The sequence below is a fragment of the Medicago truncatula genome, chromosome 2, assembly GCF_003473485.1.
Source record: "Medicago truncatula cultivar Jemalong A17 chromosome 2, MtrunA17r5.0-ANR, whole genome shotgun sequence".
NCBI classification, from domain to species: Eukaryota; Viridiplantae; Streptophyta; class Magnoliopsida; order Fabales; family Fabaceae; genus Medicago; species Medicago truncatula.
This window is the reverse complement of record NC_053043.1, coordinates 44188848-44310327: the sequence shown is the minus strand read 5'-3', so window position 1 is coordinate 44310327 and position 121480 is coordinate 44188848. Positions and strand designations below refer to the sequence as shown.

At 33.0% G+C, this 121480-nt stretch overlaps 11 protein-coding genes, 1 long non-coding RNA gene, 9 other non-coding genes and 1 pseudogene across 21 annotated transcripts; 4 read left to right on the top strand and 18 right to left on the bottom strand.

The window, feature by feature from the left end:
* The first annotated feature begins 9857 nt into the window (after positions 1-9857).
* LOC25487613 (protein STRUBBELIG-RECEPTOR FAMILY 3) lies at positions 9858-17726 on the top strand. The gene is made up of 17 exons (XM_013609592.3): positions 9858-10014; positions 10545-10702; positions 11698-11827; positions 11909-11980; positions 12098-12163; positions 12251-12322; positions 12423-12494; positions 12619-12690; positions 12767-12832; positions 13616-13681; positions 14541-14956; positions 15062-15441; positions 15718-15986; positions 16294-16432; positions 16554-16690; positions 16777-16933; positions 17215-17726. The coding sequence occupies exons 2-17, from the start codon at positions 10573-10575 to the stop codon at positions 17299-17301; spliced, it is 2331 nt and encodes a 776-aa protein (XP_013465046.1). The 5' UTR covers positions 9858-10014; positions 10545-10572; the 3' UTR covers positions 17302-17726.
* Positions 17727-18714: 988 nt separating this feature from the next.
* Positions 18715-24867, top strand: LOC25487612 (secretory carrier-associated membrane protein 1). The gene is made up of 13 exons (XM_013609591.3): positions 18715-18999; positions 19480-19545; positions 19961-20065; positions 20169-20231; positions 21489-21522; positions 21603-21725; positions 22938-23000; positions 23088-23181; positions 23266-23311; positions 23409-23476; positions 23607-23655; positions 24084-24149; positions 24236-24867. The coding sequence occupies exons 1-13, from the start codon at positions 18940-18942 to the stop codon at positions 24320-24322; spliced, it is 924 nt and encodes a 307-aa protein (XP_013465045.1). The 5' UTR covers positions 18715-18939; the 3' UTR covers positions 24323-24867.
* Positions 24868-26622: 1755 nt separating this feature from the next.
* Positions 26623-27346, top strand: LOC25487611 (uncharacterized). The gene has a single exon (XM_013609590.3). It carries the CDS (start codon positions 26804-26806, stop codon positions 27011-27013), a length of 210 nt encoding a protein of 69 aa, XP_013465044.1. The 5' UTR covers positions 26623-26803; the 3' UTR covers positions 27014-27346.
* A 10401-nt stretch (positions 27347-37747) lies between these two features.
* LOC25487609 (H/ACA ribonucleoprotein complex non-core subunit NAF1) lies at positions 37748-40893 on the top strand. The gene is made up of 3 exons (XM_013609587.3): positions 37748-38426; positions 39020-39097; positions 39260-40893. Exons 1-3 carry the CDS (start codon positions 37956-37958, stop codon positions 40604-40606), a joined length of 1896 nt encoding a protein of 631 aa, XP_013465041.1. The 5' UTR covers positions 37748-37955; the 3' UTR covers positions 40607-40893.
* A 12515-nt stretch (positions 40894-53408) lies between these two features.
* LOC25487607 (protein ULTRAPETALA 1) lies at positions 53409-56485 on the bottom strand. Its single transcript, XM_013609585.3, has 3 exons — positions 55897-56485; positions 54402-54726; positions 53409-53733 (listed from the first exon to the last, which is right to left on the bottom strand). Exons 1-3 carry the CDS (start codon positions 56105-56107, stop codon positions 53559-53561), a joined length of 711 nt encoding a protein of 236 aa, XP_013465039.1. The 5' UTR covers positions 56108-56485; the 3' UTR covers positions 53409-53558.
* Positions 56486-61266: 4781 nt separating this feature from the next.
* On the bottom strand, positions 61267-74419 carry LOC25487605 (formimidoyltransferase-cyclodeaminase-like; annotated as a pseudogene).
* LOC120575810 (uncharacterized) lies at positions 66787-67942 on the bottom strand. Its single transcript, XR_005644205.1, has 2 exons — positions 67763-67942; positions 66787-67102 (listed from the first exon to the last, which is right to left on the bottom strand). It is a non-coding gene; the product is annotated as an uncharacterized lncRNA (long non-coding RNA).
* Positions 74420-75995: 1576 nt separating the features above from the next.
* Positions 75996-79014, bottom strand: LOC25487604 (formimidoyltransferase-cyclodeaminase). Its single transcript, XM_039830768.1, has 2 exons — positions 78192-79014; positions 75996-76862 (listed from the first exon to the last, which is right to left on the bottom strand). Exons 1-2 carry the CDS (start codon positions 78583-78585, stop codon positions 76348-76350), a joined length of 909 nt encoding a protein of 302 aa, XP_039686702.1. The 5' UTR covers positions 78586-79014; the 3' UTR covers positions 75996-76347.
* A 1803-nt stretch (positions 79015-80817) lies between these two features.
* LOC25487602 (QWRF motif-containing protein 3) lies at positions 80818-83890 on the bottom strand. Its single transcript, XM_013609579.3, has 6 exons — positions 82736-83890; positions 82339-82458; positions 82129-82245; positions 81836-81925; positions 81295-81402; positions 80818-81184 (listed from the first exon to the last, which is right to left on the bottom strand). The coding sequence occupies exons 1-6, from the start codon at positions 83708-83710 to the stop codon at positions 81089-81091; spliced, it is 1506 nt and encodes a 501-aa protein (XP_013465033.1). The 5' UTR covers positions 83711-83890; the 3' UTR covers positions 80818-81088.
* A 4971-nt stretch (positions 83891-88861) lies between these two features.
* On the bottom strand, positions 88862-91167 carry LOC25487601 (protein TIC 20-IV, chloroplastic). Its single transcript, XM_013609578.3, has 3 exons — positions 90990-91167; positions 90043-90131; positions 88862-89718 (listed from the first exon to the last, which is right to left on the bottom strand). Exons 1-3 carry the CDS (start codon positions 91061-91063, stop codon positions 89063-89065), a joined length of 819 nt encoding a protein of 272 aa, XP_013465032.1. The 5' UTR covers positions 91064-91167; the 3' UTR covers positions 88862-89062.
* A 3655-nt stretch (positions 91168-94822) lies between these two features.
* LOC25487600 (protein TIC 20-IV, chloroplastic) lies at positions 94823-95634 on the bottom strand. The gene is made up of 2 exons (XM_024777155.2): positions 95553-95634; positions 94823-95477 (listed from the first exon to the last, which is right to left on the bottom strand). Exons 1-2 carry the CDS (start codon positions 95632-95634, stop codon positions 95017-95019), a joined length of 543 nt encoding a protein of 180 aa, XP_024632923.1. The 3' UTR covers positions 94823-95016.
* Positions 95635-98753: 3119 nt separating this feature from the next.
* Positions 98754-98849, bottom strand: LOC112419611 (small nucleolar RNA Z103). The gene has a single exon (XR_003009736.1). It is a non-coding gene; the product is annotated as a small nucleolar RNA Z103 (small nucleolar RNA).
* A 150-nt stretch (positions 98850-98999) lies between these two features.
* On the bottom strand, positions 99000-99095 carry LOC112419609 (small nucleolar RNA Z103). The gene has a single exon (XR_003009734.1). It is a non-coding gene; the product is annotated as a small nucleolar RNA Z103 (small nucleolar RNA).
* A 127-nt stretch (positions 99096-99222) lies between these two features.
* LOC112419608 (small nucleolar RNA Z103) lies at positions 99223-99319 on the bottom strand. Its single transcript, XR_003009733.1, has one exon. It is a non-coding gene; the product is annotated as a small nucleolar RNA Z103 (small nucleolar RNA).
* Positions 99320-99969: 650 nt separating this feature from the next.
* Positions 99970-100058, bottom strand: LOC112419635 (small nucleolar RNA snoR8a). Its single transcript, XR_003009760.1, has one exon. It is a non-coding gene; the product is annotated as a small nucleolar RNA snoR8a (small nucleolar RNA).
* Positions 100059-100142: 84 nt separating this feature from the next.
* Positions 100143-100250, bottom strand: LOC112419629 (small nucleolar RNA snoR97). The gene has a single exon (XR_003009754.1). It is a non-coding gene; the product is annotated as a small nucleolar RNA snoR97 (small nucleolar RNA).
* Positions 100251-100348: 98 nt separating this feature from the next.
* Positions 100349-100471, bottom strand: LOC112419613 (small nucleolar RNA Z278). Its single transcript, XR_003009738.1, has one exon. It is a non-coding gene; the product is annotated as a small nucleolar RNA Z278 (small nucleolar RNA).
* Positions 100472-100659: 188 nt separating this feature from the next.
* On the bottom strand, positions 100660-100750 carry LOC112419606 (small nucleolar RNA Z223). The gene has a single exon (XR_003009731.1). It is a non-coding gene; the product is annotated as a small nucleolar RNA Z223 (small nucleolar RNA).
* Positions 100751-100999: 249 nt separating this feature from the next.
* On the bottom strand, positions 101000-101084 carry LOC112419639 (small nucleolar RNA U36a). The gene has a single exon (XR_003009764.1). It is a non-coding gene; the product is annotated as a small nucleolar RNA U36a (small nucleolar RNA).
* Positions 101085-101309: 225 nt separating this feature from the next.
* LOC112419641 (small nucleolar RNA snoR134) lies at positions 101310-101445 on the bottom strand. Its single transcript, XR_003009766.1, has one exon. It is a non-coding gene; the product is annotated as a small nucleolar RNA snoR134 (small nucleolar RNA).
* A 2238-nt stretch (positions 101446-103683) lies between these two features.
* On the bottom strand, positions 103684-106800 carry LOC25487599 (pentatricopeptide repeat-containing protein At1g11900). The gene is made up of 2 exons (XM_024776049.2): positions 106603-106800; positions 103684-105084 (listed from the first exon to the last, which is right to left on the bottom strand). The coding sequence occupies exons 1-2, from the start codon at positions 106656-106658 to the stop codon at positions 104091-104093; spliced, it is 1050 nt and encodes a 349-aa protein (XP_024631817.2). The 5' UTR covers positions 106659-106800; the 3' UTR covers positions 103684-104090.
* A 4304-nt stretch (positions 106801-111104) lies between these two features.
* Positions 111105-111616, bottom strand: LOC25487598 (uncharacterized). The gene has a single exon (XM_013609575.3). It carries the CDS (start codon positions 111545-111547, stop codon positions 111284-111286), a length of 264 nt encoding a protein of 87 aa, XP_013465029.1. The 5' UTR covers positions 111548-111616; the 3' UTR covers positions 111105-111283.
* Positions 111617-121480: the final 9864 nt, after the last annotated feature.

Genomic DNA, 121480 nt, shown 5'->3' with positions numbered 1-121480 from the left:
TTGTTAACAAAACTCTCTACAACAAGGTAAAGGACTTTGCCTATTCTGACATGAACACCAAGACAAAGGTTATGTTGAAGATTCAGAACGAAAACCTACTACCAAAAGGTGGTGGTGGTGATCAGCCCTCTCTGGAACATAAAATCCTCTTACACTTTGTCATAAAGGGTGTAGAGGCAAATATTCCCAGATACATATTCAGACATATGGTTCATCAACTCAGAGAGAGTCAAATGAATAAAAGGTCTTGGGTACCCTATGGAAGACTACTCTCTGAGATTTTCCATCAGGGAGGAATTATTGAGATGCTGAAAGAAGCTCAGATCTTCACAGATGAACAGTTGGGAACTGTTAGAGGGAAGATTATCAATGGTGAGACTCTAAGGGCTATGCATCTGATTAAAGCAAAAGATGTGAAGAAGAGTCCTACTGACTTGAAACCTTCTGATGCCAAATCAGATCTTATCCCAGATTTTCCTCCCATCTGTAAACAAGATCCCTTGGAGGTTCAAAGGGCATATATCATGGATCACTACAAATCCTTTAACCAGAAAATCAGCTTGAAGGATGTTCCTGACCAAATGTATGGTGGTGAGCTGCCTGTGACCAAAAACAGAAAATCTAAGAAGAAGCAGATCACCAAGGAAGAATACCTTGCTGAAAATGCTACTGAGGTGGGTGCTCAGAAGCATAAGAAAGCTAAGAAGGTAAAATCTGCTATGTCCACCATTCTTGAGGAAGTGGAGGATTTGGAAGATGTCCCTCTTATCAGAAAAAGGACAAGGAGTACTCAAGAAACAGCAGAACAGCCTGCTTCTGAACAAGCTGGTTCAGAACAAGCTGCTTCTGATCAAGCTGCTTCTGAAAAGCCTCCAAGTCCCAAAAATAAAAGAGAAGCTGCTCTTCAGACCATCAAAAGGAAAAGGTCTAATTTAACAAGAAATCTGAAGACAGGTGAAGGAAGAAGGGCACAAATGTTGGAAGAACTGGAAGAGAACTGGGATGAAGACTCAAGCCCTAAGAAAGCAAAAAGGACTGCAACTTCTGAGCCCATAGTCATGCCCAGTTTCGAAATGACTGAAGAAATGGAGCAGTATACTAGGGAGGTTGCTGCATCCAAGATAGCAGAAAAGAAAAGGATGAAGATTTTGTATGAAAAAGAAAGGGATGAACGTCTCAAGGCTGCAGGGTATGTGCCTACTCCTGACATTGCTGCTTTAGCATCGGAGTTAGAAACTGTTAAGTATGGAGCAACTCTGCTTTCTCAAGCCTTGAAGAATAAGCAAGCTTCAGGAGCAACTTCATCAGAACCAGCTTCAGAAGCTCCAGAAGCAGTTCATCCAGAAGCTCAGTCTTCAGGTAATCCATCTAACGCTCCAACTAATACTCAGATTCCATCTCTACCCTCTTCACCCTCTTCATCATCAACAGAATCAGATGACCAACCCCTTAGCCAACACATAGACAAGCTTCTAAAAACCAAACCTACCAAACTAACAGATTTAGGAACACTTGACTGGGAGCAAACTCAAATAGAATTTTCTAAGAATAGAATTAAACTTTGTGAGAAATTCAATTTGCCTCCTACTCATCCACTCTATCCAGATAATCCTGAACCTGTTAGTGTACAACAACCTCAACCCAACCCAGAACCTACAACAAACTCACCACATAACTCAACCACACAAAAAGCCTCTGAAGTAGCTTCAGATGCAACTACTTCAGAAACCCCCCAACACCAAGAATCCTCAACCCTTCACAACTTAGAAAAACATCTAGGTGGTGAAATGCAACCAACACCCACTAAGGCCTCTAAGACAGTTTCTGAGAAGACTGTCTTGGAAACCCAAACAGAAACCCAAACAGAAACCCAAACCATCCCTGAGCAAACTGTTCAGGAGCAAACTGCTTCTGAACAAGTTGCTCCTGACCAAACAACTTCTGACCAAACAACAGAACAACAACAACAACCAGACTCACCCACTATAATAGACTTAACCTCTGACAAACCTTCCACATCACATACAACTCAAACTGAACCTTCACCCATCCCTGACCATATCCTGGAGTCTGAGTATATAGAGGAACAGCTGATTAGACTTAGTGATGAGATTCAGGCACTGATTCTTCGCAGAACAGTTCCTGCACCTCCTATTCACTATTATGATCAGTGGATGGATCTACAGAAGAACTTTGATGAGCTGCTGGATCAGCTTAGAACTAAATGTGTGTCATCTCACTCTGCTATGCTGAAAAAGCTTTTGGATGATATGCATGAAGCAGCTAAGGAGAAAGAGCTGAATTTTGTGCCTCTGCTGGACATCACTCCTTTCTATCCAGAAGAAGAGTACATCACTAGGGCTGCTAGAATTCAGGCTGGATTTAAACGAAGAATGAGGGAAAAGGATGAGCTACTTCAGAAGAAGGATGATCAGATCAAGTATCTCTTAGAACAGTTGTATAAGCAAGCCCAACCTTAGTTGCACACCCAACTCTAGCTTGTTTTTTACTTTTGTTCTTAGTAGCTGTGTCTTTGTATCTTAATCTTTCTTTATATATATTATCATTGTTTCTGGATCTTGTGCTTTTTCACCTTCAATATGTTTTACAAGCTTTAACTCTGATGATATTTACTGTTTTCAATGCTGCTTGCTCTGAAAGATTATATGTTTATTCTTTTGTTTTGTTTTGGCTCTGATACTCTTTCTTTTGTTTCTATTCTTTTTGTTGATGACAAAAGGGGGAGTAAATGTATAGTATTTGTTAAGGCACTGAGCCCTGCTATAACCACTTCTAAATTTCTTTTAAATACTTCTGATTTGATTTTATAAGTATTTCATTGAAATTTAATTAATAAGAATAGAACTTAGGGGGAGCTTACAAACCTCACCTTAAAGAACTATTAGACTCAGGGGGAGCTTACAAACCTCTGTCCCAGTAGTCAACTTATTAATTAGATCAACAACAATTGAACATTTTAAATACTATTGTTTGTCATCATCAAAAAGGGGGAGATTGTTGGAACAAAATGTGTTTCACAATGAACCTTATTAAGTTTTGATGATAACAAGGTATTAAAAATTGTCAATTGGTTATTACTAATAATTGTTCAAGTGTACAGGACCAAAGGCTATTCAAGTTATTTCAATAGGTCTTGGAAGAACAATGGAAAGAAAAAAGAAATTCTGAGCATCTGAAGAAAACTGCTCCTGAAGAGATGACGTCATCAGAAGCAGAACGTCATCAGAAGCAGAAAGTCATCAGAAGCAGAAAGTCATCAGAAGCAAAAGTTTTCATCAGAAGCAATATCTTCACCAGAAGCTACTTTTGATCCTTTAATCAAACTGAAGATTCAAAGTTACTGATTCTCAATTCAGTCTTATCAAAGAAGAACAAAGAATTGAAAGGGAGGTATCAACGGATATATGGATAGCACTGAGCTCTTGTCTCTCGTTAATAGAGTTGACAAAGTACAAGTGTACAACCACTACCTCCACTACTCTGTTTTCTGTCTACGCTACAAGACAAAACAACAGCCATGCCTGCAGAATTTGTACACTCAAGATGAGAATGAATTTGAAGTTTATTCTTCAAAGGACTACACCCAATTCAGGCAAAGGATCACTGGTGGATAATCAAAGGATTTCAAACGACTCTTTAGACGTGCTGATTATCTCAACGTCTCTTTCACACCTCTATATAAAGGAATGAAGACTTGAAGATTTAAGATAGAGATACATAAGTTTAAAAGCGCCAAAACTCTGTCAATTTGATTCTACAAAGCACACTGAATTTCTGCACTGATTTGATACATCTTAGAAATTCAAAGTCTAGAGTCTTTTCTGTATTGTATTGTGAACACCACTGATTGTATATCAAGTGTTCAATTCAAACTCAATTCTCTGTATTTTTGTTTGATTAGAAGTCTCTTGCCTGCGTGCTTGAGCATTAGAAGTCTCTTGCTTAGTGCTTGAGCATTGGAAGACTCTTGCTTGTGTGCTTGAGCATTGTTTTGTGAAGTCTCATACTTTGAAAGTATTGAGCAGTTGTAATCTTTGTGATTATAGTGAAATCTCCTTGGAAGTGCAAGGGGGACTGGACTACTTCCGTGTTGTGGAAGGAACCAGGATAACTGCTTGTGTCTTTGTCTTTCTTTTCTCTGCTCTGTTCTTTTCCGCTGCAATCTGACTCTGATCATTTCATCAGAAGCAAACAAACTGCTTCTGAAGTTTTATCAGAAGAAGTATTTTTTAAGAGAAAAAGAAAACACAATTCAACCCCCCCCTTCTTGTGTTTTTCACCTTCAGTATTAATGACCTAGGACTTGTTTTAGGCTATAAATATGCTTACATCTTCAACAAATACCTTCATTCTTCACTTCACCTCTTTTCTTACATTTTCTTCAAATGTTTTTTAGTTTTTTAGGGGTGTCGATGATGTCATGGTCATTGTTGACCGTTCATAGGAATCCTGCAATTGCAATGCATTGCAGCTTGTGTGGGGTTCATATAACGATCAACAGAGACCGTTGACATCAAAGAAAGATACAGAAAATTACATAACATCTGGTCCGGATTTCTGTTTCCGAAAATCACTAACAATCTGATCCGGATTATGTAATCCAGACTATTTTAGTAAATTTTGCAGGATGCGCGAGGAGGCAGCAGGGTGGGAAAAATAATAGTCCATCCTGAATTCGTTGTCAGCTTCAAGGCCCCTTTGGATGTTAAAGGTGAAGTAATGTTCCTTTAACAATTTTTTTTACCTCGTATATTAGTATTAGATAGATGTTTTTGTATCATTATATAATTATCGCTGAAGTGTGAATTCGAAGGAGTTAATCATCGAAAAACCAATTAATATATAATTTTTTCAACATATTAACCGCGTCACTCTTGTTTGACAAAACATTAATTTGTTTATTCTGCTAAGCTATATGATTGGTATTTTTTTTATAGCAAATGTTTGTTCAAATGAGAGTAAGAAAGATGGCTCTGAGCATTCTACGGTGAACAATGTAAGTTTTTTTCATTAGTTTTACATCTTGTGTTTTTATTATTTTCTATGTAAAAGACAATATTAATAGCAAGGATAATGCTTCATCCAACGAAAGACACAAATACGAAAGCCACGAAATGACATGCACCGTAGATTAACACAAACACACGACCATGATTAGTGTGAAAGTTAGAGTTAATAGTTTTTTATTTTTATAAAATAGGACATCGTTGTATTCTTGTTATTCTTGGGAAATTCCTTCGTGGCATTTAGCATTGCTCTTTAATTTTTAGATCTTATGATATTAACACATTCATATGAACTATTTGGGAGTTTCATCCTTTGAGATTCTTCTTATGGTTTTTAATCCTATAACGTTTTGTTTTATTACCTTTGTCCAACTTAATACCAATTTTTAACATTTTTTTTAAATCTAAGAATGATTTCTCTAATGCACACATTTCCATCCTAATATTTAATTTTTTGATCCTCTGATATATTAACACGTTTAGGAGTTTTATCTTATGAGATTCTTCTTATGGTTATTAATCCTTTAACGTTTTGTTTTATTACCTTTATCCAAACAATTTTGGTTTGTGGGATACCTCAGACAAATTTACTATAATCCCTGCCAACACCGGAAGATCTTCGATTGATGAGCTTCAATTGATGACTGCGTCTTAAATAATAAAATATTACTTATGTATCATGTCATGCTTTTGCAGTCAAAGAAGATTTCTAGAGATGATTTCATGCGGAAGCTGAGGTTGATTGTTGGAGCTAATCTCATGAAATATGCAATATATAATAATATTCATTTCCAGGTACTATTTTTTCTCTCTCTAGAAGTTTAGTTTGGCTTTGAAGTACTGTATATTTTGATCTTTTGTTGTCTTTATATGTCTCATCAAAATCACTTGAAGTTGCAATTACATATGTTATGCTTAACTTATGCATTGTAAAATCATATGAAATATCTCTTGCAATTTGATTATGCATTTTAATATTTAATTGACTTTTTGCAGACACCTCGAGCTGGGAGATCAAACACCTCAAACATTTAGCAAGAGTGAGACTTTCAAACTAAGAGGCAGAGATCTTTCAATTGAAGTTAACTATTATCAATATGAAGTTGTGATATTGTTTGCTTCTAGGATATTTTTAATTTTTTTTTTAATTTTTTTATTTTTTAAATTTCATTTTATCATCCTAGTTTCCTAGGATCTTTTTTTTTTAAATTTCATTTTATCATCCTAATAGTTTACTTGATATGGAATTATAGCGCAAGTTTGCTACTGAAACTTATAATGTTTTATTTTGAAATGCATGGTGATCATATGTATTCAGACCTACCTATGAAATTTTGATGGTCTAGGGCGAACCTATAACTTAAGCTCTAATTAATAAGTAGTATAAATTTTTTGTATTCTCGAAATGTGAAAATAGTTTACTTGAAGATGATATTTTTTTTTATCACATTAAGAAATAATCTTATAAGAACATCATACTTCATACAAAAAACAAAAACATTGAATTTTTTATTTAATATCCAAATGCTCATACAAAACAATTCCTATGAGCATTTCAAGATGCAAAAGTCGCTAAAAATTGTGTTTGCATTGATATGTTCTATCATATCTTTCTCAATACATAAAATGGTCAGGGAACTCAACCTTCTTTGTGACATTAACGATCTCAAGTAGTTTTCAATAATTTTAACTTAGAAAAACTTCTTTATATAATGCAAGTGTCGCTAACATAGTTAAGAGAATTCAACAAACAATTAAAACATTTGAACAACAATCTCTAAAATTTCAAATGCTGACTTCAAAACATTTGACATAAATATTTGCAACATTCTTTATAGAAAAATAAGAATATGAGAAATACCTAGAAAGATTATTTATAGGAAATATGATATTCAATTTTTTTAAAGGCCATTTTTAATTAAAATTTATCAGGTTTTAGCATCAAGAATATCCAAATTTCTAAGATCATAAATATCTAAAGAAAAGGGTGTGCGGTCATCGATGCCTACATCAACATCTGTCAGATCAAGAATGTTATCATAATCATTGATGGGATTGTCATCATTTAAATTTGGGTCATGTTGGGGCACTGATTAAGGAAGTTAAAAGAGAAAGTTTTGAATTAAAAATGTCACTTTTTATACTTTTAAGATTTTGAATGCACAAGTTTCAATGTAACATTACTACATTTAGTTTCCTTAACCAGTGCTCCGGGGACACGAGTTAACATTTCCCTTTAAATTTTAATTAAATTGTTTAAGATTATTTTCTTCTACAACCAATCCATCACTACTTGAATGCTCTTCTACTCGTTTACAAACAAATTTATTTATTGCTCTATTTTGTGATTATGTTAATTCTTACACTTGTGGACGATTGCAATTTGAATGCATGGTTATTTTGTTACTTTAGGACCTAAAACAAAACAAATAAAGTAATAGCACCTGAATTGTGCTCGCCGACGAAGCTCAGACAATCAACGTCAAATTATTTGAGACTAAGAAATTGTGCTTACAAGATGCCTTAGAAAATTACAAAATAAATTAATTGCAAATTTCCAAATAAAAAATCAATTGAAAATAAAATATGTACGATGATTAAAAACCAATATGTTGTTGTTATTGTTTATAGTTACACAATTATTATTGTTTAATAAAACATACGATAGAATGGAATATAAAAAAAAAATAGAATTTCAAATTGTTAATTAGAAGGAACAACGATAATTAGAAGGAACTATGGTGAAGAAGAAAATGTGAACGGGGTATGGATGATCAAATAGTAAAAGAATAAAATTTAGGTTTGTTTTGTTTATATTGGGGCCCCATTTTTTGACCCATTTTTTTTAGCGTTAAATATGTTTTTGGTCCCTATAAATATGTCAACTTTTCGTTTTAGTCCTTCTAAAATTTTCCTTCAACTTTTAGTTCCTATAAAATTTTCAATCTTCATTTTTGGTCCCTCTTTTAAAGTAAACTCATATGTAGAATTCATATTTTTTAATACAATTTTTCAGAAAAATTCAAAATATTATAAGAATCACTCAAAAAAATTTTTAGAATTTTTTAACAAAACATGAATTTAATATGAATTTTTAGATTTGTTCCGGTTAAAAATTCATATTTGAATTTGTGTGTTGTTAAAAAATTATAATTTTTTTTAGAACATTTTACACATTTCTGCACAATTTCATTAAAAATATAAAAATTAAATTAAAAATAGGGACCAAAAGTAGTGATTGAAAATTTTATAGGGACTAAAAGTTGAAGGAAAATTTTAGAAGGACTAAAACGAAAAATTGATATATTTATAGAGACCAAAAACATATTAACCTTTTTTTATATATAGCTTTGAACATATACAGCGCCGGATATATTGTGCACTTTCATAATTTATTGACCCAACCCTCTTTTAGGATTGAAGGGGGCATTTCTTAACAATTAACATTTCTCATATTAGTTTCATAAAAAAACATTTCTTTAAAAAAAAAATCTCACATTATATTAGAAATTATTCTTCTATCTGTTTTTTTTTTTTGTTGAAATCATTTTTCTTTGACTCCTCACCTGTTAGAAAGTTTTTTGGACTCTAGAAAGTTCAATACACTCTGGTCAACATTAAACCAAAAATCCATACAAACCTAACACAAGTTTGACCTTAGTGCAATTTCCTTTACCTTAAACTTCACTAACATGATGGGTCATTGTTCTTTATGCAACCGAATTTGGCCCCTCAAATTTCAAGTAACTATCATTTTATCCCAAAAATAGTAACTATTATTTTAAAAGGAAAAAAATAACCAAATTGACCATAATTTTTTTTAGGTACAAAACCATAATTTTGTTTTATTAAGATAAAATTAATTAATTTCTCACAATTTAAAGCACACCAATGAAATAATTTATTATCACTACTATTTTTTTTGTGGTTGGAGTTCGAACTCCAGACTTTGCATATTTTATACATTATCCTTACCAATTAAGCTAAGCTCACAAGGACCTATTACCACTACTCTAATGCAATCTCATAATTTACAAAAAAAAACTACTAAAATTATTTCAGTCAGTCAGCTATTTATTACTCTTAATTTTTGTACACAATCTTCTTTTTTACTAAATTTTCTCACACAATCTTTTTATTTTGAGTAAAAAATATAAGTAAACTTTTGGTACACAATCTTTAAACAATTGAGCAAAATCTTTAACCAATTATTGTTCACAAATAAACAAACTTAAAACAACTGTTATTGTAGGCTATAACTGGCCCTTTGTAGTACAAAAGACAAGGGAACATATGTATTGTACTCCATGATTGTAAAACCACAAACAACATGGGCAGCAAAGCAAGACATGGCAAAGTAACCGTACGCGCCGACGTGGGAGCGTGGTAATGCTTAACTTCAACATTATTTTTGTAGTTACATATTTTTTTTTTTAAGGGATGTAGTTACATATTATTAATACCGGAATTTATCTTAGTTGATAGGAAAAATACATAATATATATAAGATTGAGTTTGAACCTTTAACATTGCACTAATTTATTTTTTAAAGGTGAATTTCTAATCGCTGAACTATTTAACAAAAAAAAAATATTAATACGAACTTTTCACCGCTGCATAGAGTTAGAAACCTATGAGATATACAATGTGAGTTCTGTTCCTTCAATTAGATTTTATTACACGCAAGAGTTAGAAATTGAAACTTTAACCATATACACACAAGTTTTAAGTTCTTTACCATTTGAACCAATCCGGTGTTTGTATTTTAACATTATTATTTCTAACAGATAAGCATGTATGTACAATGTTTTTTGCACTTATAGATCAGTGTCATGAAACACTTACTTACACGCACTCTTTTGTTCTTGTTCTAAAACTCTCTCTCCCAGAAATAGAAAAAGAAAGAAAGAGAAAAACAGTGTGTGTTTCAGAATAGAATCTCCTTCACTGCACCTTTTTCCCTTGCTTTCTTCACCTTTTTCTTAAGGTCAGGGTCCTCTTTTTATCACAATTTTTAATTAATCAATCAGACTCATTATCATTATTTTTTATTATATTATTATATTATATGCTACTAAAAGCTTAGGAATTCAATGTGTATGTATGTAAATCCATGTGCTTACATACATTCTTCTCCACTACCATTCACACAACTGATTTCACTCCCAATCTTAGCCGTTAAGTTTATTTACACACTCCAGATACCTTTTTCTTAATTACTTTCCTTTTTCAAGCTTAAAGTTTTTTTTATGACTCTAGTTTTCTTAAAGTTATTATTTTCAGCATTATCTCTCAAACTTATTCACTTTCTAAAGTAAGTTCATTCCTTTTCTCAGATTTCACACTTCTTTTTAATTTATGATATGCTATGTGATTTTTTTGCTTATATGGAATAATGGGTCTATTTTAACTTTTTTAAAAATTTATTTTTTTACTTTTGTTTTGTTTGATTGTTTTAAATGTGTAGTAATTTTGTTTTGGTTGATTGAATTTTGAGAGTTGTTGTTGTTTTTTCAGTTGAAGATTGAGGTTGATTTAGAGATCAATGTTAGAGATGAGATCTAGTTCACTGTACAAGAGAATGAAATTGAAAACTGATATACAAAAAGTTGTATTTGTATTGGTGTTGATCTGTATAGTTCAGTTTTCATTTGCAGCTACTAATCCCACTGATGGTAATGATTATCTTCTTTTCATGTTTTTCATTTTCTATATCTACAGTAATGCCTTGTGTTGATACTTGATAATCTACCTCCCTTGCAAAATTGAAGTATTAAATTTGTGATTCTGTACTTCTTTTGTTATATTATGTTCACATGTTTCTTATTCAAATCAAAATATGCTACCTTGTTGTTCTGCTTCTACCTATGTCATACCTTGTATTCAGGGTTTTAAATCATGGCCACAATAAAGGATGCAGTCGCATCGTGATCCTTGGTATTACATAGAATTGTGGTCATATGCGGCCTCAATTGCGCTGATGTTGTGGTTTAGTTGGCATAAAAAACTGCTATGTCGCAGCCCACATTGCGGTTTCGGACCTTTATGTAAAGTACTACTTCTAACTAGTTCAGTAAGGCCAAGTTTGGATTGGCTTATAACTTGGAGCTTTTCAATTAGGTTTATAGTTGTCTTACACGAAAGTTCCTTATATTATAAGTTTATAGGTTATTATGGAGAAGTTGAACGATAAAGCTTCTGAAATTTTTTGAGTTAGGTATATTTCAATTTATGCAAAAAAACTCTTTAAAAAACACATAATTAGAACAATGTGACTTCTATTATTTTTTCGTAAATGTTTGTGGAGAAGTTTATCTAGACAGACTCTATGTGCCCTGCCTTTGGGCTCAGAGGCTACTGGATTGTGTGGCCATGTTTTGTAGTGATATCGATTACTTATAAATGAGGTATGCTACTTGTCAGGAAGAAATTTGCATACGAAACATGCGAATACACATGTGGCAGTTTTTCGTAGAAACTAGAGAGCCGAGACTGCTTCTTGTATGTTGCCAATCAAATGTTTTGTTTTACATTCTTGCCAATACTTTTCGTAATGTTCAACACTTTCCTTTATGAGTTGCTACTCGCAACATGTTCTTTGATTATTTTCATCTATCTGTAATTTATTATAATATGATAGTTCTAAAATTTTGTAATTGTATGATATCAGTTGCTGCAATTAATAGATTATATGCTGCATTGGGCAACCCTGTTCTTCCTGGGTGGGTTGCTAGTGCGGGAGACCCGTGCGGAGAAGCGTGGCAAGGCGTTCAATGTAATGATTCACTCATACAAGAAATGTATGTTATCGCTTTTCTTGCTTCTATATAGCAATTATATCTTACAAAGTAAATGACTGTTAGCATACTTATCTATGACAGAACTCTGATTGGTGCAAATTTGGGAGGAGTATTGGGTGATAGCTTGGGGCCGTTTGTTTCTATCAAATCAATGTAAATGAAACACTATCTCTCAAAACTTTGACACTTTTTTTGTTGCATTCTCTGCATCTTTTTGTGTATTTTTCTTCTGCTTCACCTTTGCTAATTGCTTCACGTTTTTCGAGGTAGATCTCTAAGCAACAACCACATTGGAGGAAGTATTCCATCAAGTTTACCTGCCACGTTGCAATCCCTGTATGTGTTACCTACTTGTTTAATACTATCTCTGATTCTCTTCCAATAAATTATGCAAAAATGATAAGATGGTTTGTACTTTCACAGTTTTCTTTCAGGTAACCAGTTCACCGGAAGTATTCCAGTCTCTTTATCCACATTGACAGAACTGACTGCCATGTGAGTTGTTACTTCTTCTATATTTATATTATATTCTAACGGTACCCAATGTTAACCGTTAAGTTAGTGTCTAAAATGAGATCAAATCATCTCCTTTCAGGTCTCTTGATAATAATCTGTTAACTGGAGAAATACCAGATGCCTTTCAGTCTCTAACGCGATTGACCAATCTGTAAGGCCTCATTACAGTTCATCTTTCACACTGACACACACACACACACATACATTGTTGAATTAAACTCTTTTAGCTTCGTTGTACATAAAAATTATTTGATGAGCCACAAACTGCTATGCAGAGATTTATCTCATAACAATTTGAGCGGGGAATTGCCTCCATCTGTAGAGAATTTGTCAGCTGTGACCACCTTGTGAGTACCGTTTCTTGAGAAAGTGATTTGAATCTTTGTTATCTGTTAATCAATCTAACCTTTTCCTTGTTGGCAGAAATTTACAGAATAATAACCTGTCTGGGACACTCGATGTTTTGCAAGACCTTCCACTGACAGATTTGTACTTCTCTTGACCACGTTTCTTATAAAATTTGCATGACATTAGCTTGATTATAATAAACATTTAGACTTTGTATTTCAAATGACCCATAGTTATTTTTTAAGATAAAAATCCATATGATTTTACTCATTTGGATTTTGGTCCCTGAGGGACCAAGGCTTTTATAATTAGACACTGTAAAGATCAATTCTTCATAAAAATAGGGACCAGTACCGAATAAGATAAAAAATTAAATGAGTGAAGAATATTGAGATGGTGCTTTAAAAGCACGAACCGAAGTTGATAAGAACAAAACTAAAGAGATCAATAATACCTTTGTTCCCACTAGAGTGGGGTCAGCCACATGGATCAGACGATGCCATAAAATCCAATCATGTATTTGGGTCAAGACCTCTGAATCGTTCTTAATGATTTGGTTGATAGATTTTCTTAGTCTCCTTCTGTCTCTAACTATTGGACTATTCTTCACATGGTCTACTCGTCTTACCGAGTATTTTTACATGCTTTCTACATACATGTCCAAACCATCTAAAATATTATTTTACCATATATGAGACACTGAGTGTACTTTCTTGTTGGGTTTTTTACGGTCCAATTAACAATAAATTCCATAAAACATTTTGTGATTATAACTATAGAGGCCAATATCCATTGAAAAAATAATTGGCGCCAAAATTTACTTTAGCCTATTATTAGTTCAGAAATTTGTTTATTGTTATTTTTAATTTTTAATGCATTTTAGAGCTATTGGGAATACACACTTATACTATCTTATTTGAACAGGAATGTTGAGAACAACCAGTTTTCTGGACCAATACCTCAAAAGTTGTTAACCATTACCAACTTCAGGTGAAAATCTTAAAACACAGTATTTTCTTCTTTATCCGGAAATGAGATTATTTCCTGGTCGGAAGATTGTGAAGATGTAAATGGAACTTGAAAATATAGCCAGGCAGTGTTAATTCCAAAGATGTGCAGTGTTGCAATTAAACAAGATATTTTGGCACTAGACTTTCTTTTCTGCAAAATTTTTAACACTGCAATGCAGAAAAAACAGCCAAATGTATGCTGCCTCCATTTATACAGTCAGTCAATATAAACTAAACTTGTAATGTAAGATGACACAAGTCTCAGAATTGAGAGATACGAGTTGAGATGTTCTATAGTCGTGTGAATTTGACGAGGTTATATTTTTGTTTTTTCGGTTTTATTTTTGCTCTAGATAAAGTGGCACTCAATAAAAAAATTTAAACAATTTGTGATGAAGGGCCTATGTAGGATTGAAAATATGATGTATATTATAATAGTGCTTGAAATTTGTGTTTCTTGACCTGGTTAATCAAAAGCCATCGTTTTCCCTTAGCAATATCAACGGAGGGGAAAGATGAAAAAGGATAATGGTAAACATTAAGCTTCACTTGAAGAAGTGGTCACTCACTGGACTATTGCATCTTGGTCTATTAAAAGTCAAAACCAAAAGCATAATACCTAGCAGTTTATCATCATCACCATTATTTTTGCAGCTTTCTTGTGTTTGTATTAGAAAAAAATGAAGTGTCTATTCCTTTTATCAAAGTTTCCACTATTTTCTGTTTTTTTTTTTTTTTTTTTTATTTATTTCTGTACCAAATCAGAAATTCGAGTGACATATATCAATATTATTTATAATTTTGGTGCTTCAATAACTCATTGTGATATTTATATGCAGAAAAGATGGAAACCAATTTGACCTCAATAGTAATGTTACTATTGCACCAACTCGCCCACCTCATTCTCCGGTAACAGCATCTCCGGTAACAACATCACCATCAGGAACTGTAGTTTCTGGGACACCATCTTCTGGACGTGTACCAACTAAACAGGCCGGTGGACCAACTGCATCAAAGGATTCAAGTTCCGGGAAATCGAAAAAAAATACCAAAAGAGTGGTTTGGATAAGTATTTCTGGTGTATTGGGGTTTATCATCTTGGTACTGGCACTTCTTCTCTTTCTTCCAAGATGTAGCAAAAGGGAACGGGTCGGCAGAACTTCTAAGCAACATCAGATTGGAGCATATGGAGGCGAAAGAACGAATCCTTGGAATAATGGGGCTCTAGTCCAACCACCTAGTCAAACTGAGAAAGGCAAATTTATTTACTTATGTTTTTTGTTTCATAATTCATTTTCTAACATTTAATTTTCCGACTTTACCATTTGAATTTCTTTATAAAATTTTAATTCTTGAACAGTACCAAAAGCGGCTGTTGTAAGGCCAAAGGAGAATCATCAAGCAGAGAAAAATGTACAAAGAATGGAAGCATTGCCAAAGCTATTAAGTCATGACATAGATATGAGTGGACTAGATGTAGATTCAATGCCACCTCCACCTCCACCTCCTCCTCCACCTCCTGCTCCACCACTTGCTGCGGAGAAGGTGATCGTCGAGCCAACCACATTCCCCGGAGGGTCCAACATTAATCCTTCCAAAAGTAGCCTGGTTCCTCCGACATTTGCAAAATCGTTCACCATTGCAGCCCTTCAACAGTATACAAATAGCTTTTCTCAAGACAATCTTATAGGATTAGGCATGTTGGGGAGTGTATATAGGGCAGAGCTTCCTAATGGGAAGGTAAGATTGTTGCTTATCAGTTGCGCTTGTTTTCTATAGAATGACTGATGAATTAGATGGCACAAAATATCTGTATGTTTGTGTTCTCTGTCTACTTCTGCTTTTAATATTTTGCCAAAACATTTCTTGAATGACACATGTTACTGATATTTTTCAACCACACTTCGATTCATGTTTCCCTATTTCTCTTTCCCTTGCTCAAGAAGTCCCATAAATTTCATATGTACTGTGGTTGATTCAAAACCTGATACTTACTCTTTCTGTATAAATTGTCAGATACTTGCTGTGAAGAAGCTAGACAAGAAAGTTTCTGATCAAGATGATGCTGAGTTTATTGAACTGGTTAATAATATTGACAGAATTCGGCATGCAAATATTGTTGAGCTTATTGGTTACTGTCTAGAGCATGGACAGAGGCTTCTAATCTATGAATACTGCAATAACGGGTCAATGTATGAAGCACTTCATTCAGATGATGAATTCAAAACAAGACTTTCTTGGAATGCTCGTATTCGGATAGCACTTGGGGCTGCCAGAGCATTAGAGTAAGTCCCAGTCCCAGTCCCAGTAACTACTGACACAAAAAATACTTTCAATTATAAAAAAAATCCTAGGTTGTTGTTTGTAGCTTATTTGTATTCAGTTATTTTCTTTTTCAAATCGAGTTTATCGAGTATGCCTCGAATGATTAATTTTAGGGTGGAAATCTATTTATTTTTGCTAATTCTTGAAATTAATAATCATCGATGACACTTTCTGCAAGTTTGAATTGCTAATAAAATATGAGGTTTACCAATAAAGCATCTTTATGTGAAACTTATGAGTCTAATACTTGGTGTTGACCTTGTCAAGGTACTTGCATGAGCAATGTCAGCCACCTGTTATACACAGAAATTTCAAGTCTGCTAACATTCTCCTTGATGAAGATCTATCTGTGCGTGTATCTGATTGTGGTTTGGCTCCATTAATAACTAAAGGTTCTGTACGTCAGGTAAGAGAGTATAAGATATTGTAAACAAATGTTTTTGCATTATTTTGAAATGAAGGGAATAATTGTCGTCAGTCGATGTAATTTGCATTATAAGAGTCTGATAACATTCATACATTTTCAGCTCTCAGGACAGCTGCTAGCAGCTTACGGCTACGGGGCTCCAGAATTTGAGTCAGGAATTTACACCTATCAGAGTGACGTTTACAGCTTTGGAGTCGTTATGTTGGAACTTTTGACAGGCCGTCAGTCCTATGACAAGTGAGACACTTTAACAAAAATACTTTGGCATCTATTTTTGGCTTTTCGTGGACTTAAAATTTTTGTATCATGTACATCTTGAACAGAAAACGTCCTCGAGGTGAGCAGTTTCTTGTGAGATGGGCAATTACTCAACTTCATGACATTGATGCGTTATCAAGGATGGTTGATCCTTCTCTAAATGGAGCTTACCCTGCCAAATCATTGTCAAATTTTGCAGACATTATTTCTAGATGTGTTCAGGTAAGCTATTCAGTCGGATCCAGATTCCATGTTGTAGGAGAACAATACATTTACACGCAGTAAACAATCTCTAGTGTTAATTTGAGACCAGATGACACATAGCAAAATCAGTTTTCAACGACCTTGGCCATTGACTTAGATTTAACGGTTCAGATTAAAATATGTGTGACGTTGTTCCAACATGGAATCCGTTTCCCGTATGAAATTAAGTTTCAGTTTTGCATAGTTTACTGATTATGTCATGTAACTGATTTCCTCTTTTTGTATATAATACAATGCAGTCTGAGCCAGAATTTCGACCAGCGATGTCAGAGGTTGTTTTGTACTTGCTAAATATGATAAGGAGGGATTCTCAACAAAATGAATAAAATGAAAGATGAAAATGGTAATGATATTTGGATATATGAATGAATTGCAAGAAGATTTTACCTGAAAATTTCAGAATCTCAACTAGTGAAGACATGCATGTTACAACATCCTATAAGAGGGTTTGTTACTTCCAAAGAAATACTAACCATTCAATATTGACATGCCATGTTCTGCAAGGAGGTTTATCCAATCAGCTTCAGAGAATTGTTGGCACCAACACCCCTGTAGTTATTATATTTATAATTTAATGTGTGATAATTTTCATGGTTCATTAAACCATGCCCCATGTTACCTTGGTAATTGACCCATTTATTTATTTGATGATTGTTCCATATTGTTGGTGATGGAATGTGATTTTGTAGCAAATTATAGTTACTAGTATTTTATTATGTCCATTCCTGGTAATGAAATAAAATTTTGATAATCCTTGTACCAATTCACGTTCAAGCATTGGGCTATACTCCTTGGGAGACAAATATACTAATTGGTTATAATATTATTTTTTTGGTAACAAAATATGTGTATATGTTCATAGGGTAAAATTAGTTATATAATTTTTTCTTACTAAATTGGGTATAATTGTTTCACGCATAATCGAACTCGTATTCTCATGAACAATTCATATTTTGATGGAGCTGATTATTCACTTTAACTTATTCACTTGTCTAAAATGGTTTAAATTTTTTCTCTCTCTCCAAAATCTACGTGATGCTATCTATATGTCAATGAAATGTTGGAATAAGACTAAGGTGAATGTTAACGTGTCCTAGGGACATTGGTTAAGCAATTAATACAGTTAAGTTTTTATGAAAAAAGTAGTGTAATTATTATTTCATCAAAAATAAAAACTTACATTTTTAAAATAAAATTTCTATTAAAAGATTCCTTAATCAATGTCTCAAAAATAATGGTTAGCAAAACCCTAAAACTAATTTATAATAAGATGAGGTCGTATTTACATTCAGCTCATACATGGATTTTATTTATTTTAAAAAATGTTAACAAAGTAAACCAATGATGTTTGTTGAGAAAAATATTGTCAAAACCAAACCAAATCTAATCACCTACTACTACATTTAAATGAAGTCGACTTCTGCTCCATCTATTAACTCTATTTACTGTTCACTTATGATATATAAGTACAACCAGTAGATTTATTGAGATCAATTTTAATAAGTGAATCCTAGTGATAGATTCACTGATCTTTTTTTTTTGTCTATTTTTCTCGTAAATAGACGGTAAATAAAGATATATAAATGTAGCATATCTAGACTCGAATAAATGGAGGGTATATAACGATTTTTATTTTATTTTAATAAAAACTATTTTAGAAATGCAAAAGAAAAAAGTAAATAAGAGAAAAAGAGTATCTACCAAAATAATAAAGAGAAAAAGAGCTGAACCGTGAATTGATACGACAGTAACTAACATAACAACATGCATGAAATATTTTCTCCCATCCGTTCGTGATTTCTCCTCCTTTCTCTTCAGTTTTTTTCATTCATTGCGAGACCAAACAAATCTCTTCTTCCCTTCCTTCTTTTTCGATCATTAATTTTCATTCTTCAAAATCAAAATTCCTGCACTATCCATTTTTTCTTCTCTCTTCTTTATCTTTTTCATCACGATCCAATCCCATGACAATGAGTAACTTCGAAACCAATCCCTTCGCCGAAGAAGAAGTTAATCCTTTCGCGGTAAGTTTTTTCATATCACATTTTCTCTGATTCTCTCTTTTGCATTGTATGCCATTAATCGTCCTATATTTCACATCATTCATGAATTAGTCGAATAGAATTAATCAAAATATTCATAATGTTTCTAATTAAATATAAACATACATGCTTCATTTATAGCTGCGTGTATATTTATATTTAATCAACAACGAATATTTTAGTTATCTTTCAGAATTAATTTTCATTATTCTCTAAAATATCTATTTGTATTTGATTGGATTTGATGCATGGTAAAACGATCAGTGCATGAAAATTAATCTCGTTTCATGACTAGGGTATTCTAAAATTTATGGATTATTAGTAAGCTCGACTTTTCCTTTAGAAGCTCCATCCTAATTTTATTTCTTTTTTTGCGTGCGGAATAATTAATTCAAACTTGATTAGTGATATTAAATCAATTGAATTCAATATAAAATTTTGTATTTTCGTTAATAATATTAGGATGGATCTACTAAAGGAAAAGCTTCAGGGCAATCAAATTATGGTGGAGGTGCATTCTACACTACTGTAAGCTCCACTTGCTTATCTCACTTCTACAATTTGTATATATCAGCTTAAGCTTAACAACTTTTTATTTAATCATTGTTTTAAAACTTTTGATATGTATCATGTATTTGGAATTTGAGCTAGAGTGTTGCATAGTTTATTTATATAATTTTAACTTAAACAATATCTAGAACTACAAGAATTGAAGTTTCTATTTGTTTACACTTGATGTGTGTTTGAATGAGCGGTGAGTTTGGGTAAAATTACAGTGACATTGTGATTTTGTTGAAGCTTTGAAGTGTAGTTTTTGCCAGAATCGTGGTGGTTTGTTGTAATTCTGTCAATCTCACCAAAAATTCAAACATATATTAAATCGTGGTATCTCATTTTTCATTCATTATTAACTTTCTACATTTTTTACCACTTAATTTTACAGAACCCAGGAAGTGTTTCCTCTGTAACCTCATCAAGGCTCACACCCCTTCCTCACGAGCCTCACGATCGTGGGGTGACTGTTGACATTCCTCTTGAACTCCCAAAGGTATAGACTGGATTATCATAATGTTGAAGTAAATGTCAAAATTATGATGCCAAAGTATTGTTTCTCACAAAAAATTAATTTTATCTTTTTTTTTTAACTTTAGGACCTCAAAGCAAAGGAGAAAGAACTTCAAGCTAGAGAGGCTGAATTGAAAAGAAGGGAACAGGTAATTCCTCTTGATCCCTTGTTTGATTGCTTTGAACCACAATTCACTTTGTGTTAGTAACTTGTTTTCCAAGCTTCAATATAATAGGTTGTTATTTAATGTAGCTGCCTATAAATAATAATGATTCTATCAATTATAAGTAAAGAAATATTAGGGACCTCATCATTAGCAAGGATGGATTATATTTCTTCATTGCAAAATATGAAGTAATTATACAAACACAGACACTAAACACGACACCGACACTAACACAACGACTCCAGTGATAATTTAAGAAAATAAATTAATTGAATGTTGTTGTGAATTCGTTGTGAAAATCACACCAATAAAACTTAATGCGTGGAGCAAATTAATACCAAGTAATCAAATCAAGCGGGTAGCAAATAATTCAAACAAAAAAAAAAACAAACAGCAAGAGATAAAAGGAAGAAGGAGAACACAAGAATTTGTTTACCCAGTTCGGTCTAATGATGACCTAGTCTAGGGGAGAGAGCAGCTCTTCGTTCCACTATAATTCGTTCCACTATAATGATATGAGTTTTTTTACAAAGAGATATTGAGTTACAAGAATCAGTCTTCAAACTTAATTCTACTCAAGTCCCAGCCTCTTCCCGTGACCAAGAGACTCAATCTTAATAGTGTTTTGTTCAAGGTGAATCAAAACAATCCCAACCCTAGTGTTGTTGCCAAGAGAAATTATTTATAAACCCTAGTTTGTATGTTGGCTTCTAAACCCTGTTTTCTACACACTTTATCATCTGATACAAGACTTATATTTATAGTGGAAAGTAACCCATATAATATGGAACAAATCTTCACTGAAAATACGTTTCTGTTATTTCCTTCAGCGTACCATCGTGCCACGTTACGATTACATCGTGGCACGAATTTTCCAGTGACTTGCTTCAGGATCTTGTTTCAACAATCGTGGCACGTTGCTTCTCCATCGTGGCACGTTTCTCCATATTCCTGATTTTAAATTAACTCTCACAAATGTAATCATATTTATTGATATCTGACACTGACACATGTTAGACACCATACATGTGTTTGATCAGAGAAGTGTCGATGCTACAATATCACTACTTAAGGGTAACACTATAGATCAGTTTTTAGTTTATGACAATAATAGCAGTCATATTATACATTCAATTCCAAATCAGTTCATTTTGTTCATACCATTTGAGTTATCTTGGCCATTGTGTGTATAACCTATTGTTTCAATTAGGCAACTCATGATCTAGTGATGTTTTGCAGGAGCTACAAAGAAAGGAAAGTGCTATAAAAAAAGGTATTTTAAGTTCATCTATACTTATAGGAGCCAACAGGAATAATGCCTTCATTTTAGTGGTTTACATTTTTGTTTTGCAGCTGGAATAGTTATAGAGGAAAATAATTGGCCACCTTTTTTCCCTCTCATTCATCATGACATTGGAAATGAAATACCAATACATCTGCAAACGATCCAGTATGTTGCGTTTACAACATGGTTAGGTACGTTGAAGCCCTTCTTTTTGTTCTAAGGTTGTATTTAAGTGATAACTAACTCTTTGTTTTCTGACATTTGGACGAAAAGGCAGTTTCACATTCTTCTTGTGTTCATATATATGCTTAAAACCATAACTGAAGTTACAAATCATTTAAAACTTAAAAGTACTCGATCTTTTGCTTCATGAGCCTTATAGTTCAGTATTTTTTGCATAAGCTATAATTTTTGTATGCTAGTAAATAAAATGCATATGCATTTCAGGACTTTAAGTCCTTTCTTTTTAACTATTTAAAAGCATTGTTTCCTTTGTTTTTCCGATGTAAGATTCTAAAAGAAAAAAAAATGAAGTGAGGAATAGTGGAAGTTCTCTGTTTTATATGTGCATTGGCAATTTACTATCAGAAAAGGAATAGGCATTTCTATGCAAACACCTGCATCTGTTTCTAAATATAAGTACTGTTTCTCAGTTTCTGCAAAATTAGGAAGCAACAATTATCTTGTTGATGGAAGTTTCAAGACATTTATAATATTGATGAAAGAAAAATGATATATTTGATACTAAATGGAGTTTCATTTTGATAAGTAGTTTGCTCATTAAATTCATCCTTGTACTAGTGACTTGTAAATGTAATTTGCTTCTTATCATATAGAAATATTGTTTTCTTAGCTTCATGTTGATTGTTTTCGGTAAACAAAAGAATTTTCTAAAGAAATGAGACTAAACTTCATTGCAAGTTGTACTAAAGAATAGCCAAATGAAAAGTATATATACAAGTTAGATGAACATGATAACCACACAGCGCAGCACCAAAACAGACGCACCAAAAACACCGGCCCGTTTCATGAATATTATAAGGCATACCAAAGATTCTTTCACTCTGCAATATCTATATCATCAGCAGAAACAACTATAAATGATGCTGCTTCTTGTCCATCATATACTAAAACCTGTTATGCTGCACCAACATAAAAACTAAACACTCTGAATGCCCTTCTGTTGAGTCTTACAGTATCGGCCAAGTTTGCTTCGATAAATCTCATGACAATGTTAAAGACTTCTTAAATTCATGTATTATTTTGTAACTTTAAACAAAACGAGAGATGTATCTTTCATTCTTTTCCTCTCAATAAATAAAATTACAAAATGTTACCTCCTTTATGACAATTTTTCTTTGATTATCGAGTGTCTTAGTTTTGAACTTTGTAACAATCTGCAGGTTTGATTTTCTGTCTTTTATATAATATTGCGGCTGTTACAGTAGCTTGGCTCAAAGGAGAAGGTTTGTGTTATATCTTAGTATCTTATCATTCATTATAGTAGGCATGCATCCATGTCGTTCCTCATACAAATTTGTTTTACCTTGTAGGTATATCAATATGGTTTCTTTCAATTATATACCTCATTTCCGGTGTACCAGGAGCCTATGTGATGTGGTATCGCCCTCTATATCGTGCTACGAGGTAGTTAGTTTACAGTCTGATTGAATCCAATTTTACTGGTTTGTCATGTTTTGTTCTATAATTCTATGTCATCTCCTGTTACAGGACGGACAGTGCTCTAAAATTTGGCTGGTTTTTCTTATGCTACTCGGCAAGTTTTATATTTATTTTTCATAGAAGTAACCATTCATTCTGTGCTTATTTTGCTAATCGGTCTTATTTAATTTTTTACTATTTTCTCCAAGCAGTTCCACATTATGTTTTGCGTTTTGGCCGCAGTTGCACCTCCAATTATCTTCAAAGGAAAATCTCTCGCGTGAGTTTTCTTCTAATCTTTTCATTCCTTTTATTTAACATGCCACTTGATGTCCTTCATCACTATATTTTGGCAGTAAATTTCTTTCTAATTTTGCTTTTCAATCAAGCTAATGGTTATATTGTAACAGGGGTATACTGCCTGCAATTGAGATCATGACTTACAATCCAGTAGTTGGGGTATGTTGCAACTTCTAGTTCAGTTATTATTTTGTTTGCTTCTAATTTTCATCTGGTTTCTTAATAAGGAGTCATAACAAAAAAGTTGGATATCATGTCTTGTCAATCGTTATACTCCGTCTCAATAATCGTCACGTTCATATTTTTTTCTATAATTCAAACTAAATGTCATTTTAGAATACCAAATCAACATTTATTAATTTTTCCACTCATATACCATTATTTATTGAATTTCACTTCACTTACATACTCGACTAACTACAATTAATAGGGGTGTTTTAGTAAATTAAACTAATTTTACCATTAAAGTCAACCAAACTAAATATTTCTGTAAGAACCACGCACATTCCAAATGTGACAATTAAATTGAAACGGAGCAAGTATTTTTAATCGATAGTAATTGTTGTAACATTTGTGGTGAATCGCAGATACTCTACTTTGTTGGTTTTGCTTTTTTCGCCATCGAAACATTACTGAGCATCTGGGTTATTCAGGTTTTTTTTTCGTAATCCAACATAACATATGTATTCTCTTGAATCTACTTCCACATTCTTGTTTAATGGATGATTTATAAATGCAGCAAGTATACATGTACTTCCGCGGCAGTGGGAAGGCGGCACAAATGAAACGTGAAGCTGCAAGGGGGGCCATGATGACAGCTCTATGAGACTATGATAGACTAAGACTGAGACTGAGACTGGAGTGATAACATGTGGAAAGTGGCACTTACAAATTCAAATGTCTCCTATTATGGTTGTATACACACCATATATTTTTAACTCAGTTACCAGTTCCTTGCACCTTTTGCGTTGGATGTTTATTCCCTAGGATTTTTTGGCCTAGGATTTGAATCAAACTGGAAGATTATGATAGAAATTGTAGGTGTTCATAAATAGACATAACTTGTTTCATAGAATATTGTTTGTATTTAATAATATTGACAATTATGGTTCTGATCTTAAATGTTACAGCAGAAATGCTGTGGACAGTGAGTATCAGGAGGCTATCTGCAAAGATGAAATTGGATTCCATGCAGTTATGGGGAAAGGACATTGTTGACTGTCCAATCTGATGGTCCAGAAAAATGCAGATTTAAATTTTATTTTTAGAATTTAAAATATCAAGTTTGAATGTAGACCGTCATATCTTGATTGAATGCTCATCGATATCTCGAATGTGTGTAATATCAACTGCACGAGAGTTTGATCCTAATATTGACATATCAAATGACTTTGCAACCTTGTACATTGTTGATGAATCTAGTACCAATAAGTATTGAAAGATGGTTCCAAACAGAATTTGAACTCATATTCTATTGAGTGGTCTTTCTTAACTAAAACTCATCAACGATTTGAGCTTCATAACAAAAGATTATAAAGAGAACTTACAAAAGTTGACTTATTTCATATTTTTTACAATTCCTTTTTTTATAATCTCAATTTTTGAGAGACAATTATACATTTTTGTTTGTATAGTTTTTTTTAAAAAAAAAACTCGATATCTAATTCAATGATCAACTAATCTAGAGGATCAATCTCACCGTTCACTAGCCGATGATTAATTGAAGTCAAAGCAAAGTTATCTATGAATTGATCATACACGTAAATCATTGACATCTGAGAATTTAAACCCAAAACCTATAAAAAAACATATTTTTTGATTTCAAATATTCACCACAAAACTCACAGGGGTTTTGTGTATAGTTTATTCTCTCCTCCTATTTTCAATCAACCAAAGAGAAGAAATTGTTTTTGGTTTCCTTTCTTTCACTTTCCATCATTTTTGTAAGGGGCATTTTCCATCATATCAAACAATTAAAAATCTTCTCATTGTTCACTCTTTTTTTCTTTTCTTTTAAATTTTTCTTCTCTTAACCAACCCAAGTGGAAGATAGTAGTATCCACCTCCGTTCCTTTTTAAGTGTTATTTTTGGAGAAAAAAAAATTGTTCTTATTTAACTGTCATTTTCAAAGTTCAATGCAACATTAAATGTTGTTTTACCAATATTGTCCTTAGTTATTTATTGTGGAGAAAGAAATATATGAAATGAGATATTAAATGAATAAGGTCATTATAGTAAAAATATAGTTTATTACATCAAAAATAATATCAATTGTTGATTGTCTTAGTTTGTGTAAAATATCAAAATGTGACAATAAAAAGAAACGAGTATAATTTTGATAAAGAATAAACTGTGTACTATACAAAGGCACAGTGAACACAGATAAGCAAGTAGCAAATTGACCTAACCAGCTGCCACCATATTATTAATCAGGTCCTACACATCCCATATCACATTTATTAAACCCCCCTCTTTTGACCTCCACGTGTCACAAGTTATGTCGTTCATCTCCCCTCCAAAACATCTTGACGGTCCTAGATCCAAAAAGCACCTTTCAAAGATGATAAACTTTAATCAATGGATAATAAGTTGACCTTTTCCCCTAAAAATCTAAGTTTAAATTTCGTTGTCAGCATAAATACATTGTTAATAGATGTATTTTGGCCACTTTAAATCTTGAGTTTATCCTCATTTCGATGAATTTTAAGTATCCAATTCCTCAATATCTTTCTCATATAAAAAAAAATTTAATTAAAGGAGAATGTTAATTCCGAGTCATTCGTTGAGGAAGTAAATACAACATTGGTTTTTATAAATATCTAAAATTTTGTTTTTAATCCTTACAAAAAGGTTCACATTTTTAAAGATAAAATGTTGACGAATTTTTTTATAAAATTTAAAATTGCTGATGGAAATTTTACAAGAAATAAAAAAGCCAACAGAAAATTTATAAATAAATACTAAAAATTGCGGATTTTTTTTTTGTTGCAAAAACTAAGAATAAAATTCAGAATATTTATAAAATCATTTACTTAATTACCCCTGCATTCAAAATCAAGATGAAATGTATCCGCACACACTTTATGCCACGGAAAAGAAAAGGTCATCACATTCATATCTTCATTACTAAGAAAGTTCATCAACATTATGACCCTCAACTAACTTGTTGCCAGCTTCACTTTCAACTTAATATTTATATACACACATCACCACTTCTCATATCACATATCACATTTTTTCAACTAATAAAGTAGAAAACTACACTACATTGTGAGAAGGAAAGGAAGAAGAAGAAGAAGAAGAGAAATGGTGTTCTTTTGTTTTCTGGTGGATCAAACTAAGGAGATGCAGAAGAGCAAGCCAGCAGCGGGGACGTGTTCACGGTGCGGCGGTGGTGCAAGTGTGGCGGACATGAAGACAGCCACAAGGTTTTGCTATGTCCCATTTTATGTGAAATCTTGGAAAGCCATCGTTTGTACCTTTTGTGGAGCTACTCTTCGTTCTTACCATGACTAAGATACTATAGTTACTAGGTATTATTAGTACTAGATTAATAAGATTAATTATTATTATTAGTAGATAAGTGTGGTAGCTACTAGCTACTTGCTGCTTTTTAATTTGTACTAACACATGGATATTGAATTCAATTATCCATGATCATGAAAATGAGATCTTTATGTTCCAACTTCCAACTCTTTCTATTTTGTTTTCTTTTATTTTTGTTATATTTTTTTTTTAATTTTTCTCACTTTTCTCAAGTTGGAAGTTGGAACTCCTTTTCTACAATTTTAGGTCCTGTGTATTTGGTTTTGGTAAATCAATTCAAATAACTATATTTATCTTGTGCAATTTCTGCACTCTTTCTTTTGTGACTAAAGTGCAACTTCTTCAAATCTGTTTTTTATGCTTCTCATTGAATAAATAGATCAAGTCCTAAACTAAAAAGCTTAGTATGGTTTTAGGCCTCGAATAAAAAATACAACTAATTTTTTTTGTTGCATTTTTGCTGCAACACCAAGCTCAAGCATCTACTCCCTCTCTTGGTCTTGAAGGAAAAAACGAAACAAACTAAGGATCAAATATAGTATTTGATTACGTTAAAGTGTAATTTAAGACTAAGAAGAGAATGCAAAGTTTGTTAGAAAAGCCGCCAACATAGTGATTTATCTAAATATGAGATATTTAAACAAATCACTAGTTTGTTATTTTTTTTTAGAGATTTCTTTTTGTAGTTATGATTTACACATATTTTAATTTTTTGAATTTAAGTTCCAATGTGTTTTAGAGGTTTTTGAATTTTTTTTGTTATTTAGACGGTAATTAAATATATGGATCCGATTAACGAGTGTCTTAGAGCATTTTTAAGAATTTCATTAAAGGAAATTTTGTCTTGAAAATCCAAATTGTTACTTTAGTCAATACTGTAATTACACATTTTTTAATATAAATTTACCGTTTTTAATACTTTAATCAATACTCCAAAAGACATTCGTTAGCATTCTCTTAAGCATATTTACAATTCAATGCGGCCACCAAACTTTTCTTTTTCCTCATGACATCAACAAGATACACAATAGGAGTACTTAAATAATCTTTCAAAAAGGAGTACTTAAGAATGGAAAATTTCAGGTGAGTTTTGGACTTGTATTTGAATTTTGAAGGGCTCGAGAGTTTTAATGAAAAACACGGTAGAGGGCTAGTGGCAATGAGTATGAATTTGTCTGTTTTTGGCATTTATTCGTTTGGCCAGGGACAAGTGACCATCAAAGGGAAGGATGGGACCTAAATCATTTTGATAAAATGATATTTATTTTTCTTTTAAAATTCACTGTTTTTTAAAATACTTGTAAGGATCCATTTTTTTTACCTTTTTCAAGGTTTATATTATTAGAATTCCTATAAATATTTTTTATGATAAAAAAATGTTATAAATAATTTTTATGATAAAAAAATGTGTAACAATCTATAAAAAAAAAAAAAAAGTGTAACAAGTATAAATAGAGTGTAGAAAATTGTTTATTTCCACATAGGAAGCAATGATCTAACATAATTTGGTGGTATATCGAATGTTTTATAGACAATTGTTTCTATTTATTTTTAAAACTCTCATGTTGAGTTTAATTGACGGTAAACTAAAAGATTGATCATGAATTAACAAAGGTAGCTTCATTGTTAACTAACCACCGATTATTAATTGATGTATCACCATGTACTTATATTTTGATTGCTAATGAAATGCTATAAGTTTTTCACCTTAAAAAATGTATAAATAGAAGAAAAAAAATAGTCCAAAAGTCAACTTTTGATCGTCTTTTATAAATTTCGATCAGATGTTTACTATTCCTTTTTAATTTTCTTTGACATTTTTTTTATTTATTATTTTAAATAAATCTTCTATTTTACTAAAATTAGTAACGTTCATCGTTTTACCTTTTCAAAAGGTCCATATTTAGATTTCCCCTTGCAATTCGTAAATATTTTTAATAAAAAAGTGTCTAATTTTATAGACAAATTTACAATATATTTTCTCATTACTGTGTCTTTAATTAGCACCAGTGTTTTTTAATTCTTGTAATTAAAATGATAGGGTGAGAAGTAACTTAAGAAATTATAGAAGTTACATTTTATTGTTAATATATCAAAAAATATAAACGACTACTATATTTGTCCCCATTATAGAAGTTACATTTTATTGTCTTACACAAATGAAAGACAAACTATAAATATTAACAATGAATTGAAAGTATATGGGGGTGGACTCCAATGTCTTGTCTGATCATCTTTTAGAGTTTGTTCATTCAAGAGGTGGTGGTAAAGTTAGGAGGTCTTTCCTTCAGCTCATTTGCCTTCTTTGTGTCTGGGTTTTATGGACTGGGTGTAACAATAAATTGTTTAATAATTTTGTAACTCATATTCCTGGGTTGTTGGATAAAGTAAAATATTTGACTTTAGGCTGTCAGAAAGCTAAAAAATCATTTTATGTTTGGTACTGATAGGTGGTGGTCGAACCCTTTTGAATGTATGGGCATCAACTAATGATTTTTGGTTTTTGTATGACATGACCGACACTGTGTATCTTTAGGAGTCTGTTTGGCATGCATTATGCTATTGAGACTGCTTATTCTGTGTTAATATATATTTCATTTTTTATTGTTAAAAAAAAAAAAACAATGAATTGAAAGTTTACGTGATAAAGGATTTGGATCACTTAAATAAACCTTTTATCTTCAATCATTTATATATTGAGAAAAGTCTTTAAAAGAAAAGAATTCACTTTTGTGTACTCAAGTTTCTCAACGGAAATTTGTGTGTGGTAAACAACGGTGGAAATTTTGTATCTATAATAACATGGTAACCAAAAAGTGCAAACTATAAATAAAATAATTGATCTAATATATTTTCTATTATCATTATCATAGATAAAAAGTGAAAATTGTAAGTGAACACACCTAGTATAAATTAGATAATACACCCTCCGGTTACTATTATAAGCAAAAAACTACATTTTACATTCATTCAATTAATGATGTATATAGTCTTTATTGTAGATCACATACATCATTTAATGAATGAATCTAAAATATTGATTTTTGCTTATAATAATGACCAAAGAGTGTACAATTAAATGTGATACTCAGAGTACAGCAGAGGCTTTATACAGCTATAGCATGGGGATTTCCAGCAAATACTCAACTCCATCCTTCATGTTCAACTTGACAGTGGCGATTTAATGTCCGTCAAAATTTAGAAAGACAAAAGGCACGTTAATGTTAAAGTAAGCAGTAAGCACTAAGCACCCTTCCTTTTGGGGAAGCCGTACGCTCTCACAGTCTCACTTCAGTGTTTGATTTTAAAATTAATTTTTTTCTGGGATTGGACAAATTAAAGGGTAAATGACTAGACAAAAATTGAAATATTTGTCATTTACTAAACTACGATACGACTTTTTATCAAGTATAAGTTGTTTAAAATATTAAAATAATATTTATCCACCAAACATCTACACGACAAAAAATTGTTTAATTCCTTAAAAGTTTGTTCAATATTCTTAAAAAAAAATTATTCTATGTTGTTTTGTCTTGCGTTGTGGTGTTCTGTTTTAGGCTATTATGTATGATAGATGTATAATATTTAAGTTTTTATTCGAACCATGAACATTTAATTTTTTAACTCCTTTATTCTCTTAGTTCAATCAAGTGAACTACTCGCCCCTATATTATTGAAATATCTGAATATTTTTTAAAAAACAAGTTTATCTTCTCAATTTTATAAATGATTATAATTAAGTAATTTTGTTAATTTGATAAATACTCTCAAATGAAAATAGGGAATTAAGTAAAATGGCAATGAAGAAAAAGAATAATAAAGAAAATGTGTTGAGCCCTCCCTATTGACCATAACCACTCCCCAAATTCATGCATTCATACATATACGGTGACTCTCTCCAAAATGTTGAACTATAAGGGTGGTGTTATTAATGCCAACTTGTTTTTGAAAAGGATTATTGTCAACTTTTTTTTTTTAAGAAAGGATTAATGTCAACTTGTTCACACATGTTTGAGGCATGTAATGTAACAATATGTATGTCCTTATTAAAATAAACTAGATCGTGCACCCGTGTACGTCTGAGTTATATGTAAAATGTAATATTGTTAGAAATTATGGTGAACAAAATTATTGTCATGAGTTCAATTCATAAAAAATGTATAATAAATTATTCGAGTAAAAATTCATTATTAAAATAACAACAATCACGTAACTAATTTGAAATCCTTCAAGAACATATATGAAAGAAATTTTATATAAGCCTTTTGTTTGATCTACACATATTAGGCGTCATACATTTATAAGATTGTTCACTATTTAAAATTATTCTACAAATCTGCAAAGAAACAAATAAGCAATATAAAAAAATTAACGAATACATAATCAGACCATTAACTCTTTAAAAGAAACCACACACATCTATAATCATTCCAAAACTTCTGGAAATACATTTATTTTACACCCATTAATTAATAATTAGTTAATAATCAAGAGGAGAGAGAGAGAGAGAGAGAGAGAGAGATAGATAGATATAGAGAGAGAGAGTACCGTGTAGGAAGGAAAGAGAAGGAGGAGATATGTTTCAAGCCACATGTTATTGACCTTACAACGAGCTGCAATTGCCAACTGCATAAGGTTTGATGTCTGAGCAAGGGATCATGGAGGTAGGCCCGTTGACGGTGCAAATCCAGGTGTTGAAATAGTCATAGAAGAATTCACTGATTGAAGAAGTTGTGGTGGAGATGCATGATCTGAATGTCACGAAATTTGCTGAGAACAAGCATAGAAGGGGAGGGCATAGAGGATCCAAAAAAAAAAACATGGTTGTGAGTGATGAGAGAAGACGAGATATGCCCTTTTTAGGAGAAAAAAAAATGAGATGAAGGAGAGTAGCATGTTTTGCTTCGTTCCCGAGAAAGAGAGATGGTTGGGATTCATGAGTGAAAAAGAAAGAGATATGTTTTATTGCATGTGTAACATTTGACTTGTTGCATGTAATCTTCTCGATACTTGGTTTCTGCATGGATAAAAATTGGGTTGTTGCATGCATTCCTCATGACGTTTGAGTTATTGAATGAGTAACACTTGGCTTCCTGCATATATTCCTCTTGACATCTGGCATGTTGCATGTATTTCTCATGAGTCATGACACTTGGTTTATTGCATGTATAACACTTAACTTGTTGCATGCATTACTCTTGACACTTAGATTGTTGCATAGGTAACATTTGCATTGTTGCTCTCATTCCTCTTGACACTTGGTTTGTAGCATGAATACCACTTGGTCTATTTACTGCATGTATTCCTCTTGATATTTAACTAGGTCAATGATGATAGGGTCTTTTTGTTGAAGGCCAAAGAAGGGCAGGGTTGTCATTTTGAAAAGTCTGCATTTTGGTGCCTAAGCAAGGATAGTTGAGTAAAAAAATTAGGGTTGGCATAGGGTTGTGCTAGGGTTTGATTGTTGTGCTTTATTTCATTTGTTTTTATTAAGGACATTTGTACTTTATCCCTGTGAGTTTAGCTCAGTTGGTAGGGATATTGCATTTTATATGCAGGGGCTGGGGTTCGAACCTCGGACACTCCACAATTAAATTGTGTGAGCTCTAGTCATTAGGCTACTTGACAAAAAAAAAAAGATAAATGTTGAGTTCAATGAAAGACATTGGAAAAAAAAAATCTTTCGTACCCCTTCTGATCTCAATTATAAACAAGTTTTTACACTTTATAAGTCTATTCAATAAATGATGTATACAATCTCATTATAAACCACATATATCATTTAGTGAATGAATTTAAAAAGTAGAAATTTTTTTATAATTAATAATCGAGTATGTTACTAGCAAAATATCCGTGTAATTGTACGAGTGTGCAAATTTTTACTTCATAAATAAGTTGAAAATTATTTTTTTTTAGAGAGAAAATAAGCTGGAAATTATATAAGGCTGACATTCACTAATGCAAAATATTTAACCGGTTGCAATAATAGTAGTATGTGATTAAAAGGTGACATAGTAGCACCTTTGCAATGAAGTTGATGTCGCAAAACATTTGTAAACCAATTTAAATAGAAAATTGCTGCTATTTCAAGCAAAAAGTTATATGTAAATACATCACGATCGTGTATTCCACCCAGCCCTTTTTTTTTACTTCCTCCTTTTCCATTTGACCTACCATGAATTGTGGAAAATTTTAAGTTTTCATTGGTTGTTTTTAATTCGTGATGCTCTTGAGATGGGTTTTTTTTCGCTTTAGCAATACTGATTTAAATAACCGGCTTATTACATCTTGGATGCTTAGATTAAGAGAAAAACCTGTAATATTGTGCAACCATTTAAGACGATTTTTATACAATCGGCTTCAACGTTTTTACTCTCACGTTGTTTTCCATATCAACTGTGTAAAAATCATATGATATTTTAAAAGAAAAATACTAATTCTAAAGCAGGATTTTCATTTTGCAAACTTGTTAATCTCATTTGCAACACCATCGTCGTTTTCATTTGCAAAGTCTTTTACCTTATCTATGTTCTTTATGATACCACTTTTTTTTTTTTTTTTTTTGTCAAGCTTTATGATACCACTTTCATGCTTATCCATATTATTTAACTTTTAATTGATATAAATGTCATTTAACTTAGTGCTATATAGTATTGAATTGGTCAAACAAAGGTGTTATTATATTGCTAAAAAACTTGTACCGCAAATGAAAGCAATTATTATTACTCCCTAAATGCATTTGATTATCATCAATTCTCATAAGTTATTTGTATTCACGGGCGGGTTCGGGTACCCGCGGTTGAGGTTCATCTACCCGCACCCGCCCAATTAAACCCTTAAATACCTGTATTTATAACCCGTTGACCCGCTATAACCCGCACATATCGGGTTGTTTCCTCCAGTTTTGAGCTGAACAATCTTCTTCTATAATTCTAGCAGATGTTTCATTACATGGTAACTCAATTTTCATGTTTTGAATCAAGTTCATCACTTTCACTAAATCATCTTCACCATTTATCCTCGTTGAAACAAATTCATAAAAGGCATCACAAGTTTTACCTACACGTTGCAATTCAGTTTTTCCAGCCAAATTATCAAAACCACATTTAATAAGTGTATACCTCCGTTTTATATCCTTCCTCCACCGTGCCAAAATATAATTAGATGACACGAAATCTGTTTTCCCAATGAGCTTAAGCACACAAAGGATGTGCCTACATAAAATGCCTTTAAATTCAAACAAGCAGCAGGTGCATTTTAACACAAAGTCTTTTTCACACAACGAAGTGAAAGTATGAACTCTTTTTATGCACCTGCTGTGATGCCTTTTATGAATTTTATGAACCACTTAGGTAAAGCTTGTGATGCCTTTTATGAATTTGCTTCAACGAGGATAAATAGTGAAGATGATTTAGTGAAAGTGATGAACTTGATTCAAAACATGAAAATTGAGTTACCATATAATGAAACATCTCCTAGAATTGTAGAAGAAGATTGTTCATCTCAAAACCAAGCTACCATTCTTGATCCCAAACTAGCTCGAAGTAAAGGGCGTCCTCCTTCAAAAAGGAAGACTTCTATAGTTGATCAGATTGTGAAGAAGAAGCTTTGCACAAAAGAAAAGTATAAAAAGCAACCAAAATAGTAAAAATATTCGAGTTCAAGAAGAGGTGAGTGTGAAATTTATAGCAATTTATTGATATTATAGGTATAATAGTTGAGATGTCTAATTTTTATGGCAGGGCCAATGTTCATCTAGAGGTCAAGAAATTGAACACGTTTTCAGTTCTCAACTTGGTGATAGAATCGGCACACAAGAGAGCATTCAAGTAAACAAAACATATATTAGTCATGCAATTCAGGTGCAAATATAAGATTCATTGGTCTGTCTATTTCTATGTAAATATTTTAGTGTGAACATAGTCCTAAATGGTTGAATGGTTATATACTACTATTTATGTAGTTGACCATAGTAGTGTGTGTGTCTAATTATAGTTTTTTCTATGACTGGGACCAAGATTGCATGTAGTTCAAAATACTACAAATGAAGAGTTTATTAGGTATCAAATTATTGATGGGACTGGGACACAAGACAATATTCATGTAAACCTGATTTCTTACTTTCATTTAATTAAAAATGATTGGCTTTTTGTTATTTGAAATATTCAATATGATATTGCATACTAGTTATCTATGTTTTTGCATGTTAATATCTATAACAGGAGCATAACTATGTTTGTAGCAGTGAAAATGGTAGTGTGAATACTTTAGCTCCCTTCAATCCAAATCAAGAACATTTTGGTCAAGTAAACAAGGTGCAAATATAGATTTTGGTGTTGTTTTGTTTTTATTTGAACATTTTTATAATGAACATAAGTGATTAATTATATATTCTTTGCAGGCTCCTTATTACTCTCAGGTCACAAACTATAATGCTACTTGTTCTGATTTGTTGTAGGTATTGGTTTGAAGTCTTCTTATTGTATGAAAATACAATCTGTTGGTTTTTTATTGCGTGGGAATACAAGCAAAATTTAATACAAAAATCACTAATCCCTTTGTCTCTTTTTGTAGGAACAACACCACATGAATGATCAATACAATAATCATAGAGACGCGAGTTGAATGATCCAGCCATCAAAAGACATGAATAAGACACACCTTTTAGATTTTTTTAGCTTTATTTTGTGCTAGAACTTGGATATTTTGATTTGTAAGGATTATCATGTTATTGATGCTGAAAGTAATATTACTTAAAGAATTTTCTGTCGCATTTTTTTGCTTGGTTGGGCTTGTTTTGTTTTGCTGTTATGACAGTTGGGGTTTTGCTATATCGGTCCCTGTTGTAAATGTTTTCTGGTGTCTGCGAGTTTTAGTTGTGCTTCGCACGCGCTCGTTTTTAATAAATTTGCTGATTCTAAAAAAAAATAATAAAGAATTTAAAGCTTGAAATACATAAAATGATGTGTCTGCAATTTTCATTCAATGAAATGTATAACATAGATTTGAGTAACATTACATTACATGGATAGTCTTAATATTAGAGACTTCTTTCATGGTCACATAGACTTTCTAAAGATCAAAAGGTTCCCTAACTAGAAGAATGATTTAGACAATACAATTGCTTTTGAACCAATTCATCATAATCTCATAGCTTAAGCGCAAGTAGCAGTGGCACGAGCATGTCCACCAAAAGCCATGTAGATATCAGCCACATACATCAAAGATTGCAAAATCTAGCTCCAAAACTTAAGTAGCAACATTTTATTTGATATGGAGCTTTTCCATTTGCATATCATTTCTTTGTGCATCAGCTCAAAACCAGTTGGCAGCATAGGCCAGCAGTGCTTGCACTCATTCCTTACCACACTCGCTGTTTTAGCAGATCCCATCAGTACCAGAAGCTGACCATAATCAATATCCTGTAATGAAAAACGTATTTAGAGGAAAACAGAAGCATATTTGATAAAATTCAGAACAACAAGGCACACTAAAAAACTCACAAAACAAACAAAGATAAAAAGAGGGTCGTAAAAATACGGTACACAATTTAACAGAAAATAGAACCTGCAACACAACAATAACAGTAGGCCTACCAACACCATAACATAACCAACAAAACGTCGGTCAATTGACACCACCACACGTTACCTTATCAAACAATCACTCGAGCACCAATACCATTTGTAATACATACAAGTCAGTTGGAGAATATCCAATCATACACCTGTTTGTTGACCTCGATGACAATGGTGCGTTTAATGACAAGGGTATTAGAGATATGAATCCAAGCTTGAACAAACACCAATAACAAGTAACCATTGCACCAATATGTGACAGAAGCAATACGCAGTACTGCACCGTGTAACAAAACTATTTATATCTTTTAGAATTCTACAATTAAGAAAGATGATGCACCGTGTAACCATCACTGGAAAAACTGAACTCAAAAGTCGTATGTTTTCTGTGAGGACTTTCCACAAACACCTGGCACAATAGCCACAATTTGAAATTTCAACACAACTCTGTTTCTGAAACAGAATACATGGTATATCAACGATGCAGAGATTGGGGGTATGCATATGTGCACAATTTGTTAACATACCTGATTCACAAAGGCAAGAGCACGAAAACGAGAAGACGACAACGCCGCTAGTTCACAACAAATGAGAGTGAATTCCAATCAGAGTTTTGATTCGCGGGAAAGGAGAAACAATTGCAGCGGAAGTGAGTGGCGAACGTGGGTTTCGTTTCTATCAAGAGTGGGTTTCCTATGAATGAGAGTTTTTTTTTTCTTAATTAAAAAAAAATCAGAAACTGAAGCACGTGCAAAATAGCTGCAACCATGCGTCCGTGAAATTTCGTGATCAACTGTCCGTACTGAATAGCACTTCTCTTTCCCATTACTCCATATAACAAACAACAATAACAATTTTGTCAAAAAAAAAAAAAAAACAAGAAATTGCTTTTCTCATATACTCAATTGCTCTCCACACGAGTAAAAGATCATTATACTCCAAACAGCGGTTAACTTTCGTTAAAAAATCGACACGAGTTAACTATCACAGGAGATATAATCAACGGACAATGTGAGAAAAGCAATTGTAAAAAAAACAAATAACAAGAAAAAAAAATTATTTTCCCTCAAAAAGAAAATCTTTAAAAAAAGAGAGAAGAAAACGACAGCGTTTTGGTGGGAAGAAAATCGTGTCTGTACGAAGCGAAACCCAGTATGAGCGTGCCTGAAGTATAGGGTTTAAGCAGTCGTAAGCATTTCCAAAAAGAAACCAAAACCGAAACCCTCATTGGTTGCCGATATGGAAACCAAGTACAAATTTTCGCTATTAATTCCATCAAATCTTTTTGTTAACCCTAAACCTAATCCCTCTTCCGCCGCGCCTCCACAAAAAACATGGACAACGACGACGACGTTTTCGCCCTCGCCGATTCCTTCATTAATTTTGATTATGCCCCTGATTCCCCTCCTCCTCTTTCGGATCCTCCCGTTGCGTGTTCCGGTGTTGAAAATGAAGTTAATGAAAATGTCGAGATTATTGATGCTGTTGTTAGAAGCGAGATTATCTCTAATGATGATGAAATTAGAGGCGACATTATTACTAATAACTATGATGGTACTCAAATGATTGATATTAGAGATGAGATTATTGCCAATGATGATGGTAATGAAATGGATAGTGATAGTAGTTGGATTGAAAGAACCGAGAGTGAGGAGTATGAGTATGAAGAAGGCGAGATCGTTGATTCTAATTCTGAAGATAAAGAAGATGATTCCGAGGAAACGACTAGCTGGTGCTTTGATGTTGGCGGCGACAATGATGATGATCAGTCTCAGTCTCAAGAAAGTAGAACGAACGAGCTTGAGGTATTGTTTATTTTATTTTATTTACGTCTTGCAGATTAAATGTTTGTTCATTTGTCAAATATGATTTATTCTGAATGGTAATGCAGGTCATTCGTACTGATTAGTTTGAAATATTAACTGGTTGATTTAGATGCTAATGATATTTTACTTATATTCAGTTTAAAGACATGTGCTTGGTGGGTTTGAACTTTGAATCCTGTGGTTCTGATCCCACTATGCTTCTGTGCCAACAGATGAATCTGAATTGATAGATTATATACTTTGACTGGTTGAACTGTTGAAGGTTGGCTTTTGATCTGTTGAGTTCAGTCTTCAATATTTTATTTTGAAGCTTTGTTAGGAGGATTGAAGAAAGTTAGATAGAATCAACATATAAGTTTTTATCTTTTGTTGTTAATGTGTTATATGGTACATGTGGTTGGAAGATGAAGGTTGAGTTTTATTCTATGTTGCTTCAGATAAGTGTGACTAGACTAACATGAAGAGCTTTATGGGGACCACTGTTTTTTAATTTATTTACTTTTCTGGATGTATGTTGTTAATTTTAATTTACTTTTGTGCTTTCTTGTGGTTGTGAACACTGAACATTGCAGAATCTCTCTAGGGTCCCTCCTGTGAATGTAAACTTGGGACCACATCATAAAATGCTGCCTGTGGGGGTTGTTACATCGGTAAGATTACTGAAACCTCGTCTTTTTAGCTTCTTTAGGTTGGATGGTGGACGCTTATCTGCTATTTTGTTGCATTAATATTTAATTTAATAGTATTATTCCAAGGGGGAATAGATGTGAATTAGCATTGTAACTAGCTTAATCAAGTAACTTGTTTTACAGATTGTTGGTGTTCGAGTCATTGTTGAAGGGGTGGAGAAGCATGACCCTCTTAATGAGGGTTCCATTCTTTGGATTACTGAAAGGCAAACACCTCTTGGCTTAATTGATGAGGTCTTTGGTCAAGTAAAAAATCCTTATTATGTTGTGCGATACAATTCTGAAAAAGAAGTTCCAGAAGGGATCCGTGAGGGAACTTTGATTTCTTTTGTTGCAGAATTTGTAAATCATGTGCTAAATAACAAGGACCTTTACAAGAAAGGATACGATGCATCTGGTCAGTACGATGAGGAGGTGTCTGATGAAGAAGAATTTTCGGATGACGAGAAAGAGGCCGAGTACAAGAGACTGGTAAAACAAAATAAAAGAGGTCGAAACAATCAAAGTACCGACAGGAGGATGGAAAACAACAGGAAGCAAGTTCCTCTAAAAGATGGTTCCATCACTACAATGTCTATTGCACATGCCGGGTCATCTGTTGCTCATGGTCATTGTCCACCTATTCAGGCCACTGGGCAAGGCTTTATTGGTGCTGCCCATGGTCATTCTTCACCTCTTCCATGCACTAGACAAAGCTTTTTTGGTTCAACTAACGTGAATCCACCATTTCCACATGCAAATGGTGGTCCTAACGTGTTTACAACTGGAGTTTGGCCAAATGGGGGGACCCTTCCGCCACAACAGTCTGCAATGTATCCAGAAAATACTCAAATTTCTCAGCAGTTGCCCATGCAAGGAATTCCGCTTCAACAGCAGTTGCCCATGCAAGGAATTCCGTTTCAACAACAGTTCAACCCAAGCCAAAGGTTTCCTCCACCGACTACATATCCTGGAGGACAGCTCAATATGTATGCAGATCCCATGCATGCACAAGGGCCCATTAATCAAAACCAATGGACACCCATTCCTCAGTTTCAGGCACCTATGAATTTTAATCCAAATCATATTTCAGGCCATCAAGGTGTTCCTTGGCTCCAATTCAACCAACCTGCCAATATTAATCCAAATCGTATTGCAGGCAATCAAGGTGGTCCTTCTCTCCAATTCAACCAACCTGCCAATATTAATCCAAATCATATTGCAGGCAATCAAGGTGGTCCTCCTTTCCAATTCAACCCACCAGCCAATTTTCATTCAAACCATATATCTGGCAATCAAGGTGGTCCTCCTCACCAATTCAACCCCCCATCAAATTTTCATGCTGTTTCAATTTCAGATAATCAGCATCCTCCGCAATTCCATCATCAATTTAATCCTGGTGCTTATGATGGCCCTGGGAGAGCATTTTCTGCTAGCCGTGGAAGAAGACCATTCCATCGAGGTGGTAGAGGTTGGCGACCAGCCAGATAAAGGTTGCTCTGTACAAACAATATCTCTGGTAGGAACTTGATGGAAGCACTGTATGCTTCATTTTGTTGTGATTCCTGTAATGAAGATGAATTTATAACTTTTAGTTAACCTAGGTCATTTGTTTTCATTGGATTTTTACTTGTACAGTCTTGTACTGAAGATTTCCTCCTTGGTGGCTTGGTTGACAAAAACACTTTCACCAGGGATGAATTGTGAAAAGGAAACATATACGAAATAGTTTATTGGGGCACACTAGTTTGCAATGTTACTGGCACAAATTTTGTCAAGTTTGATTTGCACGGCACACCTACTTCACAAGTGGGTTTATTCACTATGGTTATGGAGGATTAAAATAAAGAGATCCCAACAGACAGGACCTTAAAGTTAGAATGACTGGGTTTAAACTTTTTCCGGTTTATTCACAATGTATTTTGTTTCGAATACAAATTGATTCTAGAGGAGGACCAATAAATTATGATCTAAATGCACTAAACTCACAAATGGAGTAGTATATTTTAATCAACTATTTGTAATGACAAGTCTTTATTGTTCTATTGATGAAACCCACTAGTCAGCATTGATTCTCAATCTCAGATAATAATGAGTGATCCATACCTCATTGTTATGGTGTAAAAGTCCTATAATGCTTTCAAAACATAAAATACAAAAATGTTAGCTGATAATGGGTGAGGATAAAACATTTTAATAAAATTAACACACCCTTAAATTTCAAGTTCCCTTAGTTTTAGTCCATAATTATTAATTAACCAGGTGTTGATTATGCTAAGAATGCAATTTTAGTAAGGTACAAAACTTTCAACCATGTAGCATTCCCAAAAGTAATTTACTGTTGGTTTTGCATTGTTTTCTTAGCTTGCCAACTGGGTAGAGCAGTAACTTTGCAACTTAGCAAATTTTTCATCATGTGCTAAAAAGATTTGATAAAGAAATATACCCTAAAATCATATACATTCCATTCCTACTCAAAGGTTAATTCTCATTTTTTAAAATTACTTGTTATTAACGTGCACTATTCTTAAGTCTTAATAGAATATGTAACAACAACATTTATACCAAAAATATATATATATATATATATATATATATGTAACAACATCTACAAATCTACAACCTTTTGTTGAATCATCTTCATCTTATTGTATGTTTGGATTGGCGTCGTATTTGGATAAAATTGCATTGGAAACCATGACAACACAGAAGCTTGATATATTAGCATCAGATTTTTCACAGCAACCGTGCATTGGGACGCGGGGTTGGATTGGTAAATGTTTATCCAAACACAAGCTTAGTTAATTCAAGACTAGTATAATTTTTTCATAGCTTTCATGTGATTACAAAGAAGCCATGTTAATAAAACACAGAAGAAACATATCGAGTTAATCACTTAAAATTGAAATTAATTAATAATCCAGAACATTAGAACCTTAAACACTTAATTAAAGGGTACTAAAAAATCAGCATCTAAGAACATGATTTGAGCTCAAGCTTTGGAATTGGCATTGACATTCCTTGGTCAGTACAGGTCTGGCAAGTGCAATCCGAAAAGCGGCATAAGTCACAATGAGCACACCCAAGAAGTGCAACCTTTGCATGACTGAGTCTGAGTGCATCCTCTGTAAACTCTGCAACTACCTCTTTCTTCTTCATAATCATCACATGTAATTTTGAGTTAAAAAAAAAATAGTAGTTGCTACTAATTATTTGTCCATGAAATTCATGAACGATAATCGTAGGAAAAAGGTTGAAAAGTGCAAATACTAAAGATGTTAGATAAACAAAATAAGAAGCAATGTATGCAGAATATATTAAGTTGATTTTTACCATTTAGGACTCAAAATGAAATCAAGCATGCACACGAGGCTTTCGTGTGACAACTAATCGCCACATAAATTTATATGCTTATTTAAATCAGCCATGCATAGCAAGATGATGTAATGTAATTAAACTCGTAACTACTACCTTATTAAAATCCAAGATGAAGATTGGAACACCACCATTCGTGCAACATTCAATGCAAATTAAGTTTGAAAAGATGAACATTCCCCAAATTTGCATTGTCAAAACACTAAATTCTCGGCATATGTAACATAGACATGAATTCACCTCAGAATTGTACATTCAAAGTGATATAGTGATATAAATGTACTGCTATATATAGTACTATAATAATTATCAGTGTTACAGTGTGGTTGAAGATACTACACTAACTTTGAAAGTGACCATAAACTATTGCCTTCAATACATAAATGTATAGATAAAAAATGTTACTGGTTTAAACAAAAATTAATTCAAAACATACTTGTCACATGGAAGAATATAATTTATAACATTTCCAATTCAGATCAGCCAAAGCATCATGGTGAAGGTGGCAGTCCTTTTTAGTTCTCAGGCGGATCCTGTGTCCTCTACTCAGGTTTCAGTAATGTACAAAACTTACTCTGACCATGTAGCAATTACAAGGAGGGTAACGAAGTTAGCATTTCTCATTTACTATTGGTTGTACGTTGTTTTCTGAGCTCGCCAACTAGATAGAGCTTTGATTAGTGCCTTAACAAAAAAATTCCTAATGTATGAAAAACATTTGATAAATAGTAATCCCACATTGATTCTCATCTTTAAAATACCTATTATATTAACATGTACTATTCTTCCAAGCATATGTAACAAAATAGAATCATATCCACCAAACTACAACCTTTTGTTGAATCATCTTACTTAGTTCTGAGAATACAATATCTTGTAATTAGGAAGAAGCAATGTTAAGAAAACACGGAAAAGAAATATATGGAGCTAATCATTTGATTGAAATCAATTAATTATTGTCATACTCCAAATTTTGACCACTTTTCTCTATTCTTACCCATTTTATTCGTATTTTTAAAGTCGGGAATTTTCGTCGTTTCAGACGAAATTTTGGCAAGGAGGTTACTTTGAAGTACCTCATTTTTGATTCCGAGTCGGACCCTCTTTTCTCTTTTTATTTTCTTTCCATCTTTTATTAATTTTAATTTTAAGATTAGTTACTTTTTTTATATTTAATAATTTTTATTTTCCATCTTTTAATTTTATTTTTCTTTACATGATTTAGTTTAATTTGTTTTATTTTATTTCGTATTAGATTTATTTTATTTTTATTTTATTTCTTTTTAATTAATTAGTGTAAAAAGAAAAAAACAAAGTGTCAATAGGTCCAAAATAAAATGTACAAGGTCTAAAAAAAATTCAAGTCAAGTGTCAACTTTAACATTCCTTTTCCAAAATTCACCATAATTGTCCATCATTTCCATTAAACCATTTTTCCTTTTTTTCATCAACCTCCTCGCCTATAAATAGAGCCCTCATACCACACAATTACACACACCAAAAGTTCTCTTGAGTTGTCAAATAACTTTTCTCTCTTCTCCCTCTTTAGCTTGTGTTGACGAGCTATTCTTTTCTTCTCCCTCCTTTTTCTGTCCCTTCGGAATTTTGTCCCTTCGGTAATTTTTGTCCCTTCGGTTGTCCATTTCTTTTATTTTCTTGCATTTTATTTCTTTTTAGCATTTTTGCATTTTTATTTTATTTTATTTAACATTTTAATTATTGTTATTTATTTTCCAGCAATTAGAATGTATTTAGGTCCAATGTAAATATAAATGAGAAAAGTGTGTGGGTGTGTGTGTCCTTTTATTTCTTTACCGCCTTAGATATATCCAAAAATGCAAAAAATTAGATTAGGGATTTTGTGGTGATCCAACGTCACTACAAAAATCCACGCGCTTATATTTTTTATTGCTCCGTTAGTTTAATTTTCATTTAATATTCCAAAAACAACAAAAACATGCAAATAATCTGCAAAACTCCAAAAATATTTTCTTAATAAACCTTGGTTTGTAACCCAAGTGTCTTTCCTTTTTATTTTCTTAATCAAATGCTTAATTGAATTAATATTCATATTAGACTTGATTTTCTTGTAATTAAAACGTGAACAACCTTACCTTATTTTTTCTCTCATGCCTTGAGGCCTCTTTCTTTTCTTAAAACCCATTTTCAAAAATCTTAAAATCAACCTAACCCACCAAAGAAATTTTTGAGGTGAACTACATTGGTTTTGATCCCTTTTCTTTAAGGGTATGTAGGCATAGGATTTTTTATCCTTCCAAATCAAATAAAAATAACCAAAAACATACTTCTTCTCTCTCCATTCTTTCATTTAGATTTTTAGGTAATAATTTTCAAGTAAGCAAATCAATTTAGCACAAGATAAATTAGGTAAGAGGTTCCTACGGAATACCGTAGATGCTTAGGGTGCTAGCACCTTCCCTTCGCATAACCAACCCCCGAATCCAAAGTCTCGATAAGGGTTTTTACTCATTTTTTCCCTTCCCACGAATAAAAATCGAGAGTTCAAAGATTGACGATTCAAATCAATTAATGGTTTGATATCCGAAAATCACGAGCACAGAAATGGCGACTTCACTGGGGACTTAGATTCTACGCGGGTTAAACCCACCTTACTTTATTTATGTTGTGCTGTACTATTTGTTTATGCTTTGTAAATATTTGCTTACATACCTTGTTACGTGAGTGGTGAGATAAGTCCTACACCCGGGCTTGAGTGAACTTAAGATAGGACGGTGGTATAATCATAGTTCCATGCCAAGAGTACTCTTCGGTATTGGCACATGTGATAACCCCACTCAACGGAGGGATCTTGGAAGTATATGTTGTCAACGTGAGTACTCGTGTTTGGCATGCTATTTTCAAGTGACCTTTGAAGTTGAGGACCTTTAGTCACCTTTAACCCATCTTGGCCTTTTAGGACGTAGTGCGGTGGCTAATCGAGAGTACTCTTGAATTAGTTGATACGCGATACTACACTCAAACGAGACTTTCCGATGAATATAATTGGAATGGGAGTACTCCCGTCACCCGATAAATATTCGGAGGTGGTCGAGGACTTTGAGAACTTGGTAGAACCCATGATACAGGTACAATTTGAAACCATAGTCCTTACCAAATGGCGTTGTTGCCCTTGACTCCAACATTGTGGACTTAACCTCATCATGTATTCTATGTACTTTAGCATAACCATGCATACATGCATTCATTCATAAACAACTTTTTCCATCAAAAATTGAAGGACTAAGACAAGTTTTTGCAAACATCAAGGGTATGGACCTTGTAAGAATGAACCCCAAGAGATACAACTTCAAAAAAATCTTAACTAAGCTTTACCTTTTGTTAAGAACTTTTTCCTTGGTTTCGTTCTTACCTTTTGAAAAAGGAAACATTTCCAACGTCTTTACAATGTTCAAAATGAAACCATGTTCCTCTACAATGTTTACAATTCACTTTGATAAGTCCTTCAAAAAAAATATTGTACATTTTTTGCATAAGCATATTATGCATCATTTTGCATTCATAGTTTTCTAGTCCATGTCTCATATTTTGCTTCTACCTACAAAAGGTCAATCCATCAGTAAAGTGGTCCAATGTCTTCATCAAAGTTCGGCTCGCATATGCAGACACTCGTGCAAACAGGAAAAATGGATCGACTTGAGCAAGAGGTCCACGAGCTTCGTGGAGAGGTAACAACACTTCGGGCTGAGGTAGTGAAGTTAACTAGCCTAGTATCTTCATTGATGGCCACAAAGGACCCACCGCTTGTTCAGCAACGGCCTCAGCCACTATGTCAGCCAATATGCATGGAACGACCTCGACAACAGGGTTCTCAACCGCTTATTCCTCAAAATCAGGTTCGAAAAGCATCGCAGTGTGACCCAATTCCTGTGAAATATGCGGATTTGCTTCCCATTTTGCTTAGGAAGAACCTTGTTCAAACCTTGCCGCTTCCTCGGGTGCCGAATCCGCTGCCACCTTAGTACTGCCCTGACCTCAACTGTGCATCCCATCAAGGGGCACTAGGTCATGACACTGAGAAGTGCTATCCTTTGAAGGAAGAAGTTCAGAAGTTGATTGAAGATAATGCCTGGTCCCTCGAAGACCCAAATATAAAAGTGCTACTTCAACAACAACATCTGGCCACTCACTATGTTGCCGTTGTTAGGCCCATCGCCAATGTTGTTCAAGATCCCGGTTATAAACCCCAGTTTCGACCAAGTCAACAACAGTATATGGCTTCTCACTCTGTTGCCGCTGTTATGCCCATCATGAATGTTGTCCGAAATCCGGGATATCAGCCCCAGTTTTAGCAATATCAACAACAGCCTCGACAACAAGCTTCGGGACAACCACAGTTTGATCTGATTCCCATGAAATATGGAGTGTTGCTCCCCGATTTGCTTAGGAGGAAGCTTGTCCAGACCAGACCACCTCCTTGTATGCCTAAGAAATTGCCAGCTGGGTATAGGCCCGACCTCTCTTGTGTCTTCCATCAAGGGGCACCTGGTCATGATATTGAGCGTTGTTTTGCTTTTAGGAATGAAGTTCAGAAGTTGATCCAAGATGAGGTCTTACGCTTCTAAGATTGAACGCAGACATGCAAGTTAATCCGCTATCGGATCTTGAAGCCTAATGTTGATACGTGGAATGTTTAGCTACAATTGGGTCTTTGTTGATGTTTATTTCTACTACTCATTTGTTCAATTAATATGTTTGTTTGTTGCTTTATGTTTTTCAAAAAAAAATTAAAAAAAAATCCTTCCGTCCCACCCGAGGCGAAAGTGAATTTGTTTAGGGCTTTTTGCTTTATGTATTTTCATCATTAATGAAAGGTCGTCTTGATCCCGACCTTGTTTTTATTTTTCGCTTTTTCTGGAAAAATGGTAATACAAAAACCAAAAAAAATCTTTCCCTTTAATCATTTTCACATATCTGCATAATCATAATGTTTATATCAATAATCAAATCATGCATTAATAAACCCGTTGAACACTTAAACCTGGTACTCTCTCTCGACTTTGAGTTCCTTATATCTGAGGCTGAAGAAGAGGATGATGAAGAAGTTTCCACTGAGATTTCTCGCCTACTAGGGCATCTTGGCCGTCGTAGCTACAAATATCAAGAAAGAATGTCCAGAAGAGGACTTTCATGTACAAAGATTGGCACGAGATGCTACCATCTGCCTTGCAGGGATATTGTACTTCATGCACATTTCAACAGGGGCAGCCCCCCCGCCATCCCTCAGTATTCAATGTAAAGGTACTGTGCCACATGGAGGTCAAAGTCCTGTCAACGGAAGTTCCAATGAAAGCTAAGATTGATTGAACTTAAAAGTGTTATTGCCGGGTGCCATGGACAGTTATATCAAAAGGATAAAGCAAGTATTCGACAAAGAAGGCTTGTCCCAGTGAATGTCAAGAAAGTAGCTTTGTGCTAAAAAATATGCTACCCAATTCCAGGGGCAAATGTATGCCAAATTACAAAGAATGATGGTAAACTTGTATGTCCTGTGAATACCGATGCAGTCAAGAAATACTTTGTTAAAATAAAAAGCTCGATAAGTCACAAACCTGAAAAGGCGGCTTAGGCAAAAAAGAGCGTCTCGATGGACTGAAAACCCGAAAGGGCGGTCCATGCAAAAGTTAGAGGCGTACAAAAAAAATGAGTGAAAAATTGGTTATCCTGATAGGTTGAAACCCGCAAGGGTGACCTATGCAAAAGTTAAGGATTATGACAAAGTAACTGAATCTGGTCCGACATGACTCACCTGAGGCATTTCAGCTGTCAAAAGACCTCCGACTCATTGCAAGGTAATTGCACCAAATCAGATATGATTCATCTGAGGCATCTTAGCTGTTCAAGGGCTTCCGATCTGAAGCGTCTGCAAATCAAAGACTCAGAACAGTGGAATTCAAAGTTGGTAGAGGAAACAGTAGTTATTGTGTTCAATGTACCTTTTCCATATAATTACCATTTTCCAAACTCTTTTTAAAATCCGTGGAGCCACGCCTTTGGCAGGCCACCACTCCATTTACATTAAGTTGAGCCTATGTCCATTTATTTGAAATTCTCATTTATTCTGTTTTGTAAATTTCTCTTCTATTTTTGATGTTAATACCTAAAGCAAAAAAAAAAATCAAAAAAATTAAAAAAAATCTTTTAAAAAAAACTTTTTTCATGTCTTCTGAAAAGCATAAACAACAGGTACATCTTCTTTGAACTTATGAGTAGGTGAAACATGCATCAACATCCGTCTCAAGTACAGTTAAACTCTGCAAGGTAAGCATGACCAAAAGCTGTGAGATGACCTCTGTCAAAAAATATATACAAAAAAAAAAAAAAAACTCTCTAAGTCGAAAACCTGAAAGGGCGGCTTAAGCCAAAAATGAGCGTCCTGGTGGACTGAAAACCCGAAAGGGCGGTCCAGGCAAAAATTAGGGGCATACAAAAAAAGAATATATTCCCGGTGGATTGGAAACCCGAAAGGGCGGTCCAGGTAAAAGTTAGGGATTCAAAAAAAACAAAAAAACAAAAAAACAAAAAAATTGAAATGAAAAAAATGAAAAAGACAGAGGCATCACAGCTCAAGTGGGTCGATTGGAAGAATCACTTTGTACTGATTTACAAATGACAACTTCTGCCAAGTGGTTAGATGAAATGGTGTCTTCTGCCTATGGTTTAATTGTAGGCAACTTCTGTCTGTGCTTTGATTGATGGCGATTTCTGCCGATGGTTTGAATAAATGACGATTTCTGTCATAATGATTGATTGATGGGTTTCATCCCGGGAAATGGCGACTTCTGCCTATGCTTTGATTGAGGGAAACTCATGCCAATAGTTTGTTTAAATGGCGACTTCTGCCTGTGCTTTGATTGATGGCAACTTCTGCCAGGTTTCTGATCGGTGGGCTTTATCCCCAAGGAATGATTGCTTAACCATCAACTGAGACATTATGTCGGGTTGTTTCACCATCAATGGTCTGTTTATGGGGTCGTATCCCATCAAAGTTATGCCTAATGGGATGTTACCTCTTTAGTAGCCTGATTATGGAGTTTGTTACCTCTTCAGTGGTATGGTTATAAGACGTGACCCCGCCGTTGGTTTTGATTAGTGGACAGTTACCCCTTCAATGGTTGAATTAATAGATTGTTACCTCTTTAGCGGTATGATTGAGGGGTCGTTACCCCTTTAGCGGTATGGTTAGTGGGCAGTTACCCCTTCAGTGGTTGAATCAAGTTTTGTTACCTCTTCAATGGTATGGTTATAAGGCGTGACCCCGCCGTTGGTTTTGATTAGTGGGCAGTTACCCCTTCAGTGGTTGAGTAAATGGTTTGTTACCTTTGTTACCTCTTCGACGGTATGATTGATGGGCCGTTACCCCTTTAGCGGTATGATTAGTGGGCAGTTACCCCTTCAGTGGTTGAATCAAGTTTTGTTACCTCTTCAATGGTATGGTTATAAGGCGTGACCCCGCCGTTGGTTTTGATTAGTGGGCAGTTACCCCTTCAGTGGTTGAGTAAATGGTTTGTTACCTTTGTTACCTCTTCGACGGTATGATTGATGGGCCGTTACCCCTTTAGCGGTATGATTAGTGGGCAGTTACCCGTTCAGTGGTTGGATTAATGTTTTGTTACCTCTTCAGTGGTATGGTTATAAGGCGTGACCCTGCCGTTGGTTTTGATTGTGGAGTTGTTACCCCTCCAGTGTTTGTTTCTTAGGGCCTTACCCCACCGGTTGGTTTGAATATGGGTTTTTACCCCGTAAGTTGGTTTGGATATGGGTCGTATCCCATCAGTAGTTTGAACATGGATTTTACCCCATCAGTTGGGTGACTGTTGGGTCGTATCCCCATCAGCAGTTTGATTATTGGGTTGTATCCCTATCATTGGTTTGATTATTGAGTTGTGCCCCCATCATTAGTTTGATTATTGGTTTGTTCTCCTATCAGGGGTTTGATTTTGAGCTTTACCCCACTAATGTTTTGTTTGGAGGGCTTTAACCCGTCAGTGTTTGACTCACCTCCTGTATTGGTATCCCCGTGGAACATTCTTGAGTGTTTGTGCTACAATGCCGGGCTATTTCCTGTTAGGACCTGTCCAAATCTTGTCTCAACAGTCTTCCGTTGTACTGTCATATGTGTCTCGTACATGTTCATTCATTCATGCATAGATAGCATGCATACAAATATCATTCATGCATGGTTGCATTATTACCAAGTGTCTTATTTCAGTGTATCCTGTAAAAAGTGTCATCCCCAATGTGTTTGATTCAAGTTTGTCACCAGTTAAAGTTTATTTCAAATGGCAGGTCCCACCGAGCAATCTTTGTGTCAATTCAGTTTAGCTCCCCAGTAACTTTTGTAAGCTATCCTCGTACCGGTAACAGGTGACTTTCATATTGTTGGTCGTTACCCCAGTAAAGGTAATTGATAGTATCTTCTCTTTCGTATTTTGGTCGTTACCCGTGTTGAGGTAACTGACGGTATTTCCTTTTCGTAAGTTGGTCGTTATCCGAGTTGAGGTAACTGACGGTATTTCCTTTTCGTATGTTGGTCGTTACCCGTGTTGAGGTAACTGACGGTATTTCCTTTTTGGTATGTTGGTCGTTATCCGAGTTGAGGTAACTGACGGTATTTCCTGTTTGTATGTTGGTCGTTATCCGTGTCGAGGTAACTGACGGTATTTCCTTTTCTTATGTTGGTCGTTATCCGAGTTGAGGTAACTGACGGTATTTCCTTTTCTTATCTTATGTTGGTCGTTATCCGAGTTGAGGTAACTGACGGTATTTCCTTTGGTCGTTATCCGAGTTGAGGTAACTGACGGTATTTCCTTTCCGTATGTTGGTCGTTATCCGAGTTGAGGTAACTGACAATATTTCCTTTCCTTTTCGTATGTTGGTTTCTACCCCAGTAAAGGTAATTGACGGTATTTCGTTTCGTATGTGGGTCGTTACCCCTGTAAAGGTAACTGACGGTTTTTCCTTTCCTATGTTGTTCGTTACCCCAGTAAAGGTAATAGACAGTATTTCATTTCGTATGTTCGTCTTTACCGCAGTAACGGTAATAAAATAATATTTCCTCCCCAGTGATATCTATCAGTTTTTTCCCCAGTCAATGTATTTTTGTCGTCCTTGCATTCATACTTGCATCGCAGACATTCATACCAGTATATTCATAAGCATTGCATTCTCAGCATTTCAACTGGTCAAAAATTGGTGTACTTAGTATTTAAGTCTCTTCGACCCGTTGATTTAAAATTTTCATTTTTTTAAATCTCCGTGACGGAGAAACTTAAATAGGGGCATCTGTCATACCCCAAATTTTGACCACTTTTCTCTATTCTTACCCATTTTATTCGTATTTTTAAAGTCGGGAATTTTCGTCGTTTCAGACGAAATTTTGGCAAGGAGGTTACTTTGAAGTACCTCATTTTTGATTCCGAGTCGGACCCTCTTTTCTCTTTTTATTTTCTTTCCATATTTTATTAATTTTAATTTTAAGATTAGTTACTTTTTTTATATTTAATAATTTTTATTTTCCATCTTTTAATTTTATTTTTCTTTACATGATTTAGTTTAATTTGTTTTATTTTATTTCGTATTAGATTTATTTTATTTTTATTTTATTTCTTTTTAATTAATTAGTGTAAAAAGAAAAAAAACAAAGTGTCAATAGGTCCAAAATAAAATGTACAAGGTCTAAAAAAATTTCAAGTCAAGTGTCAACTTTAACATTCCTTTTCCAAAATTCACCATAATTGTCCATCATTTTCATTAAACCATTTTTCCTTTTTTCATCAACCTCCTCGCCTATAAATAGAGCCCTCATACCACACAATTACACACACCAAAAGTTCTCTTGAGTTGTCAAAGAACTTTTCTCTCTTCTCCCTCTTTAGCTTGTGTTGACGAGCTATTCTTTTCTTCTCCCTCCTTTTTCTTTCCCTTCGGAATAAGTCCCTTCGAAAAAGTCCCTTCGGAATTTTGTCCCTTCGGTTGTCCATTTCTTTTATTTTCTTGCATTTTATTTCTTTTTAGCATTTTTGCATTTTTATTTTATTTTATTTAACATTTTAATTATTGTTATTTATTTTCCAGCAATTAGAATGTATTTAGGTCCAATGTAAATATAAATGAGAAAAGTGTGTGGGTGTGTGTGTCCTTTTATTTCTTTACCGCCTTAGATATATCCAAAAATGCAAAAAATTAGATTAGGGATTTTGTGGTGATCCAACGTCACTACAAAAATCCACGCGCTTATATTTTTTATTGCTCCGTTAGTTTAATTTTCATTTAATATTCCAAAAACAACAAAAACATGCAAATAATCTGCAAAACTCCAAAAATATTTTCTTAATAAACCTTGGTTTGTAACCCAAGTGTCTTTCCTTTTTATTTTCTTAATCAAATGCTTAATTGAATTAATATTCATATTAGACTTGATTTTCTTGTAATTAAAACGTGAACAACCTTACCTTATTTTTTCTCTCATGCCTTGAGGCCTCTTTCTTTTCTTAAAACCCATTTTCAAAAATCATAAAATCAACCTAACCCACCAAAGAAATTTTTGAGGTGAACTACATTGGTTTTGATCCCTTTTCTTTAAGGGTATGTAGGCATAGGATTTTTTATCCTTCCAAATCAAATAAAAATAACCAAAAACATACTTCTTCTCCCTCCATTCTTTCATTTAGATTTTTAGGTAATAATTTTCAAGTAAGCAAATCAATTTAGCACAAGATAAATTAGGTAAGAGGTTCCTACGGAATACCGTAGATGCTTAGGGTGCTAGCACCTTCCCTTCGCATAACCAACCCCCGAATCCAAAGTCTCGATAAGGGTTTTTACTCATTTTTTCCCTTCCCACGAATAAAAATCGAGAGTTCAAAGATTGACGATTCAAATCAATTAATGGTTTGATATCCGAAAATCACGAGCACAATTATCCATTACATTAGAATCTTAAACACTTGATTAGGACTGGCAAATCAGTCCATACGAACAAAAAGGTACTAAAAATATCAAGATTTAGGAATATGATGATATGAACTCAAGCCTTGGCATTCCTTGTAAAGTCAGTACAAGTCTGGCAAGTGCAATCTGAAAAACGGCATAACTCGCATCCAAAGCACACACAAGAAGTGCAACCTTTGCATGCTGCAGAATGAGTGCACCCTCTGTAAACTCTGCGACTGCCTCTTTCTTCTTCATCATCACACGTAATTCTGAAATACAAAAAACAGTTGAAACCGATTATTTCTTCATGAAATGCATAAACAACAATAACCATGGTAAAAAAGTTGAAAAGTATGAATTCTATCATTATATAATTACAACTGAATCTATCAAGAAGCAACAAATTATGTTCCCAACTTGAATCTTTTATATGGAATATATTGAATTAATTTTTTACCATTTAGGATTCAAAATGCAATAAAGCATAATCATACAAGACATTATATTATATGCGGCTAATCGCTACAGCAATATCTAGGACCAAGATTGGAACACCATTCATGCAGCAATCAATGAAACTTATTACTATATAAGTTTGAAAAGACAAGCATTCCCCAAATTTGCATTGTGAAAACACTAAATTCTCAGCATTATGTAATATAGACATGAATTAACATCAGAATTTTACTTTGGAAATGAGATAGTGATATAAATGTTCTACTTTAATACTAGAACTAGAATAATGGCCAGAGTTACCACAATGTGGTTGAACATATAACTTGGAAAGTGGCCTGAACCATCACAGCATCGCCTTCAATACATAAATTTATAGATAAACAAAAAGTTACTTGTTTCAAACAAAAATTCTTTTAAGATAAGATCTAGGCAAAGGATAAATATATAATTAAGCAGTAATCCTTTAACAGATTGAACTTACTTGTCATATGGAAGATCAGAACATTTCCAATTTGGATCAGCTAAAGCATCATGGTGATGGCGACATTCCTCTTTAGTTCTCAGGCGGAACCTGCGCTCTTTGTTACATCTAGTACAACAGATAAACTCGTCACGGTGGCATGCCTGTCCATTGTTAGATTTGTGGGATCCATTGGCTGTTTTCAATGCCTGATTGTAGTATTTGAGCAAAACTGTTTTATACAATGGAACCTTCTCGCCATCAACTATTACCCAAATATTGTTCTTCCATTTCCTAGCTGTTTCTCTTCCAGAGTGTTTCTCAAACGCAGCGGGAGTCAACTTGTCTATGGATTAATAATCATAGTGAAAATAAGGTCAAATTTAGATAATGCATTCTGCATTTTAGAATACTGTTACAACAAAATAAAGCATTTTGATTCAAAACAAAATGAAAACGAAAGTAAATAATTAAACTTGGAAACAAGTTTTCATTCACTTGGTGGAAAAAAAAGTAAGGCAAAAATAAACAGAATAGGACTAGCTTAAGTTAAAACAGATAAAGGGAAATATAAGCACATGAATTATGTAGCTAATAGCCACATTGTAAGAATTAAAGCAATTTTGTAATCTGTGAATAGATAGTAATATGCCTTGTATAAGTTGCAGCAATTACCTAAATTTTATTGTTATTATGTTAAGATACCATTATGCAGAATAGAAAAACAAGATTTCCAATTAAACAAACTTTCTCTGTTTGAACATAAAATTCCAAACTACACTGTTGAAATATAACTAGGAACGCTGAGATAATGTATGCATGGAACAAGTTTAACATGCATTGTAGTACATATTTAAAATGATCCCCAAAAAGAAACTACTACTGAGTGTGGTTAAATGTAAAATACTAATAGTATCTCATTTCACAAACAAAACAAATGCACTAGTATAAAGTCAAAGAAGATGACACATTTTATAGTAGTACCTTACTCTGCCAAACATATGTCATTGACTTTTAACAAACCAAAAGTCAACAAAGTCCAACATAACATGCTAGCTAATCAAAAACTTAATACATTTGCATAACAATCACTTTCCACTTGTCTAGAATCATGTAATAACTAAAGTTTTCACTTTGACAGATAACAATACACTCTAACTATGAAACAACCAACATCACAACAGAGTTCATAGTCTCAACTCAAACTTCAAACCACACATTAAAACAACCATCCAATGTGTCAATGACACGTGCCAATATTAAATGAAACAAAACAAAGACACACACATTGACACAAAGAAATACAACAACATGAACATGATTCATAAATCATAACAAAAGAAAGTGCCCATTTTTATTAATAAGAGAATGTAAAACGCCGACATATACATCAAACACGACACTCATACTCATGGTAGTAATTTAAGAAAATGATTAGTGTAGTGTTAGTGTCGGACACCAAAGACGTCTTTAATCATAAGTGTTGGTGTTACAGAGATAAGAGATAGAAAATGACCTTCTTCACAACCAGGGATGCATTCACAAGTGATTTCAAGATACCCATTAACAAAAACCCTAAGCCTTCCAACAGCATCACCATATCTATGACTAGTACAACCACACATTACTTCAACACATTCTCCAATTTTCTTCACTCCATCTATATCCCTTAAATCTTCATCACTGAACATGGTGAACCCACTTTCTCTCTCTAACCCGTTTGACATTTTCTATCAAAAATTGTTATGAAGAGAGGGTATTAAAGGAAGGAAAATTAGGTAATGGGTATAGCGAGATATGCGGCGAAAAATCTCGGAATGAAAGTACACAGATATCCTACAAATGATGGAAAAAGAAAAAGTCAACAGCAAAAAAAATCTCTAGCCACTAGGGAAGAGATGAGGAAATCCAAAACAACACGGTTCCATCAAAGTTTTATCAGAGAGATCTGGACATCTGGTATAGGAAAGGTTTAGAGAGAGAGACGAAGGGAACAAATGAAGTGACTGTGAAGTGAAGAGTGGTTAAAGGCGTAGAGAAGTTGCTATTTGCATGAATCCAGTACTGTATGACAGTAGAGAGGTGAGAGAAAGTTTTATTTTATTTTTATTTTGGTTAATCAGCTATATTATATTGTCTTCATTATGGACCACATACGATCTAAAACGTTAATTTTTGTTTATAAGAATAATTAGATTTGATAGAGTTCTCACTGTAATAGTATTAAAATTTTGCACGTATTATCCTATAAACTGAGCTTAGTTCAATTACTATGGACAAAATGTATAATACTCCATCTGTTCCAAATTGTATGACGTTTTGGACATTTCACTTGTCTGGGAAAGAGATATTATGAGTTGTTTTACAAAATTGTCCTCAATAAATGATATGTGAAAGATAAATGAAAGAATTGAAAGAAGAGAGAGTAATAAATAGTTAAGGATATAATAGAAAAAGTAACATTAATTTTTCATTGATATTGTAAAGCGAGATATAATTTAAGACAAATATTTTTTTTAAAATGACATACAATTTAGAAAATGCAAGAGTTAGATTCGAACCTCGGCTAAAAAGATAACTTTAGTTCTGTTGGTACTTGATACACTACCTGTAGATTAGGGCACTCCACTTAATTTTGGTTTTATGTTTTTTTTAATAATTTTACTGGGAAGTTGTAGTGAGCCACTATTCTCGGGAAAGAGGTTTTTTATTTTGCGTTTAATACAGAGAGGAGAAAAGAAAAGATTCTATGGAATATCTATCGCGGTAGAAACAGTGATTCAGTTTTTGATATGATTGTTGATGTGAGGTCTACATAGTTTATAGCATAACTGCACACGCCCTTTCAATTTTCATCAGAGGAATATAGTAGAGCAGAGCTTAATTCTGTCACTGTTATTATGGGACTAATTTGATTGGATTTTTCTTTTTTGGGTACAAATTTGGTTGGATCTTTATAGAGTAAATCATCATCAATTTGGTCTCTAAATTTGTATTAATTGGCCAAATTCGTCCCTCAATTTAACGAAATATCAAAATAGTTATGAATTTGTAAAATGTCCGTCAATTTTGTCCCTCCGTCAAAATGGAGGGTTAACGGTGCTGACGTGGTCGTTAACCTCTCACATGTCAGATGTCACGTAAGCAGGGACTAAGTTGGCCGATAATGACCTAAATTTTCAAGGACAGTTGATTGAATTTCAGGAAATTGCTCTTCTTCCCCAACGTCTATTTCTTTCCCAAATATATAAAATTGGAACCCTAATTTTACAATGTGTAATCTACACTCTAAAATCTCCAAATTTTCTTCCAATAATTAAGGGTCACGTTATTCCCCAAATCAAAAAATTGCAAATCCTGATTTTTTTTTAATTGAATCTGAAAACCAAAATCTGCAAAATTCATTCAAGCAAAACTGTTGAAATTGAATCTAAAATGATGGGGGGTGGTCATATGGGCAAAAAGAGCTATCAAAGTCAAGCTTCATCTTCATCCTCCATGTTTAATGGTGATGTGAGAGTGCTTAAATGTTGTGTGGGTTGATGAAGTTGAAGAACTAGGTTACTTTAAAAACAATGGAATTTGTGCTGCTCATGGAAGAAAGACAAGAATGATGGAGAAGGTTCAGTCCATGCTTAAGGCTAAGGAAAGTGGCAATGACGAGGTTTGGAGGGCAAGGTTGATGGACAAAGTTGATTGTATAAAAAGTGAGATTGGGGTGATTAAGTTTATGATAGTTATAATCTTCTTGTTTGAGTTTTGCAACATGCTAATGTATATTTCTAAGGTTGTGTAGAGTTGTAATGACTTTACCATGAAAAGAGGTTGAAGATGAATGAAATGTTGCGTATCTGTTATAATTTTACCATCAGATTAGTCCCTGAATTATTTGTGTTACTATCAAATCGATCCCTGAATTATTTTAAAAACCATAAAAAAAAAAGTCCCTGAATTATATTAACAGAATCAAGTTGATCCTTGAGGCATAAATTTGCAGAACAACATAAAAAAAGGCAGTTGATACAAATCAAAATAGTAATAAGTCATAACTAAATGATAAAAACATGAAAATGGAAATCATAAAAACGGAAAAGAAAAAAAAAAGGCCGAAAACGAACATAGAAAAAGGAGAAGAAGATGAACGAAGTTACCTTTAAACCAGACGAAATCTTCCTTCAAAAATGCAAGCTTGATCGCGGGAGAGGATGATGATCTTGGAGAAGTGAAAATGGAGGGAAGAAGAACAGACTGGAACTTAGTTGATGTGTTCTGTATGAAATGTGAGGATGTATGGTAATGAGAAACATAGGGGTAAAAAAGTAATTGTAGAAAAATGAAGTTAAAAAAGGAAAAATTGAAATTTTCATATTTTCCATCAATTTAGTCCCTGTACACGTGGCTTCCTTTTTCCGACGTGTACAAGCCAATACAACACACTAACAGACCTTTTGGACGGATGGACGAAATTGATGGACGTCAAACAAATTCAGGGACTATTTTGATATTTCGTTAAATTGGGGGACAAATTTGGCCCGATCTCTGAAAATTCAGGGACGAAATTGATGGTTTACTCAATCTTTATATGACTTGTACAAGGGACGGCTGAGATTGTTTTCTTTCAGCCTATTTTGAAAGTGAACTCCGGATCGGCTCAACACGTTAGAAGATCTGAGGTGAATTTTAATTGGGTTTGTCTACCATGTGCAACTTTGCACATGTTAAAACAACTAATAACAATAGTAATTTTTTTTCTTGGAAAATAACAAACATTTATTATATTTTTCTTTTTTAATTGTCACTTTTGCAAAAAAATTTGTTTCTAATTAACTGTCACTTTCAAAGTTCAATACAACATTAAATGTTATTTTTCCTTTATTACCCTTGATTATTTATTGTAGAGAGAGAAGTATATGAAATGAGATATTAAATGATGAAAGTTATTATAGAAAAAGATGAATTATTTTATCAAAAGTAGCAAAAAGTATTTGTTGTCTTGGCTTGTGTAAAAAACTCAAAAGTGACAATTAAAAAGGAACGTAGGGAGTATTAAATATACAAGTTTTAATATAAAATTTCGATTTTAAATTACTTAACATGAACAAATGATAGAAAAACTCATTTTAATTTGAGCCTTTTAAAGTCTATAATATTATTACCATTTCCTTATTGTTACTAGCAAAAAGACGGATACTCATGTGTCCGTCTTTCCGCTCCTTTTATTGCGTTAACATTTGAAAATTATTAACGGTGTTTTTTATATGAAATTTTGATTTGGATTAAAACTAATATTATAAATGTTTGTTACTTTCAAGTTATAACAAACCAAACTAATCGTCACTACAGAGAAAAATCAAATTAATCATTATTATTTTTTCCGATGACACTAACGATATAAAAAAATATATAATCTATTTTATTTTTTAATGACATCAACAACGATATTAATTATAAAAAAAATTGTTTAAGGGTATAGTTAAGATAATGAAAAATAAATATAGCTAATTCAACCCAACCCATAAATTAGTTGGATTGCTAAAACTCATTCAATGCTATAACGAGTGGTTATTTTACTTCAGATAATCTTATATTAGTTTATATTTGTCATGTATATAATAAATTTTATATAATTTAAATTTTAGACAAATACATACTCTTGGGTTGTAAAACTTTGATTTTGGTACTCCAAAATAGAACACCATATATCAAAATAGAACACAATATAAAAAATTAAAACACGTAAGAGATAAGATTGTCCAAAATATAATACGCTGTCGTTAACACATAATATCATAAAAACGAATACAATTGTGGTCAAGTAAAATTCAAACGAGTCAAGATTAAGCGTCATGATAGCCACAAGACCAGTTATCGTACCAATTCAACTAAAATAATAAGAGGAATAAATGTATAATGCCTAAAGTTTTGCTCTTTACCCAAATGGATTCGCTCATTCCTAAAGTAAATGTTCATATTACCTCTGCGTGAGTTAACTTGCGCTGCGTGAGTTAACTCTTATAATTCTGCAAAAATCACGTTGAAATCCCAACCTGAGGAGATCGATTGTTGATTGTTGGATTGCTGATTGTTCTATTGTTGCAAAGAAGCTGTAACAGAGGAAGACACTGCAACCATGTTCAACAATTTTGTTTTTGTTGTTGTATTAAACACAAAAAACAAAATAAAATAGAACCAAGTTACTGCAAAGGCTTTTTGTAACAAAAAAAAAAAAAAGATTGATGCACCCAATTTCAGGAATAGGATACATAATTGCTCCTGCTAATTTCAACAATCGCATACTTGCACCCAATTTCTTTGAGCAGTTTCTTTTTTCTTGAACAAAAAAAGAGTGAAAGATGAATTACTTAAACTTACATGTTAGCAATGAAGAGATCGATTGTTGATTTTGGAATAAATAGAGGAGATTCTTATCAACAAAGGAAGGTTGAGATGAGAGTTTGTGTGTTATCAACAAAAGCAAATATTGAAAGACAGCCAAGGTGAGTTAACTCACGTTGGATTTTTAATGTGAGTTTTCAATGTGACTTAATTCACTCAGCGTGAGTCATTTACTTTGGGAATAGGCAAAAACATTTGGGTAAAGAGCATAATTCTAATGCCTAAACTCACTCAAAGGAATGCCTTTCATCAATGTTGCATCCTCGTCTTCATGTGGACTAGGTAACGTAACTAGAGGAAGCATGACCATTATAGGAGATGGTCCCACAAGGACAATTAGAGTTGCCAAAGAATAGATAACCATTGTAGTGGGTGGCTGGCTCCATAAGGACAATCACATTCATCGGAATTCAATGAGGAATTTATCATGTTGTATAAGCTGAAGGGTGAAAAAGGATATGCAGTGGTGGCAATAACATTAGCCAATTGAGAGGGAAATTTAGCTCAATCATTGTACAAAGCTGTGCTTATTGTATATCATACGATCTGCCATAAGTTAATACTCCATTTTCAAAGTTATGTTACATACAACAACATTTTTGAAGCACTTGCTTCCATTTTTTATTCCAACCATTAAGGCAATTACAACTTATTTTCATTTACTTCACTGCAACACCAATTAATAACTTGTTGGATTTTTATTGTTCATCATCAATTTAAACTAGTTATGGTGATGATTTTTTATTAGAGATTAGGTTCATGTATTGTTCTACTATCATTTCTGGCGATAAGTCGGTGAAGTATCCTTTTTCTACGTCCAATCCTTCTTGTGCTGCCAACATCTCAACCAAATTTTGAACCCTATCAGCTCCAATCTGGTTCGGCTCCAACAACATGCAAGCTATTTCATTAAAATCCCCACAAACAACCCTGAGTGTTTGCACCGTAGGAAGCCCGCCACCACGAGCACTGACCTTCCTTGCTATCCTTCTTGCTGCAGATACATCGGTCGACAAGATTGGTATCGGGCATTGAGATGACTCTTGTTCTTGAAACATTAATAGGCCCTTCATCTGGTGTTTGAGGTAGGATATCGGGCATTGTCCACCCTGCCCATTGGTTTCCCATGAAATTAGGCCGGTAGTATCCAAGCTCACGCCTTATTGTATCAAGTTGTTTCCCCGTTGGGTGTGCAGCAGCATAAAGAAATACAGGTACTGCATTTTCACATATAACAGAAATACAATTTAAGTGTATAAAATTGGATTAAATTCTCTTGCATTTTGTCAATTATGTCTACGATTCTATGATGTCCTTAAATTGTTCTAAAATGAAAAGTGTACTTTATTTCTTAAGCAAAAGAATATTGTGCAGAGCCATCACTATAAGACAAGTCATTCCTAACTATGCTTGTACTTCAAACTCTAATAATCATCTGCAACATACTAAAATCAAGCGAGTACGTTCTAATAGATTGATGATTTGACATGTATACTTAAAAATTGGATTAAATTCTCTTGCATTTTGTCAATTATGTCTACGATTCTATGATGTCCTTAAATTGTTCTAAAATGAAAAGTGTACTTTATTTCTTAAGCAAAAGAATACTGTGCAGAGCCATCACTATAAGACAAGTCATTCCCAACTATGCTTGTACTTCAAACTCTAATAATCATCTGCAACATACTAAAATCAAGCGAGTACGTTCTAATAGATTGATGATTTGACATGTATACTTAAAAATTGGATTAAATTCTCTTGCATTTTGTCAATTATGTCTACGATTCTATGATGTCCTTAAATTGTTCTAAAATGAAAAGTGTACTTTATTTCTTAAGCAAAAGAATATTGTGCAGAGCCATCACTATAAGACAAGTCATTCCTAACTATGCTTGTACTTCAAACTCTAATAATCATCTGCAACATACTAAAATCAAGCGAGTACGTTCTAATAGATTGATGATTTGACATGTATACTTAAAAATTGGATTAAATTCTCTTGCATTTTGTCAATTATGTCTACGATTCTATGATGTCCTTAAATTGTTCTAAAATGAAAAGTGTACTTTATTTCTTAAGCAAAAGAATACTGTGCAGAGCCATCACTATAAGACAAGTCATTCCCAACTATGCTTGTACTTCAAACTCTAATAATCATCTGCAACATACTAAAATCAAGCGAGTACGTTCTAATAGATTGATGATTTGACATGTATACTTAATATTGATCATTAATTTCTCTCATTCATGCACCAATGTACATTAGGAAAAACCATCTATGTTAGGACTTAAGCCCATGAGGAGAGCCCAACCCAAAAAACTAGTCCAATAGGTGGGAGAACCTCAAGGCTTAAGTACCACATCAAACACTTTGATATACTCGATGTGGGACTCCTAACATTGCCACACTCTATAAGAGCCGACGTCCACGGCGGCTTTCACTCTATCGACACTGACCCGATGGTAGCCCTTTCCTTTTTGGCGGCTTCACTCATCTATCAGTATTCGGTGGAACACCTTAATCCAGCCTATAGGTAGCCCTTTCCGTGGTCCAACTCTCAATGAAAGCACCAATTGTTAGGATTTAAGCCCATGAGAAGAGCCCAACCCAAAAAACTAGTCCAATAGGTGGGAGAACCTCAAGGCTTAAGTACCACATCAAGCACTTTGATATACTCGATGTGGGACTCCTAACAATCTACATATATGCAACACAATCATTGATGCAGCAATGTACTACATTCTATGTATGAGTTAAGTCTTATGTGAATTACCATTGAATTGGTTGCCAAAGTCTGCAGCCACAGCTTTTGCCAACCACGCTGCGTCATCCATTGATGCACAAGCAAGTGGGTGGAAAACAATGTCATCAATTGCGCCTAAGCGAGGGTGAGCCCCATCATGCAATTCAAGGTTGATGGCATTGAATGCAGCCTCAGCCATGGCCAGCACAATTTGTTGCAGGGGATTGTATATGGCATTTCCTGTACAGTCATGCAAAACATACGACACAAGGCTATACCTTGCCCGATTGTAAGCTCTATCATGAAATTTGTGCACAATGACAATTTCTGGGTTCATCCTCACTGCTCGTTCAACTGCATCAAGAGTAGCGATGTTGCGTCCTTCCGAGACAAAGAACTTGCAGCATAGCAACATGGATTGGTCTACCATTTTCTTTTGCTCCTACACAAATAGTAAGATAGTGAAATTTTGTTCTGTTGAGGAAGAAATAAGAGAATACATATATAATAAGTGTTAGATGATATGTTCATAAGTTGTTTAATAACTTATTTTCACAGTTGTTTTCTGTTTGTACAAAAATTTACTGTGATTCTCTCTTTGGTTGTTGAAATGGATCATATATGATTATATGAACTCTTATACGATCATGAGTGCTTATTGAATCAATAAAGGCTTATATTCAAATACTTAGAGCAACGTAACGAAGAGGAACACTTAAGTTTGGTCACAACCATAAATAATTTTATTTGGACCACACTCACACAAATTGAAACCTTAATTTTATTTGGTCACAACCATAATGAAACCTTAATTAATTTAATGAATTACTAATTAATTTAAGAGAGTCATGAAGTTGATTTGATGGTGGATTCCAGTTGTGTGACATTGTGGCGGGAATGTCGCATGACATTGCTCAACCACAATGTGACACATGTTTTTTGTTTTCTTCTCTCTCTCAAATCTTTTTTTTTCCCTTTATTTACAAATGAGGTTGTCGTGTGTCAAATTGTGGTTGAGCAATGTGTTTGGTCCCTAACAATTTTCTCACTATCCTTTAGTTCTTTATAAAAAAGAAATCAAAATTAGTCCATAACATTTTTATACAAAAGACAAATTAATCATTGGTTCATTATAATAGAGAGACTAATTTGTCCCTAATTTAAAAATGTCATGAACTAGTTTGATATTATTTTTTGTCGATAACTAAATTGTGTCGCGAGAAAATTGTCAATGAACAAATTATGTTTTCACTCAAATTTAAATGCAATTTTTTGCTAATAAATAAATAGATGGTATGGTTGGGTTGGGTAGCTCAACTGATTTAAGTTAAAAGTTTTTTTTATAGAAGATTTGAGTTAAGGGTTGAAGAGTTAAAAAAATTGGAGTTCGAACTCGGAGGAAGGAAAAAAATACTCGCATAATTAATTAATAACAACATTTGTCTATGTAAAAATAAAATAAATGCGGTGAAGCCAAAAATAAATAGATGTTGTGGATGTCATAGGTTCAACATTTGGCCTAGTTTGTTGGATGTTAAAAAGAAATGTATGTATTGCGCACTACATTGTCGGGTTGCATTTGGGTGACATTGGGGTGTCGATGTCATGTGACATTGATCAACCACAATATCAGAAGTGATCTTCTTCTCTCTGATATGGACTTTTTATTTTTTTTTATACACTTATGACATTGTGATTGACCAATATCATGACATTATCCTACATTATCAGCAAGTGTTATCCTACATTATTTATGCAATTTCATATATCATCCTTATAGTCAAATATTTAGCTTAGAAAAGAAATGAAACATTATCAATTGAGAGGATCCACTCCCTTGTCTGAGCATCCCTATGTGAAGTCCAGATACCCTATGTGAAATTCAGATACGGATACGGGTGCGGGTAAGATACAATACGGATACGTGATTTTTTTTTAAATTTAGGATATGATACCGTTAGGATACGTTAATAAAAATTTATAATAAAACTTATGGGTGCCCCTAATATGGACCTTCCTAAAAGTGGTTCATCCATGGACCCTTACTTTTTACCGGTCATAACCTGTTAATAAAATACTTAAAAAAAATAAAAAATTCATGCCACCACCTGTCTTCCAGTTCAATCGCAGTTTTCCTGGAATACTCCCATTTCTATTTGCATTAGTAAATCGCTATCCCTCAAAGTTTGCACCATCAATTTACCTTCAACTATCTATGTCACTTTTTAATATATTTTTTGCCTACACATGTTGGTTAAATCCAACCAAAGTCATATCTTGATCTTCCATTGACCACCGCTTTCTCTGTGCATTAGCAACAACCTTCATAAAATTCCCCCTTGGCCCTCACAATTTCTTACATTATTTGACATTTAATTTTCAAAAGTTTTCTTCGCTTCAGCATCCAAATTGATTTTCTCATGACTTAAAAAATAAATTCCTACAATAATTAACCTTCTGACTGTTAGGAAATTGCATTTCTCAACCATCCCATCGGTAGGCAAAAATATATTAATGCAATATAAACAAAATTTGCTCAAAACTTCAGTTAAAACTATTTGGTATTTGTCTATAATCGACATTCAAGGATCTCAAAACTGGGAATTTAGGAAAATGATTTCAAGTTGCACCGCTCACTGAAATTTGGGTATGGCTCTCAAAGAAACTTCTGAAGCCTCGCTCGTTTTGGTTGCCCTTAAACTCTGGCGTAGAAGCAGGTGAAGAAAAAGGAACACAACTTTCTTTCTTTGCTTATTTTTAGTTTTTTCAAAGGAAAATAGAAACAACCGGTAATGTCCGGTAAAACTCAAGAGTCCATGGGTGAACCACTTTTTAGAGGGTTCATATTAGGGGGACCCATTTATATGTATGTAAAATAATTGAAGAAAATTAACACCGATTACTTTTCATTATAAAAGTTACAATTTTAAAAAAATAATACATGCGATCAAAATAATTTTTTTTGAAAGTTTTCTTATAAACCATATTACATTTTCATATGTTGGGATATCGAGAAAAATATCATTAAAATTTAAAAGAACTCAACACAAAATTTATCTAATGTTGATTAACTGAATCACCTCTCTCGCTACGTTCATCCATAAGAAGTATATATTAAGTGGTTCATTGAGAACAGTTTTTTTTTTTTTTTTTTGTAGGTAGACGAAATGGCAAAGCTCACACACACAAATGGAGGTACCGGGGTTCGAACCCCGATCATGACATCCGGCTTAACAATTTCGGCATTTTACCAGTTGAGTTAGGACTTTTAGATTCATCGAGAACAATTATATTGATGCATATCTAAAATTGAATCATATACATCAATCTATAATGAATTCTTACAACATTGTCTCACATTTTTACTCTTCATCTTTTCTTAGGATACGTATATGTGAAGTATCTTGGAAATATCATTGTGTATGTGTGGAGTATCACATAAATATCCGATAAAATATTTATTAAAAATTAAAATAATTAATTTTGATACTTCATTGATACATATCAGCGAACATCCGTGAAATATCGGTATCTGATACTGGTACGTCTCCGTTTTGGAGTATCTCGACATTATAGGCGTCCCTACACAATGTGAAATTGTGAATCACTGATTCACTGTCAATTATAATAGTTGTACCACACAAAAAAAAAATGAGAACTTAGTCTTATTCGCAATTTCTAACACACGTGACTTTTTTAGGCAGATATTCAAGTAGTTTTTCTAGAGGATATATAAGAAATAAAAAAATAAATATACAATATTCAAAGAAGAACATGATTGAAGTAAAAGAAAAACTCGCAGGTTTATTGTTGAAAAGAAAAGTAATGTGAAAATTGAACTTCATTTATTTATTCTAAGAAAAAGATTTAGGATCAATGGTTTTAGTTCAACAATTACTATATTTGATTGCTTAAAAAAAAAAAACTATATTTTGATTTGTAACACTACAAACTTAACCAAATACAGTTTTAGCATTATATTGTTAACCTCTATCATATAAATAAACAAACAATACCTCTTGCTGCTACCCTCTACCCTTCTCTTAGTATTAATTTGGGTAATATTTCTCAAAACAATTAGGAGAACATTATGTAGATTTTACCATATGTGTGCTCAATCAGTTAATTAATCAATAAAATTGCCATAAGAAGTAACAAATTAATACCATCATCTATATATATTATAGTCTAATGTTAATCAGTAATCACAGAAAGAAAAACATAAGAAAAGAGATATCTGACCTTGGTAGTAGTATAATTGAAAGCCATGGTGATCCTTCTCCTGCTGCAACTTGTGTTCACAAAAAAAGTTACTTAAACTAACTTGAAATGGGAACTCGTATCCAAGGTGGAAATTTTTATATGGTACAGTACAGTGAAATATATATCACTTTCCATCCACCCAATAATGTCCCACGTGACACCAAGTCACTCCATTATCACCAATCACCATTATAGAAGAAAACAAGATGTTACTTAGTTTGATAGACTTTCCTTTTGAAGTCTTTGCTTGCAGTATAAGAAACGTACGTGTAAGAATGAACAAACGTTGTAAAATTGCAATGACAAGAACATTTAGTATAAAAATGCGGAAAAATATCAAAATAAAATGAAAGAAAGATAGCATTATTACGACTAAGATTGAGTTGCATACATTGTTCGATCAACAATCAGTACGATGTTTATCCTATATGTACATATATGTTATTTAGTTGGCAAATTTATAGAACAGAAATGAACTCCTTAAACATTTCCATAATCATTTATCATCTCTGAATTGCTTTTACATGATTAATTAGATAACTTTTTTTTTTCCTCGTAAGTGTTCCGTCACACTCAATTTTAAGTTTCTATTTCTTAAATTTATCTGTCTTCCTTCACTTTAAAATTTCTTATAAAAAAATAATAACTTTTTCATAACGTGTGGAACAACAAAATAGTATTTAATAATATTATAATACATCTCTTTATCCTAAAAGAGAGTATTATGTCCTCTTCAATAAACACCTTTAAAAAATTAGATTAATTAGTTTTGATCTCTTTACTTTTACTATTTTGTACAATTATCACACTATTTAAAAATTTGACAGTTTTAGCCCATCAATCATGATTATGAACTAAAAGATCAACATTGATGAAATTATAAAAAAAATTCTTAAAAACTTCGTTTAAAACATGTCATATATCATGTGAATTTTAAGGTGAGGATTCAATTAAGTCCCTCACTGGTGGATCATGAATAAAATACCATTTGATTTAATTAATGGTTCAGATTTACTTAAAACAAAAATAAAAACAACTTTAGATTTCTACACACAATCATGTCCCTTTCCGTTTCTCCTCCCCATCGGATTCCTCTCTAACCAAAAATTCTGAAAAAAAAATAGCTGCCACCATAAATTCTTTTGACCAAGACACACTAAAACAAACATAATGCTTTAAGCCTTAATTGATGATGTTGTGGGGCTGTGTGCTTGCTGCTGTGCGCGAGGCTTGGTGGTGAGGCATGGGTATTCATGTGGTGTTAGCTTAAGGGTATTATTCTTCCTTGTGGGTTTAGTGGCTTTTGGTTTTGCTGGTGTATACCTCGGCCTCATTATTATGGCCTTGCTTAGATTGTTTCATTGTTAGGTTGTTTTTCTTGTTGTATTGTTGGTTGTATTTCCTTACAGTAGGTTGTTGGTGTTTCTTTCATCCTCTCGACGATGAATATATTTTGCCGTTTCAAAAAAAAAAAAAAGCATTTTATATGCTTCTTGAAACAATGCCAATTTTTTTTTCAATAAACCAATTTGAGTTATAAATTTTTGCACGTAACCACCTCCTTGATTTCATAATGCATACATGATTTGATATTTAAAAAGTTGAACTTTTCATCTTCATAATTTTAAAAAAAGGATGAAATCTTGAATGTGTTCTTCGTAGCACCAGATGGAACTGGAACAACAAATTTAATATTTTAGTTAAAAACAACATTTCATGAGATATAATGTTGGTCTAACACAACACCGAGAGGAAATATGCCGATATAATGTAGAAGGGAGGGCTTGTGCAAAACCAGGAACTAAGAGGATGGGAACAGGTTAGAAGAAGATGAGAGAGGAGACAAAATGATCGGATGCATAGAGTGCATAATAGATTCGTGCGCTTTATTGATCCAATGGTTCTTAATTACTCCCTTCGTTTCATATTAGATGATCTAGTTGACTCCGACACACGTACAAATGCATATGTTTTATCTTTGATATCTTCAATTCCCTACTAAAATTTTTTATGAAAATTTAATATTTAAAAATATTCATTGAGACAAATCCAACAACATCTTACATGATATTATTTATCTTTGTGAATTAGTAGAAAAATATGGTCAAAGTATGTTAAGTCATAATATATATCGTCAAATAGGTCATCTAATGAGGGACGGAGGGAGTGTTGTTCATAATGGTTCATCGGTAAGAGACTTAATTGAACCATCACCCTAGAATTCACCGTCATATCATCATATTTTAGACAATATTTTATGGATAGACCAAAACTGTTAACTTTTAAAATGGAGAGACCAGTTCCACCAATTAATAAAAATAATGGACCAAAAATACAATTAAGTCAAAAGCTTGTTTCCGCTTTGCCTTTTTCCTAATATTTTATTACTTTCCCGACACTTAAGCCCACATAATTGAAACGGGTTAATCCACTGAATTGGATCCTCTTAGCTGGTTATGCTTATTTTAATTAACACAAATTACACTTGTAATACTACAAATTTAAACCAACCACTGCACTATTCCATATTTGAAAAATAAACAAAAAAACAATTGTTAAACCAGCAATTTTTGTAGGCAGACACTCATCTAAACTCCTTGATAAGATCAAAAGTTTTTTTGATTTTTGGTGTCGACTGATTCAGTGGTTGCATTCATTTGAAGTGATAAACATGAATGAAAATGTAATTGTTTTATTAATGAATAAGGAGAATACATAATCTATTTATACAAGAAAGAATTCTCATACAAACTATTGTAGTCTAACCAATAGAGAATTTTATGAACTAGCTTGCTATGTAAGTAACTTTCTTATACACTAAGATTTTGTTTGGATGAGAAAAGAAAGTGAAAGGAATGAAAATAAAATGAAAAAATGTTGAAGGAATAAAAGTGAAGGTCAAAACTAATTGTTAATACGTGTCATTCAAAATAATTTAATTCAATAAGTTTAATTTTTTGAATGACAATTATTGAATCATGTTTCGATTCAAATTTTAACTACAAAACAATTTGATTCAATAAGTTTAATTTTTATAATTTTTTAAATATTATTTAATTTTATAATTTGTTTCATTAACAAATTTTTAATAAAAAAATCGATGTTTTATATAGTGTAAATATCTCTACAGAAATTGCACGTCTTAATTATCATTATAAATTGGATGTACAATACCATTACTTCTACTTCTGTATCTATTAATTTAAAGTACCGAAAATATCAATGTATGTTATTGTGTATGCCTATTAAGCTATCCATTTTGTGTAAATGATGGATTTTATTTGTGGATATCATGCATATAAATTTTTTGGCATCCAAAATTACTCCTACTATTACTATTATTTTTATTTTTATTCTTCTTTTTTGGCATCCAAATTGAGAAAGTAAGGCGCATGCAAATTGCAATTCTTTTTTTTTAACCAAAATATTTGATTAATGGATACTTCTTTTCTTTCTCCTCCTTCAGAATTCAATGAGGAATTTATCATGTTGAATAAGCTGAAGAGTGAAAAATGATGTAGGCAAGAAGTGGAGGCAGCAACATTAGCAAATTGAGCTCAAGCATTGTATTTGTACATAAGTGTGCTTGTAATAAATCATACATTAATGATCCGCAAAAGCTAATACTCCATTTTCAAAGTTAGATGTTACACACAACAATTTTCAATCCAACCATTAAGGCAATCACAACTTATTTTCATTTACTTGCAACGCCAATTAATAACTAGTTGGATTTTGATTGTTCATCAACAATTATAACTAGTTATGGTGATGATTTTTTAGCCGAGATCAGGTTCATGTATCTTTCTACTATCATTTCTGGCGAAAAGTCGGTAAAATATCCTTTTTCTACATCCAATCCTTCTTGTGCTGCCAACATCTCAACCAAATTTTGAACCCTATCAGCTCCAATTTGGTTAGGCTCCAACAGCATGCAAGCTATTTCAGCGGAATCCTCACAAACAACCCCGAGCGTTTGCACCGTAGGAAGGCCGCCGCCACGAGCACTAACCTTCCTTGCAATCCTTCTTGCTGCAGATACATCGGTCGATAAGATTGGTATGTTGTAGAGCCCGACCCAAGGGCGCGCACCGATCATTGAGATGCCTTTGGCTCTTGAAACAACAATAGGCCCTTCGTCTGGTGTTTGAGGTAGGATATCGGGCATAGTCCACCCTGCCCATTGGTTTCCCATGAAATTAGGCCGGTAATACCCGAGCTCTCGCCTTATTGTGTCGAGTTGTTTCCCTGTTGGGTGTGCAGCAGCATAAAGAAATACAGGTACTGCATTTTCACATAAACAAAAGTGAAGTTTAAGCGACAACAGAAAAATAGATGAAATTCTCTTGCATTTCGTCGATTAAGTATGATGTCCTTAAAATTGTTGGATTTGATTGTTCTAAAATGAAAGTTTTTTTTTTTTCTTAAGCAAAATTTGCTATGCAGAGGCATCACTAAGAATCATCTGGTGCATACTAAAATACTGAAAACCCTAAGAATCGTCTGCAGCACAATAAAATCAAGCAAGTACTTAAACATATTTTTTTTTTGAAGGGTAAACATATATTATTTGTTGGTAATGACCAAATATTTTAAACAATACTTAAACATATATTTCACTTGGAGTTAGCGAGTGACGTGAAATTTATGCTATAGTAGGAAAAACCACCTACATAATATGCAACACAAACATTGATTTTTTACATTCTATGAATTGAGTCCTATGTGAATTACCATTGAATTGGTTGCCAAAGTCTGCCGCCACAGCTTTTGCCAACCACGCTGCATCATCCAGCGACGCACAAGCAAGTGGGTGGAAAACAATGTCATCAACTGCACCTAAGCGGGGGTGAGACCCATCATGCAATTCAAGGTTGATGGTGTTGAATGCAGCCTCAGCCATGGCCACCACAGTTTGTTGTAAGGGGCTGTATATGGCATTTCCTGTGCAGTCATGCAAAACATATGACACAAGGCTATACCTTGCCCGGTTGTAAGATCTACCATGAAATTTGTTCACAATGACAGTTTCTGGATTCGACCTTGCAGCTCGTTCAACTGCATCAAGAGTAGCGATGTTGCGTCCTTCCGAGATAAAGAACTTGCAGCATAGCAACATGGATTGGTCTACCGTTTTCTTTTGCTCCTACACAAATAGTAAGAGAGTGAAATTTTGTTCTGTTGAAGAATATATATATGTGTGTGTGTTTAGGAGATTTTAGAAAGAGCTTATTTAATGACATGAGTCATGAAAAGTTGTACAAGTGTTAGATGATAGGGTCATTAGTTTCTTTAATATAACTAATTTTCACAAGTTGTTTTCTGCTTCTACAAAATTACTGTCATTCTCTCTTTGATTCTTGAAATAGATTATATTTATCCGATAAAAAATGTAGGTATATATTACACTACATTATCTATGCAATTTCCCGTATTAGGGCCGGTCCTAAGACTTTTAGTGTTCTGGCCCTTTTAGTTATTCAAATGTCTTTTTTCTTACATTTTTTGTTGCAAAAGATTCATTCGTAAATAAGGTTCTCTAAAAAATATTTTTAATATAATTAATCAAATCGAGTTAAAAAGAAATATTTATGTACTACTAACTACTAAGTAAAAAAATAATTATTTTAGTGTCTCTAAAGAATTGGTGCCCTGAGCGGCCCGCCCCTCTCGTCCATGCTGGCCACCCTTGTCCTATATCATCCTTATATAGTCAAATATTTAGCTGGGAAAAAGAAATTAAACATTGTTTGAGCGTCCCTACACCATGTGAGTTTATGTCAATTGCTATTATTATCATTTAAAAATAATAATAATTGTACCACGCAAAAAACTGAGAACTTGGTCTTATCCACAATTTCTAACACACGTGACATTTTTAGGTAGATATTTAAGTAGATTTTCTAGAGGATATATATATATATATATATATATATATATATATATATATATATATATATATGCATTATTCAAGCAAGAACATGATTGAAGTAAAAAAAACTTGCAGGTTTATTGTTGAAAAGAAAAGAAATGGGAAATTTGAACTTAATTTATTCTAAGAAAAAGATTTAGGATCAATGGTTTTAGTTCAACAAATACTTGTAACACCAGAAACTTAACTAATTACAGTTTTAGCATTATATTGTTAACCTGAAACAACAACACTATCATAGTACACAATATCACTTCTCTTTGTATTAATTTTGGTAACATTTCTCAAAACAAGGAAGAGGTATACAGATTTTTCAACATATGTGCTTAATCAGTTAAGTAATCAATAAAATTGGCACCAGCAGTAACAAATTAGTATCATCATGAGCTATATATAATATGGTCTAATGTTAACATCAGTAATCGCAGAAAGAAAATAATAAGAAAAGAGATTTTCTAACCTTGGTAGTAGTAGTATAATTGAAAGCCATGGTGATCCTTCAATTCTCCAGCTGCAACTTGTGTTCACAAAGTTACTTAAACTAATAACTTGAAGTGGGAACTCGTGTACAAGGTGGACATTTTTATATGGTACAGTACAGTGCAATATACTTTCATCCACCCAATAATGTCCCCACGTGGCGCCAAGTCACTCCATTATCACCATCATATAAGAAAACAAAGATGTTACTCTCAAAAGCATGAATTGTATGACATTATTTAGATTTTATTATTATTATTTTGTTTCAAAGAAAAATATTGTAGCTCAGAATGACGAACACTAAATTTTGGAGATATGTAAATAATAATAATATTCGTGTCCAACACATCAAATATTTTATGTTGATATAGTAAAAGATCTCTCCAATAAATGAACTTGATGATCAATATAAAATTCGTTAAATTCTTGATAAAAAATTAACAACTGCACTAACTTATATCGAAGTAATAAAATTTATAAGATTCGTATCCACACATCAAATATTTTCACAATCTTTTACTATCTGATTTGCTTTTACATGATTAATCAGATAATTTGTTTTTTTTTCATGTCTTCACTCAAACTCAATTTAAAAGCCTTTATTTCTTAAATCCATCTGTCATCCCTCACTTTATAAGTTTCTTATAGATAATAAGTTTTTCATAACGTACAGAACAACAAAATTGTATTTAATAATACATCTCTTATCATAACAAAGAGCATTCTGTCCTTTTCAATAAACGCTTAAAAAACTTTGTTTCCACTTTACCTTTTTTTTTATTACTTGCCCAACACGTAAGCCCACAGAATTGAAATGGTTAATCCACTTAGTTGGATTCTCTTAGCTGGTTATGCATATTTTAATTAACAGATATTAAGCCTATAATACTACAAATTTAAACCAACCACTGCACTATTCCATATTTGAAAAACAAACAAAAAACAATTGCTAAACCAGTAATTTTCCTAGGCACCCTCACCTAAACTGCTTAATAAGATCAAAAGTTTTTTGGCTACTGTTGATGACGGATTCAGTGGTTGCATTGCAGAGCTAATTTTGTATATGAGATAAAGTTTTACATGTTAAGCTAGATAAAAAGGATCAATGGAAAAACACACACAATGAAACAGATGATGTATGATTAGTTTTTTAGATAATAGACAGAAAATATTAAACAATAGACCTAATTACGACGTTGACTTCGAACATGATTACATTGTTATGACTTTTATTTTTAATACTTGCAATTGGATACAGTTAACCAATAATAAGAGTATTTTAAGTTGACACAAATGGTCCGACTTTCTGCTCACACTAGCTGGGACTTGAGTTCTAGTATGAAATTCTGCAATTGGTAGGTTATACGTAAATTCCACCGTAAATCCTCAATGAGGTCTGTGTTTCTTTCTAACCTTGCATGAAATATGTTCCCCTAATCTAATTAGGAACTAAAAAGATGGTGCAATTGACCTTCAAGATCAGGAGAGCCATCCACTGAACTATGCTCTATGGCTATTAATATCTTTCATGAACAACATTACCTCAAATTCAAAGATCAAGATTCCTGCAATGATTCAGTGAATCAGAATCGTTGAATGAAATCAAACAGCTAGTTTCGACTATAGTAAAACAGATTTAAAACGCCATTCAGTGTATAAGCCGTCAAATCTCCATCCAACGACTTTGATTCACTAACTGTGGTATCTGTGTGCAAGCAAGAAATTCGGATTCCAAATTCACCAAAGTCGAACATTATTTTCTCATTTTGTATATACTTTAGCTTATGTAAATTCCAAATCTGACAGACTAACACTATGATGAGTAATTTCCATTACCAAACTTGCCAGCTGAGATGTATCAATAAGGCTTTGGTTCATTGATTCACTTATCATTTGATGTTTCAGTACATAGAACATTTCGGAAGGATAATCAGAACTGGAAGGCATGTGAGAATTGTGAATGAACTCTTTTAGGATCAGTAAAATAATGATCACTTGAAAAATGAGGTGAAAAAATATTAAGAATGCTCTTTATATGAAAAATTAGTCCATAAATTTTGCTTTCAAGGAAGGGCCAATTTGACACTGGAATAAAAATTCACCAGATGGAACAAACCTTCTCAGTGCATGAGAAAGTAATAATTTTCCCACATCAAATTCTCTCTTCAAACAGCTCCAAGTAACTTTTAACAATTTCTTCCTGTGAAAAGTCTGTGTAGTATCCCTTATCAACAGAAATACCTTCTTCCTTTGCAAGTTGTTCAACTTCTTGTTGCACTCTTTCACCACCAACATTCTTTGGATCCAACAAGTTACAAGCTACTTCAATGATACCTTCTCCGTGTGTCAGTGCCATAGCCTGTACCGAAGCAAGTCCACCGCCTCTTCCACTAATCCGTTTTGCAATTCTGCGTACGGCGCTAATATCAGAAGATAACAGAGGGACATTGTAGTTATCAACCCATCTGGTTGCTCCAATGACCACAACACCTTTTGTTGGAATCACTTGAGATGGACCACTATACGGTTTCAAGGGCAAAGTGTCTGACCTTTGCATGCCAATCCACTGGTTTTCGCTAGAATTTGGTTTGAAATAACCAAATGCTCTTCTGACTGAATCAAGTTTCATCCCCTCTTCATGTGCTGCTCCGTATAAGAAAGTAGGAACTGCAGGGAATTTTGATGATCATTGATGTGGAATTGAACTAATAATTTAGAAATATGATCAACATATGCTAATATAGAGTTTCATAAATAATCATTTTTATAGTGTATAAAAAAATGGTAATCATGAAATTAATCATGTGTTCTATATCGAAGAATAAAATCATGTGCAAACATGGAAATATCCAACAAAATGTAACCTTAGAATTAAGAAGAATTTAACATGAAGGCATAATTCAAATCCAACAATCAAGAGATAGTGATTTTGGACCTGAAATGCAAAATTAACTAATGCGAGATCAACAACTATGACATTATTCCTTTGTTAATAGTGGTGAAGGTTCCTATAAGGCTGGTGATTGATGACTTTATTCATCTTAGGAAATTTGTTTTTAAGGTGAATTGTTTTGGTTATAGATCAACTGCAACCCAACAAAAGGCCTAAGATTTTGAAGAAAGAGTTCACTTCTGAAGTCTCATCAGCAGCATACTTCTAATAGATTAAAGACAATGTCCAGAAGCATGCACAATGCAAATGATAAGTTATTACATAACACACACTTCAATATATTTCTTATCATAGAAAAGAAAATACTTGACACAAAGTTGCCACTACCAAAAAAGAATATGCAAGAATGACCATATCAAATTTCACTGGTTTGTGCTTAAAGCATGTGCACTTTTGCATCAAGATGTCTTTCTGCTGGTCCTTTCAAAGTCTAACAAAAACTAACTCAAAACTTATTCACACACAAATATGGAAGTGGTAATTGATAGAAAGTCGGTGAACTTATGAATACACAATAAGCACAGACTGATAAATTTTATGTTTTAAGGGAATCCTCTTGAAATGGCCAGAACTTTTGTTTACCATGTCTACAGAAGTATCCAACTTTATTCGCAAGAAATAACATTCCCCTTTAGCATATATTAGAAAAACTAATAATCATTCACTAACATGTAAATATATAAGCACATACATCTAATTATGTTACCAACTTGCATCTATAAGAATACATTCTAAGAAAGGTTTGGACTTTCTCGAGTAGAATTCATTTTGCTTTTAGAATTGATTCTAACTCAAAGCTACAATTTCGAGCTTTTGCCATGCAATTGATTTTTAGCCTCAAATTTATTGTTCATCTCACTTTTAGTTAGAATCCATTTTACAGAATCAATTCATTCAAAATCAATTTTTGTCGCAACAGAACCAAACACATAAGAAATAATACTATGATACGACAAAATGATGAAATATAATTAGACGTCTACATCATCAATACAAAGTTATTAAACTCATAACCCTTAAAATCATGCTATGCAACTACTAACCTTCCAAACTAGAACCCATGTCACTAGCTAAACACCTTGCAGTCCTAGCAGCTTGATCCAATGAAGCATCAACCAAGGGATGAAAACATATATGATCAACAACACCAAGTCTAGGATGAGTTCCACTATGAACCTCAAAATCAACATTATCAAATGCAGCTTTTACCATAGCCAACACAGCATTTGTCAAATCACATGATGACTTTCCACTAGACACTGAATCCAATTCAGAGACAAGAGTGTAACCAACTCTATTGTAAGCCACATCTTCAAACTTGTTAATTATTGGTGCTAATGGAAAAAACTTAGCAGCTTTTTCAATTGATTCCAATGCACTCTTGTTTCTGCTTTCTGATATATATACTTTGCAGCAACCTAGAATTGTCTTCAACATTCTTTTTTTTGCTTTTCACTTTGTAATTATACAATGAAACTATTCAACGTTGTGGAATTAGACAATTGTACCATAAAACATCTTTCTCAATTCATTTTACACCACAGATACATCAACAAACAAAACCTTATCAACCTAGGTGGTCCACAATAGAGCATGTTTTACAACCATTGGATCAAGTGGGTCAATGAATCTTATAGTAAAATCATACACACCATGTATGAAATCATATTAATCATAGATGATAGTGCAAAGTTTAAAATCTTTATAGTAAGAAAACCAAAGGAAAAAGTAACAGATTGAAAATAAAATACTAATACGATATTACCTGATTCAGTTATGTTGGGAGAAGAAACAAAGAACCTCGACTTTCACGAATCATAAACCAAACCAAAGAAATATTTGTTGATTTCTGCTAGTTACACACTCTTCATTTCTGGTTACACCCCTCTTATACAAATTAAAAATTCTAATTCCCAAATTATCCCTAAGATTGTCTTCAACATTTTTTTTTTTCTTTTCAAATGTAAAAAAAAAACTCACTTAATTATTTTGTGTTTTACATATTTGAACTCGGTTCAAGTATACCTACGTAGACTCGGTTTAAGTATGTTTACATAAACTTAGTTTACGTGCCATTTGTAAATTTAGTTCAAATACATTTGTATTTAGGTAAATTCATTTCAAGTGCTTATACACAAACTCATTCAAGTACACTTTTGCAAACTCAATTTATTTACTCTTACAATTTTAAAAAAGGGTTAATAGTCTTTTACCCCCTGTAATATAAGTTATTTCCAGTTTTCCCCCCTGTAAAATAGTTTTTTTGAATTTCATCCTTGTAATTTGAAGATTTTTTGGTTTTGGACCTTCATGGAAAATTTTACCCCCTGTAATTTGAGCAAATTTAGATTTATCCCATGTAATTTGAGAAAATTTCGGTTTAACCCCAATGTTAATTTGAGCAAATTTCGGTTTACCCCTGCCATATCTTCAATTTTGTACAGTCAAAATTCATGAAGGTCCAAAACCAAAAATCTTCAAATTACAAGGACGAAATCCAAAAAATATATTTTACAGGGGGTAAAACCGGAAATGACCTATATTACAGGGGGTAAAACACTATTAACCCTTTAAAAAACTTTCAACATGATCAAATTCACATGTAAATTGGAACATATATGTCAATTCTGGACTATGTAGACTAAATACAGGTTAAAATAAATAATTAGTTTCTATAGTAGTATACTAAAAAGAACATATTGTTAAAAATTTACTAAAATAAAGATTAGTAGCTATGGAATTATCAGTTAAAATAAAATAAAAATTAAATTTGTCAATAAGTGAAAGTTATTACCTAGTATATGTTGAAACTCAAATTTTAAAACATATTGTTAGCATCTATCAAAAAATAAATAAATAAGTGTTTCTCTTAGCAATAAAACAAGTGTTAGCAACACAACTATATATTTTGTATCATTAATTACAAAACTAATTTTGATAAATTACACGTAACAAACTTATGTAGTTTTTTTTGTAAGGGAAAATTATGTAGTTGTCATGATTGCAACTATATGAGATTGATAAAGCATATAGCAAGTTTGAGTTTCTTTTTTATTTGGATATCATCTGTACGCAACGGTAGAGACTAATCTTTTGAGCTGGGTTAGTCGAAATAGATGACAAAATTCTTCATCAAGAGATTTAACATTAATTATTGCGTTCCGAGAGCTGGATTCGAACTCAAAACCTCTAGCTAAGCTGAAAGAGATTCATTATCATCTCATTCTGAGTTTGATAAAGCATAAACTAAGTTTGAGTTTTTTTTTTTATATATATGGATATCCTCACTAATCCCTCGAGTTGGGTTAGACCGAAATGAATGACAAAATTCTTCCTCAAAAGATTTAACATTGTTACATTCCGAGAGTTTGATTCGAACTCAAAACCTCTAGTTAAGCCAGAAGAGATTCATTATCATCTCTCATTTAGGTGTTCCTGGTAGAAGGTTTAAGTTTGATATATAGCACAAACTCCTTTTTAAAATGAAAATCTAGAAGTAAAATATAGTCTAGACGCAAGATACGCAAAGATTAGACCAATGCTTGTACTATACACAAGAAATCACTCCACCAAATATGACACTCCAGTTATATAACCAAAACTACGACACAAGCAGAACCTATATATATCATTCAAAGAAAAAAGCAGAACCTATATATAACCAAATAATTAAACAATCAGTGTCAAATGCATTCCAACTAATAAGGCATGCATATATTTAATAAATATTTCTCAAAAATATGGAGAAATAAGAATTAAAATAAGTGAACTAATCCTACATGTTATAGGTTTGATCTAAGGACCATGTATACAGTAGAAAACTTGCAAAATAAGCAACATATGTCAATCTATATTTCTGTTTGTCTAAACTTCTACTTCTAGTTTATATGAAGATATTGTCATATATGTCAGTTTTCCTGATCTATATCTACATAGAGACCTATGAAGTAATCCCTAGTAATAAATCCTGCAGTTGATATTTCCTTTGCCAACCCTCAAATTGAACCAGACTGCACTTTACACTGCTTTCTTGAAGCTGTCAACATACATAGTGATAAAATCAACCATAAATAAATTAAAAGGATTTTATGTCTAATAGTAATAAGCATTACAAGCAATGAATACAGACAATAATGACTAGTATACCTCAACGACAGATATGTTATGTAAAAGATCATAAAACTCTTCTAAGAGTTGCTTCTCTTGTGTAACAACTTTTGCCAATTCTGATAGTATTGCAGCAGTTTGGTCAACCTGTTGACAGATAAATTTTTCCACATGAATGCAGCCCTCATAGATAGCAAAAGAGAAATGATATCTCGACACAAAATTTGACAACAATTTGGATTGTTAACATAGTTCAAATATACGGTTAACCACGATTTGCATGTTTTCAAATATACATATTATCCATTGATTATCCAAATTGTGTTCAGATATACATGATATCCGTTAACCACAATTTGTGTTCAAACATTAATGACATTTAAAAATTTAGAATCGTGGTCAATTATGTTCGGTGGATGTTTATGGAGTTGTGAAACCTTTTTATATTCAATTAAACATCCTCTGAGTGTACTTAACCATTTATTTGAATTGCATTAACTATCCAAATTATTGTCAAATTTATGAGCCAAAATTACACAACCCATAATAAATGACTAGCACAATCTGTAACCAAACTTACTGCAGGTGAAAAAGAAGTTAACATTGACTTAATGGAAGCTGCGACATCAGAGGCCTGACGAATAGCAATGGATGTAAATTGTATGTTCACCTATAAGTTAAGCATAAACAGAATTCTGTCAATGCACCATCCCTATCATGATCACTTAGATTATGTAGAAACATATAAAAAATTTCAATGGACATGTCTATAGAAAATAGACATTTTAATATTTGAAATTGTAATGGTCGGTCAATTCAATCCCTGAAATCGACAAATATCACTTAGACTCTTTACTCGACATGCCGATGTACCTTAGCACCTTCCAAAAGAGGAACTCTGCAGACAGCTGAATGCAAACACTCTTTGGTGGCAGTAATTGTTGATACATGTTGCCTTTCCATGCTTCCCCAAGCTTCTAATAACTTTAACTATCAAAAACAACAATACATCAGTCAAGAATATTGAATTAATTACAAAAAAAATTTTGGTAGATATTAATCAAAATTAGGTTTACTTCTTACTTGGTAATATAATATAAAAGCTTTTTTCATTTCAAGCTTTTCTCTTGCAAACTGTATCTTCTTTTTCATAACAGTATTTCTGGACTTGGTGAGACCATCCCAGACACATATCAAATTGCTCTAAAAACATTCATAAACCAAGATAATGTTAATTCAATTTCTCATTAGCTATAAAGAAAGGAGACATAATGCATTTAGAATTAGCTTATTTACCACTTATCTTGTCTTATAGCATAAACTTTGTTTTAACAAGGTTATAAAAATAGTTAATGACATGACATCTTAGTAACCTAGTTTCAGTTTATTTCAACAAGTGTTCCGGACAACTTATGCAAACAACTTACAGAAATGCTTATTCGATAAAAGTTCATTAAATATGTGAGACAAACAAGTGTACCTCGGTGTGGCGAGAAATGTTTGCATTCACAATTTGTGCTCTAGCGTTTGCATATCGCCACTGAATCAAACGGTTATCAAGCAAACGAAGCTTATGAACGTCTTCATTGTTTCCAAAACCATTCGACGGTGAATTAAGGCCAACAGATTTTTTACTCTTGAAGAAATCAAAACCAAAATTGAGTAGTTTTTCAACTCGTTTTGCCTTCGTGGGGCTCGAAAACTCTGACCTCCCTGGTGACAAAGCCCATTGTGATGTCGAACTCTTGTACCCCGTAATCGAATTAGTCCTCTTCATCATCGGTTTCAAAGAATCACCGTTCAAATTCCCAATGTTAGAATCAGAAGCTCCTCTTCTAGCCCTTCTCAATGTTGCATCATTCATCAACCTTGTAGGAAAATCCACCGCTGGTTTTCTTGCTGGAGAAGCCAAAGCTTCATCGTTGGATTCGGTATCAACCGAGCTAGTTATGCTTGAATTTCTTTTGAATAGTTTAGCATTTTCATCTAAAGAAAACCTTCCCGGAACAATGCCTGAACCATTATTAGAATTAAGCTTCTTCAATGAAGAAGAAGATCCAAGTTTTCCTGTGAATCTTCCAGAACCACCAATTGCTCTTGTTTGATCATTTTCAAACGTTCTAATCTCTCTGTGACTCTTTTGTGAAAGAGGGAAACTAGTTTTGTTGTGTTTGTGTTTGTTTTTCTCATTTTGTTCTATAATTCTATCTTCACTTATGTGATCAGCAAGTGTACCGGAGTTATTTTTCGCGGAAGAAGGCCAAAGCTGACGGCGCAGAACAGATTCTTCAGCTGTTATTTTGTGTCTTCGATCGTCTTCCAAGCTCCGAATTGATGACTTACGTATGACGGAGGAAGGGGAAGGAAATTCAGTGGATTCTATGGAGATGGAAGGCGAGGGAAGAAACCTTCTTTGTTGACGAGGGTTCACCGGAGAAGTGTTTCGCGCCTTCATCGGAGACAAAGAAAAATTGCCGCTGCCGTTGTTATTAGGGTTTTATATTGAGTCTAACTCGTCTTTACAGGTTTTAAGGTTTGAGCGTGTCACTTGGTTTTTATCAATATATTTGTTGGTGTTGTTGCTATGTTGGCAACGGTTAAGAGTTGAAATGGTAAAATGTGTATAAATAAGAATAAATAATAATTTCGCCGGCCCTTATGGTTTATTTATTTACGTGGGATAGTGAAAGTTGAATTAGATTGAGGAATGTGTACAGTACAAATGGAAGAACTAGGCTTCTTCTGTTGGAGGGGTGAAAAAAGCTTGAAATTTCTGTTTAGTTTTAATGTCTATCTGCCATTTGTTTGAAATTTCTTAAGAGTTGTAATGGCCTTTTAGTTAGTTTATTTAGCATTAAGTAACCCAATTGGTACTTGAAGTATATTTATTTTTTATAACCCTACTTCACATTATTGATATTTTAAAAGAAAATATTTCTTTTTTTCAAAAAGAAAAAAATCAAACTCAAACACACATACTATAAGAATGATATCAAGTTGATAGTATTGAGGTGTGTAAACATTTGATAACACATTTGTGTTAACCCTCCGGTTCTCGTTCTCGGAACAATTCGTTCTTTGTGAAGCTTATTAACCATTTAAAGTCAATTGTTTGGTTGATAATAAATTTAGTTTGGGAAACAAACTCGATTAATCTTTTACAATTTTAGAAATATTTTATAATAATTTTTTGGAGGAAAATTATTTTATAATATTGATAATATAAAGAACTAGGTTGACAAAATACATTTTCAATTACTACTAAATTGAATACTATGTTCACTAACTTTATTTTGGTATGTGTGTATCCTATTTTTTTTAAAACCGACTCGTGTACGGTTGCACTCTTGGTAATATGAGAGCTTGTTGGTAATATCCCATGGATTTTTACTACTGAATGAAGGTTTGGTTGGAAGATATTTTTTGAGTTAAAATAAATGAATAATTTTGCAGGGGGTAATCCTATTGTCGAGCTTAATAGCTTACCTATATGTATGGTGGATGGGTCAAAACTTAGTTTAAAAGTTAAAAACGACCTTGAGCAAGCAACCTTTGGCTTAAGCTAAATATATATGCATACAAGCAAATATTTTCTCTCTTTGACAACGTATAATTTGTAAGCCAGTCATAAAGTAGTTTTCATTGATGTTAATCCTTCGTTGCTAAGCATACAAGTTTCTACTCAAACGAAAATTTGTTTCTTAGTTTTAAACATTTGTTTCTTAGTTTTAAACATATAGAAGTCTTTGCAAAGCAACCATATAAAGATGTACAAATGTGACTATGGCTAGTGGTTACCATTTGATTATCAAATATAATTATGACTTTTTATTAGAGATGTTATTCAACTTACTTACTAAACATTATTCGCCACCATTTTTACAATATTAGCCAACTCTAATCATACATGCTCTATCTTATCCTGACCACCAAAACGGTCCTAAAATCTTAGTAGGAAGGTGGTAGTATCTAACTAACATGTGCCATTGGGAAAGTGCATCTGGTCTTGCAATGAATAGTAGTGGTACTAGTAGACAATAAAAAGCTTGCTATAATCACTAAGAAGAAACTATGCACTAATATTGTCTAATAGTGAAATTAATGCTATAGCGACCAAACATGTTTGACGATTTTTAAAATGTACAAGCATTTCTAACTCCAAAATTAATACCTCAATTGGCTTTTGCTTCTAAGGATCACTAAGCCTCTCAGCTCCACAAGTCAATAACGGTTTCACTGTTGAAATAGAGAGAATAGGACTGGTAATGTTTCTGAATCCAAATTTTCCACTAATTAGGTTTGAACATTGAAGTTCAAATTAAAGCTTGATTCAAAATCAATGGAAGTTGCACCGTTGCATCAAGGGATAAGACTAGATGCCTTAGTTTCCACAATGTTGGATCCACATTTTTAAAGGAGATAAGAATAATTTGGTGGCTGACATGGAAGAGTGAGGAGTGCAATGTTCGAACTCCACCTTCAACAAAAACTAACAATACTAACATTTATTGTTTTAAGAAAACAGTGATATATGTAATTACATTCTTTTTTTCTCCGTTCAACCAAATCAAACACATTCATCCCAAATATACATCTACATGCATCAAGATGAAACGGCACTCTTATAAAAAGGAGGAGAATAGTTCAAATATTTATAGAATAATAACTATAAAATGTACTACCTCCGTCCCTAATAATAAGACTCTTTTGAGAATTTTTTTTGTCCCTTTTTATAAGACTCATTTTCTATTACCAACTACATTAATTATTTCTTTACATACATGTCCCTATTTATTATACATATTTTTCTTCAATCAGCAATAAATAGAATGTTGAAAACATAAGCCAACCCTCTTTCTTAAAGGATAAAATTGTAAAAACAATAGTAATTACAAACATATTTAATACAAATATCCACTATCTTAAATTCCGTTATTTTTTTAAAAGGACTTTATAATTAGGGACGGAGGTAGTAAGTAAGAAAATTGAGATAAACAAGGTGTCTCACATAAGAGTCTATATTTTGATTTTCAAATAACATAATTATATAGAACGGGCACATATCCTATCCTGTGAAAAAATCACGGGAGGCTATACTGTGAAAATCCAAACAATTAATTGTTTTCTTTTTTAATATAACTAATTGGTGCAAAAAAAATTTGTGTGATGTTGATTTCACTAGACACACTTTACCAGTGGCGGATCTTGAACTTTTTTTCTGGGGGTGCCAATTATTTTTAAAATATATATAAATCTGTTTTAAGATATTAACAAAATTATGAATTAGCCTAGTGGTTTATTTTCCTGGAACTACCATAGAGAACGGTGGTTCAAATCCCATTGGGACCTCTTTGTTTTAGTAAAGTATTAATAATACAATGGAAAATATAAAAAAAGAAGCTAACGAGGATCAAACCCACGCCCTTGGGGGGTTCAAAACTCGTCAATTCCCACCCCTAGTCCAAGTCATTTGATGTTGAATATGGAATCTTGATTCTTTTGTTCTGGTAGCGTTATTGTCTGAATAGGTAATACCGTTGAAAAGTTTTTTTTTTTCATTCTTTTAATTATGTAAAATAGTTTTGTCTTATTTTCTCCCTATAGTCGGTTTCTATCTTGCTTTTTTTAAAAAAAAAAAAAAAACAAGATGCAAACTCACTAGTGGGAGAGATTCTCTTTACACTGGAGAGAATCCTCTCCCATATAGAACACATCTGATTCCCTTACAGTTAGAGATTCTCCGCTTTCAAACGTCCGAACATTGGTGACTGATTAAGATCAGTATTTTCAATTAAAAAATTAAAACACGTTAGGAGGAGAAAACAAAAAACTATGGTAGATGTTGGTTGCTCATTTCATCTTTGAGTTTTCTGCCGATTTAAAATAATTTTGTCTTGTTTTCTCCCTCGTGGGTTTACATCTTGCTTTTTTTTTCTCAAAAAAAAAAAGGGCAAGATACAAACCCACTAAAGGGAGAAAACAAGACAAAACTATTTTACATAATTAAAAGAATGAAAGAAAGAAAAAAACTTTTCAACGGTATTACCTATTCAGACAATAACGCTACCAGAACAAAAGAATCAAGATTCCATATTCAACATCAAATGACTTGGACTAGGGGTGGGAATAGACCAGGCTGCTCATCATGGGCCTATGGCTCGGCTTACAAAAAGTCCGGCTCGGCCTAGCCCATTTAATAAATGGGTCAAGCTTGAGCTTTTTAAAAAGCCTATTAATTTAATTATGTAGGGCTTAGGCTTATAAAAAAACTTATCAAGCCTATCAGATCGGCCCGTATATGAGTATATTACATTTTTCCATATTTATTATTTATATTTATAATATCAAAAAGAATTACTGATCCTTCAAATTCTCAAACCACAATTACTATTATTTCAGTTTTTTTATTTATTTTATATTTGGGATACAACACAACTCTTGGTATTTCCCTCATACATAAGATGAACTTCATCTACCGAGGCAAGAGTAGCTCACACCAATTACCAACCACCAAAAATTAAAAGATAACACACGATACTCACAGGAAAAAAATTGATGAACAAACTTTGTTTGAAATTTGTAACACAAACTAGACTTTTAGACAGACTAATAGACCAGACCATGCTTTTAAAAAGGTCAGGTCAGGCTTAAAATAAAACCTTTGACCGGTAAAAGACCAAGGTTTAGGCTTTATTTTTTTCAACTAGGCCTAACCTATTTAAGCAAAGCCTGGCTCGGCCCAGCTCATTCCCACCCTAACTTGGACCTCATAGAAAGCACTTACACATGCAATCACTATTATTGGTTTCATCATCATTTCATTAATAAGAATCCCAAAACTTTAGCAATTGTGCCAATAATCTCATTTATTTTTTCTACTAGAAAGTTGAAACTATAAAAGTCAGGCAACCAAGCATAACACTTCAAATGAATACACAACCTTTTCCACAAATTCACCGCCCTGTTCTCGCAAAATTACCACCGTCCATTGGTATCTATTATCTAGGCATATGACAGCAAGATTATCACCTATTATAGTTAATTTTCTCAAACATCTGCGATCTAAAGCTAAATTAACAGTACACAACCATACTAACCAGTGAGGTTTAAGTTTAATTACTTCTTCACTTATATCAGCCAAAACAGTCTGATATATGAGTGTCTGAATCTTTGACACATCAAAAACCAGTGACCATTCTGTTCCTAGTCATCCATAACACCCAAATGCATGCACTCTCTAATCATCCATAACAACCAAATGCATGCATACCATATGTATGATTGTGTGAAGGTGTTTAAATAACTATTTTATTCGCTCTCTTATTAGAGGGGGCTGGACACCGGAAAAATACAGCCAATTCTAAAACCGAAAAACGTAATACATGACTTAAAAACAAGTATAATGCAGATTGCAGATTTCGGTTGTATGCTTCGACAGGTTAATATAGTAGGATTTGAGCAGTAAGAATATGGACCTAACATTGAGCCGTTCTAGAATTTTTGGTATGACAATTTATATGCAAGTTTTACGAAAAATACTTATATACAATGCTCAAGCTTCTAAATTTTGGCATGGCAAGGAGAAACAAGAAAAACAACAGCCCAATTATTAGAATCCGTATCAGAATTTCAATAACTTATATCTTTATATAATAAAATAAAATGTCAACTACAGTCTACAAACAATAACATCAACCCTTCCTTTCACTGCAAAACCACATGTAGTTTACAACTACAGACAATAACATCAATCCTTCCTTTCACTGCAAAACCACGTATAGTTTACAAATAAGCCCTTGACTACTTCCTAAAACGGCCGCTGGAACCCTCCTATATTAAGTAGGGAATGAAGGAAAGCTGATTCGCTAATAACAGGGATGTTCGAAAATGTACCAAGAAGAGCACACCTGATGGAATGCATGATTATGACAATATATGCCAACGCCACACCAGCCCAGTAATACATCCCAAGTGTTCCCTTGAAGTGTATCAGTGGCATGAAATTGCTTGCAACCCATACAATCTGCAGAGCAATTTCCAGTAGCATTCCCATCATTACATGGAATCTGAAGATAATGGGGAAGTCCCTATTTTTTACCACCACCATGATAGCCAAATAGCAGTATAATATAGGGAACCAGGTCGGCAATCGGTTGACAGCTCCTGGGATGTAGAAGATCACATTTTCAAATAATTTGTATTTATCAAGCAAAGGTTCTAGATAATACCCAGCGGCAGACATCTGCATTGCTATTAGATAGGGTATACATGATAAAGTTCTCCACCACCATTCTGGCTTCTCAGAATTTGCAGGGATTCGAAAACCAGACCAATGGTATATATATGCTTCTGGACGAGTACTAGAACTGCTTCTTCGGGAGATTGGAGCACCGAGTGAGAGGTGACCATGGTTATCAGTAAACAATGGAGATGAAACAGCTGTGAGTCGCGTAGCTGATTTTCCTGAAATTAAAAAAATTGGGGAATATAAAACTAGAAATAAGTTTTGGGCGCTGTAGCCAAAAACCACATGCAATTTGAAAACAATTTTGGATTTAGATGGCACATTGCATAAATGTCTTCATGGCTTAGCATCAAATAAAGGAAGTGTTAAGACAAGTTATGAGCCTAAGATCAATATAAAAGTTTCATGAATCCTCCTATTTCATTATTATTATTGCAGTAAGCTCTAATATTTGATCAAAATCATATTAAAGCAACTACCAAGGATTAAAATTGACAGATATATCCATTAAAATAATGTTAGGAAGTATGAGGCATAATTACCCAGAGAACTGCCTGCTAGAGCTGCGATGGCAAGATTCTTTCTCTTCCCGTTAAATGAAACGCGTCTTTGTTGAATCAAATCTTTATTCCTAATCAAAAAACCAAATACACATAAATTGTGATCTTTAAAAATTAAAATACAAATAGAGGATAACCAAGGAAAAACATACACAACTTATGAAGCACGGATACGGACACCGGACACGACACTGACACGCCGACACAGCTAATAATTTGAAAAAATCACATACTTCGGTGTAATTACAAGTGTTGGTGTCGGACACAACACGTGTCCGACACCGGGACACGCCTAATCCGAGGGGTGTCCGTGCTTCATAGTACACAACTCAAAACAACAACAACAACAAAGTAAACAATTCTGAATCATGAGACAACATCTATAAATTGGCAAAATATCTTTCTATCTCTCTACATCTTTCAGTAAGAACATAAACAAGGCACATATTCTCAAATCCAACTGGTGAAGTACCTAGAGAGTAAACTCTAAAACTCTGTGTCAGACACAACACACACAAATGTGCCAACTTTCAATTATGTGTTTTTCTTAAATTACTATTACTATCAATGTCAGTGTCATGTCCGGTTATTTCATGGGCTAACATTTAAAATTTAGTCTCAAGTAGGGTAAGACTAAGACCTATTAAACCTTCCCATAAAACCTAACAAACGGAGACAACATATCTTCCTTAATTTCAAATTAAAAAGAACAAACAATTGACACATGATAAGATATAATACATTCACAATTTGATTGATAAGATAACAACTATGAATTTCAAATGAAAATATAAAGAAAGAGGATTGAATTGATGAATCACAAAAAGCAGAAATGAATTGGATGACACATGCAAAACACGAATCATAGAAAATCAAAACGACTCAAAAGAAAACGATAGAATTGTAAAAGAGAAAGAAAAGGTAATTACGGGAGAGAAGGAAGGCGGAGAAGAGAAGCGTAGGTGGTTGTTGCGGCGGAGGCGGTTAATTGACCGGCCATCATCGTCTTCTTTCTTCCTCCTGACTCTCGATTCTTCCGTTACCCTTACCCACCTCTTTTTATTATTATTATTATTCTTTTATTTTTATTTTATATTTTATTTTTCTCTTTTCTTTTGTTTTTAGGAGTACGTATACCAGAAGGCAGAAGCGTTGCCTTTTTCAATGGAAGGATCTAGAGTTTCAACTTTCAATGCCTCTGAGGCGGTGCCATTTGCATAATTTTGGAAAAGGGAATTTTTTTTATTTTTTTTACATGGAAGATGATTTGATTAACGAAAATCTTGACTATAAATTATAGTCAAACTATATAAATATAAGATGGAGTATGTTCGATTCATATGCAAACTAAATTATGAAAATTATATTTGGTTAAATAGGGAGCAATTTGGTTGGTTTCATGTCTAACATACTACAAATTTAAATTTGCGAAAACAAACATTAAAACTAATACAATCTTCGATAATAAAGTCGATATAGGTGGAAGATTATTGGTGAGCATTCAATGGCGAGACCACGTTAGAAGCATATGATTCTCCTTATAAGATTCAAGAAAACATGTCTTTCGCAATTTTCAAACTCTTTCATATAACTAAAGTTTCGGTAACCTCTTAATCTGCTAATGAAATATTTTTGTCAACAATGACAAATTAAGCTTATAGAAACCAAGAAAATGAGGTTTCTAGTGAACATTAGATATTGACAAAATTGAACCTCCGTTTAGTTTCTCGAACAACATCGTACTAACACTCTTAAAATCCACAGTAGATTTTTGTGTCTTTTAAACACTGACAACGACATCAACATCGTTTCCCTCAAAAAAAAATTATAATATTACTCCCTTTGTGTTAAATTAGTTGTCGTATTTGGATTGAACGTGGTTTTATATATATATATATATATATATATATATATATATATATATATATATATAGGGCATATCAAGTGAGAGGGTTTTTATTGTGAGAGGTGAGAGGAGCTTTTATCATCTGTTAGATCAAAATCAATGGCTTATATTAAACCTCTTATTTTAAGAACTCACACACTTTAATTTTTTTCTCAATTTCCCATCGTATCATAATTTCCAATTCTCCTCATCTCCTTCGCAATGGTTTACTCTACAGTCTGCAATTGGTTACACATCAAGCTCAGATCCAAAATTAAGTAGAATGAAATCATCTTTTCCCACAAAAAAAAATTATTATGCGAGACTCACTCTCTTCTCACATGTGGCTTTTCCATCATTTTTGTGTGTGGCTTTTCTCACAGCAACCACAAAACCAAGCACAATATTCATGGATTAACAATCTTATTTGTATTAAATTCAATATATTTGTGTTATGTTAGTTTGAAGAAAGGCTGCAAATTGTAACCCATATGGCCAACAAGATGCAATCTTTGAATATAATCGGCTACCGAATATGAACAGTCGCCAGATCTACTCCTCTTCTCAACAAAGAGATTCGCAGCACCAAGGTCCATTGTCTCAGCCATTCTTTCTTTCCGTTTCGAACGTTGATGGTTAATCTCGTTTGTTTTGTGGGTATTAGAAATGGTTTTACAAATTGTCTTGTATCCATGGGAGTGAATGAGTCTAGAGGATGAAGATGAGTAATTCAGCGTTCAGGAATGAAATTAGGGAAAAGATCTAGTACACGTGTTCCTAAAATAAGAGGTTTAATATAAAGCCATTGATTTTGATCTAACGGATGATAAAAGCTCCTCTCACCCTCTCACAATAAAAAGCTCTCTCACTTGATATGCCCTGATATATATATATATATATTGTTTCAAATAATAAAATTAATATTATTTACTAAAATATTTTTATCGAATGCCTCAATTATAGGTGGAAGATTATTAACTACTGAAGTACCTCTAAAAAAGAGTCGATATAAGTGGAAGATTATTAACTATCGAATTTAATGAAGATTATTAACCATCTGATTCAATTTAATGAAGACTATCGAATCATCGGGAGCAATTATAACTACTAAAGTACCTCTAAAAAAACTATCGAAGTAGATGCGTGGAGTGAATATTAATAACTTCATTAAATTGAATCAGATGGTTGCACACTTGTTTCAATTGAAACAAGTGTGAAACGGTACAACCTTGTTGCCAATTGCCACCGTCCACGCTCAAAAATGGTTCAGATTATATAATATGGAAACATCTAAAAAAAAATCAAATTATATAATCTGAACCAATACAAGACTGTGTTAAAACTCGTACTTTGTAGGGTAAGGCAAACTTCACATTTTATTATCCTAACTAGTTGTAGTTTACTACAACGGGGGAAAACCCAATTTGTTCAGGGTTCGAAGTGTTGTCACACCGTCTGGGTTGAAGCATCAACTTGACTAAATCAAACGTCCACTCAATCACAAAGACACAAGGAAGGTGGAGGGTGTTGAGTATCTACGTCCATCAAACCTACTCAGCTGGAAGAAGTGTTATGTTCACCCAATTGAAGTTAAAGAACAACGACGACGTGGGAACAATATTCTTTGGTTAGTACATTGTTAAAGGACCAACTAGGTTGGACACTTCCTTAGTGAGATCTTTAAAATAAATTTGAAAAAGTTCGATCTAGTCTAGAAACTACGAAGTAATCAAGACTATCATGAATAAACCACATGAAAATTTAAGTTTGATCGATCCATGACCTTTTGTGTGTTTTATTAAGTTGTTTTACAATGATGCATTATGTCGTTTAACGTTTTAGTGAATTTGAAATTTTTATATTTAATGCAAGTTCGCTGAAATTAATTTAAATGGGTTAAAACTCGTACTTTCTAAGACGAAGGACAATCCAGATTTTATGACCTGAATCTATCAAGTGCATGATTTTTCTGTCATTCACATTTCACAAAAACATTTAAGAATAGACATGCTTGATTCATTTGTTTCTATTAGAAGGTTGTTATGAACATGGTCTTGTTGTTCTGTCAATAGAAATATGTCAGTTGACAAGACAAAGTGATCGAGTTCAAAAATATCTCTTAAGACATCAATAGTTAATCCAAACCTTCCAAAATTGTTGACGGTGATGGTTCAAATTAAATAATCTAAACCTTCTTAAATTGTGAATGGTGACATTATATTCAAGTTTAGATAGTTTGTGGTGTGTTAATTGCCCAAAGTTTAGACGGTTTTATGGTATGTTAATTGCATTGAAATTCTTATATCCATAAAAAAAAAGTTTAGTCCTTAGGAAATATGTTTATAGTTCAAAATTATAAGCTTTCAAGTTAAATATGAATCTAGTCCTTAGAAAATGTTTATAGTACAAAATTATAAACTTTTAAGTTTTTATATAAATCAAATTAAAAAATGTAACAACTTTTGTTTAAAAAAGGTGAGAACTTTTGTTTTTGGTGTTAACGCAACAGTCCGTAGATCAAAGAGCTTTGATAATCCTATGTTTGATCGAAAAATAAATAAAACTTGGTCAAAAATTGTAAAACTTTATTTGTTTAAATATATTAAATTGTTTCTATCTATTTTGGATGTTTTCTTTCCTAATTTTCATCCTAAATGCCTCAACCAAATAAATTAATGTTTTTTGTTAACCAATTTAAGACCATAACTAACCAAAAAATCTTAAAAAGCTAACATTGAGCCTTATTAGATTGTTTGGTCTTACAAAAAGTATACGAATTTCTGTGAAAAATACTTATGTTATGTACATTACTGAAGTTTCTAAATTTTGGCATGACAGGAAGAGACAAGAAAAACAACACAACAATTATTAGAATCCATATCAGAATTTCAATATCCCTTATATATTTATATAATAGAATAAAATGTCAACTACAGTCTACAAACAATAACTTCAATCCTTCCTTCCACTTCAAGACTATATACTCATTCAATGAATCTAAAATGTTGATTTTTGCTTATAATAGATAATGACTAGAAGTTGTAAATTACAAATATGCTCTTGACTACTTCCTAAAACGGCCGCTGGAACCCTCCTATATTAAATAGGCAATGAAGGAGAGCTGATTCACTAATAACAGGAATGTTCGAAAATGTACCAAGAAGAGCACACCTGATGGAATGCATGATTATGACAATATATGCCAATGCCAAACCAGCCCAGTAATACATCCCAAGTGTTCCCTTAAAGTGTATCAATGGCATGTAATTGCTTGCAACAGATACTATCTGGAAAGCAGTTTCCAGTAGCATTCCCATCATTACATGGAATCTCAATATAAGAGGGAAATCCCTATATTTTACCACTAACTCGATAGCCAAATAGATGTATAGAAAAGGGAACCAGGTTGGCAATTGGTTGACAGATGTCGGTATATAAAAGATCGAAGTTTCAAGCAAAGGTTCAAGATAATACCCAGCACGAGACATATCCAATGCTATTAGATAAGGTAACCATTCTGGCTTCTCCAATGCTATTCAAAAACCATTATGGCTTCCATATCCATTCTGGCTTCTCAGCATATCCAATGCTATTAGATAAAGTATACCGATGGTATAAGTATGCTTCTGGACGAATACTAGAACTGTGTCTTCGAGACATTGGAACACTACTGAGTGAGACGTTACCATGGTTTTCAGTAAAGAATGGAGATGAAAAAGCCGCTATGAAACAGCTATGACTGGTTTCACTGATTTTTCTGAAATAAATAAAAATAGAAGTAAGTTTTGGGCACTAAGATGCAATTTGAAAACAAATGTTGCATAACTTGCATTTAGATGGCACATGCATATATGTCTTCATGGCTTAGCATCAACTAAAGGAATTGTTAAGACAAATTATGAGCATAAGATCAATATACAAGTTTCATGAATCCTCCTATTTCATTATTATTATTGCAATAAGATCTACTATTTCATCAAAATCATAATCAAGCAACTAAAATTGACAGATAAATCCATTAAAAAATGGTGGAAAGTATGACACATAATTACAAAGAGAACGCTGCCTGCAAGAGCTGTGATGGCAAGATTCTTTTTCTTCCCATTGAATGAAACGCGTCTTCGTTGAATCAAATCTTTATTCCTAAACAAAAACCAAATAAACCTAAATTGTGAGCTTTAAAATACAAATAGAGGATAACCATATTTATTCCTAATCATATTTATTTTTGATATACATTATAATTAAGATATAGAAATTATTACAAAATCTGATACAATGCAAAATAAATTACTTTTTTAAAAATTACTAAACCAATGAAATATGACACGACCGCCACCTACACTCCACTAACGGTGCCCTCCATTTCTCCATATCTTAGTCCTTCACTATACAGATACAAGGGTCCGTATAGGCTGGACCCATGATAGTATTGGTCCATTGTGAACCAAAAATTATGGTCATTGGATCAATAGGTAAGTACAATAATACAATACACTTTACATATCTTATTATTTCATTTACTCTCTCCAGTATTTCCTCTTGCTTTCTCTCTTTTCCTTTTTTTGTTTTTATAATCCACTTTCTCTCTCTATTCTGGGATTGAATTGAAAATTCATAATTGAAGGAAAAACCTCGGGGAAACAACATGAGAATTAAACCTCAAATACTACACCTCAAACCTTAGATCCTACCCAGATTGTACACCGCCACCTCAACCTAGCAGGGCAACCGCGACCTATATGTACTCCGGTTCCAAAGTCCATTGCCGCAAAGATTGATAATTCAACAACTTCAAACATAACAACAATTGATAATTCAACAAATTGCTAATTCGTTACAAAACTCTGTGTACCATACCATTTAACCCAGCAGCAATTAACTGCTGCCGATTTTTTAGTCATAAAGCCAGCGGTAAATTGTATATGTTTTTTCTTTTCATACAGAACCGAGAGAAAAAGAGAAAGGGTGCACGGAGAAGCATAATTGGGGTTAAATTTAGTATGAGTATAGATGCCCTAACCATAAGTGTAAGATATTTAAATATGTATTTGATCCCTACATTTTACGCAATTTTGAAATTAGTCCCTACATTTTAAATGTTTTCAAAATCCCTACATTTTTCCTCCGTTAGCTTAAATAGTCCATGTTGTCAAATATTTAACGTGATGCCAATGTTGGCGAATCAATCTCACCGAAAAACGGCAGGGAATTTCATCACGATCTTTTTCCGCATCGTCGTAGATGCGGATCACCGGTGTTTGTCACATTTCCAGTGAAATATGTGGGGAAGATTTGGAGGCAAAGAGTGATGATGTTATAGTTAAAAGTGCGTGTTGTTGCGAGTGTGGAAGGTGATGTTATGGAGATTTGATGGGGTGGGGTTGAACTTAGTATGATTGCTTGTGTTTCATCAACATGACACTGATAGCAGGGACCAATTGCAATAACGAAGGAAACATGAAGGGATTTTAAAAACATTTTATTGAAATGTAGAAACTATTCTCAAAATCTAATCGCGTAAAATGTAGAGACCAAAATCGAATCGAATCACATTGATTCTAATTATTGGCGTTAGGTAATTTGGATTTCGAGATGTTTTCACCTTCAATTCCCTCATTAACCTAGTCAAACCCATTAGGTTTTGAAATAACTAAACCATATTTTCCCCTTGTTATTTTGAAAGATGCAAATTTGAGTTTATGTGGTTTTAGTTTTTATGGAGGTCATTCAAAACTTTTGGTCTGGTTCCGCAGCTGCCCTTATGAATTCAAATGGCTTCCTTCAAAAAACTAATTTGCACAATGGGACGTTGGAAGATAAATATTCATTTGTTATTAAAGTGATATACGTAGAAAGGGAACTTAATGGCAATATGCAACACATGTTGGAACTAATATGAAGATCATACAACGGATGATATAAAAAATGACGACTAAATTATTAACAAATGGTATTGTCGCATGACAAAGATGAAAGTGTGTTTTGAAGTTAGAGAATAATAAAGTGTCACTAAGCAAGAAAAGATTCATGATTTAATTTACATTTGAAAAGTAGTTTCCAATAAGTTTCTCAATGTCCCTAAAAATAAACATACCAAATGATGAAGATAAAATAATTTCATTTACATGGAGTGCGTAATTTGGTCTATCCATTACCACAGAAAATCATTTATAAATTTAAAAATCGAAATATCAAGGTTTTTAAAGATGAAACTGAAAATGCAAAGACATCATTATAAATTATTGACACGTCAACTATGATACATCAAAAAATTCAGCAATTAGCAGCAGCATCGGAAAATCTCCATATCAAAATTAAGTTTTTGTGCTGCCCCTGCATATAATTTCCAATACACTTAGTAATATGTGTGTTACTATCTCAGATAATTGAAAGTAAACGTAAAATAAATTCCTTCAAAACAAATAATAAAAGTAGAATAAATTCAACCCAAAAGAATAAATGTAAAAGACAAGCCAAACTTGCAATCCACATGAAAAGCAGTGCAAGCATTAAAAGTCTGTCGTTCAATATATGGAGAACACGTTAATAAAGCAATTGAATATAGTCATTGCTAAAATAAAAACTATACCCCTTGCCTAATCCTCCAAAATTAAAAAGTACTCCTGACTGTGATGAATGATGATCATGCATGGTCAAAAAAATCACATGATTCAAAATATACAAATCAGTGCACAACAGACATTAATAATGTAATCAAATCATAATCTAAAAACATAGATGCTAGACATATACAAACAAAAAATCATATGTTGTGTACTATTCATGTTCTATTCAGATTGCACAAATGCATCAGATTATTAGGCTTGATTTCTCTAAAGAGAAAAAAGTTCGCACAGTATGTTCAGATTCGATCATCTGGGGAAATAATCATCACACCCATTGTACTAACAATTACACAACATTACATATAAACATTTGAATATGTCTACAAAAAATGCAAACATGTTGATTGAATTATGAAAGTTAATATTTAACATGGCAATTAATGATAAGTAACACAGAATTTTAACTGCAATTTAATAATGCAAATATAGATCAGATTATTTGGCTTGATTTCTCCAAAGAGAAATAAAATCGCACAGTATGTTCAGCTACGATCATCTGGGGAAATAATCATCACACCAATCTAACAATACAAACAAATTACCAAGACTCTATGTCTCTGACATCAAAAATAAACATAATTCAGAGTTTATTGAGTACAAATATATTACAAATCAATAATTTTGAGTACATTATCTAATAATGCAAAGAAGGATCAGATTATTTGGCTTGATTTCTCTGAAGAGAAACAAAATTCGCACAGTATGTTCAGTTTCGATCATCTGGGGAAATAATCATCACATCCAACTTACAATGCAAGTTTTTAATTGAAAGTCAATTTCGACAAAATAAATATACAACAACGCAATATAAAACACTTCAATGTAACTAAATAGTGAAATTAAAGCATCAACTGCTATATTCCACAAATCATACTTAGAAAAGGAGAAATGTATCTGATCACATTAAAAAGAATGATGTAATTAACAATGTATGGAAAAATATATACTATAATTTAGAAGTTGAAACAAAATGTATTTTTATAATATGGAGGTGTGCGTAACCCGAATCTCAATATATTTTCAACAGGGCTTTAAACACCACTCAATCTATATACGGAGTTTGTTGGAAACAAAGCACTCATGTGTAAATAATGCTTTCAAAAACAACACATTACCCCTGAAACACTTTTCAACAACTTCAAATTAAGAAATTACTCCCTCCGTCGCTATATCTAAGCACCCATTTGATTTTTTTTTGTCGCTAAACATACACCTCTTTTCAAATTACAAGATGCATTTATTATTATTTTCCTAAACATACCCCTAATTAATACTATATTTTGTAGTGAAATATGAAAAGGCAATGGGCGGAGTGAGTATTCTCTAACAAATCAAAAAATTCAATTTCCAATATGATTGGGTCTAACAAAATCAAATAATTCAGAGTAAGAGGGTGACGCTCATATTCTATGGGTGTATTCGTGTCTGTCATGCCATGGCAATAGCAATCAGTACGAGGAATTGTTTATAATCATCACAACCAACCTCTTTCTATTAGGAATTTAATTCAAGTTTAATAGTCACAAACTTGTAAGTTATTTTAAAAGCACAAGATCAAGCATATAAAGAAATGTTGTGCTGTTATTTAACTCCATTCTCGTGGTTATCAAAAGATGAAGCTGATAGACAACACTAACTCTATGAGTTTATTCAGACTCTAAACCAATTCATAAAGGAAAAGAGTATAGTTAAAACTCAATAAAACTAGATTAAAACCATATAATTATATACAAATACAACTGAATTCAAAGGTAATAAACAACAAGACAAATGAACCTCAGTTTAATCTCTTTATGTCATTGGAAATGTAGCAACACCAAGTAGGTTCACCCTGCGAACAGGATCTTGGGTTAACTACAACCTCAGACAAGTTGGATTGTTAAAAAACATCATTGGTACAAACAAAACCAGAACACACAATAGAAAATTAAACTTATATAACAAATTTATGCAAAACACAACTCAAACTAGAATAGTTAAAATTAAACACAACTCAAACTAGAATAGTTAAAATTAAACACAACCATATGATCTAAACCATTCTAAATCAAATTATGTTTGAATTCAAAACAAAAAAAAAATTGTGTAAGGCTCAGAATATACTACAGCTCTATCAATCACGATTTTCAGAAGCAGAACTGGCATTAAGCTGAATTAATTCTCCTCACGGCCAAATACATCCTCTGATACATTAAATTCCTTCCTGAAGTATAACACTAATAATTGAAGGTAGCTAAAATGCATATTAATTCACAAAATTGAACACTCATCAATTGAGATTCAGCTAGCAACATATGAAATGTCATAAATTGAAACCACAATTGATAGATGAGCATTTTGGGGTACCATCTTAGGGTTTAAGGGAATTGAAAGAGAACTTAAAATGCAATCATCTAACAGAAACTAATAATAACAAAGAAAAGTTTGGCTCATATTAAGAAATTCAACCATTGATTCCGATATACTTCATAGGAAAACTCAGAAGCGCGGATAATATGTAATCATAGCCAAAAATTAGGTTTTCACGAATCAAAATCATACAAAAAAAAAAGGTGTGGCGAATTTTTTTAGAGGCTTATACATTAATAGGTTAAAACCACCACGTGAAAACCGCCAGAGAATCAATTTCTGCCTCTATGACTAGCTTTGATTTTCATGAAATTTTTGGAAAACAAGCTAAAGGTGTAGTGAGGCAAATTCAAAACATAAAAAGTAAATTGGAAAATTGTGATTTGAGATTTAGCCATTACTTTGACACAGATTAGCCGTGAAAACTAGGCTGAATTGCAACACGAACGGCGAAGATCTAGCACGTGCTTAGGGCTTTCGAGTCATTAGATATATCAGAGAAGCCCGGGAGGCATCGTGCTGAGAAATTAAACGAAAGAGAAAGAAAAAAAAATTAACCTAAAATGCAATGACTGATGAAATGAAATTCTAGATCTAGGAACTATGGAACGGTTGTTGTGAACGAAGGGATGGTGTGGATGAATTTATAGGGGCGCATGAAACCCTAAAACCCGAATTTTTATGAACCGGGTTGGTACTGATTTGTTCAAAACGTTTTGAGCCCTTTACCCGAAAAATAAGTTCTGCAGATTTGACTAAAAAAAGGTCTAAAGATATGAGTGATTTAATTTTATTTTTTTTTCTTGAAGGAGGATGAGTGATTTAATTAATTTATTTATTTTTATAAATTTTAATTTTATTACAAGTAAGCAATAATTAATTTTTTTTTTACAAAAGCAATAATTGTAATTTTTGTTTAGTAAAACTAAATGACATTTCTTCACTCAAATTGATAGATTTCATCGATACAATAAAAATAAACAAACATCCATGTTAAGAGCATTAAACAACTAAGTACACAAACCTATATATGACCAAATTAAAATCTCTGGAATAGTCATGTATCCGGATCTACAACTTTGACGACATCAAAGTCATTGTTTAGATCTTCACTGTATCGAAGATGGTATGACAACCTGAACCGAACAAACGCCTGAACAAGACAGGAAAGACAAGCAACGTCGCACTAAGACGACGAAATCAACAACGACAACGACAAAAAAAAAAACTAAATAGATGTGAAAATCACTTAGTTAAATAAAATGGAATAAGCAAAATGATTTAAAGGGGTGATTTGGGGTCAAAAATTGATCATAAACCACCAATGTTTCACTACAGGGAATGTAACAATTTACCAGGGACGAAATCCCCATCAAAAGTGCTAAAAGTCGTGTCAAATAGACACTTGACAAGGGTTTTGTCAGGAGCAGAATCCTTGATAACCCCACGCTTCTATAATTGTCTGATAAAGCACTGACACTCATAGAAGTGTGAGTTAACCCCTCAGAAAAGTCCTGGAAAATAGCACCAACGACCTGCCATCCCACGTGTTGCTGTTTGTAGAGGTTTGTGTGATCTGCGAGGGGTGAACCCTTGTTTTCCCAAAGGCGTTTCCTGCCATTCCCAAACTCGATTTCTGATGGATTTTCCTGGCTTTGCCCCTCGAAAATTTGTCAGGGGTTCAAGACACTGTCAAAGATCCTAGGCAAACATGCACATTTCTTGTAGTGTTTGGTGAATAAAGGAGAAGAAACTGCGATTTTAAATGACAACGCATCAATAATTTTAATTTATCTAATGAGATTAATATATATGCATGACAATGTAATTTTTTTATGCATATGTTCAATCAATAATGGACAAATTCAATTAAAACCTTTACAGATATAGGATCATTTTGAAATGTCAGCAATCAGTGACTAAATTCATATTATAATTTTAAGAATCAAATTAGATATTTATACTTGTTAGTGTTTTTATTAAAATAAACATATTTGTTTCATGATAAAATAAATATTGTCCCCTTGAGCTCCACTCAATTGATAGAAACATTGCATTATATATGTCGGAACCGGAGCTCAAACCCCCAAACATTCCACTTGTTCATCTTAAAAGTTGAAGAGTAGTGCTAGCAACCCTCTCTTTTAGACCTCTCTCTAACACTCACTCTCTCATTGAATTAATTCAATGTGGGTCATACACTTTGGGAATGGAACCCAAATAAAGTGGTGGAACATACATTGATTTTATCCAATAAAAAAGAGAAAGTGTCCAAAAGAGAGTGTTGTTAGCATTCCTCAAAAGGTGAATTTGTAACCATTAAGCTATTTCACCATAAAAAAATATTTAAAAAAAAACATTCATAAAATAATTTGTGGTTAAATCTAACACAAGCTGTTAACCTCACAAAATTAGTTTGTGAGGTGAAGAACATTTCCACTTATAAACATTTCTTCATGTATGTAGGACTCTTAGCAAAGGAAATATGTAGCCACTCTAGCAACAAGATTGCAATTGCAATCAAGAATCAACTACATGTGTGAACCTCGGCAAACTTTGCTTGAAACTTTGGAGAAGACTAGAGGAGGTTCCTACAGTTGGAAATAAAGTGCATCATATGCAATCAAATTCAATGGTGTCACTCGTATTACGACACCTATGCAATCAAATTCAAAAATGACATTAATCGAACATGGTTGCATATTCTCTTTCAGAAAATCAATAATGACACCTAAGAGCAAAAAGAAAAAACATATTCTCTTTCAGAAAACCCTGACAATGCAAATTTGAAAATTAGGTAGTTCCGACGTAGAATATTAACTGAGCCAATTAAAACAAGATTACAATTATGTGCCCTTTCAACACAATAAATTCTGTATTGAAAAAAATTAGACAAACTATACAGTCTCTATTTGATGACAAAATTCAAGTCATGCCTTAACAAATTAGTGGATCATTCTCATAACCCACAGTAAGTAATGACGAAATTGAACTTATCGTCATTATCGATGTTATGCTCTCCAGTTGCAATGTTCAAACGTGACCATGGCAGTCACTCATGAGGATCAACATTACATTCCAACGAAGACAAGGCATAGAATAGTGCATGGCAATGTAAACTTCCATACCTTAAGAACCCAATCAGCTAAAATTAAATACACAGACCTTTAAGTCTTTCTTTGCCTTCTTTTTGTCTTGAAATCTCCTGGACCAGCTAGACAAGTTGATGATGAATTCATCTCTTCTAAAAGTTCTGTTGCTAACTCAATGTTCTCTGTTTTATTTAAATTATGGATTAGTGATCTGTAGATTTGAATGGAAGGAAGAATCCCCTTCAGTTTCATCTCCATGAAGAATTTCAATGATTCTTCGATATTTCCTGCTCGGCCAGAAATATCAATTAAAGCAGTGTATGTAAGCAAATCCGGTTCATTTCTATTCTCCTTCATTTCCTTAAAATATTCAAAGCACATATCTGATCTTCCCACCTTTCGCAATCCATTTATTAGAGTATTGTATGAAATAGTATCCGGAACAAAACCTGTTTCTTTCAAGGACACAAACATGTCAAGCATTTCATCCACACGACCCTTACGACCCAAGATATCGAGAACAATATTATATGTGATCAAGTCGAGACAACTATTGTTCTGTCCTCTAAGATGCTCAAATATCGCCAAGGCACTATCCTTCTGTCCACTTTTGGCAAAAGCAAAAATGATCTTGTTTATGAATGATGATATACTTGAACAACTTGTTTCTGATACTATTTCTTTAAGAAATATAATAAGCTCCGTAAACTGATTTACTTCTCTGAAAGCCTGGGCAAATTTAACGCATGAGGTTGCACTTGGGGATTCACCTGACAATAATAATTTCTTGAGCATTTGACATGAAAGGACAATGTCATTCTTTTGACTTGCTTCCACTAATATGAGATTATACATATTGGGTGAAACAACAATGTTCTTGTCATTTAAAATTTGTAGCATTTGACTTAAGGCTGAAAGGTTTCCCGCCTTGCACATCTTATCAATATATGCATAATAGACTCTAGCACTGGTTGTTGAAGCATTTTCAATGGTGGCACAAAATTCCTTCAAGACTTCGCTTGTCACTCCCTCTTTGTCAAGAGATGTCTCCGTTGAAAAAGCCCGTAAACTGCCAATGGATTAACTGGTTAAAAACTGCCCAATTTGAAAGAGATTGGTTGAGATAGGAATGATAAAGTCAATATTGCAGTCAGGGTCATCAATATTTAGACCCAAAAACAATTTTCAGTTAATTTATTGTACATTCTTCATTAAGAAGTTTAAGTTAGTGATAATCTAACCGGCTACAAGTGAAAACAAATATCCAAAAGTCGTCAATTGATGATTTTAGATAGGAACTCTGGGAAAAAAAATGGAAAATTCATAAAAAAATCTAAAGAAAAGCACAGTTTTATTGGACGAATTATAGAAAAAGAAAGTCCTCTCCTATAAGGGTTTCACCTCCGCAAAGAGTTTCTCTTTTCACACAAAAGCTATCAAATTCACAGAATGCCCTCTCCCTTCTACCCTAACTCTTATTTAAGCTGAAACACCCCTGTCCTTCCTACCACTCTAACTATTGATTTTCTACTCGACTAACTTGTACTGTCTGTTTATATTTGGGAACCTCTGGCTTTCGTGCGAAATGCCATACAATCTAAAACTGCAACAAGGTCACAAATAAAGTGGGTATGGATAAATACTTAGTTATATGAAGTCCTACTGGCTCTATCAACAAATATTCACCCCTTCCGTATGCCTATTTCCACCAGATCCGATACTAACAGCTCTTGTGTCTTAGCATTCCAAATTCAATGTCTGTATCAACCTCTATGAAATGAATTTATGGGTGGTACAGCTGTCCACTTCAATTACTATTGGGATTCACTCGTTTTTTCTTTCAGCTTCACAGGTTTAGGTTGATACTCATATCCCAACTTCATATTGCACAAACATGAGGCTTCATGTTGCACTTTATTCATTGGAACTTCCTCCATTTCCATAACCACCTAATCCCTAACTTTCTCTCATGAAACACCGGATTTGAGACAACAGGCAACACAACATGATTATCAAAAACAAGAGGCATCTACATGACGTCCCCAAAGCTCAGCTCTTTAAGTCAATCTAGACAACCATCCTCTCACTACCTGTGTGTGTGCGTGCAAAATCTAAAAATTTAGCCAAACAGATTATCACTCTCTTGGTAAACACCAGTAGAACTATACAAAACTTTCCAAAACTCTACCAAAATCCCATTTTGAAGTTACATTAACCTTATAGGATAAGCATTTTCTACCAGACCTAGAGCTTATAGCTAACAATTACACACTCGCTACTTTTCTACTTAAATAGCCAACGATAAAAAGAGTGTGATAAGCTGCACTAAGTTTAGGGAGTGACTCATTATACTAAATTGGGATTGAAGACGAGGTTCATATCTACATAGATATCCAGTAGAGAATCGTATCGATTGAGTTTAGTTTAGTATCGAATGAGTTACGATTAGCATGTATCGTTGGATACGGGTAACCACAGTTTTCAATATTCATTAAAACAGTAAGCTATTTGATTAAAGCTATTTATGAAAAGAATTATAAAAAAAAAAAGGATTAAAAATTGAATTTAGGAATGGTGAGAATGATACCATATGGTTGTTACATGACGAGGAGAGTAACGGGAGAGAGCACCAAACATCATCATGAATCAATCACATATCATTTCTCCTATTGTGAATTAATTAGTGAAACTGTATAGAAAAACAAAAATGGAAGCGTGTTAGTGAAAATGGAACACAATGAATTTTTTTTCTGAAATGGTATTTGTTTGTGGATACGATTGAGTAGGGACTCACCTACGATATGAGGCTGCTACAATTGACGGCCACGGAGACATGAATTCCGGTGGAGTAACGGTAGTGCCTCTTGTTGGTGTGAGCTTCTCCCTTGTGTTCTTCACATCGGAAAGTTATTTATTAACCTCGTGAGCTAAATCAATTATTTTATTTTATTTTGACTGAAAATCAATAACACTATATTTTCTATATTTTTTTTTATGAAAGAATGTTTTCTATGCTCTTTTATTTTAATAATAGCATAAATTTATTTTTCTCTATTTTTTAATAGTAGATCCGACTCTAAATTTCAAAGAACACTTACATATATCATCTACTAAATAGATCTTCAAGTTGACGGGAGTTGAATCTACGACCTGACGATTAATCAACTCTTTATCAATTAAGCTAATTTTCATTTGATTTTCTCTTTTTCTCTAACTAGAACTATTATCTCTAACATATTAATAACAAAAATTTAGGGTTGTGTTGTGCTAGAACTTTTGTATGTTTTGGACGATTTATGTGAATTACTGGATAAAATTGAGATGAAAAGTTGCAATTCAGTCTCAAATCCATCAGAAACAAACTAAGTTAGATGAGTGCAGTGAAGAAGAGAAATTGGATTCAACTAGCTTCAAACAAATAGTTGGGTCATTGAGATACTTATGCAATAGCAGGCCAGACATTTGCTACTCAGTTAGTGTGATTAGCAAATTCATGCATGATACTAAGAAACCTCATATAATAGCTGAAAAGATGATTCTTAGATATGTTAAAGGAACTATGGAATATGGATTGCTATTTTCTTATGGTAATAGAAGTAAAGTGAATGAGTTCATTGGATACTCCGATAGTGATTGGTATGAAGATTTAACTGATAGAAGAAGCACTTCAAGATATGTTTTCATGTTCAATGATGTTGTTATATCTTGGTGTACCAAGAAGAAACATGTGACTCCACTCTCATTATGTGAAGTTGAGTACATTGCAGGTGCATTTGCAATATGTCAAGCTCTGTTGCTGGATTCAATGATGAAAGAGCTCAAGTGTGAAGTGATGAAACCTCTAACACTGAAGATTGACAACAAATCAACCATAAGTCTTGCTAGGAATCCTATTTCTCATGGTAGAATCAAACACATTGAGACTAGATTCCATTTCATTAGGGAGCGAGTGACTAATGGTATGATTGAACTACAATATTGTCCTACAGAATTGTAGCTAGCATATGGCTTTACAAAGGCTTTGAAGCTTGGCATATTTGAATTTTTGAGGAAGAAACTTGGTGTTGTTAACATTCAGCAATTATGAATTAAGGGGGAGTGTTAGAATATTAATACATAACTGTTGAGACATGATATACACGTGGGGGTATAAAAGTTCGTTACAAGTTTGTTAGGAAATCTTGCTAAGTTTGGTAGTTAGTTAGATAACTTGTTCTACAAACAAGTTCTATTGTGCCTATAAACGGCTTTGTATTATGCAACTTCAAGTCTCAACGAGATTCACATTGCAAGCATAATTTCTCCATTCTTTTCTCTTTCAGTTTTATAATTTTGTTTCATCGGATTCATCTTGATCAGAAAAACAACTTATTGAAACAAGCACTTCTGTTGTGCAATTGAACATAGTTTGTGTTCTAACAAAATTACCAAAAATTTCATTTATGATAAATCCATGTATTTTATGTCAATTTTAGAGTTGTCAACTTGCGATCCAAACACTTAAAATAAATTTTACTGCATTAATTTGAGATTCACGTGAGAGATCGCATGTTCATTTGACTTGTCATGTTATAAACCACAATGATAGAAATCAACATAATGATTAATCTGGCTGTTGTTTTACAATTTTAGAATTGTATTTGTCAATTTGCTAAATTAAGAGACTAATTTGAAAGACATTTACAAGAAACGATTTGTCTATTTACTCTACCAGGGAAAAAATTAAAACAAGGAACACCTAATCATTTGAGTGTGGATTATTTGTACCATGACTGCAATTTGCTCACAATTTCTGTTGATCAATCATAGTTAAATTGTTTATATTGTCATAAATGATTCAAAGCTTCACTAGCAGAACCGTAAGCAACGCACCAATCATAAGTATAACAAAAAAATTCAAGTTAAAATTTACAAATAGGAATCGTGTGTGAATTGAGCCAAATGTTTTGAATATTGTGATGGATAAGATTTCAGTAACTTCATAAGATTTTTAGGTCAATCTATGTTAAAAATCCAATTAGAAAGCAATTATGGAAATTGGGATTCCCAATTTTTTTAATTTATAATCCACAATGATGAACATAAACATTTGAAAGCAACTCAATTTCTTGCTTTGAATTTTGATATTTAACTTGTGCTTGGTTTTGGTGAGAATGATATTGGATATAGGTTATAGACTATTTCTTCTTGTGTTTGATTTTGGATTTTTGTGTTAATATAATATGCTTACTCAAACTCATTCTTCCTATAGCCTAATTACACAATTTTTTAAAGGTTTTCTTGTTGTAGTTGTATGTTTGATTTATATGAATGTAAGTCGAATTGTATGTGACTTTATACAGCTCCGGACAACTTTCAAATTCGATCCTGACCCTAAACCAAACCTTCATATCACATAATAAAAAGAAGGCAAAATGTATCCAGGGGTCCCTTAAGTTTTGTGTTTGTTCCGAATTAGTCCTTTAAGTTTTTGAAGTTTCATATAGGTTTCATATAGGTCCTTTTAGTTTCTGAATATTTGCAACTTTGTTCTTTCCGTCAGTGTCTGTTAATATAACGATGACGTTGCCGTTAACTTGATGATGTGGCACGTACGTTTTGGTTTGGCAACGTGTACCGACTTCATCCCTCTCCTTATATCACTCATTTCCCCCTAATTTCAAAACCCTAAACTCCATTGTTGTCCAAATTTAAATCTCAAAACATCAATTGCAGCAAAACTTGGCTTCATTCCGATCCAATTCTTCCAATTCTCGTAACAAATTTGATGGATCTTTCGTTTCCAGTTGCAGGCATGAAATTTCGTGCCACGTCATCAAGTTAACAGGCACATCATCGTTATATTAACGGACACTGACGAAAAGGACAAAGTTGCAAACATTCAAAAACTAAAAAGACATATGTGAAACTTCAAAAACTTAAAGGACTAATCCGGTTCAAATACAAAACTTAAAGGACCACTTGATGCATTTTTTCTAAAAAGAAAGAAACTAAGAGATCAAAAACTTAAAAAAGAACACATCAATAAATACTATAAAGAACCCCTAACAAAATAATACGAAAAATAATTCAAGTTAGATTTTTGTCACACAGTGGACCAACAAGCAGAAGTAATGCGATGTAAATTTACCTTATAAGCAGCATACTAATGGTTATTAGAGATGTCAAATGTCCCGCCTACCCGAGAGACCCGACTATATAAATGAACCAGCCCAATTCAACCCATTTATAATTAGGCCGCAAACTATTGAGCTCGGCCTGGCTCGTGTGGATCGTGGGCCAGCTTGGCCTAGCACTTGGTATCTTATTAGGTTGTAAAGTACTAACATAATGGAGTAGGTTAATCCACAATGATGGAAATTAGCAGAATGATTAATTTGGTTGCTGTCAATTTGCTATATTCAGAGACTTTATTAGGCCGACATTCACAATTTCTAGAAACAATTTGTCAATTTACTCTATTTTGTAAAAATAAAAACAAGGAATACCTAATCATCTGCGTGTGAATTAAAGAACCATGACTGCAACATGTTCACAAATTTCCATTATCAATCATATATCATGATGACAAGCTTCATCGGCAGAACAGTAATGCAAAAAACACTGTAATTAAATAATTATAAAAATAATAATTAAAAAAGTCACAAATGGAGAAACTAAATTTGATTCATGTAATATTTTACCGAATTTTACTAACATCTGGTCAAACTCCAGATCACATAATCTCTTTCCCTTGAAAATGGAATGATTAACACCAAACAAATATTATATTTACAACAAATTTCAGAGAAAATTTATCAGTATGAATTATGAGTACATGACTCTTGAATTTGAATCAACCCAAAGTTGTTTTTTAATTTGTGATGCATAAGATTTTAGTAACTCCAAAAGATTTTTGAGTTGTAAGTTAATCTATGTTCAAATCTTGTAACTCTTGACCTAGAAATTGGGATTCACATCCTAATAATTTATTAGATTTTTTTTAATAATTGAGTTGTAAGTTAATTTATCTATTTGTTAAATTTTAGCAATTTTTTTAATAATTGAATTTCATGATAATCCATAACAGTAGTACGAATTTACTCCAACTGAGAAAGAAAGTTAAAATCCATTGATTCACTGTGCAGTTGTTACAAATTTACAATATACATCAAAAGCGAAAACCAACACGGCTTTCTCTCCAACTGAGTCAACTCATCATCATCATCCGATTCAACTCAATCCTCCAGCGACTGCGACGATTTCCGGTGAAATTTTCGGCCAATTCTTTAGCCTTGACCCCAGCAATTCATGTACATAACTTTCCGAAGAGAATCATCGGTTCTTCTTAGCTTCTCATCCGCTTCAGAACTCATGTCCGATACAACGACGCCGGACAAAGGCCGGAGATCCGATAAACTTCCGGCGGAGAAGAGACGAGTTCGGTTCTGGTGAATAGATCCGACGGCTGTTTTGCACTTGTGGCCTGGATCGGTGTGGCCTTGCGCCACCGCTACGGTTGCTGCCATCCAAACACGGTTCAAGTAACTCATCGTGGTTTCTTCTTTTTTACTGAGACTTTTTTTAAGGATTCAAGGAGAGATATGAAAGGTGTGAGAAGATTAGAGGAAGGGGGTTTTTATAGAGAAATTGAGAACGATATATGTGAATTTTTTAGTAGATAAGCTCAATAATTGTTTTTTTTTTTTAGTGGTGTGGTGGGTCCATTACACTCAAGCTACAAACAAATGGGATTTGTTTATCTTTTGTTGTTTGAGTCACTTTAAATAAAATTTTCCAAAAGATTTATACTAATAGATAATAACAGTATTCAAATCTTCTCTATCAAAAACAGTATTCAAATCTTGTCAAAAAAGATAATAATGGTATTCAAAATATCTTATGATAATTATGTTTTTTTTAATTATGATTACACTTTTGTTTAAATTTACATTACATCTCAATTTTTATACATTTTCAAAATCAAAATTATAAATTCATAATCTAATTTTTCTTATGATTGATTGCGACTGGGTTGTTTGATAGTTATTTAAACTCATTTGACTTATTAAATTAATTAAATTTTAACTATTAGCTTGTCAAAAATAAAAAATCTTAACTATTAGGTTATCAATTATTTAACTGTTATTAGAGAGATTCACATTCACTGTATCGTCTTAAAATATTTTAAAATGTTAAAGTGATTCTTACTGCATTTATTGTAATAGTTATTATGTTATTTTGATGATTACGATAGTAATAGTATTAATATAGTGGTCGTATAAAAAACTAGTATGATGAGAAATTGAGAATAGATTAGTGAATGAGAGAGAGGTGTGCGGGTTCGAGGAAGCAGGCGACGGGCTTATCCAAAGACCAACCAAAAGGGACATCGACTGATGACTCATCCATATCATCCCAAGAGCCATATTCATATTTTTTTGGTTTTTTTATTAAAAATTTCTGTTGTAATTAATTCACGTATTAAAGATTAAATGTGAACAAAAGTATTGTACCGACAGCAAAAATTAAACTGAAGTTAAACTCGGTGTAGCTATTATAGGATATGAACTAACTCCTTTAATTTAACCAACCTTGGTTAGCACTTTGGTCATGTTCTAAGTTCTAACATGTTGTTTTCTGTCACTTTCTTACTTTGTTTTTTTTTTCTTTCTCTCCCCTATCTCTCTCTTCAATTGCGTATGGGTCCCATTTCATAAAATAGTCTGTTTGTTTTGATGGACCCTGGCCCAGGTTGCATTATCTTATGTAGGGGTGTTTTCGTCCTTATACTGCATCAGGGCGATTCTAAATGAATTTATTTTTCCTATTATTTTTGGTAGATGTATGTACTTACTTAGTCATTGGTCAGTTACACGTTGAATTGTAGTAACGTGACACGTTATGGATGATGAATGGGACTTGTTCTCATAGTATGGGATCACGTGCATGCGCATGAAGATTGAGGACACCTCCAAGTTCAATGGAGTACTCTGCCATGCCATGCACCACACCTCTTTTTGCACTAGTTAAATTTTGGGCAGCTCACGGGTCTTGTTAAGTTTAATCTTAAAAATTACATGCAAACAAATTTAAAAATGGTAGTTCTATATCATAAAATATTCTTTGAGGTAACTTAAAAAATTATTGTTCTTTAAAAATTGTGTGTAGAACTATATAAGATAATTAACTCAGTTGATTAAGATATTGTATAATATATAAGAGTTGAAATTTGAATCTTAGACGCTCTATTTTTCCACATTTAACATCTGTGAATTACAGTCATTAAACTACTTAAAAACAAAAATTGAATGTATAATTTTCAGCATTTAAACAAATAAATGAAGAAAAAAATGCTAAATATATCGAAGATTTTTATCCTGAAGCATCACGATGTGACATTCTTTCTACATGCACATGTGTTCTCTCTTGTCCAAAACTTCTCTCTTCCATTTTCTTTATTTTATTTTTCAATTTTGAACCTCACCATCTATTTATCAAGTATTTCACTATAAAGCTACCATTTATCAAGTATTTCACTATAAGTTTTTTTTTGTGGTGGCTAGAATTCGAACTTTGAACCTTGTATATATTATGTATTGCCCTTATTTATCAACTGAGGTAAGCTCGTTAATTTTATTAACACATTTTTTTTCAAGTTAGAATTCTAGTATCAAAATGCTAAACACTGAGCAAAAAAATGTAGTATAAAAAATCTAAAATTTAACACACATGAATTAGGGATCACAATGGATTGGATTCACGCATTCATGAATCAAAAACAACACCTTGTATTACTTTTTCTTCACTTCCTTGTACGCTACCTTTTTTACATATGTTTGATTTTCACCCAGCTCCTCCACACCAAAGTTTACAACCTCCAACACATCTTGAAAGCCAAGAAGTACCTTCATATGTTTGTGTCACCTATCATAGTTTCGATTGAACATGAGAAGAATTTCATGAAAATTGTTCAAAACGGTTCATGATTGTACACCATCATCACGATCAAACCAATCTAACGATACCATTTGTAAGAACAGACACTTATATACTTTAGAATTTGAAAGAGAAAACAAAAATGAGATTGAATGTACTTTCTTTATTGAATTATAAGAATCGAATACAACACATAGATGTAAAGAGAAGCTTACTTATATATACTATATATGTAAAAAAGTCTCATCACATCGGTTGCAAATTCCTATTTAAACAGTCACTAATTACAAACTTAACGAGCTCACTGTTTTTTCCAATCTAAGGAATATTTCATGTTAGGAAATTTGTCTCTTTTGCTTCTCTAATTCTCTTTGCTTCCTTGATTTCATTCACTTGTACGTGTATTTGCCTCCACCAATATATTCAAGGAAATTTTGCAACTAGAACAAATATTCGTGGATCCCACAATTTGAATGAAGATCTTGTTCTCATAGACGTATCGAATTGTCCGAAGGAATCCCATTGTTTCCTTTTTTCCAATATTTCTCATTCAAGAAAACAACATATAGGGTTTCTTGTGCACCCTTTGAGTCAATTCTGCATGCTTTGTTGTCTCCATTAGCCCTGACCCCAACAGTTCATGTACATAACTTTCTGAAGAGAATCATCGGTTTGTCTCAACTTCTTTTTTGGCTCAGAACTCACGACGGTTGCTTCCGATACAAAGACGCTGGACAACGGCAAGAGTGCCGACAAAGCACCTCCGGCGGAGAAGAGACGAGTTCGGTTTTGGTGAATAGTTCCCAGAGCTGATTTGCAGTTATGGATTGGTTCAGTGTGGCCTTGTGCCACAGCCATGGTTGCTGCCATCCAAACACGGTTCATGTAACTCATATTTATGTTTGCTTTTTCTTTCTTTTAAGCCTTTGCTTTCTTTGCCTAAAAAACAGTAGGAAAGTGTTTGATGAGTTAGCTGATAAGAGAAATGAGGTATTTATAATGGAATGAGAACCATTTATGTGACTTTTTTGTTTTTTGATATAATTTTATGTGACTTTTTGAATCAATGGCTCAATAATGCTGGTTTTCTTAGTGTTTGGACTTTGGTGGGTTCCAACATTTTTTTTTAGGTAAATCTATAAGCATATCAGTTATTTAACTATATTACTAAGATCTACTTAGAAAAAAAAATTATTATCAAAGATTCACTATATCGACTTAAAATGTTTTAAAAATGAAAGGAAGGGTTGATGGAAACAGGTGGAGGGCATTTCCTAATAGATCATTTTCATTTGATGACTCATTCAATTGTAATCCAACAACTCATTCATGTTCTGACATTTCCGTTACTTTCACTTAACTTTCTTTATTTGTTTTTTCTCTCACTCTCTCTTCAATTGCTCTGTTTGTTTTGTCCCAGGCCCAGGCTGCATTATCTTATGTAGGTGTTTTTGTCCTTCTACTATCATAAATCATAAATGAATTAATATTTCCTATTATTTTTGGGTACATGTATATGTTCTAGCTAGTCATTGGTCACTCACACGTTGAACTGTAGTAAAGTGACACGTTATGGATGATCAATGGGGCTTGTTCTGTTGTGTCGACTCCGCTTATGGGCTAGAGATGGTGATCACGTGCATGCGCATGACTGCAAGATACCTCCAAGTTCAATTGCATGCACAAGTACAACATACCTTTTTGCACTTGTCAAATTTTGAGCTAGATCTTGAGCTAGTACTCAGCTCAAGAAGAAAAATCAAAACTATGAGTTAATTTTATAACATTTTTTAAAGTTAGAATTTTATTTAGTATAAAGATCTAAAATTTAACACTAACAGACACAATGAGTAGAGTTTGAGAGTATAATAAAGTGAGTGATAATTGAACGATCAAAATATTATAACTTATAGTTTTGTGGTTGCACTAACTAGTGTCCCTAAACTATTTAACAAAACAACAACAACAAAAAATCGCTTAAAAATAATATTGTAATATAATTTTACAATATTTAATTTTTTAACAAATATTTTTTTTAACAAATAGTATTTTTTTTTATTGAATCCAGTTGTTAGGTTAATTGAGGATTTTTGACGCCTGTCTCAAAATCATTGTTATAACTGAAATATGTGGTTTTGTGAACTTGTTCCATAATCGTACAAGTTAGGGAGTCTTATACACAATTAATTGACGTTTGATTCGTTAATTTTATGATTGTATAAGAATAGTAACGAGAAAGAATAAACTCATGATAGATCAAAGTGAAATTTTCCTAATACTATTGAATTGATCATTTTTAGGTCTTTGATATCTTTCTTTATTACAATTTGTATCTCATAAACCAACGTAGCATTCCACCGCTAACTTACTCAAAGGACTTTATTTTCTATTGAAAAGACAATTTACTCTATGAACTTTTATCATTAGTTATGAACCCAACACCCTTATCATTAGCATAATAAGGACTATAAGATCATAAACGATAAAACCATAGTTAATTTTCCATTGAAAAAACAATTTATTCAAGGTCTTTAATTTATCATTAAAATAATAAACAACGTCTAACACTTTTATTGTTAAAAAAAAAAAACGTCTAACACTTTTATATATTAATTAATTAATTAATATATAATCAAAGTCACGATAATCCAATAAACATAAGATGCTATTAGGAATTATCCAAGGTATAATTAAATAGTTACCACATGAAATGATCTATGAAATCTGTACGTATATTGATTTAGGTATTAAGAGGCGTATTAGGAGCTCTTTTCGAAATTTCAACCAGAGTGGTAGAGTAAGGGTTGAGAATAGTGTTTTTAGCACCTCTCTAAAATTGAAATAGTACAACTTAAACTTATAGTACATAGTATCAACTCATGGAAAACAAAAAATAGTACCAAGGAAATTAAAGGAAACCCTAATTAAGTACAAGGATTTTGAGGCTATTACTCTGCTAGCTGGAGATTATCTAGAGATTACCAATAAAAGTAAAAAAATTTATAAATATTTTGCACACCAATCATCGATGGTCATTGCTCCAATTATACATTTTTGCACTCCAATATTGGGAATCATTGCCCTAATTATGCATAATCGACAAATTTATTTTCAGTTCGAAAATTTCTCTCTTGCTTCTCTGTGCTCCCTTAATATCTATTTTCCTCAACAGCTCAACAAAATCCAATTTTGCCATTAATGTATTATTCCTTGGGCTATTATTATGGATAATTGGATCATAACATTACTCTTGATTGAAGCAAACCTAAATATCCGCGGTTTTGGTAATACAGACACTAAATCCGCAGTTCTCTGTGTTACCTCGGGCTTTGCACACTCGTTTTCAGGTTGCTAAAAGAAAAATTTGCAATTGGAACAAATTTCCCTTTAGTCTCATGCATGCATAGTTGAATGAAGAAGATCTTGTTCTGATAGACTTATCAATTTAAGCACGAGAATTCCATTGTTGCTCTTTTCCAATCCTCACTCAAACATAGGGTTGATTCTGCACCGATGAATCAATTTTGCCTCGTTGTCACCAATAGTTTCCAACAAGCAGGACCAACACTTCTAATCAAAGCTATCAGTGTCTAGGTATTATTCTTTAGCCTTGACCCCAACAATTCATGTACATAACTTTCTGGAGAGAATCATCGGTTTGTCTCAGCTTCTCTTCAACCTTAGAACTCACGGTTGCGTCCGATACAACGACGCTGGACAGTGGCAAGAGTGCCGACAAAGCACCGCCCGCAGAGAAGAGACGAGTTCGGTTTTGGTGAATAGTTCCAAGAGCTGTTTTGCACTTATAGATTGGATCAGTGTGGCCTTGTGCCACCGCCACTGTTGCTGCCATCCAAACACGGTTCAAATAACTCATCTTTGCTTTTGTCTTATATTCTTTGAGTCTTTTCTTTTTTCGCTTATAAAGTTGCAAGAAACTTGTGATATGATATGAGTTGATAAGAGTAATGAGGTATTTATAGGAGAAATCAGAACTATTTAAGTGGCTTTTTTATTCAATAGCTCAATAATGCTGGCGGCTTTACAAATGAGATTTGTTGATATAAATTAAATTAATTCTTAGTCACTTTACATAAATAACAGTTGTATAATCACCTAAAAAACACTTGTATAAATAAAGTGAAAACCTACATCTTAATCTTAATGGGTTAAATAGGCACACCCCATCAATCTATTTTAGTTTTATATATAAGATCGATATTTAGTGACTTTAATACGGAAAAGCTAGAGTGATTTTAAGAAACTTTTTATATGAAAAGTTCTAAATTCACTTCAATGGTAGAAATTGAATCCTTGTTAGTTGTGACTTTGATTGTGTGCTGGTTGATCTTTATTAAAGGAAAATATGTGATAGACACTCAAAACTTGATTGACACTTTTAGAGAGAAATAAAAAGAGTGAATTATCCTTAGAAAAAGAAAATGAGTAAATTGTATAATAGATATGATTTGTTAATGATATAATGAGAATTGGATATGTTCACATGTCATTATCCCTTATTCTTAAAAGTTATTAGGTTAAGCAACACCTAAACCTAATAATTTTCCTCTAATTGTGTTGCATTAACTCCTAAGCATGTTAACCCTAATATGTTTCCCTCCCAAATTCTTGCCAATTTGAATTTCGATTTTTTTTTTTTGGAATCAAACCTTATTAATTCGGTGGCATTAACTAAAGTATGTTGTTAACCGTGATACATTAACATTTTAAATTCTTTGCATTTTGAATTTCAAATTATCCATGATTGTGTGACTCCAATTTTGAAAATTGTAATCCAACCCAGGGCTCAATGGTTTAAATATCTATCACATTTTTTTTGATAGAATTGTCTATCACATAAAATTGATTTTTGTTCAATTTCCAAACCAAAAAATGAACAGAACATCGGCTGCAGCATGAACCATTGTTTTGTCATACTGCCATATGTCATTCAATAACATCAAATTAAAATTAAAAATCTATTGCAATCAAATATGCTTTTAAAAACAATCATTTAGGTGGTTTATCATGATTTTATATTATGTTATCATAACTCTCTTTTCAATTTTTCTATTGCGACAAATGCATCCTTAATTTGTAGAGTTGATTTGTTTTCTATTGTACCAAAGTTGTTTTTGATTTGTGGAGTGAAGAGTAAGGTTTTGGTTGTTTGGTGTATTTACATTGGTGTTGTTTTGTATCCGGGGCTTTTAGTATTATGTCGTAATGCGTAATGTAAAAAACTATCATGCAGGTGGTTATCTTTTTTTTTTTTAACGGCATCATGTAGATGATTATCAAACTTCAATAATTCTTGGTGTTGCATTTAATTAATGATATATTATTATCAATTGACGATATATTATTATCAAATTTCTTTTCAAGTATCTTATTGGCAAATATATTGCAGCTATTAACAAATATATTTCAGCTCAAACGACCTGTGCGGCATCAATCTAGTTCTTATAACAATTTATTTTGTTAAAAAGTGAAGTGTTTACCTATCATTATTGCAAATTAACTAAGTAACTCTCAAAATATTTTGGTCCAATTTTGTCGTGAATCTATTAGCATACAAGATAAAATGTTTTTAATTGTTAATATTTTTTGTCCGTAGTGCACCATTATTGTGTGAGATTGAATAAAGGAGGGGGGGTTTCGAGGAAATATAGGTGGCTGGCTTATCGACATTTTCATTCATGACTCATCCAATTGTAATCCAACAACCCACTCACGTTATGACATTTCAATTAGGTTGCATTCTTTCTTTGTTTTTCCTGGCTTGTTTTTTCCTCTCATACTTTATGTCCCAATCAGTTGCTCATGGGTTTTGGTTGGGTCCCATTTCATCAATACCCTGTTCTTCCCTGGCCCAGGTAGCATTATCTTATGTAGGGGTGTTTTTGTCCTTCTACTGCATGAGGATTGAGGAGAGGATTCATGCATGTTGAACTTAGTCATTGGTCAGTCACACGTTGAACTGTAGTAAAGCGACACGTTATGGATGATCAATGGGGCTTCTTTGTTGTGTCCTCTGAACTGAACCTCGATTCATGGGTTAAGGATGCTGATCACGTGTATGCGAATGAAGGCTAGAGGACACCTCCAACTTCAATGCCATGCATGCACTACACCCTTTAACACTTGTCAAATTTTGGTAGCTCAAATGAAATACCAAAACTAAGTTCATTTTGTTATGTAAAGACACATGTTAGATTTATCATATGTAAGTTAGTTGATTAGAAAAACGGTTTTAAGTTTCCGTTTTGTTAGTTATGCTATAGTTAATAGTGTGCCAGTCATATGTTGGACTAACAATTGCATTATGTATGAATAATTTGAGATTTTTTTTGTTTGAGTGTCAGACTTGCCTACATGGGTCTACAGTCTGGTCTATTTTGGTCTGATCTGACCTGATCTATTTAGTAGATAGGTTTAGACTTAAGCTTTTTAGAGAGCTTGTTTAGTTAAATAGACTAGGCCGGCTTTCAGAAAAGTCTGTTAAACCTAATACGTCGGCCTATTGATACCTATTTATTAAAAAATATTTATTTATATTAAAATAATTGCATACATTAAAAATATAAACACCTTTTTTTTTTTCTTTCTATCCATTAGTCAATTAATAGACTTTGTTGTTATCAGCTTTTAAGTAGGTTTTAATCTAGTTAAAATTTACTTGTAGTGAAATAGCTTTTAAGTAGGCTTTAAGGCTTGTTTAGCCAATTTAACAGGCAAAATGACTATTTGACGGCCTTAATGTAAAATAAGCCTGAAAAAAGGCTTTCAGGTCAGTTCAGACTTTTAAATAGACCAGACCAAGAAAACGGCCTATAATAGGTCATAGATCAGACTTAGGCTTGTAAATTTTTTCGTAAGTCAAGCTCAGACCTATCAAAATTTGGTCTGGTCTGCCCTATATCCACCCCTATTTGAGATCAATTGCATTATTTTTAGTTTTTTAACATGTGTTTTAATTTTTAAAGGTATAAGTAAAAGTACTACAAATTTTATTCACACAATTGTTTCAAATAGATTCATATAATCCTGTTCATGAAATTAAACAACGCGGAAAATATGAAATTGTACTTGGAGGAATCCAATGAATCTTCAATTGCTTGTTCTCATGGATGAATCTTTGAATTTTAGCTCCTCAAATATGCCTCTTAAAATATAATAATTTTTCTTGAATTCATTTTAGTAGCCAGTCTAAGAATCACGTTGCCCAACTAAGAAGACGTCATCAACAAAATTTTCACTTCATTACCAGAAAAGTTGAATACCTTTCCAGATGATACAAACTAAACAAGGAGAAATTTTTGTGTAGGGACAAACCTAACATATCATTCTTACAAACAACAAATTAAAATATGATACGTCATTGTTTTATTTTAAAATAATTTTGAAATAATTTAAGAAATGAAAAATAACTGCTCCTCCTCTCTCTCAACCATTATTTGCAGTTAGTATTCACCACCACCAATCATGGTTAAAAGAAAATAAAACGACGTGTCATGTTTTAATTTGTTGTTTGTAAGAATGATAGT

Bases quoted from the DNA above. Each gene is read 5' to 3' on its own strand.
- LOC25487613 (XM_013609592.3), top strand. From the start codon at position 10,573: ATGTTAGAGATGAGATCTAGTTCACTGTACAAGAGAATGAAATTGAAA. The intron at 16,433-16,553 runs GTAAGAGAGTAT...ATACATTTTCAG, and splicing joins CTAAAGGTTCTGTACGTCAG to CTCTCAGGACAGCTGCTAGC. The intron at 16,934-17,214 runs GTAAGCTATTCA...AATACAATGCAG, and splicing joins TTATTTCTAGATGTGTTCAG to TCTGAGCCAGAATTTCGACC.
- LOC25487612 (XM_013609591.3), top strand. From the start codon at position 18,940: ATGACAATGAGTAACTTCGAAACCAATCCCTTCGCCGAAGAAGAAGTT. The intron at 19,000-19,479 runs GTAAGTTTTTTC...TAATAATATTAG, and splicing joins AAGAAGTTAATCCTTTCGCG to GATGGATCTACTAAAGGAAA. The intron at 23,182-23,265 runs GTAGTTAGTTTA...CTCCTGTTACAG, and splicing joins CCTCTATATCGTGCTACGAG to GACGGACAGTGCTCTAAAAT.
- LOC25487611 (XM_013609590.3), top strand. From the start codon at position 26,804: ATGGTGTTCTTTTGTTTTCTGGTGGATCAAACTAAGGAGATGCAGAAG.
- LOC25487609 (XM_013609587.3), top strand. From the start codon at position 37,956: ATGGACAACGACGACGACGTTTTCGCCCTCGCCGATTCCTTCATTAAT. The intron at 38,427-39,019 runs GTATTGTTTATT...TGAACATTGCAG, and splicing joins GTAGAACGAACGAGCTTGAG to AATCTCTCTAGGGTCCCTCC. The intron at 39,098-39,259 runs GTAAGATTACTG...CTTGTTTTACAG, and splicing joins CTGTGGGGGTTGTTACATCG to ATTGTTGGTGTTCGAGTCAT.
- LOC25487607 (XM_013609585.3), bottom strand. From the start codon at position 56,107: ATGTCAAACGGGTTAGAGAGAGAAAGTGGGTTCACCATGTTCAGTGAT. The intron at 54,727-55,896 runs GTCATTTTCTAT...ATTAATCCATAG, and splicing joins CATCCCTGGTTGTGAAGAAG to ACAAGTTGACTCCCGCTGCG. The intron at 53,734-54,401 runs GTAAGTTCAATC...TTTGTATTTCAG, and splicing joins TCTGATCTTCCATATGACAA to AATTACGTGTGATGATGAAG.
- LOC25487604 (XM_039830768.1), bottom strand. From the start codon at position 78,585: ATGTTGAAGACAATTCTAGGTTGCTGCAAAGTATATATATCAGAAAGC. The intron at 76,863-78,191 runs GTTAGTAGTTGC...AATTCCCTGCAG, and splicing joins CATGGGTTCTAGTTTGGAAG to TTCCTACTTTCTTATACGGA.
- LOC25487602 (XM_013609579.3), bottom strand. From the start codon at position 83,710: ATGAAGGCGCGAAACACTTCTCCGGTGAACCCTCGTCAACAAAGAAGG. The intron at 82,246-82,338 runs GTAAGAAGTAAA...TGTTTTTGATAG, and splicing joins CTTTTATATTATATTACCAA to TTAAAGTTATTAGAAGCTTG. The intron at 81,185-81,294 runs GTATACTAGTCA...GTATGTTGACAG, and splicing joins ATAACATATCTGTCGTTGAG to CTTCAAGAAAGCAGTGTAAA.
- LOC25487601 (XM_013609578.3), bottom strand. From the start codon at position 91,063: ATGATGGCCGGTCAATTAACCGCCTCCGCCGCAACAACCACCTACGCT. The intron at 90,132-90,989 runs GTAATTACCTTT...TTTTTTGATTAG, and splicing joins CTCCGCCTTCCTTCTCTCCC to GAATAAAGATTTGATTCAAC. The intron at 89,719-90,042 runs GTAATTATGCCT...TTTTAATTTCAG, and splicing joins TCTAGCAGGCAGTTCTCTGG to GAAAATCAGCTACGCGACTC.
- LOC25487600 (XM_024777155.2), bottom strand. From the start codon at position 95,634: ATGGTAACGTCTCACTCAGTAGTGTTCCAATGTCTCGAAGACACAGTT. The intron at 95,478-95,552 runs GTATACTTTATC...GTTTTTGAATAG, and splicing joins GAAGCATACTTATACCATCG to CATTGGAGAAGCCAGAATGG.
- LOC25487599 (XM_024776049.2), bottom strand. From the start codon at position 106,658: ATGATGATGTTTGGTGCTCTCTCCCGTTACTCTCCTCGTCATGTAACA. The intron at 105,085-106,602 runs GTATCATTCTCA...ATCCATTGGCAG, and splicing joins CGTCATGTAACAACCATATG to TTTACGGGCTTTTTCAACGG.
- LOC25487598 (XM_013609575.3), bottom strand. From the start codon at position 111,547: ATGAGTTACTTGAACCGTGTTTGGATGGCAGCAACCGTAGCGGTGGCG.